The sequence below is a fragment of the Amblyomma mixtum genome, chromosome 8, assembly GCF_055824585.1.
Source record: "Amblyomma mixtum isolate Tamu chromosome 8, ASM5582458v1, whole genome shotgun sequence".
Classification (NCBI taxonomy): domain Eukaryota; kingdom Metazoa; phylum Arthropoda; class Arachnida; order Ixodida; family Ixodidae; genus Amblyomma; species Amblyomma mixtum.
In genome coordinates, this window is record NC_143019.1 from 68,974,414 (window position 1) to 69,099,966 (window position 125,553).

General features: G+C 51.1%; 4 protein-coding genes and 2 pseudogenes across 4 annotated transcripts; 2 read left to right on the forward strand and 4 right to left on the reverse strand.

The window, feature by feature from the left end:
* The first annotated feature begins 2,928 nt into the window (after positions 1-2,928).
* Positions 2,929-10,661, forward strand: LOC149332870 (membrane metallo-endopeptidase-like 1). The gene is made up of 4 exons (XM_089557573.1): positions 2,929-3,297; positions 4,190-4,304; positions 5,437-5,633; positions 7,334-10,661. The coding sequence occupies exons 1-4, from the start codon at positions 2,929-2,931 to the stop codon at positions 9,425-9,427; spliced, it is 2,775 nt and encodes a 924-aa protein (XP_089413699.1). The 3' UTR covers positions 9,428-10,661.
* A 4,577-nt stretch (positions 10,662-15,238) lies between these two features.
* On the reverse strand, positions 15,239-23,156 carry LOC149332871 (membrane metallo-endopeptidase-like 1). Its single transcript, XM_089557574.1, has 3 exons — positions 23,081-23,156; positions 19,893-20,089; positions 15,239-17,453 (listed from the first exon to the last, which is right to left on the reverse strand). The coding sequence occupies exons 1-3, from the start codon at positions 23,154-23,156 to the stop codon at positions 15,363-15,365; spliced, it is 2,364 nt and encodes a 787-aa protein (XP_089413700.1). The 3' UTR covers positions 15,239-15,362.
* Positions 23,157-42,411: 19,255 nt separating this feature from the next.
* On the reverse strand, positions 42,412-53,596 carry LOC149332872 (membrane metallo-endopeptidase-like 1). The gene is made up of 4 exons (XM_089557575.1): positions 53,159-53,596; positions 50,817-50,931; positions 47,556-47,752; positions 42,412-44,502 (listed from the first exon to the last, which is right to left on the reverse strand). The coding sequence occupies exons 1-4, from the start codon at positions 53,519-53,521 to the stop codon at positions 42,412-42,414; spliced, it is 2,766 nt and encodes a 921-aa protein (XP_089413701.1). The 5' UTR covers positions 53,522-53,596.
* Positions 53,597-57,402: 3,806 nt separating this feature from the next.
* On the forward strand, positions 57,403-63,940 carry LOC149332873 (membrane metallo-endopeptidase-like 1). Its single transcript, XM_089557576.1, has 4 exons — positions 57,403-57,771; positions 58,665-58,779; positions 59,912-60,108; positions 61,847-63,940. The coding sequence occupies exons 1-4, from the start codon at positions 57,403-57,405 to the stop codon at positions 63,938-63,940; spliced, it is 2,775 nt and encodes a 924-aa protein (XP_089413702.1).
* A 5,593-nt stretch (positions 63,941-69,533) lies between these two features.
* Positions 69,534-76,196, reverse strand: LOC149332874 (membrane metallo-endopeptidase-like 1; annotated as a pseudogene).
* Positions 76,197-103,533: 27,337 nt separating this feature from the next.
* On the reverse strand, positions 103,534-111,796 carry LOC149332875 (membrane metallo-endopeptidase-like 1; annotated as a pseudogene).
* Between the last annotated feature and the right edge of the window lie 13,757 nt (positions 111,797-125,553).

The window sequence follows — 125,553 nt, forward strand, 5'->3', positions numbered from 1 at the left end:
CTCATTGCAGTTGTATCTCTGCCCAAGCTATGATAAACCTCTCTTTTATATGGTCTTCCCTGCATTCTACGATTTTTTATACCTGTTTATTTTTGCTTTATACGCAGCCACTGAGAGGGACCTTAGTGGCCGCGTATAATGCATGCGTCTTTTCCTCCCCAGAGTCCCTCATCGTAATGCTGATCTGTATGCATCACGCAGTGCACGAAGCTGCTATCCTCCACACTGCTCTGTCTCAAACAACTGAAAGTATTAGGCAGTGACTCACACCTTTAGAAGTGGCCCTTCATATCATAGGTCCTCTTGTGACGTGTGCCTTAGAGGGCCGATAACCTCCAACCGCTTTCAGCGGCGAACTTCTTTAACATCGTCGAGTGTGCACATGGAGCAAAGACCCGCTTCTGCTGGAGGGCATGACTGTGGGCGCTCTCACGGAGTAGAAATAAGCTTTAGAGCTTCGAAAACGCGGTTACCCTCGGCGCTGTGGCCGAACAAATTCTGCCGACATCGCGCCAAAATAAAAGCGCCTTTGTAAAGCTTGCAGGCAATGCAACCTTTCCAGTGCACGTAACTCGTTGACTAGCAGGTACGGAAATAGTATGAACCCCATTCCAGAGGTTTGCATATTTTGCGCCTTCATCCCCTGCAGAAACGTTTCCGCATGAGTTCCGCATGTGGAATTACTGGAACACAGATCCTACCTGGTACGGAAAACATGCCAGAATGGCAAAAACTAGATTTCGCCCCTACGAAGCAGGGACTTTTAAGGGCGCTAGAGAACACCACTGCGCGCTTTAGAAGGAAATCCCTTGGACCTGGTGTTTTCGACAAAGAGTGTAAATACGTTGAAGCAGTAACAGCACCTTAGAGTGTGCGCCATGTATAAATATGTGCTCTGATCTGAGAAGGGGGAGGGGGGGGAGGGTCATGGACTTCGCACACTCGACCTTTTCACACTGTGAAAGATGTAGAAAAGGTATCCGAGAGTGTCCCAGGAATAACACCTTTTAGAGTGTTCATAAACACCCTTATGGTGTTCGCAATCGCCGTTCTAATATCCATGGAAGCCCTTGGGGTGTTCACAAACGCGCTAACATTATATCGGTGTTCACGAACATCCTTAAGATGTCGATGAACACCCTCATAAAGTGCTAACCTGGGGAAGAGAGCGTTACGCCTTTAAGGGTGTAAAACTTTTAGCGCACGCGCCTAAGGCGTAGGAGGCGGGTACGTCGAAGCAGTTGCACCGTCTTAAAGGGCCGCGCTTGTGGCGAGCTGGCATTTATTCACAGTTTTTTAACACACCGCACCCAGACACGACGAACAGAAACCAGACTGGGAAACTCGCAAATGAGTTTTTAATGCGCAAACGCCTTTCTATGAGTTTTTAAACTCTGAGCGTGAAATACGCAAAGAAATAAGAGGAAAAAACCCCCTCATCACACAATTATTAGTAAGGAAAACACACATTGCAAACGTGATTGCGCTTGAGCGGTGGAGATATGCATGGCTTTGGAGGATAAGTGTTGGAACTCCTTATCACTGCGTGCTGCTGAAAGATGACTTACCCCGTATGCAGCACACAATTCCCATACCCAACAATTCTGGACAAACGCATTCTTGAGCGGGAAACCTTTCATGAACGGAGTTTTTTCAAATAATGTAATAGTTCACTATAACACTCAATATATCCGCAGGGCACCCGACGGTTCTCTTGATTTTTTCTATTAACGCTTTTGCTCCAGTCAAAAGCGTTCTCCTTTGGTTTTCTCTGGGCCCTTAACTGTTCAATGCGATTGACGGATTAACTGTTCAATACGATCGATGGAAACAATTTAAAAGCAAGATTTTGTACATATCAGAAGAATGGACCGTTGGCTTCAATATTTCCGCAAAAGTATCACACAATTTTCCAAATTTGGAAATTTTTTCCCGATAGTAGTAGTAGTAGAAGACCCTTATTTGCCCATAATTCACAGGCCGAGCATGTAGACCGCCTGGGCGACCAGAAGTCGCTGTTCCCCCCCCCCCTCCCCCCCTTCAGCGCCAAGCCAGTCAAGCCAGGTGGTGATGAATAAAGAAGGTGGGAGGTAGGAACCCGACTGCTGAGACTCCGGGCAATAGAATGGGCCAGGTCCGCATAGATACAGGGGCAGTTGGGACAGGAAGGGTCCGATCGATAACGATAGAGAAAGAGGCGAGACGGGGTGATAACTGCATTCATTTGGATGTGCCAAATATGGCGAGCTTGCGGCACCGTGAGTGATGGATGACGGGGAGGCTAAAGGCGTTTTTCGAGACGGAGCTCGAGGTAGACCTCTTTTATGGTGCGGCGAAGGGTGAGTCTCCCACCGTCCTCCGAGGGCTTGGGCCAGGGGATCAACGGTGCCCGGAAAAGTTGTTGTTGTACATATCCACATCAGGAAATTTTTCTAACATTTAGATATGCGAACAAAAGAGACAGAGACAAAAACGAAGCGCGCATACACAGGAAGATGGGCACTTACCGATTTCGACCACATAGGATTATTAGTGCGCACTGAAATCGCGCAATACACTGGGAGCCTTGCTTTTGGAAGCGGAGAAAAAAAAGCCGTAATGTGGATGACGTGGTGGATATAGTAAGAGACCTGCAAATACATACAGAGCAACATCAGGACGCGTACAATCACAACCACGATTCGAGACACGTGTTTCACATGAAACGGAGAGGCACCTGCGTTGCCTGGAGAGCTTTCCAACTAACTGGCCAAGCGCCCAGTGACACAGGCGTAGAAGAAGCCACGGTACCTTGCTCGTGCCAGCCGTGGTCATCCCGCGCCCGCGTGCTTCAGAACGAAGAAGCATCGAAGAGGCTAGCACCGCCATTTTGTCCCTCCTGCCACGAGCAGAAACTGGGCTACGGCCTCGGACCAGACACCTTCTCGGATGACTTCGCCGGGAACTCGTCCGCCTCCTGCTGCGCCTCCGGAAGAGCCCGAGGCTTCGGCTGCGGAAGTTGCTCCTTCAGAGGCCCTGGCGCTCGTCTCGGATCGAGGGGTGTCACCCGGAGCGCAAAACGCCCCTGCTGAGACGTCTGGCACGACGACCCGCCTCCGCCGTCGTCAACGACGCCGACGCCCGTCAGGAGCGTCTTCCAACGCGTCTACCCGATCTAGCGACACGTCGCGGGAGTCAGCGCCAACGCCGGGAAAGACTCCTGGAGCGCAGTTCAGTGACGCTGTGGGTCGAACTCCCCCGGCTACTCGGCGCAAGAGGAAAGCGAGCGTCGCCGTGCAGCCTCACCACATGCAGCAGGTGAGGAGGGAAAGATTGGAATCGTTCACATCACACGGGTGTCAGTTGGAGTGAGGGGTCTCGAGCGTCATACTAATATTGATAATCAATGAGTCGCAGGACAATGAGTCATATCACCTGTTATGTGAGCAACGCCAGCATTTTCAATGGTCATCAGATCATCTGCTTTCCAACAAAATCAGTCCGAGCGCCTCGTCCTCAAGACATTCCGTGAGGCGGCGCACTTCAGGGTGACACTACTAAAAGGCAGAAGAGGAACGCAGAGAGGGATAGAAAATGGCACGGTTCACGACTTTCATCCTATCTACCAGGAATTGCTAACACAAGATGTATTGTAGCGACAATGACGCATCTCGGCGGCTCCTGAGTCACGTGACCGATAAATGGTCATTTTGACACCACCAATGATGTTTCAGTGCCGCTCACCTGATGCTGACGTCGTCTGCTACACTGTCAGCTGCGCATGCGCCGGCGCACCGATACTACGGCCAAGAGAGGTTGGAGGAGCAAGGCGGGGCGGCCTCAAAAAGCGTGACGTAGCCGCCTTTCCTGAGTTATTTTCTTCCTTCATGGCTGATCTTAAGAAAAATGAGTACTGGGAGGGAATCACTCCTCTAGACATGGGTTAGTGCGCTGCGGCTATGGCTGAGCTGTTTATATCACTCCACGTACCTCTGGCTGAGCGTCCAAGGGGCATAGGTTCTGATCGCGGTTGGGACTGATAATATTTCGGGTATATTTAATTTTCGAAAATTTCCTAGTGATGCGTGCAGGCGGACGGACGGAAATGGCGGACAAAGTGAGGGAGAAATACTAACGGTGTATGCATTCGTGCTTTAGAAATTTCCGATTTCTGCCTGAAAAGCACCGCCTTCTATGGCGCGTCCTGCAGCCTTCCGACGAGCAGGCACTGGCAGCACGTTCTCAGCCTGCTGGCACCGAGACGTGGACGCCAGTCCCAGAATCGGCAGCTAACGACTGTCCAAGTGCAGCGGAGGCTCTCCCGGGTGAGTGCGGGCTGGGTACGGCTAATGCTGCCTGGAAGTCCAGACACCCCTCACTCCGTCTGGCACCTCGAGACCACGAGAAGGCTCACCTCTCCGAAAACACACAGGCCAGGAAGCGCGGATGCCTGGTTGGCAGATGTTTTTAACAGCTTTCTTGGATAGGACAGCTTACAGATCAAGAAATAGATACCTAAAGCAGTGAAGACAGCAGTACAGCCCCCACTCAATGTATTGGGAGACAGAGCGACACCGGACATGTTCACTTTATTCCACGAAATCGCAGCACTCGGACATAAAGGTGATGTTAGCCCACAGTGCTAACAGAATTAAGTGCTTCTTCTCGAACAAACTAACCGGACATCCTTCAAGATATCCCAAAAGGCTCAGTCAAATGGGCAGTCGAAGCCTATTTTTGCACTCCTGAACAGGCGACGGAAGCCAATTAATTTTCAGTCATGATCGGATCATTCCAAACCAGGTCCCTAACGGTCATCAGAAATCAGGAACGCAGGAAAGGGAATGTCAATTTACTCTGCTCTGTGCTCTCTCAGTTCTCAACTAAGATTTAAAAAAACTTCGTTAATCGACAGAAGCGGCTGCCAGTTATATTTTTATTCAGAGAGGGGCTTCCTTCGCGGCACGCACGGGACATTCTGGAACATTTCGAACGAAAGATAGTGTTCGTAAACAGTTCTGGTGGGCGAGGTAGAGTGAGGAAATTCTATTAGTACTGAATAGTTAATCAAAGAGGGAAGCTCTATAGAATAATCTAATTGAGTGAGAGAGCTGGTTTTCCATCTTGACAGTGAAAGCGCTCAAAAGGACAAGGACGATAGCAAAGGAAAGACATACGAAGCGCTTTGTATGTCTTCCCTTTGCTGTCGTCCTTGTCGTTTTGAGCGCTTTCACTGTCAAGAAGCTCTATAGGACGGAGTGGCCCGACAAGCTAAATGTGATAAATGTGAGATATTACGGTCAACAAACTATAGAAGTGCAAAGACAATATACCACGTAACGGAAATGAAACCAAAGACCATAACACCGGTAGATTAAGAGGTTACGTTGGAAAGGTGACTCTCTATCGCCGTTTAGAAGAGGATCTATCAGCGCGCTCTTTTCGTTCTACGTGCAGCACGACTGGACGACAGTCGACCGCCTTCCAAGGTCAACGCGACGGCTGTGCCGAAGGCGGCGAAAAGGGAGGCCTCTCGTGAGGCGGCTCTTTCCGGAACGTGGCTGTCCGCGGCGCAAGCCACCGGCGCCGGCGCTGCTAAGTCGGCCCAGGACACTTGGCACGGACTTCAGCGCTGGGCGCAGTTCCGACACCCGGTCAGTCCTTGACGGAGTGCCGTGAATCCCCTGTGGTGTCCGCAGCACGGCTCGCATGTGGTAGAGTGCGGAGAGGAGGTCGCGGTGGCTTAGCAGCGCTGTCATGGTGCTGAAGAGGATACTTGCGCTAAAAGCGACATAAAATTAACGACCGAATGTTTTGAAAAAGTGTTCGAATGTGGTCAAGAGATGCAGGAAGGAAAAGGCAGTGGAGGCGCTCCGTGTATGCCGGTTGCGTTGCGAAAAGCCTGGCTGCTGACAGGTGTCATTACTAAGATTACTTTATGGGCACACAGGAACGACGTGTACGGATTAGGAGACCCTTAGCCGTACCACGAGAGTAATGCAAGCAGGAGAATACGAATGGGGCGGGGAGTATTTAGGTGCTCTCAGATAATGCACGGCAGTTTACCGGTGGTCCTAGAGAGATAGGTGTATTACTACTGTATCCTATCGGTAGCCACTTGTGGGTTAGAAACTTGGAGGTTAGCGCAAAGGGTTAACTTCTTCAGTAGTCGAAAGAACAAAGCACCGAGCTACGGAAACGAAAATTAACGTAGAGCTCTTAAAACTACTTACGTGATATGAATGTGAAAGAATTGTTTTTATTTTGGAAATTCCTTCAGAGCAAGGAATTTTATATTTCTTTGATGCCACACGGTTACGTCAGGGGGTATTTCTCGCGACCACATTTGCGGTCAACAACGGCGGGTTTCGTTGTCGATGAGCCATGCAATGCTTTCGCATTTAAATGACTTGTGCAACGTCAAGAGACAGGAAGATAGCACAGTGCGTTAGGGAACAAACACGAAGTAATGATACCTTAATGGAAATCAAGGTGAAGAAGCGGGCGTGGTATGGGCACGTAATGCGTAGGTAAGACAGCCGACGGTCCTTAAGGGTAGCGGACTGGATTCGGAGAGAAGGCAACTGTTTCAGCGACAGCAGTTTGCGGGGTTAAGGGTGCGGGAGCTGGCACCGGAGAGGGTTATTTGGAGAGGTATTTAAGAGGGCCCTGTCCTGCAGTGGGCCTAGTTAAGCTGATGATGATGATGAGACACAGCATCATTGGGGGCAGACCGGCCCACTGGAGAGAGCGTGTGCCTGGAGAAGAGGGAGCTTCCAGCCGCGGTGCCGCTTCATAAGCATTAGGCACCTTTAGTCACAGACACTTTTGCATACTGTGTACCGTGTTACGTTACCGGTTCTGGAGTACCGCAAGCCCGCGCGCATCCAATGCGCATGCGCGATTCACCTTTACCGCCAGCTACCGGGCAGCTGCGCGCGCTCCTGCAGCATCAGGACCAATCAGCGCGTGCTCAGCGGCGGTGGGCGCGTTCCCGGTTCTCCGGTAACGGTAACAGCGTATTCTAAAGGTGTCTAATGATGTCTACCGTGTTACCGTACGCCACTGTCAGGCACTCTTGTGATTCTATTAAAAGAACAATTTTTTTTGCCACAAGTTAGAGCACAATAGCTTTTTATTTGTGCATGTTATTAAACTGACCCCCGAAAATTTAAGCACTATGTTTCGTTTCACTGCAGTATATTACGCCTCACAGTATAAATAAGCACTGAAAAGAAAAAAATATCACTTACTAATTAAATGTACGAAATCTTTTCGATACCCTGGAATGAGATATTACCGTATGACTAATGTTGTAATTCTTCACCTAATTCTCCGAATCGATTTGTTGCAGCCTTCAATCGAAGCGAAGGACAACCTGCCAGCAGCAACAATGAGACAGCGGACTGGAGCCAAGACACCAGTCCTGGTTTGCGTCTTAGCAACACTTTCGATCGTGGTCGCTGCAGTGTTGACAGCGTTGTTGCAGCCGCACAATAACGAAACCTCGAGTAATACAACGCCAGTCTGCTCGACGATCTCTTGCGTAAGCCACGCCCACATCTTAGGGATCAACCTCAGCCAGGGAAGAGCGCCATGCGCAGACTTCGGACGCTTTGTTTGCTCCGGGTGGAAAAACAAGCACAGCGACATTACGTTCAACGTCCGTGGAGAGGCCATTCTAAATTGGGTCATGAGAGTACGAAAGTACAGCGTTCAAGCCGGCCTAACGAGCAACATATTAGAGAGGCCGCTCAATATGATTCGCAACTGTATGGACAAGAAGAGCAACAGCGAGGGCAATGACCAAGTGCGAGAATTTGTGAACTTTGTGAAAGGCCGCATCTTCTCCTGGCCGACTCGGGACTGGGACGAAGAAGAAGTGGTTCCATCCTGGAAGCCTCTGCGAGCGCTAGTGGAGCTTGCCGTGCTGTGGGGGCTGCCCCTCTGGTTCCGCGTTGACTTCTTACCGAAGTTCAACGGGCCACGACGAGTTCGGGTCGTCGTCAGTCCATCACCATTGGCGATAGTTTTTCAACGGATTCAACGTGAGATAGCGCTCTTCGAGGACGCCTATTCGTTCCTCGTACAAATGTACATCGGGGAGATATTCAGCAAGCGGCCAGCTGCTCGTGCCTTTGAGACTTTCCTGTTGGAGAGTGAAAGGATCCAAAATGACGTCTTCGGCAACTTAAGTGATGCCGCCGGTTTCAAGTACTCTTTACCCAAGGTTGCCACTATTCGAGGGCTAACATCGATCGCTAACTTAAGCCCCGAGGACTGGGAGGTAGCGCTGCAGTGGGTCAACAGTACTCCGCTGACGAATGATAGCCTGCTGCTGGTAACGAACAGAATGGTTTTGCAGGCGATGGAGACCATCTTCACAGCGTACGATGCCAGGGAGATCTGGTTCCACACATCTTGGTGGCTCGTACAAATTATGGGCCCTCAGATCAGTGACCCGTTGTTCATTGCAGTCAAGACACATCCGCTGGTGAGATCCATACAGACTCTGCTTTGCGTCTTTCACGCACAAGCTTCTTACGGTGCCCTTCTAGCCGCTCTACACAAGACCAGTCTCTCGGCTGCTGAGCGAGGCAACATCAATCGCATGCTGAAGAACATCGAAGAGGTCACATTGGCTAAGGTGAATGCATCGGCCAGGCTGAGCCCAGCAGCAAGATCTGCGCTTGCTGATATGATGAATAGTACAAGAACAGTCTTCTGGCCAGATGGACGCCTCGAAAGCATGGAAGACCTTGAGATGTTCTATGGCCCAGCTTACAACAGCTCGGTGAGCTTCTTCCTTGAATGGGTGCGGATACGAGAGCAGCTACAGGGCTCCATCGGCACAGATCAGTACGCAGAGGCGAGTAGCATGCACAGGATGGACGAAAATCGCTTAGCACAGTACAACGCTGGTCTGGGTGTGATTTCTATGTCCGTGGCACTTCTTGCTCCTCCGTTCTACTACTCCGGGGGTACGAGCGCGATGCTCTACGGCGGTTTGGGTTTTATGTACGCCGAAGAATTACTGTACGCTCTCAACTCTATGGTATGCCTTCTGAAAGACGGCAAAGCCTCATTTCTTCCTGAAGACGAAAGCCGGCTTGCCCTACAGAGCGTGCCCTGCCCGCTGTGGTGCCCCTTTTCCAACGGCAGCTCCAGGCTGTTTCCCGAACTCGAAGCAGTTGACATTGCCTATTCGGCGTACGTTCGCTTTCGGGATGAAGCCTCTGACCTGCCTCTCAAAGGTCTCGAGATATACAGCGCTGAGCAGCTGTTCTTTATTACCGCTTGCCACACAGGGTGTTACGTGGACCCCCGAGGCATCCCCTCCAATCATCCCTGTATGGCAGCAATGAAGAAGTTTGCCCCTTTTCTTAGAGCGTTCTCCTGTCCCCGCGGCTACGATGTGGGCACTACGGACATGTGCGACTACATCTGACGGACGAGAGTCCCGGATAGAGGTCGCTCCTTTCCGGAAGTGGGCTCTTTTCTCTCCAGACGTCGCGTTAGGAGCAGCTGTTTTGCGCAAGTGGTCAACCAGATATAGAATGGCTGGCTAGGCTGCTGTCTATTCGGGATCGCAGAGCATGGAGTGAACTTCACACAACTTCTTATCCGCGCAAAATGAATGTTCACGGTGGATTGTAAAAACAACTTTGTGAGCTCAAGATTCGACATGTAGCTTGCATGCTCGTGCAAGTGTTGTGACCTTTTGGTATTGCTGCCACACGCTGCTATCATGTATAAGTGCTGTTGGACATTGTGTATGAAGCTGCGTACCGGGATTTCATCTGTGTTGTGTGAAATGTTTGCTACGATTTTATGCCGTTGACATTTTGCGCCTCAAAGAGTTAATCTGAAAACACTACGAGCGGTGTAGTACTTTTTCGGTGTCCCAATATGTCGCTCAAATATTGCCGAGAAGTCCAGGAGCTTTTTTTACCACAGTCGCATTGCGTATATGAAGCTTCCACTTTTGACTCTATCGCCGCATCTCTCACCAAAAAGGAACTTCAACATTTCGTGCTTTACTTCTGTTTACCGCGTCTATGCCATCGGCCCCAACAACGCCTGTGCTTTATTTTACAAGGATTTCGAAATATGTGGGGATGGTGCAGGAGGAATTATATACCGGTTTTTGCGTCAAGTGTGAACTTCCTTTGATATCTGACGAAGGCAGTACACGTTTGCGAGCTAGCTGTAGCGTTGGAAATACTGGCGTTTTTGCGATACGAGTAGCACTAAACGGCCAATGCGCAAATGACCGTTCGAGAGGAATATCTTCCTGCAAACAAAGATCTGATCTTCCTTTCATCTATGCATCAACAACCGTCGACTGTCGTGCGTGTTATTAAAGCCAGGTTTTTATTTTGCCTGACGTGTGCGCTCGCACTGATCACAGGTGGGTGAGTGTTGCGCAGTTTTGGGTACCTGGTGTGCAGCCAACTGCTTTGTCACATCTGCTGTTAGTACTGTCTTTTTCTTAGTTACTATTTTAAGTACGCAACTGTTTTCAACATGTAGCGCAACACCATTTAGCAGCGCTATCAAAACCTAGCAAGCCAAGCACTCGCAAAACACGACACTAAAAAACTGCTGCAGCAACCAGGCGCTGAAAACCGGAATTGTGAACATCGCAGGTAAGCAAGGCAACGTGAGTACTACGAATGAAATCCGACTTTTGAGAGGTGGTTGGTAATAATTATGGCTGGATTAACAGTCCCCCAGTAGAATTACCACTCAGTGGCATATTCCTTCTGCACAGTGCTGACAATTTTTCTACAGGGAATTAAACATTTCTACGGGCTTATAGTTGATCGCACTGCCGGCATATGTGTAGGCTTGTTACGTTTGATTTCATTAAAAGTGGTTCACTGCGCGAATATGTCCCAAAAGGTTATTTGACCGTAATGTGAGAATCTTGCCTTTGATATCGATATTCCGCCGCGTGCCTCTCTTACAGGCACGAATAACTATATCCGTAGGGTGAACTGCTTCGTTGACATCTTTTTATCCGAGTTTATTCTTTTTTTCTAGATACCACTCTGCGTTCGGCTCTTACGGTTCATTCAGCTGTCAAAAACAAAATTCCTGCTTCTTAGGGAAAACTTTGGAGAAGCCAGTTGAATGAATAACAAATTGTTTGCAGCATGGTTTGAAAAGACAAAATCTAAAGTTAAGAAAGAGTAAAATTCAAATTTAAAGGAGTACAATTAGAACACCTATTTGACAACTAATCGAAGAGCTTTGTACGTATATATGAAACAGAAAAATTACGCAGGGTACATGAGACTACATCGTGCCTTGAAGGCGAAAACATTAATTTTTCATTTCTAATGACACAGCTGCTCAATATCTTACAGCTGTAAGGGAGCGGAAACACTAGGTTAACTTTTATTTGACAAGTGGCAATGCAGTATACAAAAGCTGTAACTTACCGGTACTAATCTATGGGGCAGAAACTTGGAGGCTATCGAAAGGGGTTCAGTTTAGGTTAAGGACAATGCAGCGAGCTATGGAAAGAAGAAATTGCTGGTGGTTTAGTTTTGTTAAACCTAGTGTGTACGCGAAAACTTCTCACGCGCTGCCGAAAGGGTTGTCGGGTGAATTTCTGGTGAAACTGCCTCGTTGCAGTCCCGAATTCACTGAGAAAAATCATGTGGTTAGTCCGTCTCTCTGGCTCGGTTTTCATCGGCTGTTGTTGAGAAGACGTCGAGGCGGCGGCTTCGTTCGCGGCTCGTTGTCGCCGCTTCTCCGCTTCTTGTCGCCGTTTAGCGAGCCGTTCTTCCCGTTTTTCGGGCGTCTCAGCGCACGCTTGGCCTTCCTCGCTTCCTTCTCGCGTTGTTGGCCGGCCTTGTACCATGCTACGACTTCTGGGTCCGTTGCCATAGCTTCTCGTAGCCCTTGCTGATGCCGTACCGAGTACGTACCCCTTCGATCCTCCTCCTCACCCACTGCCTATCTCACAAGCGAGCGCAGCTGCGCGCGCCGCCGCGGAAAGAGCACGGCGAATGCTCAGTGAGGCGCATATCTGAACCGAAGGAACAGCCGATGGAGACCGAGTCAGAGCGACGGACTAGCCACGCGATTCGTCTCAGTGAATTTGGGACTGCAAGGAGGCAGTTTCACCAGAAATTCACGGACAACCCGTTGGGCAGCGCGTGAGAAGCTTTCGCGTAGGCACTAGGCTTAACCAAGCCAAACTGTCAGTAAATTTTTACATATTTTTACGTGCTTACAGACATGAGCGAAAGCATGTGTTCTGCCGGCGGAGTGGCGCCTGGATTGGCTTCTAGTGATGTGGCTTACTCCCGACCCGGCGAAAGGCTCAAAATGATAAGTGTAACTGAGTTAAGATACCGGAAGCGGGCAGGGTGGGTGAGGGAACAAACGCGGGTTAGTGACGTTCTAGTCGAAATCGAGCCCTGCTTGGGCAGGGCATGCAATGCGAAGACAAGGTAACCGCTGGTCCTCAAGAGTGACGGAGTGGATTCCAAGAGAAGGCAAGCGTAGCAGGAGGCGGCAGAATGGGCGGATGAGATAAAGAAGTTTGCGGGGATAGAGTGGCCGCAGCTGGCGAAGGACAGGGTCGATCGGAGAGACATGGGAGAGGCAGTGGGCGGAGTCAGGGTGAAGATGATGCTGAATGCAGTATTGTGACCTATGGGTTGCGCTCTAACCAGGCAATATTCAATGCCCCTGCTTCATTAACGGCACCTTCGAGATAATTTTTTTCTTTGCTGATTACGTCAATGAGGATTTTGTGGACTACTTTTCGGTGACGCCGACGCCGCATGGTTTCGTTGCTTATGGGGCGTATAAAACTTAATATTGGCCATATAACGTGCCCTAAGACGGGCCTCCTGTGGGCCTTATAATGTGTCTTAACACTTTTCCGTCCATTCACGTAACCCGTTCTGCGTTATAACCTTCTGCCTCCCCCCCCCCCCCCCCCCCCTGCTTCAAGAAGCACGAAACAAACTGAATTGCATAGCAGCAGCCTGCCGCACGTTTTCAAGCATGCAGTATGGTGTAGTTAATCTTACCTCACATGCTTGCAGGCTTCATCCAGGTGGCTCCATCTCAATTAATGTCTATATTTGCCTGCAGACTACCGCCCCTGGCGATGACAGTCACAATTTATTGTGTTGAAGATACTTGCATAACACTTCACCTCGGATGTCTTAGACATTGTGAACTGGTGACTATAAAAATCATTGCGTCCACTTGGCTGGAAAACAGAGAGCGAAAATTTTATTGCTAAAAGAATCAGGGAAAGTGTTTGATCTCCGCAATATTCGGTCGACTGCCTTGACTCCAAACTAGGTAAAACAAGGGCTCGTACGGGTGTTACATAGGCGCCTCACGAATAATGTTTCCACTATTCGTGCCCTCAGTGGTGTTAAGAGGGGTTACCGCTGCAACTGTTGGATTTACTCCGCACATATATACTTGGACAGCCGAAATCAGGTGGCACCGAAGAAAAAAAGAGGCATCAACCCTGTTCAGCTGGGACACTTTCAACCTCCTTCGTACCTATTTGCATGGATAAGGAAGCTTCTAAACGGCAGCGTTCAAGTTAAATGGGGGAAAATGCAGTGAGCTTCGGAAAAGAAAATGGTAGGTTTATCGTTGAAAGAGGAAGAGAGCAGAGTGGGTTAGAGAACAACCGAAAGTTAATGACATCGTAGTCGAAATCAAGAAGAGGAAATGGGCAGGGCTTATGATGCAAAGCAAGAAACCGACGGTCGTTATGGGTAGCGTATTTGATTACGAATGAGGGCCAGCGTAGCAGGGGGCGAGAGAAAGTTAGATGGGCGGATGAGATCGGGAAATTTTCAGGCATAAGGGGGCACAGCTGTTACAAGGCTGGGTCAGTTTGAGAGATATGGGAGAGACCTTTGCCTGCAGTGGGAATAGTCAGGATGGTGATGACGGTGATGAAACTAGATATTTTTTTCGCTGGTGGAAAGTCTAGCTCCAACACCTATCCCCAGTGGAATTTCTGGGGGTACCTCGGCATAGTGGCTTTGCATCTAACGCGGTTGCTTGTGTTACAAGTAAATACTTGCGCTCTTGACAATCTCAAGGTTTCAACATTCTCCGCATAACTCCTTGAACCTTGTGCCTCTCCATGCTACAGGGGATTCCCAGCATCTAGCTTGTAGTGGCCATTTACGCAGCTCAAGGCAATGGCAAGTTTTCATGATAATGCCTCACGCATCATTACAAAGAAAAAAACACTCACCCAAAAGTTAGGTGTCTATACTCCTTTAACACGCTCGGCTCCGAAAAACTCTGGTATTTCCAACGCTACAGATAGGAGGCAAACGGGCACTGGCTTCGTCAGACATCAATGCACGTTGACACTGAACCAATATGTAATTCCACCCACCGCACAGACATCCTTGAGAAATTAAGGACACAGGTTGTTAGGGCCAATGACATAGCGGCGGTAGAGCACGTAAAATTCAGGAATTCTTGGTTGAGATATTTATTTATTTATTTATTTATTTATACATACTGCAGCCCTATTGGGCTATTGCAGGAATGGGTGTGAACAACAGTTTAGGAAAACATGGAGCACAACAATGGCAAACATCCGAAACAGTACGAGTGAAAACAAGAAAAACGAAAAAACTATTCAATAGCCGCTAAAAACAGCTCTAAAGGAAGAGAGCGAGTAGAACGGGGTTAACAATTCCAATATTCGATTGCACGCGGAAAAAAACTGTATTTAAAAGTGTCCGTGCGGGCAAAATAAGGCGTGATTTTTAGGCTGTGGTGACTTCGTTTTAGATGGTATATAGAGCAAATAGCGGACACTTCCTTTATGCATTGCGACAGTGAGAAGCAAGATTCGTCTGGACTTCTCGGCTACATTTAAATGACGGTAACATATTGGGCCACTGAACAACCTACTACAGTTCTCGTGGTGTAATGCTATTGACCAGTTCAATCAGATGCAAAGCATCCACGGCAAAAATGGTTAGCGAAATTTTCACACGACAGAAATGAGATCGTACCCTGCGGCTTCTCAAAGAGATTTTCACAAGTACTAACAGAAATAGTACGTCAGGGCTGCGGGCTGCAGCATTACCACGCGGTGAGAATATTTGCATGAACATATCGGAAGCTGCGAGCCGAATCTCGAAGCTCACAAAATAGTTTTGTAAAATGTACCCTGAACATATAGGTTTTGCGCATATAAAAGGTTTTAGATAAAAGTTCTTTCAAAGTTCCTCGATTATGGATGGACAGAAGTTCGCTATATGTCTTGTTTAGCAATTGCACCAAAAAACAGAACAGGAGCTTCTGAAGCGACGCATGAAACAAAAGACGACACTTCCGGATTTTATAACCAGAGCTCTTGATCAGATGTAGTCGCACATGTACATGGTGTCCGCACCGGAGTCACGAAGACAGGAGAACGCTCCAAGAAAAGGGGCAAACTTCTTCAATGCTGCCATACAGGGATGATTGGAGGGGATGCCTCGAGGGTCCACGTAACAGCCTGTGTGGCAAGCGTTAATAAAGAACAGCTGCTCAGCGCTGTACATCTCGAGACCTTTGAGAGGCAGGTCAGAGGCTTCATCCCGAAAGCGAACGTACGCCGAATAGGCAATGTCAATTGCTTCGAATTCGGGAAACAGCCAGGAGCTGCCGTTGACAAAGGGGCACCACAGCGGGCAGGGTAGGCTCTGTAGGGCAAGCCGGCTTTCGGCTTCAGGGAGAAATGAGGCTTTGCCGTCTTTCAGAAGGCATACCATAGAGTTGAGAGCGTACAGTAATTCTTCGGCGTACATAAAACCCAAACCGCCGTAAAGCATCGCCCTAGTACCCCCGGAGTAGTAGAACGGAGGTGCGAGAAGTGCCGCGGACATAAAAATCACACCCAGAGCAGCGTTGTACTGTGCTAAGCGATTTGCGTCCATCCTGTGCATGCTACTCACCTCTGCGTACTGACTTGAGCCGATTGAGCCCTGTAGCTGCTCTCGTATCCGCACCCATTCAAGGAAGAAGCTCACCGAGCTGTTGTAAGCTGGGCCGTAGAACATCTCAAGGTCTTCCATGCTTTCGAGGCCTCTATCTGGCCAGAAGACTGTTCTTGTACTATTCATCATATCTGCAAGCGCAGATCTCGCTGCTGGGCTCAACCTGGCCGATGCATTCACCTTAGCCAATGTGACCTCTTCGATGTTCTTCAGCACGCGATTGATGTTGCCTCGCTCAGCAGCCGAGAGACTGGTCTTGAGTAGAGCGGCTAGAAGGGCGCCGTACGAAGCTTCGACGTGAAATAGGCAAAGCACCGTCTGTACGGATCTCCCATACGGGTGAGTCTTGATTGCGTTGTACATCGAGTCACTAACTAGGGGACCTGTAATTTGTACGAGCCACCAAGATGTGTGGAACCAGATCTCCCTGGCAGTGTACGCTGTGAAGATGTTGTCCATTGCCTGCAAAACCATTCCGTTTGTTACGAGCAGCAGGCTATCACTCGCCAGCGGAGTACTGTTAACACACTGGAGCGCTACCTCCCAGTCCTCGGGGCTTAAGTTAGCGATCGATGTCAGCCCTCGAATAGTCACAACCTTGGGTAAAGAGTACTTGAAACCGGCGGCAATGCTCAAGTTGCCGAAGATGTCATTTTGGATCCTTTCACTCTCCCGCAGGAAAGCTTCGAATGCAGGAGCAGGCGGCAGTTTGCTGAATATGTCCTCGATGTATATTTGCAAGATGTACAAATAGGCGTCCTCGAAGAGCGCAGCCTGACGTCGAGCCAATTCAAAAACAGTCGCCAGTGGTGATGGACTGACGACGACCCGAACTCGTCGTGGATCATTGAACTTGGGCAAGATGTCAACGCGGAACCAGAGGGGCAGCCCCCACAGCACGGCCAGCTCCACTAGCGCTCGCAGAGGCTTCCAGCACGGAACCACTTCTTCGTCCCAGTCCCGAGTCGGCCAGGAGAAGATGCGGCCTTTCACAAAGTTCACAAATTCTCGCACTTGGTCATTGCCCTCGCGGTTGCTCTTCTTGTCAACACAGTTGCGAATCATATTGAGCGGCCTCTCTAATAGGTTGCTCGTTACGCCGGCTTGAATGCTGTACTTTTGTTTTCTCATGACCCAATTTACAATGGCCTCTCCGCGGACGCTGAACGTTATGTCGCTGTGCTTGTTGGACCACCCGGAGCAAACAAAGCGTCCGAAGTCGGCGCATGGCGCTCTTCCCTGGCCAAGGTTGATCCCTAAGACGTGGGCGTGGCTTACGCAAGAGATCGTCGAGCAGACTGGCGTTGTATTACTCGAGGTCCCGTTATTGTGCGGCTGCAACAAGGCAGTCAACACTGCAGCGACCACAATCGAAAGTGTTGCTAAGACGCAAACCAGGATTGGTGTCTTGGCTCCAGTCCTCTGTCTCATTGTTGCTGGTGGCAGGTTGTCCTTTGCTTCGATGGAAGGCTGCAACAAATCGATTCGGAAAATTAGGTGAAGAATTACAACATTGGTCATACGGTAACATCTCATTCCAAGGTATCGAAAAGATTTCGTGCGATATATTACAGCACATTAATTAATAACTAATATTTTTTTCTTTTCAGTGCTTATTTATACTGTGAGGCGTAATATATTGCAGTGGAACGAAACAGTGCCTAAATTTTCAGGGGCCAGTTTAGGAATATGCAAAAATACAAAGCCATTGTGCTCTGACAGCCATCACAGCTTAACCAGTTGCGATGTGATCCCGCTGACCGCCGTCTATGTTATCAACTTATTGTGGCTTTAACAGCCAAATACAATAGCTGAACACGCCGATTGTTATACAGCTGCTAGTAACCACACTGGCTGACAGTGGCTCGAGAATTCGCAATTAGAACATTTGTCCCCCTGTGATGAGCGTTGCTGTGGCAGGGACAGATGCTGGATGTACAGGCCATGAAGGTGGCCGTAAACAATTAAAGTAGCCCAGAGTATAGCGAGCTCGCTTTTAGCTTCAGGGTGTCTGATGAAGCATTCAGAATTCACCTGCATCTCATAGAGAGGGTATTCTTGCTGAGGAGGTTGGTACTTAACAGGCTATTGGTAGGCACAAAACAGAATTGCGACACCCTGTACGTCGTTGTCGCGCCTGCTCCACAAAGCGTGCATATTCGATCTTGTGACAAAAAAAACGGTTCTTTTAAACGAATCACAAGTGCGCCTGACAGTGGTGTACGCTATGGTGAACGATAACACGGTACACGCCATTAGACACCTTTAGCATACGGTTTTGACGTTACCGGAGTACGAGGAACCCGCCCACCGCCGCTGAGCACGCGCTGATTGGTCCCGATGCTGGAGGAGCGCGCAGCTACCGGGTAGCTGGCGCCATCTGGCGCCGTAAAGGTGAATCGCACATGCGCATTGGATGTGCGCGAGCTCCTGTTACTCGAGAACCGCTAAACGTAACACGGTACACTGTATGCATTAGTGTCTGTGACTAAAGGTGCCTAATGATTATGAAGCGGCACCGCGGCTGGAAAATACAGGCTCGCCATTAGCACAAAGCAGCTCCCTCCTCTCCGGGCACAAGCTCTCCCGAGTGGGCCGGTCGGCCCCCGATGATGCTGTGTCTCATCATCATCATTAGCTTAACTACGCCCACTGCAGGACAAGGTCCTTTTCAATGCCTCTCCAATTAACCATTTCCTGTGCCAGCTCTCGCACTTTTAAGCCCGCAAACTGCTGTCACTGAAACAATTGCATTCTCTCCGAATCAAGTCCTCTACTCTTAAGGACCATCGGGTATCTTACCTACGCATTACATGCCCATTCCACGCCCACTTCTACTTGATTTCCGCTAAGGTATCATTACTTTTTGTTTCTTCCCTTGTATTGTATGGCTCATCGACAACGAAACCCGCCATTGTTGACCACAAATGTGGTTTCGAACTACCGCATGACGTAACCGTGGCATCAAAGAAAAATAATATTTCTGTTCTTAAGGTGCGGAGAATTGAACTCAGAACTTCCTGGCTCCGAATTGAGCACGCAACTTTTAGGTCACAGACCCTATTGCTTACATGCGAACAACGCCTTAGGACTGTATAGTAATTTAGTCTATCACTGGGGAGAGAAACAATGAAGTGTAGTTAGACAGAAATAAAAAGGATATGAAAATAAAAACAATTCTTTCACATTCATATCACGTAAGTAGGCTTAAGAGCCCTACGTTAATTTTCGTTTCCGTAGCTCGGTGCTTTGTTGTTTCGACTACGGAAGAAGTTAAGCCTTTGCTCTAGCCTCCAAGTTTCTAACCCACAAGTGGCTACGGATAGGATACAGTAGTAATAGACTTCACTCTCTAGGACCACAGGTAAACTGCCGTACATTATCCGACAGCACCTAAATACTCTCCGCTCCATTTGTAGTCTCCTGCTCGTATTACTCTCTTGGTACGGCTACGGGTCTCCTAATCCGTACACGTCGTTCCTGTGTGCCCATAAAATAAACTTAGGAATGACACCTGGCAGCAGCCAAGCTTTTCGCAACGCATCCGGCATGCATGGCACGCCTCCACTGCCTTTTCCTTCCTGCATGTCCTGACCACATTCTAACACTTCTTCAAAACATTGGGACGTTCATTTTATACCGCTTTTAGCGCAAAAATCATTTTCACCATCATGACAGCGCTGCTAAGCCACCGCGCTCACGTTAAAGAACCCCAGGTGGTCGAAATTTCCGGAGCCCTCCACTACGGCGTCTCTCATAGCCTTAGTCGCTTTGGGACGTTAAACCCCATAAACCAAACTAAACCATCTCCTTTCCGCACTCCACCACATGCGGGCCGTGCTACAGGCATCACAGGGGATGTCAGCCGACGTTGACGGCTCTCTGCTCGGTACTCCGTCAAGCACTGACCGGGTGTCGGAACTGCGCCCAGCGCTGAAGTCCTTGCCAGGTGTCCTGGGCCGACTTAGCTGCACCGGCACCGGTTGCTTGGGAAGCGGACAGCCACGTTCCCGAAAGACCCGCCTCACGAGAGGCCTCCCTCTTCGCCGCCTCCCACACAGCCGTCGCGTTGATCTTGGAGGACGGTCGAATGTCGTCCGCTCGTGCTGCACGTAGAACGAAAAGAGCGCCCTAATAGATCCTCTTCTAAACGACGATGGAATTTTGTCACCTTTCCAACTTTGCCTGCTAAGGTTTCATTTCCGTTACGTGGTATATTGTCTTTGCACTCCTATAGTTTGGTGACCGTAATGTATCACGTTTTTTACACTTAGCGCGTCAGGCCACTCCGTCCTATAGAGCTTCCCTCTTTGATTAACTATTCAGTACTAATAGAATTTTCTCACTCTACCTCGCCCACCAGAGCTATTTACGAAAACTATCTTTCGCGTGCCAAGAAAGCAAGCCCCTCTCTGAATAAAAATGGAACTGGCAGCCGCTCTTTTCTATTAAGGAAGAAGTTTGTTTTAAATCTTAGCTGAGAACTCAGAGTGCAGAGGCCATAGTCAATATCCGTGCCCTTTCCTGCGTTGCTGATTTCTGGTTACCGTTAAGTACCCGCCGCGGTGGCTCAGTGGCAAGGCGCTCTTCTAGCGAGCCTGAGTACCCGGGTTCGAACCCGACCGCGGCCGCCGCGTTTCGGTGGAGGCGGAACGCAAGAGGCGCCCTTGTTCTGTGCGATGTCAGTGCACGTTGAATATCCCCAGGCGGTCGAAATTATTCCGGAGACCTCCACTACGACACCTTTCTTTTTTCAATCCTACCTTCCTCCCTTCCCTTGCGCCGCGGTTCAGGTGTGCGCCGAGATATGTGAGACAGATACTGCGACATTTTCTTTTTTTTTTAACCAATTTACCAGTTTACCTAGGTTGGAATGATGCGATCATGACTGAAAATTGATTGGCTTCCGTCGCCTGTTCAGGAGTGCACAAGTACGCTTCGACTGCCCATTTGACTGAGCCTTTTGGGATATCTTGATAGATGTCCTGTTAGTTTGTTCGGGAAGAAGCACTTAATTCTCTAAGCACTGTGCGCGAACGTCACCTTGATCTTTGAGTGCTGCGATTTCGCGGAATAAAGTGAACCTGTCCGGCGTTGCTCTGTCTCCCAATACATTGACCGATGACCGTACGTCTGTCATCACTGATTTAGCAATCTATTTCTTGATCTGTCAGCTGTCCCATCCAAGAAAGCTGCTAAAAACATCTGCCAACAAGGCATCCGCGCTTTCTGGCCTGGTTGTTTTCGAAGAGATAAGCCTCTTCGTGGTGCCAGACGTGGTGCCAGAACGGTCTCTGGCTTTCCAGGCAGCATAAGTGGTACCGAGCCCGTACTCACCCGGGAGAGTCTCCGCTGCACTTGGACGATCGTTAGTCGCCGATTCTGGGGCTGGCGTCCACGTCTCGGCGCCAGCAGGCTGAGAACGTGCTGCCAGCGCTTGCTCATTGGAAGGCTGCAAGACGCGCCGATAGAAGGCGGTGCTTTTCAGGCCGAAAGCGGAAATTTTGAAAGCACAATGCATACACCGTTAGTATTGAAGCGAAAGCCTTTAATGCCTCATCGTTGTCGACAGAAGGTTGTCAGCAGAAGCTTGTCAGCAGAGGTGTCACGCTTTTGACTGGTGTCCACCGAGATATGTGAGACAGTTACTCCGTTATTTCCTTTCCTCAAATACAATTTTCATTTTCTTCATTACACCCCCCCCCCTTTTCTGATTAGTTATCGCTCCGACTTCCTCCCTTCCTTTACAAACGGATGACGGATGTCCACCGAGATATGTGAGACAGTTACTGCGTAATTTCCTTTCCTCAAATACCATTTTGATTCCCTTCATTACGGCCCTTCGTTCTCTTCTTTCACTCCTACTTCCTCCTGTCCTGTACGGTGCGGTACGAGTCACTTGGAGACAATTACAAACAGGCTTTTTCCCAAACCTACATATACTAAACAAAATGCACAATACGATATACACGAACAAATGTCCCTGGTGCGACGAAAAGCCTACACTATACCACATCACATGGGCCTGCCAAAACATAGACGTGGTCCCCAAAATACAAAACCCGAGTGCGGAGCAGTGGGAGACTCTGCTGTCCAGCGACCGCTGCGAAGACCAACAAGGTCTGGTACAGCGAGCTCAACGGGCGGCAGTGGCCAGCGGAGCCCTGGACTGAGGGCAACCGACCACTGATTAGAGGCGGACGACTTCGACAGAGAAGGCTCCTGGGGGTAGAACCAAGATGTCTCTGAAGAAGCCCCCAAACCGCAGGAAAAACCATTAGTGTAAATAAAGTTTTCCCTTCCTTCCTTCGTTGTCATACGTGATCTCAGGGGCTTCGCGCATCGAAGCAAAGCCGCGCAGGCGCACAGGGGCCCAGGGGAGAAGCGCTGCGTGGCAAGGCATCGCGCCGAACGGGTGGTGGCGTTCCTCCCTTCCATTACGGTGTGGTTCGGGTGTCCACCGAGATGGCAGAGAATTACTGCGCCATTTCCTTTCCTCAAAATCTCTGCCTCTCCCGTAACCGAGAGTAGAGTAAGCATGAAATGTTTACGGGCCTAATGTCATCTCGGTGGACACCCGAACCGCACCGTACAGGAAGGGAGGAACGCCACCACCCGTTCAGCGCGATGCCTTGCCATTTGAACGCAAGGTTTTTTGAGGAAAGGAAATGGCGCAGTAATTCTCTTCCATCTGGGTGGACACCCGAACCACACCGTAATGGAAGGGAGGAACGCCACCACCCGTTCGGCGCGATGCCTTGCCCTTTGAACGCAGCGCTTCTCCCCCGGGCCCCTGTGCGCCTGCGCGGCTTTGCTTCGATGCGCGAAGCCCCTAAGAGATCACGTATGACAACGAAGTGTATCGTGGCATTTATGTGCTTTTTGCACGCGTTATTGTGATAAAGATGAAGTGTGGCAGGTGCGCTGCACGCACTCGCGCGCACGGGAGTGGAGAAGACGACGAAGTAGTAGAATACAGATCGGCTCGACCGTATGCTACGTGTACTGTTTTACTGCTAATTATCATTACTACGATACAACATATTTTGGCGACGAGGATGCTGTTTTGATTCAGGACCTTGACGTGGACTGCTCACCATCCGTCATGAGCTTTTTCTGGGCTTCAGCCACCACCGCCGTTCCTGCCGACTCCTGGTCGTCCTGCCCTACCATGGGAGCAATGGGAGCTGGCGTTCCGGAATTACATGCTGGCCTCTGGTGCCTCTGCTCTGGGCGCGGACAGGCGGAAGGCCATCCTGCTGAATTGCAGCGGACTGGAAGGTCAGCGCATTTTTTATACATTGGCGCCGCCGTCGTCCACTCCAGCGCCTACAGCAGCTGCATCGCACTCCGGTGACGAGGCGCCGCGCCTTGACGAATTTGATGCGGCGATATCTATCCTGTCGGCGCATTACAAATCGTCCGTGAATGTAATCGCCGCACGTCATCGCTTTCGGCGTCGAGTTCAGGCTCCAGGAGAGACAACCGATGAGTACGTCGCTGTCCTTCGCAGCCTTGTCGGCGACTGTGGCTTTGGGACCATGGCGGACGATATGATCAGGGACCAGCTGGTGGAGAAGACCTCGAGTTCCCATCTGCGTGAGCGCCTACTCATGGAAGGCTCCTCCTTGACTGTCGCGCGCCGTGCTCCTTGCTCGACAGTGCGAGCAAGCTTCCCGTGAAGCCAGGGAATTGGCTGAGGAGGTCGCTCCAGTACAGCGTGTGGGATGCGAGCGCGGATCGAGACAAACACCACCTCAGGCCCATTGCTGCAAGTGCCAAAGTCAACCGTCACAACCTGCTGCTGCAATACCACAGCGCATGTGCTACCGTTGCGGTTCTACGGCCCACCTGGCGAACAACCCTGCATGCCGAGCCCGCAACCGCAAGTGTCGTCGGTGCGGCAAGATGGGCCATTTCGACTCCCTCTGCAAGTCGTCCGACCGTCCTGTTCAAGTTCAGCAAGTTGCAGATACTGCTGACACATCGTCGATGCCGGATGGCTCCAGCAGTGCGTCTATTCTCAATGTTGAAAGTAAAAAAATGGAATTTTCGTCTCGGTCCTGATTGAAGGCAAGTCCATCCGCTTCCTGATTGACACCGGCTCATCTGTGTCAATTATTTCGGAAGATCTATACCACCGATTCTTCGCTGAAAGTTTCCCGCTTAAATCAACTGCAGTTCAACTATTGGACTATTCTAAGTCTCGGATTATAGTCCAAGGGTGTTTTGTTGCCACAGCAACGTTTCACGACCGTACCGCCTGCATACTGTTGTACGTTGTCTCGGGAGGCACAACGCTGCTGGGTCTGGATTCCATTGCAGCCCTACAAATGAAGATCAAAGGTGCATCGTTGGAATGTCTTTCCATGACACCTGATACGCCTCTGCAACCTGTCGCCTTCCCAGAAAAACCTTGGGATACGGTTGCCATTGATATCGTGGGGCCTTTCGACCAAGCTCCCAGTGGCTGCCACTTCGCGATTACTCTCATGGACTATTATAGTAAGTGGCCAGAGGTTTTCTTCGCTGATGCCATCACAACTCAAACCGTTCAAGAATTCCTGCTTGGCCTCTTTGCTCGTGAGGGTTACCCTCAAGAGATTGTTTCTGACCACGGACCTCAATTCTCATCGATGGTCATGCAAACTTTCCTCCGCGAACGGGGGATACGCCATTGCTACTCTTCAGTGTACCATCCCCAAGCTAATGGACTCGTGGAACAATTCAATCGAGTGCTTAAGTACTATATTCAGCTGGCTCTGTGCGAGCGACGCGACCTACGTACAGCGATTGTGGACTACCTCGGTGTCTACCGCTGTACGCCCCATGCCACGACTGGAATTGCACCAGCTGTCCTACTTCATGGCCGGTTGCCCCGCACAAGACTGAACGTCGTAGGACTGCCGGATCAGTGCTTCTCAACGGATCCGACAAAAGCGCTTAAGCTTTTGCGGCAGAGGCTTGAGGAGAAGCAAGCGCAGTACAAGCTTTATGCGGACCAGCGGAGTGGCGCCAAGTGTCGTGACTTTCAGATTCGCCAGTACGTGCGTGTTCGAAAACCAACTGTGCGAGGCAAACTGTCAGCTCGGTTTTCGGAGCCTCGGAAGGTTGTGGAGCAGCGTGGACCTGCATCTTATCTGCTGGATGATGGGCGAGTGTGGCACTCGTCCAAGTTTTCTGCGGTTCGCCCAGAAGTAGTTCAGCAGCAACTGTCCTCCCCAGCTCCAGCGGCCCTTTTCGCTGATATTTCGCCGCCTATCGACGGCAACAGAATGCCGCCGCCCAGTCTACAGTCCGGAACCGTGGTCCAGGGTTCTTCTTCGGACGCGCCTTCAATCCATCTGATGCCAGCCGCTCAAGTTAGCTGCCCGGGCCCTTCATCGCACCTGGTTTCGCCCGCTCCGGAATCGGCAGCCGCTCCTCAACCCTCGTGTAGTACATCCACAGCGGCAACTGCGGCTTCACTTCCTGCGCCGCCTCACCGAAGTACTCGAAAAAAGAAGCGGCCCGCCTGGTTCAAAGACTAAGACATCCGCTAGACATTTTGTTTTTTTAAGTGCGGCGGAAATGTGATAAAGATGAAGTGTGGCAGGTGCGCTGCACGCACTCGCGCGCACGGGAGTGGAGAAGACGACGAAGTAGTAGAATACAGATCGGCTCGACCGTATGCTACGTGTACTGTTTTACTGCTAATTATCATTACTACGATACAACAGTTATTAGAAATCGGAAATTATAATTCCGTGCATTATCAAACGCACAGCGACTGATATCTTGATAAACATTGAGAAGGCACTGGCAGCAGTTATTTTTTGTGACTCCTTTGGAGACCAACCGGCGCTTGCATGCCGGTCGCGTAGGAGGGCTTAGAGAGTCTCGTTAAATCTCGTTAAGTCTCGTACGGTGCCCGGATGTTCTCGTTTCAGAGCCCGGATGACTGGAATTCAGTGCCCGGATGAGTGGATTTCAGTGCCCGGATGAGTGGATTTCAGTGCCCGGATGAGTAGATTTCAGTGCCCGGATGAGTAGATTTCAGTGCCCGGATGATGGCTCTCGGTCTCGGCGTGACGTCACCACACTGCCGACAACGGGGGCTAAAAGCATTTCATGCTTAAAAACGATGCGCTCAAGGGCAAGGCATCGCGCCGAACGGGTGGTGGTGTTCCGTGGACACCCTGGCAGCGCTGGAACACGCTGTCGCGTTCCACTCCTGAAGGCGAAGCTTAAGTGTCATTAGCAGTTGATTAATATTGTCATATATCAGTAATTAGTCAAAATTAGTAATTCGTTATTACTTAACAATTAGTCATTAATCATGTATGACGTTATCCAGTGGTCACCTCACCAGTGACATATAGGCAAAGTAGTGCGGAACACGCTTTCGCCTCTACGCAATTCAGTCAGGCCGCCGCGGTGGCTCAGCGGTTATGGTGCTCGGCTGCTGACCCGAAAGACGCGGGTTCGATCCCGGCCGCGGCGGCTGGAATTTCTTTGGAGAAATTCTAGAGGCCCGTGTACTGTGCGATGTCAGTGCACGTTAAAGAACCCCAGGTGGTCGAAATTTCCGGAGCCCTCCACAACGGCGTCTCTCATAGCCTTAGTCGCTTTGGGACGTTAAACCCCATAAAACCAAACCAAACCAATTCAGTCAGTCAAAATGCCCCCTGAATTTTTTTCCCTCACTTTGTCCACCATTTCTGTCCGTCCGTCTATAAGTAGCAGTAGAAAATTTCCGAAAATAATATATACCCGAAATATTTATCAGTTCCAACCGCGATCAGACCCTATATACCCGTTGGACGCTCAGCCGGAGGTAGGTGGAGTGATTTAAACAGCTCAGCCATACCCGCAGAGAACTAGTGCGTTTCTACAGGAGTGATTCGCTTCCAGAACTTATTTTTCTTAACATGAGCCATGGAAGAAGGTAAGAAGTCAGGAGAGGCGGGCCCACCTCGCGCCGTCGCTGTGGTTGTCCGCCTCCAAATCATGTGATACATGACGTCACACCACGTGACACGATGACGTCACGACAATGGAGAAACGGGGGCCCACCTCGCGCCGTCGCTGTGGTTGTGCGCCTCCAAATCACGTGATACATGACGTCACACACGTGACACGATGACGTCACGACAGTGGAGAAACGGGGGCCCACCTCGCGCCGTCGCTGTGGTTGTGCGCCTCCAAATTACGCGACACGATGATGCTTCGCATTCTCCAGGCTTAACCAAGTTAAGCCTCAGCCTTTTTTTACTATTAAGTCTAAGACAGACAGAGAAGTGCGCCGCCTCACGGAATGTCTGGTGGACGAGGCGCTCGGACTGATTTCGTTGGAAAGCAGATGATCTGATAAGCATTGAAAATGCAGGCGTTGCACACATAACAGCTGATACGACTCATTTTCCTGTGACTCATAGATTATCATTATTATGACGCTCCAGACCCCTCACTACGACTGACACTCGTGTGATGTGAAGGATTCCAATGTTTCCCTCCTCACCTGCTGCGTGTGGTGAGGCTGCACGGCGGCGCTCGCTTTCCTCTTGCGCCGAGTAGCCAGGGAAGTTCGACCTACCCCGTCGCTGAGCTGCGAGCCCGGAGTCTTTCCCGGCGTTGGCGCCGACTGCCGCGACGTGTCGCTAGATCGGGTTGACGCGTTGGAAGACGCTACTGACGGGCGTCGGCGTCGCTGACTACGGCGGAGGCGGGTCATCGTGCCAGACGTCTCAGCAGGGGCGTTTTGCGCTCCGGGTGTCACCCCTCGATCCGAGACGAGCGCCAGGGCCTCTGAAGGAGCAGCTTCCGCAGCCGAAGCCTCGGGTTCTTCCGGAGGCGCAGCAGAAGGCGGAAGAGTTCTCAGGGACGTCATCCGAGAAGGCGTCTGGTCGGGGGCCACAGCCCAATTTCTACTCGTGGCAGGAGGGGCAAAATGGCGGTGCTAGCCTCTTCGGTGCTTCTTCGTTCTGAAGCACGCGGGCACGGGGTAATCACGGCTGGCACGAGCAAGGTACCACGACTTCTTCTACGCCTGTGTCGCTGGGCGCTTGGCCAATGAGTTGGAAAGCTCTCCAGGCAAAGCAGGTGCTTCTCCGTTTCATGTGAGACACGTGTCTCAACTCATGGTTGTGATCGGACGCATCCTGACGTGGTTCTGTGTATTCCGGCCTCTCTTATATCCACACCGTCATCCATCATACCGCTTTTTTTCTCCTGTTCCAAAAGCAAGGAACCCTGTGTATTGCACGATGACAGTGCTCGTTAAAGGATCCTATGCGTGGTGAAACCTACGCGGAGCCTTCTGTTGTATCTTGGTTTCTGTTTCGGGACCAAAAGTTACTCGCCTAAGGGGCGCTGTATTAGCGGCGCTGAGTCCATTTAAGGCGCTGCGCTCTGAATAAACTGAGCCCTCTCAATGTCGGCCAGCGTCTGCGTCCGTGTCTCTCTCCTTCTTCAGGCCGCCGTCCCGGCGTGCGCCAACGTGCCCCGGCGGGGCTTTCGTTCTATTTTTGCTTCCTGGGCAAAAAGCGTTCAGAAAGCAACTGCATACACAGACAACATCAACCTTCTGTTAGACAAGTTTCCCAAGCCGGCCCCCGTATTCAAATCGCTCTCAAACATATTGTTTTAAGCCTGTTTTCTCCAGCGCCGTGGTGGCTCAGTGGATACGGTGCTCGGCTGCTGACCCGAAAGACGCGGGTTTGTTCCCGGCCGCGGCGGCTGAATTTCGATGGAGGCGAAATTTTAGAGGCCCGTGTACTGTGCGATAGCAGTGCACGTTAAAGAACTCTAGGTGGTCGAAGTTTCCGGAGTCCTTCACTACGGCCTCCCTCTTGGCCTAAGTCGCTTTGGGACGTTAAACCCCATAAAACATAAACCAAACCTTTTTTCTCCATTGTGTACTGATCAGAATGCTGTTGTGGAGTTGAGTTGTTAGCTACTGATGTAGGTAACCACGTACACTAACATCCGCAATAGGTATCAATTGCTGCCGTAATCATTTTGATGGTTTAGGTTTGGTTTGTGGGAGTTTGACGACCCAAAGTGACTCAGGGTATGAGGGACGCCGTAGTGAAGGGCTCCGGAAATTTCGACCACTTTGGGGTTCTTTAAGGTGCACTGACATCACACAGTATAGTAATCATTTGGAGTTCAGATTGTCCAGATCAATGTTCTAATAGAATTTTAGACGAAGGCGTGCAGCCTCATTCCTATACGGCATGTTTTCGTGCGGAAAAATAATGACCTCAAGAGAACCGTGTGGCACTCTTGCCCTCTGAAAGGGTGCGAGTTGGAGAAAACTGTCCGATTGTAGCCTGGGCAGCAGATAAGAGGAAAAACTGCATAAAATACATGCTTAAGTTTTAAGTTAGCATTGTTCTTGGATTTGAACTACGATCAACTGTTAAAACATTTATTTTTTGATGAGGATTCACAGGAAATTTTACAGAAATTTTCCGTATACATATAGCAGTCGTGCTTAAGCGTCTCGTACGGCATAGTGCAATTTAGTGTCTAGGTTAACTAAACTCCGCGGTGACTTTAACGGCTGAAAAACTAGTTATAAATAAACCGCGCTATTATTAACACTTCAGAGGGGAACACAGAGCCGATACATGCTGTTCTGGATACATTGTAGTGTGTAAGCCGTAGTTGAAGATAGAAACTGAGAAACACCAAGATTATGTAGACAGCTTCTCGACTCTCCAGTCAAACAACTTTATATTCATGCCCCTACAGCCGTCCCAGTGACCGCCAGCATACCTGCATACTCTACAACCAACAGACTGCAACATTTAGGCATTCGCAATACAATCGATGACTTTGCCTTGTCTTCCACGAGGAAGAAGAGGCAAGGGCAAAATCCCTCGATCGTATATACGGTAAAAATGAAGAAACTCTATACACGGACGCCGACAGCCACCGTACGGCAATGATGGAGACGGCGGCAGTGGCTGACTGGGAGGAAGACACAGTCACCAAAGCCAAGAATGTGTCGATGAATGACTCTAAAACTGTCTGTTGCAACTATCCACAGGAACGCATCTCCCTTATCGCGGATAGCATTCTACATCGCATGCATCAAATCCTGAAAACCCTCCTTATCTGGACTCCTGAGCATCCGTTTTTTCGTGGCGATGTGCGTGTTCATGACACTCCGAGAAGTCAAGCTCCGGGCGCCAATGGTAGGCCACCGCACAGGAGGTGGAGTGCATCCCACTCACCCATTCGCCGATACCCCAACGTTGCGGACTCTTCCGAAGAACATATTTACCACCTCTCAAAAAAACTCCGATGACAGAAGGTGGCCTCCTGGCGCCAAATCGAAACTAACACTTTCCCCCATCTTAAGCTTCATCATCATCAGCCCAACTAAGCTCACTGCTGGGTAAAGGCCTCTCCCATGTGTCTCCAATTAACCCTGTTCTTTGCCAGCTGCGGCTACCGTATCCCCGCAAACTTCTTAGTCTCGACCGTCCACCTAACTTTCTGGCGCCCTTGCTACGCTTGCCTTCTCTTGGAATCCACTCCGTTACCCTTAAAGGTGCACTGAAGAGGAATCTGAACTTGTCTTTTTGCCGCGGGAACTCGATCTACACGTTCCTAGCATTCTTAGAAACTGCGACTTAGTGCCCTATATGGCTGATTTCCCAAAATAAATCGAATTAACGTCCGGCTCCCGCCCTTTTTTTTTAATTCTCCCTCGTACGGTGGGCGGAGTCGACCAACGCGTGGAGTGCCTTTCACCCAGTCCCGTGGCGGCTTGCCGCTCTGCCATCGGCGGAGTAATACGTAGTAGTCCGTAGTAGCAAATAGCCCGCGCGTATTTTCATTTCTGCGGGCTTAGTTTGCGGCTATATTATCTGCGAATGAAACTATTTATTCATGGAAACCTAAAAAACAAAATAAAGCGAAAGCAAAGCCTCCACGGAGCTGGCTGAAAGGAACTTCACGCGTTGGTCGACTCCGCCCATCGTACGAGGGAGAATTAAAAAAAAAAGGGCGAGAACCGGACGTTAATTCGATTTAATTAGGGAAATCGGCCATACAGGGCAATAAGTTGCATTTTCTAAGAATGCTAGGAACGTGTAGATCGAGTTCCCGCGGCAAAAAGACAAGTTCAGAATCCTCTTCAGTGCACCTTTAAGGACAAGCGGTTATCTTTTCTTCACATTACATGCCCTGCCCAAGCCCATTTCTTCCTCTTGATTTCGACTAGGATGTAATTAACACCACACGCTACCCGCTAATTACCCTTTGTGCGCGGCACATCGAACCCTCCACCATTCCACATCAGAATGCCAGAATACCCCTCAGTACCTCCCATACCCCACCCCTCTCCGTCGCAGCGGGTAGCCGTCCTGTCTAGCACAGCCCTAGACGACCAGTGTGACCTGATCGCCCGGCCTACTGAGATACCTGCGCCATACGTGGCCGGGCTCTACCCTCTGGGTGGTCTCCCTCCAGCCTTTGCTCACACTAAATTTTTTTTTCACCCAATCTCTCTCTCTCTGGCCCATCGTCAAGTGACAAATGTGTTGTGGTGTGCTTACATCTTCCCAGTAGGCCAGGCGAGGCCCGGCGTCCGGGCACCGGGCAGGACCACTGAAGAACGCCACTCCAGAGTTCTCAAGAAGAAAAATTCGGGCTCGCGCCCGTTTCATACTGTTTTTTCTGAGACAGCGAACACCATTAACCAGTCACAAGGCTCTACGCTCAAAACATCATGGTTATTGGACCACATTAGAATTTGCCAAGTGGCGCAGTGAGGTCCTAAAAGCTCTCCTGAATTGGTGTGTCGGCCCTAGAGGGAGCCACATATCACCTCCCTCTAGGAATAAATGTTCAATATATACGCTGCGGAAAACACGCGCCTCGTAACACGTGCAGCAAAACAGCAAGCACATGTGGCAAAGTAGCCACAAATGCGGCGCACTTCAGGGGGATCCTGCTGAATCTACTTTTGCCTTAATATTAAAAAAAATATAGAACGCAAATCCGAGCAAGAAAGAGGGATAGTTAAGAATTTGATTCACTATTTCGTAGTATCTGACCGGAATTGACAATGCAGGAGGGATCTATATGACTACGCGTCACATCGGCGACCCGTAGGGGACGTGACTGAGGGTGGTCATGGCAGCCTTTACTAATCACGCCACCTGTGGTGTTCACCTCATGCGTAGAATTAGTGCGAACTATGTCCTCTACGCAGAACAAGCCTTTGATAGGTGACGTTGGGAACCAATGAGCTGTCTGCATAAAATCTCGTGCACTGAAGGGCTCCGGGCTAATTTCGACGACCGGTACCTCAGTGCAAAGTGAAGACAAAAGTGTTTCACAACAGTGTCGTTACGAGGGGATTTGTCTAGGATGAACATGAACCATGGCACTAAAAACCGGCGAGTTTCCCAGCTATCTACGCTTGCGTAGCGTGGCACCGCCGAATGCAGCGCCCTCATGCGGCTGGCCAAACGGAATATTGCTATGCAGGCGGGCCTCAGCCATTAAGGCTGTTGAGGCGCCGTGCACGGGCACTTTCGAGAACAACCCATCTCCTATGAAACCATCGCTTATCTAGGCTCATTGTCAGACAAATGAGTTTTCAAACTGAACGTGACTCCTAGAAAAATGCACTTGTGCGCTGCTATGATAGGTGCGTCGTTTAATGCGCCCGACACGCCTGCGGCTGCGCACCGAAAGGGCATATTACAGCGAATCTGCGTACTGTACATATGTTCATTCTTCAATGCTGCCGACACGTATCTTTGTCACTTTGCGATGCGAGACGCAACGAGATTTATCTCAGTTGACCGCATCTTGGCGGAGCTGATTCTACGCCGTTCCAGAATGTTGTGGTAACTTTGCACGCCGTATCTCGAAAGTTCGCTATCCGCTTCTGATTGAGCACGGCCGAGTGCGGCGGCCTTTTTGTTCGACGACCGCCGAGCACCCTTGTTGCTGCGCCGCCGCCAAGCCATTGAGTCCATTGTGGGCGCAAGTCAGCACGAGTAAAGATTTTGTTTAGAAGTCATTTTCGCTGTCTGCTTGCTCCTCGGACTGCAGTCACCACTTCGTGACAACATAGTGATCGCTGTTGGGAGTGGCACTTATTTCGGGTGTATTGTATTTCCTGGAGTTTTCTAGTCCTGCGGATGGACGGAAAGTGGATGCATTTGTGAATGAAGTTGACGAACATTCCCGTGTTCTGTGTGAAAACCACCCCATTCTTTTGGTACGTGCCGAAGGCTTGGAATGAGTAAGTTCTGGCGCCACCTTCTGTGCCTGCTACGACCGACACCCTGACGCCAGCCCCAGAATCGGCGGCTTGTGACCGTCCAAGTGCGGCGGAGACTCTTCTGGAGGTGTATGGCCCGGCGACGACACCTGATACTAGGCAATCTAAAGAATCTTTCCAGCAACCGATGTCACGTAAAGGCTCCGCTCTCCACAAAGGTATTTGCCAGAAAACATGGATGTCAGGCTAACACACTAGCCTTTCTTGTGAGTTTGGTCGGACAGCTGTCGAATCAAGAAATTGATCGCAAGAGCAGCGAAGAACGGTCGCAGGTTATATGGATGACGGGCAGCGAGGAAAAGGCTTCAAGAGCGAGACATGCGCTATCTCCGTGCCGCGACAGCGACGGCCATGAACGGATTCGTGAACCACGTGACGGTCACACCAGTTAGATAGAAGGAAACGTTGAAGAGCTTGATAGAAGCGCTCGAGCGATGGGATGCGCTTACTTGGTCGTATTGCTGGAGCCAAGCTTTCATGTCATCTGCGCTCAGGCCCGCGAAAATGGGAGGGTCGCGCTGATGGTTGCTGACGGTCAAGAAAGACGTCCCTATACCACGGGGACAGTGGCTGTAGGGGATTCCAGACTTTCGGAGGAAGCATGGGAGCTGAGAGTGTCGGTAAAACAATAATAACTGTCGAAGGGTCAAAGCCATGCGGATCGATCGGCATGGGATCGAGGGAGGGGAGGAACGATTTGCTGCCGTGATCAAGCACGCTTAAGGGGCTAAGCAAACTGGCGACGTCTGGAGGGGGGGGGGGGGGGGGAGGTTGGATGGGCCGGAGGACTGGAGGATTCCGCTGAAGCGAGGAAGACTGCGTTTTGTCCTTTGCCCACTGTCATTTTATGCAGGTTCTGTAATGAGCCGCATGTCTCGGAAGCTTTGTCACAGTTTCACCATGTCGCTGCGCGGTGGCGGGGGCTCCTTGTTGCGTGTCTCGGCCGGCTTGGGGGCTTGCCACTTGGGCACTTAAGTGAGCTTGTTGCGCCCGAAAAGTACGAGGCCGGCACGATGAAAGAAATGATTGATTTACTGGCTGGAGTGCTAGGATGTAAGATGGCGTGCAGCCGAAAGGTGCATCTCGCCGGCACGAGAGTCGAGCTCCATTCGGGGAACTTCGGCGTCATCGTCTTCGGCGGCTGGTGCTCCTCCTGCGTAAGGCCGCCGCTGCTGCTACAGTAGGCCCCCCCGCTAGTGAAGGAGTCCGGTGAATCTGGGAGCCGAACGATACCTTCCGCTGCTGAGGGGTAGCGGGGAAAAATGGCGGAGGAGGGCAGCCGGCCCGTTGGAGCAGGGAAATCACGCATGTAGAGCCAGTGGTTGGGGCGTCTTCAGTGAAGGCTGACTTCAAGGGGTCGGTTGAAATGGTGTCAGTGCGCCCATGGCTGTCCACGATGAAGAACTTCGGTGTTCTTTCGAATACGCGGAATGGGCCGTCGTAGGGGCGCTGAAGCGGCGGCGTGCGGCCGGAGTCTCGGCGAACAAAGACGTGTGTGAAAGTCGCTAGTTCGGATGGAACGTGTCAAGATGGCGGAGACTGGCGTCGGAGATGTGGCGCTCGGATATCGCGGCAAAAATGGCGGAGCTGCGTCACGCAATCGGTAGAGTCGGGACTTGTGGAACTGCCGAGCTTGTAGGAGGTGCTTGGAATGCCGCACGGACATGTAGTACATGGCAAGAAGTTCACAGCCGAAAGTATTGTAGCGGCTTTCGGCAGCGGAAAACTTGCGTGAGAAAAAAGATAGAGGGCTTCAAGCACCATCCATGAGGTGGTGTAGCACGGCTCCAACGCCGGAGTCGGAAGCGTAGGGGTGCATCAGGGCGCGGATGGGCAAGGAAGGCGAGGTCGGAAAGTTTCGCTTTGGCGGCTCGGAAAGAATCCAGAGCATCTGAAGATCATGTGAGTTGTGCGGAGTTTGTTTTCTTGCCTTGAATCATGTCTATCAATGCTTTGAGGAGTGCAGCACCGTGAGGGATGAAACGGCGATAAAAATTGATAAGGCCGAGAAATTCACGGAGCTTGCGGGTTGAGGCAGGCTGCGGAAAGTCTTGAATGGCCTGGACTTTTGATGGGAGAGGCCGGATGCCGGAGCGGTTGACATGTTGACCAAGGAAGTCAAGCTCCGACTTGCCGAATTCACATTTTGCTCTGTTGATGATCAGGTCGTAATCAGAGAGCCGTTGAAACAGCTGCCAGAGGTGTTGCAAGTGAAGCTCTGTGTCGCGGCTGAATACGAGGATGTCATCGATGTAGGCCATGGAGAAAGGTAGACCCTGTGTAAATGTGCCAACGAAGCGTTGAAACGTCTGGCCAAAGTTACGGAGGCCAAATGGCATGCGGAGGTATTTGAAAAGGTCGAATAGTGTAATGATTGCTGTTGTGGGTACATCGGATGGTCTACAGGGATTTGATGGTACGCCTTGACGAGATATATTTTAGAGAAAGTTGTGGCGCCATGCAACGCGGCGGTGAAATCCGCGATGCGAGATAAAGGATAACGGTCTGGAATGGTAGCGTTGTTGAGGGCGCGGTAATCGCCACAGGGCCGCCAGTCCCCTGGGGATTTCTTCGGTACCATGTGTAGAGTTGACGCCCAAGGGCTAGATGAAAGTCGGATAATGCCGAGCTCCAGTATGTGTTCGAACTCGTTGCGGGCGATCTGTAAACGGTCTGGAGCAAGGCGACGGGCTCGAGCGTGTGTGGGCGGGCCAGTGGTCACAATGTGATGCATGACCTGGTGTTTGACGGGTAGTAAGAAGTTGGAAGGTCGGAGCAGAGAAGGGTATTCATCTATGAGGACCTCGTAGGCAGACTGGTGCGGGCTGGGTATACTGGCAAGCGGTTCTCGAAGACGGAGGCCCTGAACAGAGAGGTTCGTCATGGCATCCACGAGACACTTGCTGTGCATGTTGACCAGCAGATTGTAGTGGCGCAAGAAATCAGCTCCGAGGATTGGGTAGCGTACGTCTGCGACGAGGAAAACCCATCGGAACACACGTCGGAGGCCCAAATTGAGTGTAAGAGCATGTTCGCCGCACGTAGCGATGGGGGTGAGGTTTGCGGCTTGGAGCGATGGGCCAGGACAGCGAGAAGTTGATGATGTCAAGCTGATGTCTCCGGTGTCAAGCTAAAGTGCGTCTTGAGTCGAAACGACTGAATGAGCCCAAATGAGTCGTGAGTTGGGATGAGTGAGTGAACCCAAATGAGTGGTGAGTTGAAATGGGTGAGTGAGCACAAATTAACCGTGAGTCTAAATGAGTGCGTGAGCCCAAACGAGTCGTGAGTCGAAATGGGTGAATGAGTACCGATGAGTCGTGAGTCGGGATGATAGAGCAAGCCCAAATCAATTGTGAGTCCAAGTAAGTCGTATCAAGTGGTTGACCCTGATGAGCCGTTAGTCAGAGTGGGTCCACATGAGCTGTGAGCCTAAATGAGCCTGAGTTCATGAAGTTGAGTGAGCCCGTGACTGTGTGAGTTTGAGGGAGCCAACAGGTTGACCAAACTTTTGTCAGCGAGCCTTAACGTGCTCTCGAGATTTTGCAGGGGTACAGATGCATTGCGAAAAGCTCGGAGGAAGTCACGTGTCATTCCTAAGCTTAATTTCTGGGCAAAGAAGCAACGGCGCCATTGGCGCTAAGGGGCGATGTAGCGGCCGGTGGGCTGGGAGAGTATAGGACGCTAGATCATCCCAATGGCGGAACCGCATTTTCCGGTTTCGAGACTGCTCAAGAATCTGACGTCATGACATTAACGTTTGATGTTTCTTCCTTCATTGCTTTAAGAGAGTTAATGATGTCCCTAAACTTGTCTCATGGTGGTAACGGGCATTACGGGACTGGTAAAAATAACGTGTTCTGAACATACCGTTGCCGCCAGAGCATTTATGTCCTACACGTGTTCAGCTTAAGAGCTGTAGGCTATAGAGAAGCGTAGAAAAATTCAGGGGGCACTTTGGCTCTCTGAAGTGCTGCAAGGCGGAAGCCTTTCCTGGCGCACTGTTTGGCACTGACTGCGAGTCTGCTTTGCTGTACTAGCGCTTTATTTTACTATACATTTTACTACACATTACATGTGGTCACCCGCGCACACCTTCCGCCACCTCTCAGAGTGGACGACAAACTGTTTTTATTAGTTATAGTCTGTTCCAAAAGGGGGCGCCAGGCATCCGTGGGTGACCTCATTACTTCGAATCCGCGCACTCTGACGTCATAACCATTTCGACCAACCGAAAAGCGTGACACCTCTGCTGATAACCTTCTGTCGACAACGATGAGGCAATAATGGCTCTCACCTTAATAATTCCTGCCATTGAGGTGAGAAAAGTGTGTAGGGAAATGGTGGGCTTGGAAGTGCGGCCGCTAGTGGCGCTCTACAGGGTCACTAGGGTGAAGCCACCGCAGCGCGGTCCGTCTTTGCGCAGTGTCGTGGGTTCTACGCTGTGGGTCGTATGTTGACGATGGAAACTACTGACAGCTGTGTGCCAGCAGTCTGGGTTTTAGGGAAAAAGGAATTAGCCAGGAGAGAGCATGGAGAATCTTCGCATGCCAGCACTCTTAATGAAGCAGCTCTTTTCGCTTCCTAAAGCTCCGCGCATCTTTCGAAAACGCAGATTGTGCAACGGTGGTATCTACAAAAGCACCCACTTGCTTCACATTTAAGCTACTGGAGACGTTTGGTTTGGCGTTTCTCATTTCGGCTGCATTTTGAATTAGAATCCTCATAATGAAATCCCGAACCCCCCCGGTTACCGACAGTTTGCCTTAGGCAGATTTGTTACCAAATATGGCCTGACCTGTATGCGGGTTTTTCTGAATCCGAGACCCATCAGCGCGCGCTCCGGTCTTTGCACTGGAATGCCACACTGCCGCCGAAAAATACCCGTACCCTGCCGAGACCCGAACTCGCGTAAAAAGAGAGCGGGGCAAACGCAGTCACGGAAGCCTCGACTTGTCGCGAATGCGACAATTATATTCGTGTAGCACATGTTAGGAAACGGGAAGAGCCGGCGATAAGCGGCTTGCTTAGATCAGATTTGGTCAAGGAAATTAATCAACAACCTGGACAGCACACAAAACCAGCAGCAGTTCGATAACAGTGCAGTTCTGGTAGTCATGCGACTAGTTGCCATGGTTACCGGTGCGCTGCCCGTCTCAGTGGGCCAAGTCACGTGGACAGCGCGGTCTGATCGAATTAAGCGTTGGGTGCGCTCATGCGTTTTATTTACGGGGCATTCTCATGGATCGCGCGTGACTTTGACAGGTTCAAAAGGTGCGCCTACTTCTCAAACTCGTACACAAGATCGGAATAGAAACTAACCCAAATTCTGTACAGTGCCACACTCCAGAGACTATTGGACACCTTCTTTGCGAATGCCCGAAATATACTGATGAGAGGAGAACATTGGAAGTGACCGTGAGACAACTGGACTCTCACTGTCTCTCTGAAGAAACTCTTCTAGGAGCCAGGACGAAACGTTGTGATTCGTGGTGTGGGACGAAGGCCGTGTTCAAATATTTGTGTGAAACAGGCCTGGATACCTGTCTGTGACTGCCTGTGCACTACCTATGATTGACACAGTTTACTCTGTTTACATTTGTGTTTTCATGGAGCCCCTACTTCAAAATGTGTTAATGACATGTGTCAGTGTGTGTGTTCAAGACATGAGTTTCACGGGCGTCTACTCACCGCGATGAGAGTGCCAGCCAGTCTCTGTGTGTGGACATAACCCATGAAACTCATTGTATTATGCCATCATCAACCTTCATTCTGTTTGGTTTGGTTTATGGGGTTTAACGTCTCAAAGCGACTCAGGCTATGAGAGACGCCGTTGTGAAGGGCTCCTGAAATTTCGACCACCTGGGGTTCTTTAACGTGCACTGAAATCGCACAATACACGGGCCTCTAGAAATTCTCCTCCATAGAAATTCAACCACCTCATCCGGGATTGAACCCACGTGTTTCGGGTCAGCAGCCGAGCACCGTAACCACAGAGCCAACCAAACCAACCCCAAAGCAGGTAAAGCCGTGACTACGGAAAACTTGAGACCCATCTCATTAACCTCGTGTGTGGGAAAGCTCATGGAGACGATGGTTCGGGATCGCCTCTCCCCCTACATGGAGGGTAAGCGCCTCTTTGCAGACACTATGTTCGGGTTCCGCCCGCACATGTCTGCACAGGATGTCCTACTCCAACTACACAGGGACATAATACGACCCACAGCCATGCAACAAAACGACAAGGCCATTCTCGCCCTCGATCTTAAGGGGGCGTTTGACAATGTTAAACATGGCACCATACTAACTTGAACAGCACTAACGGCGGGGCGAAGGTCTTCGCCTATGTCAGAGACTTCCTCTCTGCGCGTCAGGCACTCCTCCGGATCGAGGACGAGGAATACGGCCCGTACTCTATGGGTACACGAGGTACACCACAGGGGGCGGTGTTATCACCGTTCCTTTTCAACATCGCCATGATGCACCTGCCCAGCCGACTGGCTCAGGTGGATGGCATAAAACACGCACTCTACGCAGACGACATTACAATCAGGACCAGCGAGGGGAGCCTTGGGGAGATGGAGGACCGCCTTCAGCAGGCCGCCTCCATAGTCGAAGCATATGCTGCCGACTGTGGTCTCCAATGTGCTCCCGCCAAATCAGAGCTTCTACACGTCAGGACAAACCACAAGGACAACACGTCTCTACACATATCTCTGTCGGGCGGTCCCATCAGAGAAGTGGCGGAGCTCCGGATCCTGGGTCGGTTCATCAATAACAAACTTAGGCCGGACTCTACTATAGCGAAACTCAAGAGCATAGGTGAACAGGTAAGGCGCATGATCCGCCGTGTTTCCAACAAGCGGGGTGGTCTGCGGGGCAGGGACGCGCTACGGCTCGCCTATGCCTTCGTGACCAGCCGGATCCTCTACGCCGTGCCATACCTACGCACCACCAAACAACAAGACGAGCGCATTGACGCCATCATCAGGAAGGCAACAAAGCGAGCACTGGACCTCCCGGTGGCTACCTCCAACGCCAAACTGAAGGCGTTGGGAGTGGTAAACTCCTATAAGGAGTTGCGGGAGGCCCACCTCGTGAACCAATATACGCGGCTATCGCAGACGGTGCCAGGGCGCCGCCTGCTAAACCGCTTACACATCCAAGACACATGCATACTAGAGGGGACGGAGAACATTCCGGTGCTGTGGCGCCACATGCTCTTGTTCGCTCCGCTCCCGCGTAACATGGACATGGCTTCACATGAAGGCAGACGACAAGCGCCGGTTCGCACGCTTGCGAGGCAATATGGCTATAAAGAGGGCGTCTATTACGTGGACATCACAGGGCCGTTGCCCGCGGGATTCTTTACGGCTGCCGTAGTCCACCGGGGAATGAATGTCGATGGGCTATCTTTTCGGACCCCAAATTCAACACGAGCGGAGGAAGTCGCAATAGCTCTCGCTGCCGCCGATCCAAAATCGAAAACGGTTATCACAGACTCTCGCCGGGCCTGTGAACATTATCTTGCAGGTGAAATATCACCTCTTGCCTCGCAAATTCTAAGACGCGCTCTCGCCGATCCAACTCACACAAAAGTGATCCGGGCTCCTGGCCACCACCCACCAGGGTCTACGAGGCAATGAGGCCGCTGATGCGGCCGCCCGAGCGCTCACACACCGGGCTCCTCATCCTAGCTCTCATGGCTCTGAAGCTCATAAACCGCTTCTGCGGTTCCGCGAAATCCTAATTTATTATTGCGACAGCCACCGTCTCTACCCGGCACCCGCCAAGGGGCTGAGTAAGGCGGAGGAGCGAACTCTGCGGCGCCTGCAGACAGGAACCCTTCTCTGTCCTGCAATAGCAAAACACTTCGATCCGAACACAGATGGGCGCTGCCAGCACTGTGGAGAGATCTGCGATATCTTTCACATGGTGTGGGAATCCTCAGAATCCTCACCTTCCCTCCTCCCCCACCCCCACCCGAAAGGCATGGGAGACTGCCCTCCTCAACTGCTCCACACTGGAGTCCCAAAGAATTCACACACAAGGTGTGGGGTCGTATTTTAGGATGTTTCATTTTGTTCTCTGTTTCATTTGGTGCTGTGCCAATGATCGCTCCCCCGGTGACGTAGGCTGGGGTGAAACATGTACCGCTTGTCATTGCCGTAACAAGCCGTGCATGATGGCAGGTGTTCCTTTAAACGCGCCTCACGTGCGTGCCGCGCTGTCGGACCCGCGCAGAAGCAGACAAAAGACATAGCACAACGACGCATCCCAAGCCTGTAACGCCTGGACCGTTTTGGTTGTCCGTATGGACACGGATAAGTTAGGTACACGCTCGGCTCCGAAAAACTCTAGTATTTCCAACGCGACAGCTGGGAGGCAAACGGGCACTGCCTTCGTCAGAGACACCAATATGCACGTTGACACTGAACCGATATGCAATTCCACCCACCGCACAATTTTTATTTTTTGACATCCTCGAGAAATTGCGGACACGCGTTGTTAGGGCCAATCACATAGCGACGGTAATCAGAAGTAAAGCACGTAAAATGCAGGAATTTTTGCTTGAGATATGCCGCGATAGAGAAAATTGCGGACATTTCCTTTATGCAATGCGACAGTGAAAAACAAGATCATTCTGGACTTCCCGGCTACATTTAAATGACGGGAACGTATTGGGACACCGAACACCGTACTACAGTTCTCGTGGTGTAATGCGATTGACCAATTCAATCAGATGCGAAGCATCCACAGCACAAAATGGTTAGCGAAATTTTCACACGACAGAAATGAGATCCTACCCTGTGGCTTCTCATACACATTTTCGCAAGTACTAACCGAAATACGCCACGGCAGGGGCTGCAGCATTATCACGCGGCGAGAATATGCGCAGGGACATATCGGAAGCTGCGTGCCGAATCTCGAAGCTCACGAAGTAGTTTTGTGTAATGTACCGTGAACATAGGTTTCGCATATAAAAAGGTTTTAGAAGTTCCTCGATTATGAATGGACAGCAGTTTGCTTAAACGTTCTATATGTCTTGCACTTGAACCAAAAGACAGAACAGCAGCTCCTGATGCGACGCATGAAGCAAAAGAAGCCACTTCCGGATTTTCCAACCAGAGCTCTTGATCAGATGTAGTCGCACATGTCCTTTGTGTCCACATCGTAGCCGCGGGGACAGGAGAACGCTCTGAGAAAAGGGGCAAACATCTTCAATGCTGCCATACAGGGATGATTGGAGGGGACGCCTCGGCGCTCCACGTAACAGCCTGTGTGGCATGCGGTAATAAAGAACAGCTGCTCCGCGCTGTAGATCTCGAGACCTTTGAGAGGCAGATCGGAGGCCTCGTCCCGAAAGCGAACGTACGCCGTGTAGGCAATGTCAACTGCTTCGAGTACGGGAAACAGCCTGGAGCTGCCGTTGGCAACGGGGCACCAAAGCGGGCATGGTAGGCTCTGTAGGGCAAGCCGGCTTTCGGCTTCAGGGAGAAATGAGGCTTTACCGTCTTTCAGAAGGCATACCATAGAGTTGAGAGCGTACAGTAATTCCTCGGCGTACATAAAACCCAAACCGCCGTAGAGCATCGCGCTCGTACCCCCGGAGTAGTAGAACGGAGGTGCAAGAAGTGCCACGGACAAAGAAATCACACCCAGACCAGCGTTGTACTGTGCTAGGCGATTTGCGTCCATCCTGTGCGTGCTACTCGCCTCTGCGTACTGACTTGTGCCGATGGAGCCCTGTACCTGCTCTCGTCTCCACACCAATTCACGGAAGCTGCCCGAGCTGTTGTAAGCTGGGTCGTAGAACATCTCAAGGTCCTCCATGCTTTCGAGGCGTCCATCTGGCCAGAAGACTGTTCTTGTGCTATTCATCATATCTGCAAGCGCAGATCTTCCTGCTGGGCTCAACCGGGCCGATGCATTCACCTTAGCCAAAGTGACGTTTTCGATGTTCTTCAGCACGCGACTGATGTTGCCTCGCTCAGCAGCCGAGAGACTGGTCTTGAGTAGAGCGGCTAGAAGGGCGCCGTACGAAGCTTCGACGTGAAATAGGCAAAGTACAGTCTGTATGGATCTCCCCAGTGGATGAATCTTGATTGCGTTATACACCGAGTCACTAACCAGGGGGCCTGTGACTTGTACTAGCCACCAAGATGTGTGGAACCAGATCTCCCTGGCAGTGTAAGCTGTGAAGATGTTGTCCATTGCCTGCAAAATCATTCCGTTTGTTACCAGCAGCAGGCTATCACTCGCCAGCAGAGTACTGTTAACACACTGGAGCGCTACTTCCCAATCCTCGGGGCTTAAGTTTGCGATCGATGTCAGCCCTCGAATAGCCAGAACTTTGGGTAAAGAGTACTTGAAACCGGCGGCGTCACTTAAGTTGCCAAAGACGTCATTTTGGATCCTTTCACTCTTCAACAGGAAAGCTTCAAATGCAGGAGCAGGTGGCAGTTTGCTGAATATGTCCTCGATGGATATTTGCAAGATGTACCAATAGGCGTCCTCAAAAAACGCTACCTCACGTCGAAACAATTGAAAAGCAGTCGCCAGTGGTGATGGACTGACAACGACCCGAACTCGTCTTGGCTCATTGAGCTTCGGCACGAAGTCAACGCGGAACCAGAGGGGCAGCCCCCACAGCACGGCCAGCTCCACTAGCGCTCGCAGAGGCTTCCAGGACGGAACCACTTCATCTTCGTCCCAGTCCCGAGTCGGCCAGGAGAAGATGCGACCTTTCAGAAAGTTCACAAATTCTCGCACTTGGTCATTGCCCTCGCTGTTGCTCTTCTTGTCAACACAGTTGCGAATCATATTGAGCGGCCTCTCTAATAGGTTGCTCGTTACGCCGGCTTGAATGCTGTACTTTTGTATTCTCATGACCCAATTTAGAATGGCCTCTTCGCGGACGTTTGACGTTAAATCGGGGTGCTTGTTGGACCACCCAGAGCAAACGAAGCGTCCGAAGTCGGCGCAAGGCGCTCTTCCCTGGCCAAGGTTGATCCCTAAGATGTGGGCGTGGCTTACGCAAGAGATCGTCGAGCAGACAGGTTTTATATCACTCGAGGTCCCGTTATTGTGGGGCTGCAACAAGGCTGTCAACACTGCAGCGACCACAATCGAAAGTGTTGCTAAGACGCAAACCAGGACTGGTGTCTTGGCTCCAGTGCGCTGTCTCATTGTGGCTGGTGGCTGGTTGTCCTTCATTTCGATGGAAGGCTGCAACAAATGCATTCGGAAAATTAGGTGAAGAATTACAACATTGGTCATACGGTAATATCTCCTTCCAAGGTATCGAAAAGATTTCGTGCGATATATTACGGCACATTTAATTAATAAGTCATAGTTTTTCATTTCAGTGCTTCTTTATACTGTGAGGCGTAATATATTGCAGTGAAACAAAACATAGTGCCTCTATTTTCGGGTGCCAGTTTAGGAATATGCACAAATACAAAACCATTGTGGTCTGACAGCCGTCACCGCTAAACCAGTTGCGATGTAATTCCGCTGATCGCCGTCTATGGTATCACCTTATGATGGCCTTAACAGCCGAATACATTAGCTGAACACATCCATTCTGAAACAGCTGCTAGTAATCACACTGCTTGACAGTGGTTCGAGAATTCGCAGTTAGAATATTTGTCCTCCTGTGATGAGCCTTGCTGTGGCATGGACAGATGCTGGATGAAGAGGCCCTGAAGGTGGCCGTAAACAATTAAAGTAGCCCAGAGTATAGCGAGTTCGCTTCAAGATTTAGGGTGATGAAGCATTCAGAGTTCACCTGCATCTCACAGAGAGGGTATTCTTGCTGAGAAGGTTCGTACTTAACAGACTATTGGTAGGGACAAAACAGTATTGCGACACCGTGTAGGTCACTGTCGCGCCTGCACCACAAAGCGGGCATATTCGATCTTGTGACAAAAAAAAATGGTTCTTTTAATAGAATCCCAGGTGTGCCTGCCAGTGGCGTACGGTAACACGGTACACGCCATTAGACACCTTTAGCATACGGTGTTACCGTTACCGGAGTAGAGGGAATCCGCCCACCACCGTTGAGCACGCGCTGATTGGTCCCGATGCTGTTGGAGCGCGCAGCTGCCGGGTAGCTGGCGCCATCTGGTGCGGTAAATGTGATTCGCACATGAGCATTGGATGCACGCGGGCTCCCGTTACTCCAGAACCGGTAAACGTAACACGGTACACGGTATGCAATAGTAGACACCTTTAGCATACCGTGTACCGTGTTAGCGTTACCGGTACCGGGCTACCGGGAGCCTGCGCGCAGCCAATGCGCACGCGCAAATTGCCTTGTTGGCGACAGATGGCGCTACATACCCGGTAGCTTTGCTCGCGCCGGCAGCGTCGGAGCCAATGAACGCGTACTCACCGCCGGCGGGCGGGCTCCCGGTACTCCGGTAACGGTAGCGGTAACACGGTGCACGGTATGCTAAAGGTATCTAGTGTCTGTGACTAAAGGTGCCTAATGATTATGAAGCGGCACCACGGCTGGAAGACACAGCCTCGCCATTAACACAATGCAGCTCCCTCTTCTCAGGGCACACGGTCTCCCGAGTGGGTCGGTCTGCCCCCAATGATGTTTTGTCTCATCATCATCATCAGCTTAACTACGCCCACGGCAGGACAAGGTCCTCTCCAATATCTCTCCAATTAACCCTTTCCTGTGCCAGCTTCCGCACCCTTAACCCCGCGAACTGCTATCGCTGAAACAGTTGCCTTCTCTCCGAATCCAGTCCTCTACCCTTAAAGACCATCGGCTATCTTACCTACGCATTACACGCCCACACCACGCCCTCTTCTTCCTCTTGATTTCCACTAAGGTATCATTACTTCGTGTTTCTTCCCTAACGCACTGTGCTCTCTCCGTGTCTCTTGACGTTGCCCCAGTCATTTTAATACGAAAGCAGTGTGTGGCTCATCGACAACGAAACACGCCGTTGTTGACCGCAAATGTGGTCGCGAGAAATACCCCATGACGTAACCGTGGCGTCCAAGAAAAATAAAATTTCCTCCTCCAAAGTGCGGAGAATTGAACTCAGGACTTCCTGGCTCCGAATTGAGCATTCAACTTATAGGTCACAGACGCTATTGCTTACATGCGAACAAAGGTGAAATCCATCGCCTTAGAACTGTATAGTTATTGCACTGTATAGTTCTGTTATTATTTAAACCATGCTAATTAGTTTTTTCTTATGTGTAAGCTTTTTTGTCAAACTATGCAGCGTTACATGAACTAAACACCTACACTATGTTAATTCCTTTGCAGTGTACGCTTATAATATTTACTGTTTACTTATTGTCTGCGTATTATAACAACTAGCATTGTTTCAACATTTTGTTATTCTTGGCATAATACTACCGACATTAGCCTTATTTTACGTGTTATTTGATTGTTTCCGTCATAGCTGGGTTGTAATTTCGTTTTACCGTTTGTTGTTTTTCTTATCATGCCGACCAGTTGAATGTTCCGATTATGCTTGGCCGCGTTCTGTTTACCTTACTAAGCCCTCCTGCCACAATCCCAATTCGGATTGGCAGTATTTGTAAATAAATAAATAAAGAATTTAGTCTATCACTGGGGAGAGAAAATATAAAGTGTAGTGACACACAAATCAAAAGGATATGAAAATAAAAACAACGCTTTCACATTAATATCAGGTAAGTAGTCTTAAGAGCCCTACGTTAATTTTTGTGTTCGTAGCTCGCTGCTTTGTTCTTTCGAATAAGGAAGAAGTTAACCCTTTGTGCTAGCCTCCAAGTTTATAACCCACCAGTGGGTACCGATAGGATTCAGTCGTAACACACTTCTCTCTCGAGGAAAACCGGTAAACTGCCGTGCATTATCTGAGAGCACATGATAAATACTGTCCGCCCAATTCGTATTCTCCTGCTCGTATTACTCTCTTGGTATGGCTACGGATCTCCTAATCCGTACACGTCGTTCCTGTGTGCCCACAAAATAAGCTTAGGAATGACACGTGAGAGCAGCTAAGCTTTTCGCAACGCATCTGGCATACATGGCCCGCCTCCACTGCCTTTTCCTTCCTGCATGTCTTGACCACATTCAAACACTTTTTCAAAACATTCAGACATTAATTTTGTGTCGCTTTCAGTGCAAGAATCCTCTTCAGCACCATGACACCACCGCTAAGACACCACGACCTCCTCTCCGCACTCGACCACATGCTAAAGGACCACAGGGGATTTAAGACGACGTTGACGGCTCACTGCACGGTGCTCCGTCAAGGACTGACCGGGTGTCGGAACTGCGCCCAGCGCTGAAGTCCGTGCCAGGTGTTCTGGGCCGACTTGGCTTTGCCGGCGCCCGTGGCCTGGGCCGCGGACGGCCACGTTCCCGAAAGAGCCGCCACACGAGAGGCCTCCCTTTTCGCCGCCTTCGACAAAGTCGTCGCGTTGACCTTGGAGGACGGTCGACTGTCGTCCGGTCGTGCTGCACGTAGAACGAAAAGAGCGCGCTAATAGATGCTCCTCGAAATGACGATGGAATGTAGTCATCTTTCCAACGTAACCTCCTAATCTAGTAAGGTTATGTTCTTTGGTCTCATTTCCGTTTCGTGGTATATTGTCTTTGCACTCCTACAGTTTGTTGACTGTAATGTCTCACGTTTATTACACTTAGCGCGTCAGACCACTCCGTCCTACAGGGCTTCCCTCTTTCATTAACTATTGAGTAGTAATAGAATTTTCTCACTCTACCTCGCCCACCAGAGCTATTTACGAACACTATCTTTCGCTTGAAATATTCCAGAACGTCCCGTGCGTGCCACGAAAGCAAGCCCCTCTCTGAATAAAAATGGAACTGGCAGCCGCTCTTTTCTATTAAGGAAGAAGTTTGTTTTAAATCTTAGCTGAGAACTCAGAGTGCAGAGGCCATAGTCAATATCCGTGCCCTTTCCTGCGTTGCTGATTTCTGGTTACCGTTAAGTACCCGCCGCGGTGGCTCAGTGGTAAGGCGCTCGTCTAGCGAGCCTGAGTACCCGGGCTCGAACCCGACCGCGGCGGCCGCGTTTCGTGGAGGCGGAACGCAAGAGGCGCCCGTGTTCTGTGCGATGTCAGTGCACGTTGAATATCCCCAGGTGGTCGAAATTATTCCGGAGACCTCCACTATTTATTAATTTATTTATTTATTTATTTATTTATTTATTTTGTTACTATCAGGGCCGTTGAAGCGTTACAGATAGGAGTGGTAAGTATACTTATACAAATAAAATACAATAAGGAGAGTAGTTAACATAGGTGATGAAGAAGAGCAGATCTAAAAACTTCTGGTTCAGAGATGGAGACGATGCTGGCGGGCAGGTGGTTCCAGTCTGAGCTGGTCTTGGGCAGGAAAGAATAAAAATACTGGTTAGTTCTGCAACTTGGAACACTCACTTTGAGTCGGTGATCAATGCGAGATGATACATAACTTGGAACAGCGAAAAGACTTTGTTTTAGCGATTGATTTGTGTAATATATTTTTTGGAAAGTGAAAAGTCTAGAAAGATGACGCCGCAGTGAAAGATCTGGAAGGTCTAGAGGTCTCTTCATGAGTGTGACGCTAGAGAAACGCGAGTAATTAGACAAAATAAAACGGGCTGAACGATTCTGAATTGATTCTAAAGTGTTAATCAGTGACTTAATGTTAGGGTCCCATACAGAAGACGCATATTCTATTTTAGATCGGACGACCGTTTTGTACAGTAGTAGTTTTAAACTAACCGGAGCAAGTGAAAAGTTACGGCGAAGGAAACCAAGCATGCGATTAGCATTGTTAGTTATGTGTTCGATATGCGTTTTCCATTAGAGGTCATTGGTAATGTATACGCTTAGATACTTATATGCAGAAACAAAAGCTAAGGGGGAGTCATTTAGAATATATGGATGCGGGTTAGCTTTGTAAGGCATTCGTGTTACTTTCATTGCTTTACATTTAGATACATATAGCCTCATTAGCCAAGTGTCGCACCAAGCAGAAATGTTATTAATGTCAGACTGAAGAACCAAGGTATCGGATGGGCTGGAAATTTCTCTGTATATTACACAGTCGTCAGCGAACAACCTGATAGATGGTGTTATGAGATCAGGAAGGTCATTAATATAGATTAGGAAAAGCAGAGGTCCTAGAACAGATCCTTGAGGAACGTCCGATGTTACTGAAGAAAGATTAGAATCATGGTCATTAACTGTTACATACTGAGTACGAGCGGCCAAAAAACATTCAATCCATTTTAATACATCACAATCTATGTTTAGTTTGCTGAGTTTGAGAAGTAGAAGAGGGTGAGACACGGTATCGAAGGCTTTAGCAAAGTCAATGAATATGCAAACAACAATCGAAGAACGATCCAAAGCTGCAAAAAGGTCGTTAGTAAATGCGATTAACTGTGTTTCACATGAATGATTTCTTCGAAAACCATGTTGATGGGGTGTGAAAAAAGAATTGGACTCAAGGTGACTCATGAGGGCAGAATAGATGACATGTTCAAGTAATTTGCATGGAATAGAAGTTAATGTTATTGGTATGTAGTTAAAAGGGCTGTGAACATCACCAGACTTGTGTACTGGAACCACCTTGCCCACCTTCCAGTCGTCAGGGAGCATGCCGGCCTGCAATGACTGAGTAAAAATTTCGGACAACATGAGTGAAGAAAAAGTAATAGTGCTTTTCAACATCTTGTTGCTGATACCATCAGCACCTGCAGAGGATGATATTTTAGCACTATCAATAAGTTTATGAATTCCCTCCCAGTCAATAGTGATGGCATCCATCAACTGGGAGTCAAAGGTAGGCATGTCGGGAAGAGTAACTGGCCTGGTTACGAAAGACAGAGAAAAAGTACGATTTAATAATGTGCAACATTCGTTCAGTGGGATCAGGGCACCTTGGTTATCTTTCAGTATCATATCTTTTTTTGGTTTCACGTTTCAATCCTACCTTCCTCCCTTGCGGCGCGGTTCAGGTGTGCGCCGATATATGTGAGACAGATACTGCGCCATTTCCTTTCCTCAAAAACCAATTTGCTAGTTTACCTGGGTTGGAATGATGCGATCATGACTAAAAATTGATTGGCTTCCGTCGCGTGTTCAGGAGTGCACAAATACGCTTCACCTGCCCAGTTGACTGAGCCTTCTGGGATGTCCTGAAGGATGTCCGTTTCGTCTGTTGGGGAAGAAGCCATGAAATGTCTAAGCACTGTGCGCGAACGTCACCTTTATCTTTGAGTGCTGTGATTTCGCGGAATAAAGTGAACCTGTCCGGCGTTACTCTCTCTCCCATTACATTGACCGATGACCGTACGTCTGTCATCACTGATTTAGCAATCTATTTCTTGATCTGTCAGCTGTGGCATCCAAGAAAGGTACTGAAACATGTGCTAACCAGGCTTCCGCTCTTCCTGGAACGAGAAGGTTCACCTCTTCGAAAAGAAGAGGTGAACCTTCTCGTGGTGCCAGACATAGTGTAGGGTCTCTGGATTTCCAGGCAGCATAAGTCGTAGCCAGCTCGTACTCACCCGGGAGTGTCTCCGCTGCACTTGGACGATCGTTAGTCGCCGATTCTGGGATTGGCGCCCACGTCTCGGTGCCAGCAAGCAGACAACGTGCTGCCAGCGCTTGCTCATTGGAAGGCTGCAGGACGCGCCGATAGAAGGCGGCGCTTTTCAGGCAGAAAGCGGAAATTTTGAAAGCACGAAATACATACACCGTTAGCATTAAGGCGAAAGCCTTTAATGCCTCATCGTTGTCGACAGAAGGTCGTCAACAGAGGTGTCACGCTTTTGACGGGTGTCCACCGAGATATGTGGGACAGTTACTGCGTAATTTCCTTTCCTCAATTACAATTTTCATTTTCTTCATTACAGCCTCTCTTTCTCATTCTTCTTTCACTCCGACTTCCTCCCTTCCTTTACAAACGGATGACGGGTGTCCACCGAGATATGTGAGACAGTTACTGCGTAATTTCCTTTCCTCAAATACCATTTTCATTTCCTTCATTACGGCCCTCCTTTCCCTTTCTTCTTTCACTGCCACTTCCTCCCTTCCTGTACAGTGCGGTACGAGTGTCCAACGAGCTGATAGATAATTACTGCGCCATTTTCTTTCCTCAAAAAACGATGAGTCCAATGGGCAAGGCATCGCGCCGAACGGGTGGTGGTGTTCCGTGGACTCCCTGGCAGCGCTGGAACACGCTGCCGCGTTCCACTCTAAGGTCTCATTAAGCTTCCAAGCTTAGGTGTAAAAGTTAAGCATCCAAGCTTAGTGTTCCAAGCTTAGGTGTAATTAGCGGGTGATTACTATTGTCATCAATCAGTAATTAGTCAAAATTAGTAATTTGTCATTACTTAAAAATTAGTCATTAATCATGTGTGACGTCATCCAGTGGTGACCTCACCAGTGCCACAGAGGCAGTCAAAGTGATGCGGAACACGCTTTCGCCTTTACGCAAATCAGTGTGTAAAAATGCCCCATGAATTTTTTAGAGCGCAGCTCTTTGGCGTCCGTTCCTGGGTTTCGCGTCGTCGTCGGCGTCGGCCTCGTAACCAGCTCCGCCCCCCTTTCATCCCCCCAGCGCTATCGGCGTCAGCGGCATCAGTCAGTCCAGCGGCATCAGTCAGTCGCTGCTATCTCTTCCCTCCTCCCTTTATCGTGTTGTCCGCTTGCTGCGCGCGCTTCTGCCCCCATCGTTTGTCGCTGGGTGTACACGCCGCCCCCCTCCCCCCTCTTCCTGCGAGTCTCCGGTTGTCAAAGCGCCGGCTCGAACTTAATTCCTTTCTTCGCTCCTCCTCCAATGCAACCCCTGTGCGGTGGCAATCAGAGAGCCAGATCGGTGGCGGCGGATCTGTATATGTGCACCGTCCGAGCCGAAATTGCGAATACGTGTGAAAAATAAAAAAAAATTCTGTGATAGCGCATACATGTGTTGCTCGATTTCTTTGCCTCAATCTATCGAAAAGGTGAAAGAGCTTATTTGCTGCGCTCAAATTTCGCATTAGGAAGTAACGTAATCATCGGTAATTTTTTCCCGCACTTTGTCCACCATTTCTGTCCGCCCGTCTACACGCACCAGTAGAAAATTTCCGTAAATAAAATATACTCGAAATATTTATCAGTTCCAACCGCGATCAGACCCTATATGCCCCTTGGACGCTCAGCCAGGGGTAGGTGGAGTGATTAAAACAGCTCAGCCATACTCGCAGAGAACTAGTGCGTTTCTACAGGAGTGATTAGCTTCCAGAACTCGTTTTTCTTAAGCTGAGCCATGGAAGAAATAAAGAACACAGGAGAGGTGGCTATGTCACATTTTTTGATGCCGCTCCTCCCTGCTCCCTCAACCTCACTTGGCCATCGTATCGGTGCGCTTGAGCATGCGCAGCTGACAGTGTAGCAGATGACGTCAGCATCAGGTGAGCGTCACTGCAACATCATTGGTGGTGTTAAAATGACCCTCCATCGGTCACGTGACTCACGAGCCGCCAATATGCGCCATTGTCGATACAGTGCGTGCTCTATTAGCAATTCCTGGCAGATAGGATGAAAGTCGTGAATCGTGCCATTTTCTATCCCTCTCTGCGGCCCTCTTCTGTCTTCTAGCTACGTTACTATTAAGTCTAAGACAGAGTAGTGTCACGCTGAAGTGCACCGCCACGCGGAATGTATGGAGGACGAGGCGCTCGGACTGATTTCGTTCCAACGCAGATGATCTGATAACCATTGAAAATGCAGGCTTTGCACACGTAAGAGCTGATAGGGCTCATTTTCCTCTGACTCAGATTATCAATATCATTATGACGCTCGAGACCCCTCACTCCGACCGACACTCGTGTGATGTGAAGGATTCCAATGTTTTCCTCCTCACCTGCTGCGTGTGGTGAGGCTGCACGGCGACGCTCGCTTCCCTCTTGCGCCGAGTAGCCGGGGGAGTTCGACCTACAGCGTCGCTGAGCTGCGAGCCCGTAGTCTTTCCCGGCGTTGGCGCCGACTCCCGCGACGTGTCGCTAGATCGGGTAGACGCGTTGGAAGACGCTCCTGACGGGCGTCTGCGTCGCTGACTACGCCGGAGGCGGGTCGTCGTGCCAGAGGTCTCAGCACGGGTGTTTGGCGCTCCGGGTGCCACCCCTCGATCCGAGACGAGGGCCTCCGAAGGAGCAGCTTCCGCAGTCGAAGCCTCGGGCTCTTCCGGAGGCGCAGCAGGAGGCGGACGATTTCCCGGGGACGTCATCCGAGAAGGTGTCTCCTCAGAGGCCACAGCCCAATGTCTTCTCGTGGCAGGAGAGACAAAATGGCGGTGCTAGCCTCTTCGATGCTTCTTAGTTCTGAAACACGCGGGCACGGGATGACCACGGGTGGCACGAGCAAGGCACCGCGACTTCTTCTCCGTCTGTGTCACTGGGCGCTTTGCCAGTTAGTTGGAAAGCTCTCCAGGCAACGTAGGTGCCTATCCGTTTTATGAGAAACACGTGTCTCGACTCGTGGTTGCGATTGGACGCGTCCTGATGTGGTTCTGTGTATTCCAGCCTGTCTTATATCCACAACGTTATCCATCATACGGCATCTTTTTCTCCGCTTCGAAACGCAAGGATCCCTGCGGACTGCACGTTGTCAGTGCTCGTTATCTATGCGGAGCCTTCCGTTGCATTGTGGTTTCGGTTTCAAGATCACAGATTACTCACCTCAGGGGGCGCTGTATTAGCGGAACTCAGTCTCAGTGGCCGCGCTATGAATAAACGGGGTTCTCTGAACGTCGGTCGGCGTCTGCGTCCGTGTCTCTCTCTTTCTTCAGGCCGCCGTCCCGGCGTGCGCCAACGTGCTCTGGCGCGGCTTTCCTTCCATTTTTGCTTCCTGGGCAAAAAGCGTTCAGAAAGCAACCGTATACACCGACGACAAAAACCTTCTCTTAGACAATTTTCCCAAGCAAGCCCCCGCATTAAAATCGCTGTCAAAAATATTGTTTTAGGCCTTTTTTCTCCATTGTTTACTGATGAGAAGGCTGTTGTGTAGTTCAGTTGTTAGCTACTGGTGTAGTTAGTCACGTACACAAACATCCGCAGCCGTAAATTGCAGCCGTAATCGTTTTGAGTCCAGATGAATGTTCTAAAAGAATGTTAGACGAAGGCGGGCAGCCTCATTGCAGTTGTATCTCTGGCCAAGCTATGAAAAACCTCTCTTTTATATGGTCTTGCCTGCATTCTAGGTTTTTTTATACCTGTTTATTTTTTCATTATAAGCGGCCACTGAGAGGGACCTTAGTGGCCGCGTATAATGCATGCGTCTTTTCCTCCCCGGAGTCCCTCATCGTAATGCTGATCTGGATGCATCACGCAGTGCACGAAGCTGCTATCCTCCACACTGCTCTGTCTCAAACAACTGAAAGTATTAGGCAGTGAGTCACACCTTTAGAAGTGGCCCTTCATATCATAGGTCCCCCTGTGATCTCTACGTGCACATGTGCCTTAAAGGACCGATAACCTCCAACCGCTTTCAGCGGCGAACTTCTTTAACATCGTCGAGTGTGCACAGGAGCTAAGACCCGCTTCTGTTGGAGGGCATGACCGTGGGCGCTCTCAGGAAGTAGAAATAAGCTTTAGAGCTTCGAAAACGCGGTTACCCTCGGCGTTGTGGCCGAACAAATCCTGCTGACATCGCGCCAAAATAAAAGCGCTTTTGTAAAGCTTGCAGGCAATGCAACCTTTCCAGTGCACGTAACTCGTTGACTAGCAGGTACGGAAATAGTATGAACCCCATTCCAGAGCTTTGCATATTTTGCGCCTTCATCCCCTGCAGAAACGTTTCCGCATGAGTTCCGCATGTGGAATTACTGGAACAGAGATCCTACCTGGTACGGAAAACATGCAAGAATGGCAAAAACTAGATTTCGCCCCTCCGAAGCATGGGACTTTTAAGGGCGCTAGAGAACACCACTGCGCGCTTTAGAAGGAAATCCCTTGGACTTGGTGTTTTCGACAAAGAGTGTAAATACGTTGAAGCAGTAACAGCACCTTAGAGTGTGCGCCATGTATAAATATGCGCTCTGATCTGAGAAGGGGGGGGGGGAGGGTGGAGGGTCAAGGACTTCGCACACTCGACCTTTTCACACTGTGAAAGATGTAGAAAAGGTATCCCAGAGTGTCCCAGGAATAACACCTTTTAGAGTGTTCATAAACACCCTTATGGTGTTCGCAATCGCCGTTCTAATATCCATGGAAGCCCTTAGGGTGTTCACAAACGCGCTAACATTATATCGGTGTTCACGAACATCCTTAAGATGTCGATGAACACCCTCATAAAGTGCTAACCTGGGGAAAAGAGCGTTACGCCTTTAAGGGTGTAAAATTTTTAGCGCACGCGCCTAAGGGGTAGGAGGCGGGTACGTCGAAGCAGTTGCACCGTCTTAAAGGGCCGCGCTTGGGGCGAGCTGGCATTTATTCAGAGTTTTTTAACACACCGCACCCAGACACGGCGAACAGAAACCAGACTGGGAAACTCGCAAATGAGTTTTTAATGCGCAAACGCCTTTCTATGAGTTTTTAAACTCTGAGCGTGAAATACGCAAAGAAATAAGAGGAGAAAAACCCCCTCATCACACAATTATTAGTAAAAAAAACACACATTGCAAACGTGATTGCGCTTGAGCAGTGGAGATATGCATGGCTTTCGAGGATAAGTGTTGGAACTCCTTATCACTGCGTGCTGCTGAAAGATGACTTACCCCGTATGCAGCACATAATTCCCACACCCAACAATTCTGGACAAACGCATTCTTGAGCGGGAAACCTTTCATGAACGGAGTTTTTTCAAATAATGTAATAGTTCACTATAACACTCAATATATCCGCAGGGCACCCGACGGTTCTCTTGATTTTTTCTATTAACGCTTTTGCTCCCGTCAAAAGCGTTCTCCTTTGGTTTTCTCTGGGCCCTTAACTGTTCAATGCGATTGACGGATTAACTGTTCAATACGATCGATGGAAACAATTTAAAAGCAAGATTTTGTACATGTCAGAAAAATGGACCGTTGGCTTCAATATTTCCGCAAAAGTATCACACAATTTTCCAAATTTGGAAATTTTTTCCCGATAGTAGTAGTAGTAGTAGACCTTTATTTGCCCATAATTCACAGGCCGAGCATGTAGACCGCCTGGGCGACCAGAAGTCGCTGTTCCCCCCCCCCCCCCCCCCCTTCAGCGCCAAGCCAGTCAAGCCAGGTGGTGATGAATAAAGAAGGTGAGAGGTAGGAACCCGACTGCTGAGCCTCCGGGCAATAGAATGGGCCAGGTCCGCATAGATACAGGGGCAGTTGGGACAGGAAGGGTCCGATCGATAACGATAGAGAAAGAGGCGAGACGGGGTGATAACTGCATTCATTTGGATGTGCCGAAGAAGGCGAGCCTCCGGCACCGTGAGCGATGGATGAGGGGGAGGGTAAAGGCGTTTGTCTAGGCGGAGCTCGAGGTAGACCTCTTTTATGGTGCGGCGAAGGGTGATCTCCCACCGGCCTCTGAGGGCATGGGCCAGGGGATGAACGGTGCCCGGAAAAGTTGTTGTTGTACATGTCCACATCTGAAAACCTTTCGAACATTTACATATGCGAAAAAAAGAGACAGGGACAAAAACGAAGCGCGCATACACAGGATGATGGGCACTTACCAATTTCGACCACATAGGATTATTAGTGCACACTGACATCGCGCAATACACTGGGAGCCTTGCTTTTGGAAGCGGAGAAAAAAACGCCGTAATATGGATGACGTCCTGGATATAAGAGACCTGCAAATACATACAGAGCAACATCAGGACGCGTACAATCACAACCACGAGTCGAGACACGTGTTTCACATGAAACGGAGAGGCACCTGCGTTGCCTGTAGAGCTTTCCAACTAACTGGCAAAGCGCCCAGTGACACAGACGGAGAAGAAGTCGCGGTGCCTTGCTCGTGCCAGCCGTGATCATCCCATTCAGCCTGAGGACATCATCACCATCATCATCATCCCGCGCCCGCGTGTTTCAGAACGAAGAAGCATCGAAGAGGCTAGAACCGCCATTTTCTCTTTCCTGCCACGAGAAGAAATTGGGCTGTGGCCTCGGACCAGACACCTTCTCGGATGACTTCCCCGGGAACTCGTCCGCCTCCTGCTGCGCCTCCGGAAGAACCCGAGGCTTCGGCTGCGGAAGCTGCTCCTTCAGAGGCCCTGGCGCTCGTCTCGGATCGAGGGGTGTCACCCGGAGCACAAAACGCCCCTGCTGAGACGTCTGGCACGACGACCCGCCTCCGGCGTCGTCAACGACGCCGACGCCAGTCAGGAGCGTCTTCCAACGCGTCTACCCGATCTAGCGACACGTCGCGGGAGTCAGCGCCAATGCCGGGAAAGACTCCTGTAGCGCAGTTCAGCGACGCTGTGGGTCGAACTCCCCCGGCTACTCGGCGCAAGAGGAAAGCGAGCGTCGCCGTGCAGCCTCACCACACGCAGCAGGTGAGGAGGGAAAGATTGGAATCGTTCACATCACACGGGTGTCAGTTGGAGTGAGGGGTCTCGAGCGTCATACTAATATTGATAATCAATGAGTCGCAGGACAATGAGTCATATCACCTGTTATGTGAGCAACGCCAGCATTTTCAATGGTCATCAGATCATCTGCTTTCCAACAAAATCAGTCCGAGCGCCTCGTCCTCCAGACATTCCGTGAGGCGGCGCACTTCAGGGTGACACTACTAAAAGGCAGAAGAGGAACGCAGAGAGGGATAGAAAATGGCACGGTTCACGACTTTCATCCTATCTGCCAGGAATTGCTAACACAAGATGTATTGTAGCGACAATGACGCATCTCGGCGGCTCCTGAGTCACGTGACCGATAAATGGTCATTTTGACACCACCAATGATGTTTCAGTGCCGCTCACCTGATGCTGACGTCGTCTGCAACACTGTCAGCTGCGCATGCGCCAGCGCACCCATACTACGGCCAAGAGAGGTTGGAGGAACAAGGCGGGACGGCCTCAAAAAGCATGACCTAGCCTCCTTTCCTGAGTTATTTTCTTCCTTCATGGCTGATCTTAAGAAAAATGAGTACTGGGAGTGAATCACTCCTCTAGACATGCGTTAGTGCGCTGCGGCTATGGCTGAGCTGTTTATATCACTCCACGTACCTCTGGCTGAGCGTCCAAGGGGCATAGGTTCTGATCGCGGTTGGGACTGATAATATTTCGGGTATATTTAATTTTCGAAAATTTCCTAGTGATGCGTGCAGGCGGACGGACGGAAATGGCGGACAAAGTGAGGGAGAAATACTAACGGTGTATGCATTCGTGCTTTAGAAATTTCCGATTTCTGCCTGAAAAGCACCGCCTTCTATCGGCGCGTCCTGCAGCCTTCCGACGAGCAGGCACTGGCAGCACGTTCTCAGCCTGCTGGCACCGAGACGTGGACGCCAGTCCCAGAATCGGCAGCTAACGACTGTCCAAGTGCAGCGGAGGCTCTCCCGGGTGAGTGCGGGCTGGGTACGGCTAATGCTGCCTGGAAGTCCAGACACCCCTCACTCCGTCTGGCACCTCGAGACCACGAGAAGGCTCACCTCTCCGAAAACACACAGGCCAGGAAGCGCGGATGCCTGGTTGGCAGATGTTTTTAGCAGCTTTCTTGGATAGGACAGCTTACAGATCAAGAAATAGATACCTAAAGCAGTGAAGACAGCAGTACGGCCCCCAGTCAATGTATTGGGAGACAGAGCGACACCGGACATGTTCACTTTATTCCACGAAATCGCAGCACTCGGAGATAAAGGTGATGTTAGCCCACAGTGCTTACAGAATTAAGTGCTTCTTCTCGAACAAACTAACCGGACATCCTTCAAGATATCCCAAAAGGCTCAGTCAAATGGGCAGTCGAAGCCTATTTTTGCACTCCTGAACAGGCGACGGAAGCCAATTAATTTTCAGTCATGATCGGATCATTCCAAACCAGGTCCCTAACGGTCATCAGAAATCAGGAACGCAGGAAAGGGAATGTCAATTTACTCTGCTCTGTGCTCTCTCAGTTCTCAACTAAGATTTAAAGAAACTTCGTTAATCGACAGAAGCGGCTGCCAGTTATATTTTTATTCAGAGAGGGGCTTCCTTCGCGGCACGCACGGGACATTCTGGAACATTTCGAACGAAAGATAGTGTTCGTAAACAGTTCTGGTGGGCGAGGTAGAGTGAGGAAATTCTATTAGTACTGAATAGTTAATCAAAGAGGGAAGCTCTATAGAATACTCTAATTGAGTGGGAGAGCTGGTTTTCCATCTTGACAGTGAAAGCGCTCAAAAGGACAAGGACGATAGCAAAGGAAAGACATACGAAGCGCTTTGTATGTCTTCCCTTTGCTGTCGTCCTTGTCGTTTTGAGCGCTTTCACTGTCAAGAAGCTCTATAGGACGGAGTGGCCCGACAAGCTAAATGTGATAAATGTGATATATTACGGTCAACAAACTATAGAAGTGCAAAGACAATATACCAAGTAACGGAAATGAAACCAAAGAACATAACACCGGTAGATTAAGAGGTTACGTTGGAAAGGTGACTCTCTATCGCCGTTTAGAAGAGGATCTATCAGCGCGCTCTTTTCGTTCTACGTGCAGCACGACTGGACGACAGTCGACCGCCTTCCAAGGTCAACGCGACGGCTGTGCCGAAGGCGGCGAAAAGGGAGGCCTCTCGTGAGGCGGCTCTTTCCGGAACGTGGCTGTCCGCGGCGCAAGCCACCGGCGCCGGCGCTGCTAAGTCGGCCCAGGACACCTGGCACGGACTTCAGCGCTGGGCGCAGTTCCGACACCCGGTCAGTCCTTGACGGAGTGCCGTGAATCCCCTGTGGTGTCCGTAGCACGGCTCGCATGTGGTAGAGTGCGGAGAGGAGGTCGCGGTGGCTTAGCGGCGCTGTCATGGTGCTGAAGAGGATACTTGCGCTAAAAGCGACATAAAATTAACGACCGAATGTTTTGAAAAAGTGTTCGAATGTGGTCAAGACATGCAGGAAGGAAAAGGCAGTGGAGGCGCGCCGTGTATGCCGGTTGCGTTGCGAAAAGCCTGGCTGCTGACAGGTGTCATTACTAAGATTACTTTATGGGCACACAGGAACGACGTGTACGGATTGGGAGACCCTTAGCCGTACCACGAGAGTAATGCAAGCAGGAGAATACGAATGGGGCGGGGAGTATTTAGGTGCTCTCAGATAATGCACGGCAGTTTACCGGTGGTCCTAGAGAGATAGGTGTATTACTACTGTATCCTATCGGTAGCCACTTGTGGGTTAGAAACTTGGAGGTTAGCGCAAAGGGTTAACTTCTTCGGTAGTCGAAAGAACAAAGCACCGAGCTACGGAAACGAAAATTAACGTAGAGCTCTTAAAACTACCTACGTGATATGAATGTGAAAGAATTGTTTTTATTTTGGAAATTCCTTCGGAGCAAGGAATTTTACGTTTCTTTGATGCCACACGGTTACGTTATGGGGTATTTCTCGTGACCACATTTGCGGTCAACAACGGCGGGTTTCGTTGTCGATGAGCCATGCAATGCTTTCGCATTTAAATGACTTGTGCAACGTCAAGAGACAGGAAGAGAGCCCAGTACGTTAGGGAAGAAACACGAATAATGATACCTTAACGGAAATCTAGAGGAAGAAGCGGGCGTGGTATGGGCATGTAATGCGTAGGTAAGACTGCCGATGGTCCGTAAGGGCAGCGGACTAGATTCGGAGAGAAGGCAACTGTTTCAGCGACAGCAGTTTGCGGGGTTAAGGGTGCGGGAGGTGGCACCGGAAAGGGTTAATTGGAGAGGTATTGAAGAGGACCTTGTCCTGCAGTGGGCCTAGTTAAGCTAATGATTATGATGAGACACACCATCATTGGGGGCAGACCGGCCCACTGGAGAGAGCGTGTGCCGGGAGAGGAGGGAGCTGCATTGTGTTAATGGCGAGGCTATATTTTCCAGCCGCGGTGCCGCTTCATAATCATTAGGCACCTTTAGTCACAGGCACTTTTGCATACTGTGTACCATGTTACGTTACCGGTTCTGGAGTACCGCAAGCCCGCGCGCATCCAATGCGCATGCGCGATTCACCTTTACCGCGCCAGATGGCGCCAGCTACCGGGCAGCTGCGCGCGCTCCTGCAGCATCAGGACCAATCAGTGCGTGCTCAGCGGCGGTATGCGGGTTCCCGGTTCTCCGGTAACGGTAACACCTTATTCTAAAGGTGTCTAATGATGTCTACCGTGTTACCGTACGCCACTGTCAGGCACTCTTGTGATTCTATTAAAAGAACCATTTTTTTTGCCACAAGTCAGAGCACAATGGCTTTGTATTTGTGCATGTTCCTAAACTTAACCCCGAATATTTAAGCACTATGTTTCGTTTCACTGCAGTATATTACGCCTCACAGTACAAATAAGCACTGAAAAGAAAAAATATCATTTACTAATTAAATGTACGAAATCTTTTCGATACCCTGGAATGAGACATTACCGTATGACCAATGTTGTAATTCTTCACCTAATTCTCCGAATCGATTTGCTGCAGCCTTCAATCGAAGCGAAGGACAACCTGCCAGCAGCAACAATGAGACAGCGGACTGGAGCCAAGACACCAGTCCTGGTTTGCGTCTTAGCAACACTTTCGATTGTGGTCGCTGCAGTGTTGACTGCATTGTTGCAGCCGCACAATAACGGGACCTCGAGTAATATAACTCCAGTCTGCTCGACGATCTCTTGCGTAAGCCACGCCCACATCTTAGGGATCAACCTCAGCCAGGGAAGAGCACCATGCACCGACTTCGGCCGCTTTGTTTGCTCCGGGTGGAAAAACAAGCACAGCGACATTACGTTCAACGTCCGTGGAGAGGCCATTCTAAATTGGGTCATGAGAGTACGGAAGTACAGCGTTCAAGCCGGCGTAACGAGCAACATGTTAGAGAGGCCGCTCAATATGATTCGCAACTGTATGGACAAGAAGAGCAACAGCGAGGGCAATGACCAAGTGCGAGAATTTGTGAACTTTGTGAAAGGCCGCATCTTCTCCTGGCCGACTCGGGACTGGGACGAAGAAGAAGTGGTTCCATCCTGGAAGCCTCTGCGAGCGCTAGTGGAGCTTGCCGTGCTGTGGGGGCTGCCCCTCTGGTTCCGCGTTGACTTCTTACCGAAGTTCAACGGGCCACGACGAGTTCGGGTCGTCGTCAGTCCATCACCATTGGCGATAGTTTTTCAACGGATTCAACGTGAGATAGCGCTCTTCGAGGACGCCTATTCGTTCCTCGTACAAATGTACATCGGGGAGATATTCAGCAAGCGGCCAGCTGCTCGTGCCTTTGAGACTTTCCTGTTGGAGAGTGAAAGGATCCAAAATGACGTTTTCGGCAACTTAAGTGATGCCGCCGGTTTCAAGTACTCTTTACCCAAGGTTGTCACTATTCGAGGGCTAACATCGATCGCTAACTTAAGCCCCGAGGACTGGGAGGTAGCGCTGCAGTGGGTCAACAGTACTCCGCTGACGAGTGATAGCCTGCTGCTGGTAACGAACAGAATGGTTGTGCAGGCGATGGAGACCATCTTCACAGCGTACGATGCCAGGGAGATCTGGTTCCACACATCTTGGTGGCTCGTACAGATTATGGGCCCTCAAATCAGTGACCCGTTGTTCATCGCAGTCAAGACACATCCGCTGGTGAGATCCATACAGACTCTGCTTTGCGTCTTTCACGCACAAGCTTCTTACGGTGCCCTTCTAGCCGCTCTACACAAGACCAGTCTCTCGGCTGCTGAGCGAGGCAACATCAATCGCATGCTGAAGAACATCGAAGAGGTCACTTTGGCTAAGGTGAATGCATCGGCCAGGTTGAGCCCAGCAGCGAGATCTGCGCTTGCAGATATGATGAATAGTACAAGAACAGTCTTCTGGCGAGATGGACGCATAGAAAGCATGGAAGACCTTGAGATGTTCTACGGCCCAGCTTACAACAGCTCGGTGAGCTTCTTCCTTGAATGGGTGCGGATACGAGAGCAGCTACAGGGCTCCATCGGCACAGATCAGTACGCAGAGGCGAGTAGCATGCACAGGATGGACGAAAATCGCTTAGCACAGTACAACGCTGGTCTGGGCGTGATTTCTATGTCCGTGGCACTTCTTGCTCCTCCGTTCTACTACTCAGGGGGTACGAGCGCGATGCTCTACGGCGGTTTGGGTTTTATGTACGCCGAAGAATTACTATACGCTCTCAACTCTATGGTATGCCTTCTGAAAGACGGCAAAGCCTCATTTCTTCCTGAAGACGAAAGCCGGCTTGCCCTACAGAGCGTGCCCTGCCCGCTGTGGTGCCCCTTTTCCAACGGCAGCTCCAGGCTGTTTCCCGAACTCGAAGCAGTTGACATTGCCTATTCGGCGTACGTTCGCTTTCGGGATGAAGCCTCTGACCTGCGTCTCAAAGGTCTCGAGATATACAGCGCTGAGCAGCTGTTCTTTATTACCGCTTGCCACACAGGGTGTTACGTGGACCCCCGAGACATCCCCTCCAATCATCCCTGTATGGCAGCAATGAAGAAGTTTGCCCCTTTTCTTAGAGCGTTCTCCTGTCCCCGGGGCTACGATGTGGGCACTACGGATATGTGCGACTACATCTGACGGACGAGAGTCCCGGATAGAGGTCGCTCCTTTCCGGAAGTGGGCTCTTTTCTCTCCAGGCGTCGCGTTAGGAGCAGCTGTTTTGCGCAAGTGGTCAACCAGATATAGAATGGCTGGCTAGGCTGCTGTCTATTCGGGATCGCAGAGCATGGAACTATACCGTTGCTAGTCTTCCAGCTGCGACGCTGCCCCTCCCCTGACGCCTGCGTGCGGACCCGGAGGGGCACGGGTCTTCTTCTGGCGGAAATAAAGTTTCTTCACTCACTCATGGAATGAACTTCACACATAACTTCTTATCCGCGCAAAATGAATGTTCACGATGGATTGTAAAAACAACTTTGTGAGCTCAAGATTCGACATGTAGCTTGTATCTTCGTGCAAGTGTCGTCACCTCTCGGTAATGTTGCCACACGGTGCTCTGATGTATAATTGCTGTTAGACATTGTGTATGAAGCTGCGTAGCGGGATGTCATCTCTGTTGTGTGAAATGTTTGCTACGATTTTATGCCGTTGAAATTTTGCGGCTCGTAGAATTAATCTCAACACACTACGAGCGATGTAGTACTTTTTCTGTGTCCCTATATGTTGCTTAAATGTAGCGGAGAAGTCCAGAAGTAGCTTTTTTTTTATCACAGTCGCATTGCATATACGAAGTTTCCAATTCTGACTCTATCGCTGCCAAAATGGAACTTCAACATTTCGTGCTTTACTTCTGTTTACCGTCTCTATGCCATTGGCCGTAACAACGTCTATGGTTTATTTTCCAAGGATTTCGAAATATGTGGGAATGATTTAGCAGGAATTATATACCGGTTTTTGCGTCAAGTGTGAACTTCCTTTGGTATCTGACGAAGGGAGAACACGTTTGCCAGCTAGCTGTAGCGTTGGAAATACTGACGTTTTTCCGATACGAATATCACGACGGCCAATGCGGAAATGACCATTCGAGAATAATATCTTCCCTGCAAACAAAGGTCTGATCTTTCATCTATGCATCAACAACCGTTGAATGTCGTGCGTGGTATTAAAACCAGATTTTTAACCCTGCCTGACGTGCGCGGTCGTACTGATCACAGGTGGGTGAGTGTTGCGCAGTTTGGGTACCTGGTGTGCAGCCAGCTGTATTGTCACATCTGATGTTAGCACTGCCTTTTTCTTACTTTTAAATAAGTACGCAACTGTTTTCAACATGTAGCGCAACACCACTCAACAGCGCTATCGAAACCTAGCAAGCCAAGCACTCTCAAAACACGACACCCTCAAAAACTGCTGCAGGAAACAGGCGCTGGTAACCGGAAGTATGAACATCGCAAGTAAGGAAGGCAACGTAAGTACTACGAGGTTGTCGCTGACTAATAATTATGGCTGGACTAACAGTCCCCCAGTGGAACTGCCGCTCAATGGCATCTTCCTTCTACACAGTCCTGACAATATTTCTACACGGAACTCACTCAAACATTTCTATGTGCTTATAGTTGATTGCGCTAACGGAAGATGAGTGGGCTTGTTAGGTTTGATTTCATGAAAAGTGGTTCATTGCGCGAATGTGTCCGAAAAGGTTATTCGAGCGTAATGTCAGAACTTTGCATTTGATATCGATATTCCACAGCGTGCCTCTCTTACAGGCACAAATAACTGCTACTGCAGATATGCGTAGGGCGAATTGCTTCGTTGACATGCTTCGTACTAACACCAAAGCGGGTCTCACGGGACGCTTCATTTCGTATCATGCATGCGCTATGGGCTTTCCGAGTAGATTCTAGTGGGCAGCTATTTGTCTTGCTGGCCGCCAACTACCTGTGATGCTACAACAGCTGTTATATAATACATTTATGAGGGCACATCTTTCGTTCAGCGGTAGATTTCACTTCAGCTATTGGTGTTGGGTTATCTTAATGGCGAATAGTGGACACTGACCACGGCCCGAAAAGTTTCACTATAGCGTGCAGTCCCCTTAGAGGGAATGGTTCAGCACTAAAATCTAACAACGTACTGTTCAGGAAACTTGCAGGTCAGGCGTTATCCTCCACTGCCCTATCGGATAACACGAACCGGGCTCTCACCGTGTTTTGTCTTCTTTGCTAGATACCACTCTGCGTACGGCTGTTACGGTTCATTCAGCTGTCAAAAACAAGATTCCTTCTTCTTGGTGAAAACTGCGGAGAAGCCTCTTGAATGCACGAGAAATTGTTTGCAGCTTCGTTTAAAAAGACAATCTAAAGCTAAGAAAGAGTAAAATTCAACTCTGAAGGAATACAATTCAAATTTAAACCCCTATTTGACAACTAATCGGGAAGCTTTGTACATATACATGAAACAAAAATACGGAGGGCACATGAGGCTACTACGCGCCGTGAAGATGAAAGCAATAATGTTTTTAATTTATGTATTTTCCTTCCTTTCTATTGACACAGCTGCTCAATATCTTACAGCTGTAAGAGAGCGGAAACACTAGGTTCACTTTTATTCGACAAGCAGCAATGCAACGTACAAAAGCTGTAAAGTACCGGTACTCACCTATGGGGCAGAAATTTGGAGGGTAACGAAAAGGGTTCAGTTTAAGTTAGAGGTGTTAAGATCGGGGTACGCGGGCCTGGGAAGAAGTAACAAGACGTGAGTCATCGTGAAGCAAGATGCGGCGAAGGCTAAGCTCCGGCGGAAGCAGCGGCCACGGCGGCGGCGTCCAGTGGTCGAGTCTACCCTCGGGTCGCCGGACGACGGAGCAGTGCTCACAAGGTCCAGCTGTTGCTGTTAATCGAAAGACGGCTGTGTCCTCGACAGAGGCCTCGTGCTTCGGACATCCGGCGGGGGAGTTCGAGGACGTTGGTTCGCGCAGCCCACTTGCCGCAGTGATCAAGGCGATACATGAGTGTTTGTTGATCTACCCCTTCCCATCCACCGAGCTGCGAGAGAGCGAGAGAGCCCAGCACCGCCCCTGCCGTGGATGTTACCATCGGCGTCATCAACTGCCTATCCGATTGGAGAGCGTTCTTCGAACTTAATTCCCCAGTCAGGGAACTGGGGAATACGAACTGTATTTAAGGGGATGTTTTTTGAGACCGGAGCACTCCCATCTCGACTGTAAATATGCAAAATAAATCTTCTGTACAGTTTCCTCCTTAATGGAGTTCGCCCTCGTCTTTCAAAGCCGAGACATGCGGACCTCAACAAACCACCAACTCAAGGGCCCCTCCGTCCTCAACAGAGGTCATGGAAACAAAAAAATTGCTGATGGTTTAGCTTGTTTAATTCTTGTGTGTACGCGAAAGCTTCTCACACGCTGCCAAACGGGTTCTCCGTGAATTTCTGGCGAAACTGCCTCGTTGCAGTCTCAGGTTCATAGAGACGAATCACGTGGTTAGTCCGTCTATCTTATTCGGTAGCTTTCCGCGCGTTTTCAAGCATGCACTATGGTTTTGTCTATCTTACCTGACATGACTGCAGGCTTCATTCACGTGGCTCCATCTCAATGTCTATAGTTGCCTGCAGTCTACCGCCCCTTTTGTCTATCTTACCTGACATGACTGCAGGCTTCATTCACGTGGCTCCATCTCAATGTCTATAGTTGCCTGCAGTCTACCGCCCCTGGCGTTGACAGTCACAGTTGGAGAGTTGAAGATACTAGCATAGCACTTCACCTCGGATGTGTTGCACATTGTGAACTGCTGACTATAGACAGCATTGCGTCCGCTTGACTGGGATACAGAGAGCGAAAATTTCACTGCTATAATAATCAGGTAAAGTATTTGAACTCCACTAGATTCGGTCGATTGCCCTGACTACAAACTTACTAAAACGAGGGATGCGGATGTTACATAGGCGCCTTACGAATATTTCCACTATTCGTGCCCTCAGTGATCTTGAGAGGGGTTACCGCTTCAAGTGTTAGATTTACTCCGAACATATGAACTTAGACAGCCTAAATCAGGTGGCACCGAAGAAAAAGGAGGCATCAGCCCTGTTCGCCTGGTACACTTTCAACCTCCTTCGCACCTGTGTGCATGGGTAAGGGAGCTTCTAAACGACACCGTTCAAGTTAAATTGGAGAAACCGCAGTGAGCTTCGGGGAAAAAAATGGTAGGTTTATCTTACAAACGCAGGTGAACGGCATCCTAGCCGAAATCAAGAAGAAATGGGCAGGGCATGTGATGCAAAGCAAGAAAGTAATGTTCGTTATGTGTAGCGTATTGGATTCCAAGAGGGCCAACGTAGGAAGGGGCGAGAGGAAGTCAGATGGGCAGATCAGATCGGAAATTTTCGGGGATAAGGGAGCCGCCGCTGTTACAAGGCTGGGTCAGTTTTAGAGATATGCGAGAGGCCTTTGTCCTGCAGTGGGCGTAGTCAGGCTGACGATGGCGGTGATGAAACGACATTTTTTTCGCTTGTGGAAAGAACTCCAACACCTAGCCCCATTCGAAAGGCATGGCCTAAGGTTCGGTCGTGAAGGGGTGGGACTTCTGTGGGTACCTCGGCACTGTGGCTTTCCACAATGCTCACCACAATACAAGCAACCATCTAACGCGGCTCGTTACAAGTAAAGACTTGCGCTCTTGACAATCTCAAGTTTTCAACATTTCCAGCGTAACAATTCCGTGGGCCTTGAGCCCCTCCTTGTTACAGAGGATTTCCAGCATCTTGAATTTCCTTGTAGTACTCATTTACGCTGCTCGTGGCAATGGCAGGTTTTCATGATAATGCCTCACGCATCATTACAAAGAAGAAAACACGCACCCAAAAGTTAGGTGTCTGTACTCCTTCAACACGCTCGGCTCCAAAAAACTGATATTTCCAACGCTACAGCTAGGAGGCAAACGGGCACTGCCTTCGTCAGAGACATTAATGCAAGTGGACATTAAACGAAAAAACAGATATGAAATTTCACCCATCCGCACAATCTTTACATTTTGTGACATCCTTGAGAAATTAAGTACACACATTGTTGGGGCCAATGACATAGCGACGGTAAACAGAAGTAAAGCACGTAAAATGCAGGAATTTTCGCTTGAGATATGCCGCGATAGAGAAAATTGCGGACATTTCCTTTATGCAATGCGACAGTGAAAAACAAGATCATTCTGGACTTCCCGGCTACATTTAAATGACGGGAACATATTGAGACACTGAACAACGTACTGCAGTTCTCGTGGTGTAATGCGATTGACCAGTTCAATCAGATGCAAAGCATCCACGGCACAAAATGGTTAGCAAAATTTTCACACGACAGAAATGAGATGCTACCCTGGGGCTTCTCAAAGACAGATTTTCGCAGGTACTAACAGAAATAATACGCCAGGGCAGCGGGCTGCAGGATTACCACGCGGCGAGAATATATGCATGAACATATCGGAAGCTGCGTGCCGAATCAAGAAGCTCACAAAGCAGTTTTGTGCAACGTACCGTGAACATAGCTTTAAAAAAAAAGGTATATAAAAAGGTGTTAGATAAAGTTCTTTCAAAGTTCCTCAATTATGAATGGACCGCAGTTTGCTTAAACGTTCCATATGTCTTGTTTAGCACTTGAATCCAAAGACAGAACAGAAGCTCCTGAAGCGACGCATGAAGCAAAAGAAGCCACTTGAACCAGACCTCTTGATCAGATGTAGTCGCACATGTCCTTAGTGTCCACATCGTAGCCGCTGGGACAGGAGAACGCCCCAATAAAAGGGGCAAATTTCTTCAATGCTGCCATAAAGGGATGATTGGAGGGGACGCCTCGGCGGTCCACGTAACAGCTTGTGTGGCATGCGGTAATAAAGAACAGCTGCTCAGCGCTGTATATCTCGAGGCCTTTGAGAGGCAGGTCAGAGGCCTCATCCCGAAAGCGAACGTACGCCGAATAGGCAATGTCAACTGCTTCGAGTTCGGGAAACAGACTGGAGCTGCCGCTGACAAAGGGGCACCACAGCGGGCAGGGTAGGCTCTGTAGGGCAAGCCGGCTTTCGTCTTCAGGGAGAAATGAGGCTTTGCCTTCTTTCAGAAGGCATACCATAGAGTTGAGAGCGTACAGTAATTCTTCGGCGTACATAAAACCCAAACCGCCGTGTAGATCATCGCACTCGTACCACCAGAGTAGTAGAACGGAGGTGCAAGAAGCGCCACGGACAAAGAAATCACACCCAGACCAGCGTTGTACTGTGCTAAGCGATTTGCGTCCATCCTGTGCATGCTACTCGCCTCTGCGTACTGATCTGTGCCGATGGAGCCCTGTACCTGCTCTCGTATCCGCACCCATTCAAGGAAGAAGCTCAGCGAGCTGTTGTAAGCTGGGCCGTAGAACATCTCAAGGTCTCCCATGCTTTCGAGGCGTCCATCTGGCCAGAAAAGTGTTCTTGTACTATTCATCATATCTGCAAGCGCAGATCTTCCCGCTGGGCTCAACCTCGTCGATGCATTCACCTTAGCCAAAGTGACCTCTTCGATGTTCTTCAGCACGCGATTGATGTTGCCTCGCTCAGCAGCCGAGAGACTGGTCTTGAGTAGAGCGGCTAGAAGGGCGCCGTACGAAGCTTCGACGTGAAATAGGCAAAGCACAGTCTGTATTAATCTCCCATGCGGATGAATCTTGATTGCGTTGTACATCGAGTCACTAACTAGGGGGCCTGTAATTTGTACGAGCCACCAAGATGTGTGGAACCAGATCTCCCTGGCAGTGTACACTGTGAAGATGTTGTCCATTGCCTGCAAAACCATTCCGTTTGTTACCAGCAGCAGGCTATCACTCGCCAGCGGAGTACTGTTAACACACTGCAGCGCTACCTCCCAGTCCTCGGGGCTTAAGTTAGCGATCGATGTCAGCCCTCGAATAGTCACAACCTTGGGTAAAGAGTACTTGAAACCGGCGGCATCGCTCACGTTGCCGAAGACGTCATTTTGGATCCTTTCACTCTCCCGCAGGAAAGCTTCGAATGCAGGAGCAGGTGGCAGTTTGCTGAATATGTCCTCGATGTATATTTGCAAGATGTACAAATAGGCGTCCTCGAAGAGCGCAACCTGACGTCGAGCCAATTGAAAAACAGTCGCCAGTGGTGATGGACTGACGACGACCCGAACTCGTCGTGGCTCATTGAACTTGGGCAAGATGTCAACGCGGAACCAGAGCGGCAGCCCCCACAGCACGGCCAGCTCCACTAGCGCTCGCAGAGGCTTCCAGCACGGAACCACTTCTTCTTCGTCCCAGTCCCGAGTCGGCCAGGAGAAGATGCGACCTTTCACAAAGTTCACAAATTCTCGCACTTGGTCATTGCCCTCGCGGTTGCTCTTCTTGTCCATACAGTTGCGAATCATATTGAGCGGCCTTTCTATTATGGTGCTCATTACGCCGGCTTGAATGCTGTACTTTTGTTTTCTCATGACCCAATTTAGAATGGCCTCTCCGCGGACGCTGAACGTTATGTCGCTGTGCTTGTTGGACCACCCGGAGCAAACAAAGTGTCCGAAGTCGGCGCATGGCGCTCTTCCCTGGCCAAGGTTGATCCCTAAGATGTGGGCGTGGCTTACGCAAGAGATCGTCGAGCAGACTGGCGTTGTATTACTCGAGGTCCCGTTATTGTGCGGCTGCAACAAGGCAGTCAACACTGCAGCGACCACAATCGAAAGTGTTGCTAAAACGCAAACCAGGATTGGTGTCTTAGCTCCAGTCCTCTGTCTCATTGTTGCTGGTGGCAGGTTGTCCTTTGCTTCGATGGAAGGCTGCAACAAATCGATTCGGAAAATTAGGCGAAGAATTACAACATTGGTCATACGGTAACATCTCATTCCAAGGTATCGAAAAGATTTCGTGCGATATATTACAGCACATTAATTAATAACTGATATTTTTTTCTTTTCAGTGCTTATTTATACTGTGAGGCGTAATATATTGCAGTGGAACGAAACAGTGCCTAAATTTTCAGGGGCTAGTTTAGGAATATGCACAAATACAAAGCCATTGTGCTCTGACAGCCATCACAGCTTAACCAGTTGCGATGTGATCCCGCTGACCGCCGTCTATGTTATCAACTTATTGTGGCTTTAATAGCCAAATACAATAGCTGAACACGCCGATTGTTATACAGCTGCTAGTAACCACACTGGCTGACAGTGGCTCGAGAATTCGCAATTAGAACATTTGTCACCCTGTGATGAGCGTTGCTGTGGCAGGGACAGATGCTGGATGTACAGGCCATAAAGGTGGCCGTAAACAATTAAAAGTAGCCCAGAGTATAGCGAGCTCGCTTCAAGCTTCAGGGTGTCTGATGAAGCATTCAGAGTTCACCTGCATCTCATAGAGAGGGTATTCTTGCTGAGGAGGTTGGTACTTAACAGGCTATTGGTAGGCACAAAACAGAATTGCGACACCCTGTACGTAGTTGTCGCTCCTGCTCCACAAAGCGTGCATATTCGATCTTGTGACAAAAAAAAACGGTTCTTTTAAACGAATCACAAGTGCGCCTGACAGTGGTGTACGCTATGGTGAACGATAACACGGTACACGCCATTAGACACCTTTAGCATACGGTTTTGACGTTACCGGAGTACGAGGAACCCGCCCACCGCCGCTGAGCACGCGCTGATTGGTCCCGATGCTGGAGGAGCGCGCAGCTACCGGGTAGCTGGCGCCATCTGGCGCCGTAAAGGTGAATCGCAAATGCGCATTGGATGTGCGCGAGCTCCTGTTACTCGAGAACCGCTAAACGTAACACGGTAGACTGTATGCATTAGTGTCTGTGACTAAAGGTGCCTAATGATTATGAAGCGGCACCGCGGCTGGAAAATACAGGCTCGCCATTAGCACAAAGCAGCTCCCTCCTCTCCGGGCACAAGCACTCCCGAGTGGGCCGGTCGGCCCCCGATGATGCTGTGTCTCATCATCATCATTAGCTTAACTACGCCCACTGCAGGACAAGGTCCTTTTCAATGCCTCTCCAATTAACTATTTCCTGTGCCAGCTCTCGCACTTTTAAGCCCGCAAACTGCTGTCACTGAAACAATTGCATTCTCTCCGAATCAAGTCCTCTACCCTTAAGGACCATCGGGTATCTTACCTACGCATTACATGCCCATTCCATGCCCACTTCTACTTGATTTCCACTAAGGTATTGTAGCGCCCGGCGACGCTATAAAGCGCCGGCGCTGAGATCGGCGTTCCCGCGGTAGAAGAAAATAAAGAACGACAGCGCGTGCTCGGAGCGCACGCCCGGCACGCGCAGTCCGGAACTAGAAGCCTGCCACGCTGGTCGTCTCTGTCTGGTGCTCCGCTGCGACCCCGCAATTCTTCAACAGTGGTGACCTGGCGAACCGTGCCTTCTATCGCAGCGGCGTACCAGCATGGCGTACTGGCAGCACCCAAGTTTCGACCCGCCGCTCCCGGCGTTCCGGCCTGCAGGCGTCGGCGGGTGGTTCGCCCAACTGGAGGCTGCGATGTACCTGAACGGCATCACCATCCAGCCGTTCAAACACGAAGTCCTTTGTGACATCCTCCCGGCCGACCTCCTGCGTCGGCTCACCTACTCTGCTTTCGGCGGCCGGCCATACGATGAGCTGCGTGCGGCCGTCTTGGCGTACTTCGGCGCCTACTACGTTCCGCCGCCGCTCTACGACGCAGCGGACCCGTTTTCGCCGCCGCCAGCCTCTGGCCCTGCACCGGCCTCGCTCGCGCCCACGCAGCCTTCATCAGAACCCGGCCCGCCTCAGCAGCCCCTCGCCGCCTCGCCGCCACTCCAGTCCAGCGTCTCCGGCCCGGCTTCTTTAGCACCGACCGCACCAGACGCTACCGCATCGCTTCCGGCAGCACATCCTGCTGCCCCGGTTACGCTAGCAGTACTGTGCGATGACTCCACGGCCCCAAGTCCGCAGTCATTCCCTCAGCAGCTCGGTGAGGTGCCTGGCCCACCGCCGTTTGCCACGTCAGCGCACTCAGCGACAGATGCGCTTCGCGCCACCATGTTCAGCGCCTGCGGCCATACAGCCTCCAATAAGGACGATACGGCGTCTTCGGCACAGCCCGGTGAGCAACTTCTCTCATCTCCAAAAGTGCTGCCGTCCGTCGAGCTCTTCCTCGACGAGTGCCCCATTCCGCCAACTTCTCTATCCTACGGCGTAGCATCGCTGCCAGCCCAAAGCTCACCTTCCGCCTCATCGCTCATTCCGGCAAAGCCGTCAGTCACTGACCTGAGCGATCGTGCTACAGGCGAAGTGAGTTTGCCGCCACCGCAGCATATGCCACATACCAGCCCCACTACATCGGCGGCCACACCGCGTGCTCAAGAGGCCCCTCCCCAAGCCCTGAGTACTGTCACCCGCTTCTCGGAGTCTGACCCTGGCAGCTCGACACTGTCGCAGCAAGCGTCTGCTTTGGTGCCTGCCTTGAGCCACCATCAGGAACGAATGGCAGAGCTATCCACACCGAGTAGTGCAGCAACTCTCCATCCACCAGCTGTGTCTGTTGCTGCCAGCCAGCCGTCTGATGTAGCAGTCTCGGCTCCACGGCCTGTCACTGGCACAACCTTCTTGCAGACACCCACAGCTGACCATGCCCACACGCGCATCGACACTGGCGAGGTGCTCCGGACTGTCACTCCCGTTTCAGCCAAGCACCTTGGATTGAGCCCAGCAACTTGCTCCGGCATCGTCACAGCTGTCACCGTTGTGTCGACGGTCCCACCACATCTGCTGTCAGTCCATGGCGCCGTTTCGGCCGCTCCTGTGCTTGTGCTCGCGTACACGGTGCGTCAGATCCCCATGGACATCAGCCGCAACACTCCAACACCGCTGACACTTGTGTCAGCGGGCAGCACTACAGCCGGTGACGGCCTGACCATGGCCTCCCCTGCCCCCATGTCCATTGTCAGCTCGATACCCTGCATCATTCGCCCGTTGCGCAGCAGCCAGGCTCGTCCACCTGAGCCGGCGCACTCCACCCGACTGCTCTTCCCGGCCCCCGACATGAACTTACCGGACCTTGTAGCGACCCCGTGGGGACACTGTTACTCTAGCTGCCTGCTTGTCTGCCGTGGCCACTCCATCTCTGCCCCGTCGGCGCGTATATTTCGACGTTCCGTCTAGGCGGGGGGCCCTGTAGCGCCCGGCGACGCTATAAAGCGCCGGCGCTGAGATCGGCGTTCCCGCGGTAGAAGAAAATAAAGAACGACAGCGCGTGCTCGGAGCGCACGCCCGGCACGCGCAGTCCGGAACTAGAAGCCTGCCACGCTGGTCGACTCTCTCTTGTGCTCCGCTGCGACCCCGCAAAACCTCAACAGTATCATTACTTTTTGTTTCTTCCCTTGTATTGTATGGCTCATCGACAGCGAAACCCGCCATTGTTGACCACAAATGTGGTTTGGAACTACCGCATGACGTAACCGTGGCATCAAAGAAAAATAATATTTCTGTTCTTAAGGTGCGGAGAATTGAACTCAGAACTTCCTGGCTCCGAATTGAGCACGCAACTTTTAGGTCACAGACCCTATTGCTTACATGCGAACAACGCCTTAGGACTGTATAGTAATTTAGTCTATGACTGGGGAGAGAAACAATGAAGTGTAGTTAGACAGAAATATAAAGGATATGAAAATAAAAACAATGCTTTCACATTCATATCACGTAAGTAGACTTAAGAGCCCTACGTTAATTTTCGTTTCCGTAGCTCGGTGCTTTGTTGTTTCGACTACGGAAGAAGTTAACCCTTTGTTCTAGCCTCCCAAGTTTCTAACCCACAAGTGGCTACCGATAGGATACAGTAGTAATAGACTTCACTCTCTAGGACCACAGGTAAACTGCCGTACATTATCCGACAGCACCTAAATACTCTCCGCTCCATTTGTAGTCTCCTGCTCGTATTACTCTCTTGGTACGGCTACTGGTCTCCTAATCCGTACACGTCGTTCCTGTGTGCCCATAAAATAAACTTAGGAATGACACCTGGCAGCAGCCAAGCTTTTCGCAACGCATCCGGCATGCATGGCACGCCTCCACTGCCTTTTCCTTCCTGCATGTCCTGACCACATTCTAACACTTCTTCAAAACATTGGGACGTTCATTTTATATCGCTTTTAGCGCAAAAATCATTTTCACCATCATGACAGCGCTGCTAAGCCACCGCGCTCTCCTGTCCGCACTCCACCACATGCGGGCCGTGCTACAGGCATCACAGGGGATGTCAGCCGACGTTGACGGCTCTCTGCTCGGTACTCCGTCAAGCACTGACCGGGTGTCGGAACTGCGCCCAGCGCTGAAGTCCTTGCCAGGTGTCCTGGGCCGACTTAGCTGCACCGGCACCGGTTGCTTGGGGAGCGGACAGCCACGTTCCCGAAAGACCCGCCTCACGAGAGGCCTCCCTCTTCGCCGCCTCCCACACAGCCGTCGCGTTGATCTTGGAGGACGGTCGACTGTCGTCCGCTCGTGCTGCACGTAGAACGAAAAGAGCGCCCTAATAGATCCTCTTCTAAACGACGATGGAATTTTGTCACATTTCCAACTTTGCCTGCTAAGGTTTCATTTCCGTTACGTGGTATATTGTCTTTGCACTCCTATAGTTTGGTGACCGTAATGTATCACGTTTTTTGCACTTAGCGCGTCAGGCCACTCCGTCCTATAGAGCTTCCCTCTTTGATTAACTATTCAGTACTAACAGAATTTTCTCACTCTATTACGAACATTATCTTTCGTTCGAAATGTTCCAGAATGTCCCGCGCGTGCTGCGAAGCGAAGTCCCTCTCTGAATAAAAATGGAACCGGCAGCCGCTCCTTTCTATTAAGAAGTTTTTAAAAATCTTAGCTGAGAACTCAGAGTGCAGAGGCCAGAGTAAATTGCCGTGCCCTTTCCTGCGTTGCTGATTTCTGGTTACCGTTAAGGACCCGCCGCGGTGGCTCAGTGGCAAGGCGCTCTTCTAGCGAGCCTGAGTACCCGGGTTCGAACCCGACCGCGGCCGCCGCGTTTCGGTGGAGGCGGAACGCAAGAGGCGCCCGTGTGCTGTGCGATGTCAGTGCACGTTGAATATCCCCAGGTGGTCGAAATTATTTCGGAGACCTCCACTACGACACCTTTCTTTTTTCAATCCTACCTTCCTCCCTTCCCTTGCGCCGCGGTTCAGGTGTGCGCCGAGATATGTGAGACAGATACTGCGCCATTTCTTTAACCAATTTACCAGTTTACCTAGGTTGGAATGATGCGATCATGACTGAAAATTGATTGGCTTCCGTCGCCTGTTCAGGAGTGCACAAATACGCTTCGACTTCTCATTTGACTGAGCCTTTTGGGATATCTTGATAGATGTCCTGTTAGTTTGTTCGGGAAGAAGCACTTAATTCTCTAAGCACTGTGCGCGAACGTCACCTTGATCTTTCAGTGCTGCGATTTCGCGGAATAAAGTGAACCTGTCCGGCGTTGCTCTGTCTCCCAATACATTGACCGATGACCGTACGTCTGTCATCACTGATTTAGCAATCTATTTCTTGATCTGTCAGCTGTCCCATCCAAGAAAGCTGCTAAAAACATCTGCCAACAAGGCATCCGCGCTTTCTGGCCTGGTTGTTTTCGAAGAGATGAGCCTCTTTGTGGTGCCAGACGTGGTGCCAGAAGGGTCTCTGGATTTCCAGGCAGCATAAGTGGTACCGAGCCCGTACTCACCCGGGAGAGTCTCCGCTGCACTTGGACGATCGTTAGTCGCCGATTCTGGGGCTGGCGTCCACGTCTCGGTGCCAGCAGGCTGAGAACGTGCTGCCAGCGCTTGCTCATTGGAAGGCTGCAAGACGCGCCGATAGAAGGCGGTGCTTTTCAGGCCGAAAGCGGAAATTTTGAAAGCACGAATGCATACACCGTTAGTATTGAAGCGAAAGCCTTTAATGCCTCATCGTTGTCGACAGAAGGTTGTCAGCAGAAGCTTGTCAGCAGAGGTGTCACGCTTTTGACTGGTGTCCACCGAGATATGTGAGACAGTTACTCCGTTGTTTCCTTTCCTCAAATACAATTTTCATTTTCTTCATTACACCCCCCCCCCTTTTCTGATTATTTATCGCTCCGACTTCCTCCCTTCCTTTACAAACGGATGACGGATGTCCACCGAGATATGTGAGACAGTTACTGCGTAATTTCCTTTCCTCAAATACCATTTTGATTCCCTTCATTACGGCCCTTCGTTCTCTTCTTTCACTCCTACTTCCTCCTGTCCTGTACGGTGCGGTACGAGTGTCCAACGAGGTGAGAGAGAATTACTGCGCCATTTTCATTCCTCAAAACCACGTGCAAAACGGACATAAATGCCACGATACACTTCGTTGTCATACGTGATCTCTTAGGGGCTTCGCGCATCGAAGCAAAGCCGCGCAGGCGCACAGGGGCCCAGGGGAGAAGCGCTGCGTTCAAAGGGCAAGGCATCGCGCCGAACGGGTGGTGGCGTTCCTCCCTTCCATTACGGTGTGGTTCGGGTGTCCACCGAGATGGCAGAGAATTACTGCGCCATTTCCTTTCCTCAAAAATCTCTGCCTCTCCCGTAACCGAGAGTAGAGTAAGCATGAAATGTTTACGGGCCTAATGTCATCTCGGTGGACACCCGAACCGCACCGTACAGGAAGGGAGGAACGCCACCACCCGTTCAGCGCGATGCCTTGCCATTTGAACGCAAGGTTTTTTGAGGAAAGGAAATGGCGCAGTAATTCTCTTCCATCTGGGTGGACACCCGAACCACACCGTAATGGAAGGGAGGAACGCCACCACCCGTTCGGCGCGATGCCTTGCCCTTTGAACGCAGCGCTTCTCCCCCGGGCCCCTGTGCGCCTGCGCGGCTTTGCTTCGATGCGCGAAGCCCCTAAGAGATCACGTATGACAACGAAGTGTATCGTGGCATTTATGTGCTTTTTGCACGCGTTATTGTGATAAAGATGAAGTGTGGCAGGTGCGCTGCACGCACTCGCGCGCACGGGAGTGGAGAAGACGACGAAGTAGTAGAATACAGATCGGCTCGACCGTATGCTACGTGTACTGTTTTACTGCTAATTATCATTACTACGATACAACATATTTTGGCGACGAGGATGCTGTTTTGATTCAGGACCTTGACGTGGACTGCTCACCATCCGTCATGAGCTTTTCTGGGCTTCAGCCACCACCGCCGTTCCTGCCGACTCCTGGTCGTCCTGCCCTACCATGGGAGCAATGGGAGCTGGCGTTCCGGAATTACATGCTGGCCTCTGGTGCCTCTGCTCTGGGCGCGGACAGGCGGAAGGCCATCCTGCTGAATTGCATCGGACTGGAAGGCCAGCGCATTTTTTATACATTGGCGCCGCCGTCGTCCACTCCAGCGCCTACAGCAGCTGCATCGCACTCCGGTGACGAGGCGCCGCGCCTTGACGAATTTGATGCGGCGATATCTATCCTGTCGGCGCATTACAAATCGTCCGTGAATGTAATCGCCGCACGTCATCGCTTCCGGCGTCGAGTTCAGGCTCCAGGAGAGACAACCGATGAGTACGTCGCTGTCCTTCGCAGCCTTGTCGGCGACTGTGGCTTTGGGACCATGGCGGACGATATGATCAGGGGCCAGCTGGTGGAGAAGACCTCGAGTTGCCATCTGCGTGAGCGCCTACTCATGGAAGGCTCCTCCTTGACTCTGTCGCGCGCCGTGCTCCTTGCTCGACAGTGCGAGCAAGCTTCCCGTGAAGCCAGGGAATTGGCTGAGGAGGTCGCTCCAGTACAGCGTGTGGGATGCGAGCGCGGATCGAGACAAACACCACCTCAGGCCCATTGCTGCAAGTGCCAAAGTCAACCGTCACAACCTGCTGCTGCAATACCACAGCGCATGTGCTACCGTTGCGGTTCTACGGCCCACCTGGCGAACAACCCTGCATGCCGAGCCCGCAACCGCAAGTGTCGTCGGTGCGGCAAGATGGGCCATTTCGACTCCCTCTGCAAGTCGTCCGACCGTCCTGTTCAAGTTCAAAATGTTGCAGATACTGCTGACACATCGTCGATGCCGGATGGCTCCAGCAGTGCGTCTATTCGCAATGTTGAAAGTAAAAAAAATGGAATTTTCGCCTCGGTCCTGATTGAAGGCAAGTCCATCCGCTTCCTTATTGACACCGACTCATCTGTGTCAATTATTTCTGAAGATCTATACCACCGATTCTTCGCTGAAAGTTTCCCGCTTAAATCAACTGCAGTTCAACTACTGGACTATTCTAAGTCTCGGATTATAGTCCAAGGGTGTTTTGTTGCCACAGCAACGTTTCACGACCGTACCGCCTGCATACTGTTGTACGTTGTCTCGGGAGGCACAACGCTGCTGGGTCTGGATTCCATTGCAGCCCTACAAATGAAGATCAAAGGTGCATCGTTGGAATGTCTTTCCATGACACCTGATACGCCTCTGCAACCTGTCGCCTTCCCAGAAAAACCTTGGGATACGGTTGCCATTGATATCGTGGGGCCTTTCGACCATGCTCCCAGTGGCTGCCACTTCACGATTACTCTCATGGACTATTATAGTAAGTGGCCAGAGGTTTTCCTCGCTGATGCCATCACAACTCAAACCGTTCAAGAATTCCTGCTTGGCCTCTTTGCTCGTGAGGGTTACCCTCAAGAGATTGTTTCTGACCACGGACCTCAATTCTCATCGATGGCCATGCAAACTTTCCTCCGCGAACGGGGGATACGCCATTGCTACTCTTCAGTGTACCATCCCCAAGCTAATGGACTCGTGGAACAATTCAATCGAGTGCTTAAGTACTATATTCAGCTGGCTCTGTGCGAGCGACGCGACCTACGTACAGCGATTGTGGACTACCTCGGTGTCCACCGCTGTACGCCCCATGCCACGACTGGAATTGCACCAGCTGTCCTACTTCATGGCCGGTTGCCCCGCACAAGACTGAACGTCGTAGGACTGCCGGATCAGTGCTTCTCAACGGATCCGACAAAAGCGCTTAAGCTTTTGCGGCAGAGGCTTGAGGAGAAGCAAGCGCAGTACAAGCTTTATGCGGACCAGCGGAGTGGCGCCAAGTGTCGTGACTTTCAGATTGGCCAGTACGTGCGTGTTCGAAAACCAACTGTGCGAGGCAAACTGTCAGCTCGGTTTTCGGAGCCTCGGAAGGTTGTGGAGCAGCGTGGACCTGCATCTTATCTGCTGGATGATGGGCGAGTGTGGCACTCGTCCAAGTTTTCTGCGGTTCGCCCAGAAGTAGTTCAGCAGCAACTGTCCTCTCCAGCTCCAGCGGCCCTTTTCGCTGATATTTCGCCGCCTATCGACGGCAACAGAATGCCGCCGCCCAGTCCACAGTCCGGAACCGTGGTCCAGGGTTCTTCGGACGCGCCTTCAATCCATCTGATGCCAGCCGCTCAAGTTAGCTGCCCGGGCCCTTCATCGCACCTGGTTTCGCCCGCTCCGGAATCGGCAGCCGCTCCTCAACCCTCGTGTAGTACATCCACAGCGGCAACTGCGGCTTCACTTCCTGCGCCGCCTCACCGAAGTACTCGAAAAAAGAAGCGGCCCGCCTGGTTCAAAGACTAAGACATCCGCTAGACATTTTGTTTTTTTTAAGTGCGGCGGAAATGTGATAAAGATGAAGTGTGGCAGGTGCGCTGCACGCACTCGCGCGCACGGGAGTGGAGAAGACGACGAAGTAGTAGAATACCGATCGGCTCGACCGTATGCTACGTGTACTGTTTTACTGCTAATTATCATTACTACGATACAACAGTTATTAGAAATCGGAAATTATAATTCCGTGCATTATCAAACGCACAGCGACTGATATCTTGATAAACATTGAGAAGGCACTGGCAGCAGTTATTTTTTGTGACTCCTTTGGAGACCACCCGGCGCTTGCATGCCGGTCGCGTAGGAGGGCTTAGAGAGTCTCGTTAAATCTCGTTAAGTCTCGTACGGTGCCCGGATGTTCTCGTTTCAGAGCCCGGATGACTGGAATTCAGTGCCCGGATGAGTGGATTTCAGTGCCCGGATGAGTGGATTTCAGTGCCCGGATGAGTGGATTTCAGTGCCCGGATGAGTAGATTTCAGTGCCCGGATGATGGCTCTCGGTCTCGGCGTGACGTCACCACACTGCCGACAACGGGGGCTAAAAGCATTTCATGCTTAAAAAAATCTCTGCCTCTCCCGTAACCGAGAGTAGAGTAAGCATGAAATGTTTACGGGCCTAATGTCATCTCGGTGGACACCCGAACCGCACCGTACAGGAAGGGAGGAACGCCACCACCCGTTCAGCGCGATGCCTTGCCATTTGAACGCAAGGTTTTTTGAGGAAAGGAAATGGCGCAGTAATTCTCTGCCATCTCGGTGGACACCCGAACCGCACCGTAATGGAAGGGAGGAACGCCACCACCCGTTCGCCCGATGCCTTGCCCTTTGAACGCAGCGCTTCTCCCCCGGGCCCCTGTGCGCCTGCGCGGCTTTGCTTCGATGCGCGAAGCCTCTAAGAGATCACGTATGACAACGAAGTGTATCGTGGCATTTATGTGCTTTTTGCACGCGTTATTAGAAATCGGAAATTATAATTCCGTGCGTTATCAAACGCACAGCGACTGATATCTTGATAAACATTGAGAAGGCACTGGCAGCAGTTATTTTTTGTGACTCCTTTGAAGACCAGCCGGCGCTTGCATGCCGGTCGCGTAGGAGGGCTTAGAGAGTCTCGTTAAATCTCGTTAAGTCTCGTACGGTGCCCGGATGTTCTCGTTTCAGAGCCCGGATGACTGGAATTCAGTGCGCGGGTGACTGGATTTCAGTGCCCTGATGAATGGATTTTAGTGCCCGGATGAGTGGATTTCAGTGCCCGGATGAGTAGAATTCACCCGCGGGACCTAGAGAACCTCAAGACCTGGTTGGACTGGGAGACCCTGCTGCATTCGGGGGACCCGGCCGTGCAGACCATCGCCACCGGCCGTGCTGCCAGTGTTATGGACCTCAGGAACATAAACACTTGAGTGCAGTGGGGCCGTGCGGGGACCCTGGGGCGTGCCCCGAATTCCTTTGTAAATAAAGTTTTCTCTCTCTCTCTCTCTCTCTCTGCCCGGATGATGCCTCTCGGCCTCGGCGTGACGTCACCACACTGCCGACAACGGGGGCTAAAAGCATTTCATGCTTAAAACGATGCGCTCAAGGGCAAGGCATCGCGCAGAACGGGTGGTGGTGTTCCGTGGACACCCTGGCAGCGCTGGAACACGCTGTCGCGTTCCACTCCTGAAGGCGAAGCTTAAGTGTCATTAGCAGTTGATTAATATTGTCATCAATCAGTAATTAGTCGAAATTAGTAATTCGTTATTACTTAACAATTAGTCATTAATCATGTATGACGTGATCCAGTGGTCACCTCACCAGTGACATATAGGCAAAGTGGTGCGGAACACGCTTTCGCCTCTACGCAATTCAGTCAGGCCGCCGTGGTGGCTCAGCGGTTATGGTGCTCGGCTGCTGACCCGAAAGACGCGGGTTCGATCCCGGCCGCGGCGGCTGGAATTTCTTTGGAGAAATTCTAGAGGCCCGTGTACTGTGCGATGTCAGTGCACGTTAAAGAACCCCAGGTGGTCTAAATTTCCGGAGCCCTCTACTACGGCGTCTCTCATAGCCTTAGTCGCTTTGGGACGTTAAACCCCATAAAACCAAACCAAACCAATTCAGTCAGTCAAAATGCCCCCTGAATTTTTTTCCCCTCACTTTGTCCACCATTTCTGTCCGTCCGTCTATGGTGGTGGTGAAAACTTTTAATTTCTGAAATAGAGTTTGGGAGCCACAGAGTGGCCACGCTACATGGTCGGCGTCCCTAGTCCGGGACACCGCATGACAATGCCCCGTCTCTAGCCCGTTTCACCAGAGCCCTTTGGGACTCAAGCGAGGAGCAGTTGAGAAGGGCAGTCTCCCATGCCTCTCTGGAAGGGGTAGGGGAAGGGGGGAGGTGGGGATTTTGAGTACATGCCCACACCATGTGGAAGATATCACAGGTCTCCCCACAGTGTGGGCATCGCCCATCCGTGTTAGGATCGTAATGCTTTAAGATTGCAGGACAGAGTAGAGTACCTGTCTGCAGGCGCCTTAAAGTTCGCTCCTCCGTCTTACTCAGCCCCTTTGCAGGGGCCGGGAAAAGGCGGTGGATGTCGCTATAATCCGTTATAATTTCCTTGAATCGCAGCAGCGGCTGGTTAGTCTCCGAGCCAGAAGAGCTGGGATGAGGAGCCCGGTGAGTAAGCGCTCGGGCAGCCGCGTCAGCGGCCTCATTACCTCGTAAGCCCTGGTGGCCAGGAGCCCAAATGATTCTTTTGGGTGTTGGATCAGTGGCAGTCCGTCTTAGAATGCAAGCAGCTAAGGGGGAGATCTCCCCTGCCAAGTAATGATCACATGCTTTTCGGGAGTCCGTAATGATGATTCTCGAATTGGCGTGGGCGGCAGCAAGCGCTATCGCTACTTCCTCGGCTCGCATTGAATTCGGGGCTCGAAAAGAGAGTCCATCAACGTGCATTTCCTGGTGAACGACAGCGGCCGTGTAAAATCCCGTGGGCGATGGGCCTGCTACGTCTACATAATATACACCGGGTCGGGAGCCGTGTTGTCTCTCAAGAGCCCGAGCCCGCGCTTGTCGCCTGTTTACGTGCATGTCGGTGTCCATGTTACGGGGCAGCGGGGAGACCCAGAGCATATGGCGCCACAGTACTGGGCTACGCTCCGCCTCCTCTGGAGTGCAGTCGTGTTGGATGTGTAAGCGGTTTAGCAGGCGGCGCCCAGGGGCCGTCTGCATGAGCCGCGTGTATTGGTTCACGAGGTGGGCCTCCCGCAGCTCCTGGTAGGAATTTAGCACCCCCAATGCCTTGAGTTTGGCATTAGAGGTAGCCACCGGGAGATCCAGGGCTCGCTTAGTTGCCTTGCGGATGACGGCGTCTATTCGCGCCTCGTCTTGCTTAGTAGTGCGGAGATATGGCACGGCGTAGAGGATCCGGCTAGTCACGAAGGCATAGACGAGCCGAAGCGCGTCCCTGCCCCGCAGACCGCCCCGCTTGTTGGAAACGCGGCGGATCATGCGCCCTACCTGTTCGCCTACTCTCTTGAGTTTCAGAATGGTGGAGTCCGGTCTGAGTCTGTGGTGAATGAAAAGGCCCAGAATACGGAGCTCCTCCACCTCTCTAATAGGACCTCCTGACAGAGAGATGTGAATTGCTGTCCTATCCTTTGGGTTCGCTCTGACATGCAAAAGCTCTGATTTCGCTGGAGCACATTGGAGCCCACAGTCAATGGCATACGCATCGACTATGGAAGCGGCATGCTGAAGGCGGGCCTCCATGTCCCCAAGGCTCCCCTCAGTGGTCCAAATTGTAATGTCATCTGCATACAACGCGTGTTGAATGCCTTCTACCCGGGCCAGTTGGCTTGGGAGGTGCATCATAGCTATGTTGAACAGGAGCGGTGATAACACCGCTCCCTGAGGGGTACCCCGTGTTCCCATCATGTAAGGGCCGTATTCCTCGCCCTCAATCCGAAGAAAGGCCTGGCGATTAGTCAAGAAATCTCTTACATACGCGTAGGCCCTAGCCCCACAATCGGTAGAACTCAAGTTGGCCAGGATGCTTCCGTGTTTAACATTGTCGAAAGCTCCTTTCAGATCAAGGGCGAGGATGGCTTTGTCATTGTGTTGCATAGTTGTGGGTCGTATTACATCCCTGTGTAGCTGGAGAAGGACATCCTGTGCAGACATGTGGGGGCGAAACCCGAACATGGTAACTGCAAAGAAGCCCTTACTCTCCAGGTATGGAGAGAGGCGATCCCGAACCATCGTCTCCATAAGCTTGCCCGCACATGAGGTCAGTGATATGGGCCTCAGGTTGTCCGTATTCACGGCCTTACCTGTTTTAGGGATAAACGTCACAAGTGACGTTTTCCACTCGGGAGGGAGTGGACGCCCGTCCCAGATCTGGTTGATGTATTCTAATAAATGGAGGTAGGCCGAGTCCGGTAGGTTCGCCAACAGGTTCAGTGTTATGTGATCCCGTCCCGGAGCCGTACCCCGGCGCATTTTTGCTAAGGCCGCCTTAAGGTCGTGCAACTCAAAAGGGGCATCAAGTGTTTCATTAGGCCTGCCAGAGTACATGTACTCAGGCCCAGGCGGGTCCTCCGTACGACAGAGATATCTGTCGCACAGAGTGTCCGCAAGTTGCGCCGTCGTACCTTGATACCCTTGCAGAGCCCGCCGGAGCTGCTTTTGCGTCTCCCCTCTCGTTTGAGAGGGGTCGATTAAACTGCGAAAGAGACGCCACGTCCCCTTCGAGCTCATCTGATGAGCTGCGGCGTCGCAGCGTGCTATCCAATTTGAATCTGAGAGTTCGGCAGCATACGCTGCAGCTTGCTCTGTGAGTTTGACTATGCGGTCGCGTAATTTGCGATTAGTTTTCTGCTTTTTCCACCGTTTAGTTAAGCTCCGGCGCGCCTCCCACAAATGCAGGAGGTGGGTGTCCACTGCGGGGATCTCTTCGGTGGTTTGTAGTGTTGTGACGTGTTGTTTCTGAATGTTGCATATGTGGTTAGCCCACTCCGCGTAGCCGCCGGAAAATAGTACGGGAGGGATAGTGTGATTTCGGAATTTGTGCCAATCGGTCAGCTTGGCCTGACCCCATTTTTTGCGCGCTGCCTTCGCCATGAGTGTAATCCGGAGAAGGAGGTGATCGCTGCCTAGAGAATCTCCCAAGTTCTCCCAAGCAGCCGCTCTAGCATTTTTGACGAGAGAAAGGTCTGGACACGTGTCGCGGGTTACCGAATTCCCCACTCGGGTGGGATACGCCGGGTCCGTGAGCAACGTGAGGCTGAGGGTGGAGATGAGCTTCGCCAGCTTACGTCCTCTTGCCTGTTCGAAGTGGTAGCCCCAATGAAGGCTGGGAGCATTGAAGTCTCCAACGATCACTAGAGGCTCTTTGGCTGCCATTTTTATCGCGCGAAGGAAGATTTCATTAAAAGTTACGCGCGGCTTATGCGGAGGGCAGTATATGTTGAGGATATGTATTGACGGGTCGCGGCGTCTGAGAGGCAGTACCCGGACCATTGTATATTCTTGCTCGGTACTCAAGTCTAAGTCGACCTGAACCCCGGTGTAAGCCTTATTCACCAGGATGCACGTAGAGGGGCCCCCCTGAAAGGTGCTGTAGCCTGATAATTTAGCGTCTATGCCGGGCTCCTGCAGGGCAACGAGTGCCGGCATGTCACCTAGGGACTGTAGGTAGAGCTGGAGGTGTGACCGTTTTTTCCAAGCCCTGAAACCCCTGCAGTTCCATTGAATGATTTGGAATTTTTCAAGGTTTTTATCTTTCCTATTAGATGTACTAGCCATGTTGTTCTATTTATTTACGGGGGAGCGGTCTAGCTCTGGCCGGGAGCCAGCGCAACCCCAGCGAGAGGCCGCACCGACCCAACAGCTGCCGAGCCTGAACCGTGTTCCTTCGCTGCCTGGCGAGAGGCTGTCTTACGTTTGAGGTGAGGGGAATCGGAGCTAGTGGCGTTCTGAATTTGGGTGCTGACCCAGGGCTGCACGGCTTTAAGGACCGAGTCAGTGACCTGGGCCATAAGGTCGGGAAGTGCTTGCGTTAAAGCTGCCTTGAACATGTCCTGGAAGGACTCGCGGACTGCTGACATGATTTGATTCGGGAGGGCCGCCACTTGCTCCTCCAGTTGCTCGGTTTGACGCTGCAGTGCCTCTAGGCCGGCGACGCGACCAGCTGATCCAACTACTGTGTCCCCGCTCTGCCGCGAGACGCTAGTGAGGCAAGATGTTACGGATGATCCGTCATCCTCGTCATCTGGCTCAGCTTCTTGCATTGGTTCGGATGACCCAGCCTGTTTGGCCTCTAATTCCTGAATTTTGCGCGCTAGAATTTGGTTCTGGCGCCTGAGCTCCTCTACCTGCTGCAGCAGTAGAAAATTTCCGAAAATAATATATACCCGAAATATTTATCAGTTCCAACCGCGATCAGACCCTATATACCCGTTGGACGTTCAGCCGGGGGTAGGTGGAGTGATTTAAACAGCTCAGCCATACCCGCAGAGAACTAGTGCGTTTCTACAGGAGTGATTCGCTTCCAGAACTTCTTTTTCTTAACATGAGCCATGGAGGAAGGTAAGAAGTCAGGAGAGGCGGGCCCACCTCGCGCCGTCGCTGTGGTTGTCCGCCTCCAAATCACGTGATACATGACGTCACACCACGTGACACGATGACGTCACGACAGTGGAGAAACGGGGGCCCACCTCGCACCGTCGCTGTGATTGTCCGCCTCCAAATCACGTGATACATGACGTCACACCACGTGACACGATGACGTCACGACAGTGGAGAAACGGGGGCCCACCTCGCGCCGTCGCTGTGGTTGTGCGCCTCAATTACGCGACACGATGATGCTTCGCATTCTCCAGGCTTAACCAAGTTAAGCCTCAGCCTTTTTTTACTATTAAGTCTAAGACAGACAGAAGTGCGCCGCCTCACGGAATGTCTGGTGGACGAGGCGCTCGGACTGATTTCGTTGGAAAGCAGATGATCTGATAAGCATTGAAAATGCAGGCGTTGCACACATAACAGCTGATACGACTCATTTTCCTGTGACTCATAGATTATCATTATTATGACGCTCCAGACCCCTCACTACGACTGACACTCGTGTGATGTGAAGGATTCCAATGTTTCCCTCCTCACCTGCTGCGTGTGGTGAGGCTGCACGGCGGCGCTCGCTTTCCTCTTGCGCCGAGTAGCCGGGGGAGTTCGACCTACTGCGTCGCTGAGCTGCGAGCCCGGAGTCTTTCCCGGCGTTGGCGCCGACTGCCGCGACGTGTCGCTAGATCGGGTTGACGCGTTGGAAGACGCTCCTGACGGGCGTCGGCGTCGCTGACTACGGCGGAGGCGGGTCGTCGTGCCGGACGTCTCAGCAGGGGCGTTTTGCGCTCCGGGTGTCACCCCTCGATCTGAGACGAGCGCCAGGGCCTCCGAAGGAGCAGCTTCCGCAGCCGAAGCCTCGGGTTCTTCCGGAGGCGCAGCAGAAGGCGGAAGAGTTCCCAGGGACGTCATCCCAGAAGGCGTCTGGTCGGGGCCACAGCCCAATTTCTACTCGTGGCAGGAGGGTCAAAATGGCGGTGCTAGCCTCTTCGGTGCTTCTTCGTTCTGAAGCACGCGGGCACGGGGTAATCACGGCTGGCGCGAGCAAGGTACCACGACTTCTTCTACGCCTGTGTCGCTGGGCGCTTGGCCAATGAGTTGGAAAGCTCTCGAGGCAAAGCAGGTGCTTCTCCGTTTCATGTGAGACACGTGTCTCAACTCATGGTTGTGATCTGACGCATCCTGACGTGGTTCTGTGTATTCCGGCCTCTCTTATATCCACAACGTCATCCATCATACCGCTTTTTTTCTCCTGTTCCAAAAGCAAGGAACCCTGTGTATTGCACGATGACAGTGCTCGTTAAAGGATCCTATGCGTGGTGAAACCTACGCGGAGCCTTCTGTTGTATCTTGGTTTCTGTTTCGGGACCAAAAGTTACTCGCCTAAGGGGCGCTGTATTAGCGGCGCTGAGTCCATTTAAGGCGCTGCGCTCTGAATAAACTGAGCTCTCTCAATGTCGGCCAGCGTCTGCGTCCGTGTCTCTCTCCTTCTTCAGGCCGCCGTCCCGGCGTGCGCCAACGTGCCCCAGCGGGGCTTTCGTTCCATTTTTGCTTCCTGGGCAAAAAGCGTTCAGAAAGCAACTGCATACACAGACAACATCAACCTTCTGTTAGACAAGTTTCCCAAGCCAGCCCCCGTATTCAAATCGCTCTCAAACATATTGTTTTAAGCCTGTTTTCTCCAGCGCCGTGGTGGCTCAGTGGATACGGTGCTCGGCTGCTGACCCGAAAGACGCGGGTTTGTTCCCGGCCGCGGCGGCTGAATTTCGATGGTGCGAAATTTTAGAGGCCCGTGTACTGTGCGATAGCAGTGCACGTTAAAGAACTCTAGGTGGTCGAAGTTTCCGGAGTCCTTCACTACGGCCTCCTTGGCCTTAGTCGCTTTGGGACGTTAAACCCCATAAAACATAAACCAAACCTTTTTTCTCCATTGTTTACTGATCAGAATGCTGTTGTGGAGTTGAGTTGTTAGCTACTGATGTAGGTAACCACGTACACTAACATCCGCAATAGGTATCAATTGCTGCCGTAATCATTTTGATGGTTTAGGTTTGGTTTGTGGGAGTTTGACGGCCCAAAGTGACTCAGGGTATAGGGACGCCGTAGTGAAGGGCTCCGGAAATTTCGACCACTTTGGGGTTCTTTAACGTGCACTGACATCACACAGTATAGTAATCATTTGGAGTCCAGATTGTCCAGATCAATGTTCTAATAGAATTTTAGACGAAGGCGTGCAGCCTCATTCCTATACGGCATGTTTTCGTGCGGAAAAATAATGACCTCAAGAGAACCGTGTGGCACTCTTGCCCTCTGAAAGGGTGCGAGTTGGAGAAAACTCTCCGATTGTAGCCTGGGCAGCAGATAAGAGGAAAAACTGCATAAAATACATGCTTAAGTTTTAAGTTAGCATTGTTCTTGGATTTGAACTACGATCAACTGTTAAAACATTTATTTTTTGATGAAGATTCACAGGAAATTTTACAGAAATTTTCCGTATACATATAGCAGTCGTGCTTAAGCGTCTCGCACAGCATAGTGCAATTTAGTGTCTAGGTTAACTAAACTCCCCGGTGACTTTAACGGCTGAAAAACTAGTTATAAATAAACCGCGCTATTATTAACACTTCAGAGGGGAACACAGAGCCGATACATGCTGTTCTGGATACATTGTAGTGTGTAAGCCGTAGTTGAAGATAGAAACTGAGAAACACCAAGATTATGTAGACAGCTTCTCGACTCTCCAGTCAAACAACTTTATATTCATGCCCCTACAGCCGTCCCAGTGACCGCCAGCATACCTGCATACTCTACAACCAAAAGACTGCAATATTTAGGCATTCGCAATACAATCGATGACTTTGCCTTGTCTTCCACGAGGAAGAAGAGGCAAGGGCAAAATCCCTCGATCGTATATACGGTAAAAATGAAGAAACTCTATACACGGACGCCGACACCCACCGTACGGCAATGATGGAGACGGCGGCAGTGGCTGACTGGGAGGAAGACACAGTCACCAAAGCCAAGAATGTGTCGATGAATGACTCTAAAACTGTCTGTTGCAACTATCCACAGGAACGCATCTCCCTTATCGCGGATAGCATTCTACATCGCATGCATCAAATCCTGAAAACCCTCCTTATCTGGACTCCTGAGCATCCGTTTCTTCGTGGCGATGTGCGTGTTCATGACACTCCGAGAAGTCAAGCTCCGGGCGCCAATGGTAGGCCACCGCACAGGAGGTGGAGTGCATCCCACTCACCTATTCGCCGATACCCCAACGTTGCGGACTCTTCCGAAGAACATATTCACCACCTCTCAAAAAAACTCCGATGACAGAAGGTGGCCTCCTGGCGCCAAATCGAAACTAACACTTTCCCCCATCTTAAGCTTCATCATCATCAGCCCAACTAAGCTCACTGCTGGGTAAAGGCCTCTCCCATGTGTCTCCAATTAACCCTGTTCTTTGCCAGCTGCGGCTACCGTATCCCCGCAAACTTCTTAGTCTCATCCGTCCACCTAACTTTCTGGCGCCCTTGCTACGCTTGCCTTCTCTTGGAATCCACTCCGTTACCCTTAAAGGTGCACTGAAGAGGAATCTGAACTTGTCTTTTTGCCGCGGGAACTCGATCTACACGTTCCTAGCATTCTTAGAAACTGCGACTTAGTGCCCTATATGGCCGATTTCCCAAAATAAATCGAATTAACGTCCGGCTCCCGCCCTTTTTTTTTAATTCACCCTCGTACGGTGGGCGGAGTCGACCAACGCGTGGAGTGCCTTTCACCCAGTCCCGTGGCGGCTTGCCGCTCTGCCATCGGCGGAGTAATACGTAGTAGTCCGTAGTAGCAAATAGCCCGCGCGTATTTTCATTTCTGCGGGCTTATTTTGCGGCTATATTATCTGCGAATGAAACTATTTATTCATGGAAACCTAAAAAACAAAATATAGTGAAAGCAAAGCCTCCACGGAGCTGGCTGAAAGGAACTTCACGCGTTGGTCGACTCCGCCCATCGTACGAGGGAGAATTAAAAAAAAAAGGGTGAGAACCGGACGTTAATTCGATTTAATTAGGGAAATCGGCCATACAGGGCAATAAGTTGCAGTTTCTAAGAATGCTAGGAACGTGTAGATCGAGTTCCCGCGGCAAAAAGACAAGTTCAGAATCCTCTTCAGTGCACCTTTAAGGACAAGCGGTTATCTTTTCTTCACATTACATGCCCTGCCCAAGCCCATTTCTTCCTCTTGATTTCGACTAGGATGTAATTAACACCACACGCTACCCGCTAATTACCCTTTGTGCGCGGCACATCGAACCCTCCACCATTCCACATCAGAATGCCAGAATACCCCTCAGTACCTCCCATACCCCACCCCTCTCCGTCGCAGCGGGTAGCCGTCCTGCCTAGCACAGCCCTAGACGACCAGTGTGACCTGATCGCCCGGCCTACTGAGATACCTGCGCCATACGTGGCCGGGCTCTACCCTCTGGGTGGTCTCCCTCCAGCCTTTGCTCACACTAAATTTTTTTTTCACCCAATCTCTCTCTCTGGCCCATCGTCAAGTGACAAATGTGTTGTGGTGTGCTTACATCTTCCCAGTAGGCCAGGCGAGGCCCGGCGTCCGGGCACCGGGCAGGACCACTGAAGAACGCCACTCCAGAGTTCTCAAGAAGAAAAATTCGGGCTCGCGCCCGTTTCATACTGTTTTTTCTGAGACAGCGCACACCATTAACCAGTCACAAGGCTCTACGCTCAAAACATCATGGTTATTGGACCACATTAGAATTTGCCAAGTGGCGCAGTGAGGTCCTAAAAGCTCTCCTGAATTGGTGTGTCGGCCCTAGAGGGAGCCACATATCACCTCCCTCTAGGAATAAATGTTCAATATATACGCTGCGGAAAACACGCGCCTCGTAACACGTGCAGCAAAACAGCAAGCACATGTGGCAAAGTAGCCACAAATGCGGCGCACTTCAGGAGGATCCTGCTGAATCTACTTTTGCCTTAATAGTAAAAAACAATAGAACGCAAATCCGAGCAAGAAAGAGGGATAGTTAAGAATTTGATTCACTATTTCGTAGTATCTGACCGGAATTGACAATGCAGGAGGGATCTATATGACTACGCGTCACATCGGCGACCCGTGGGGGACGTGACTGAGGGTGGTCATGGCAGCCTTTACTAATCACGCCACCTGTGGTGTTCACCTCATGCGTAGAATTAGTGCGAACTATGTCCTCTACGCAGAACAAGCCTTTGATAGGTGACGTTGGGAACCAATGAGCTGTCTGCATAAAATCTCGTGCACTGAAGGGCTCCGGGCTAATTTCGACGACCGGTACCTCAGTGCAAAGTGAAGACAAAAGTGTTTCACAACAGTGTCGTTACGAGGGGATTTGTCTAGGATGAACATGAACCATGGCACTAAAAACCGGCGAGTTTCCCAGCTATCTACGCTTGCGTAGCGTGGCACCGCCGAATGCAGCGCCCTCATGCGGCTGGCCAAACGGAATATTGCTATGCAGGTGGGCCTCAGCCATTAAGGCTGTTGAGGCGCCGTGCACGGGCACTTTCGACAACAACCCATCTCCTATGAAACCATCGCTTATCTAGGCTCATTGTCAGACAAATGAGTTTTCAAACTGAACATGACTCCTAGAAAAATGCACTTGTGCGCTGCTATGATAGGTGCGTCGTTTAATGCGCCCGACACGCCTGCGGCTGCGCACCGAAAGGGCATATTACAGCGAATCTTCGTACTGTACATATGTTCATTCTTCAATGCTGCCGACACGTATCTTTGTCACTTTGCGATGCGAGACGCAACGAGATTTATCTCAGTTGACCGCATCTTGGCGGAGCTGATTCTACGCCGTTCCAGAATGTTGTGGTAACTTTGCACGCCGTATCTCGAAAGTTCGCTATCCGCTTCTGATTGAGCACGGCCGAGAGCGGCGGCCTTTTTGTTCGACGACCGCCGAGCACCCTTGTTGCTGCGCCGCCGCCAAGCCATTGAGTCCATTGTGGGCGCAAGTCAGCACGAGTAAAGATTTCGTTTAGAAGTCATTTTCGCTGTCTGCCTGCTCCTCGGACTGCAGTCACCACTTCGTGACAACATAGTGATCGCTGTTGAGAGTGGCACTTATTTCGGGTGTATTGTATTTCCTGGAGTTTTCTAGTCCTGCGGATGGACGGAAAGTGGATGCATTTGTGAATGAAGTTGACGAACATTCCCGTGTTCTGTGTGATAACCACCCCATTCTTTTGGTACGTGCCGAAGGCTTGGAATGAGCAAGTTCTGGCGCCACCTTCTGTGCCTGCTACGACCGACACCCTGACGCCAGCCCCAGAATCGGCGGCTTGTGACCGTCCAAGTGCGGCGGAGACTCTTCTGGAGGTGTATGGCCCGGCGACGACATCTGATACTAGGCAATCTAAAGAATCTTTCCAGCAACCGATGTCACGTAAAGGCTCCGCTCTCCACAAAGGTATTTGCCAGAAAACATGGATGTCAAGCTAACACACTAGCCTTTCTTGTGAGTTTGGTCGGACAGCTGTCGAATCAAGAAATTGATCGCAAGAGCAGCGAAGAATGGTCGCAGGTTATATGGATGACGGGCAGCGAGGAAAAGGCTTCAAGAGCGAGACATGCGCTATCTCCGTGCCGCGACAGCGACGGCCATGAACAGATTCGTGAACCACGTGACGGTCACACCAGTTAGATAGAAGGAAACGTTGAAGAGCTTGATAGAAGCGCTCGAGCGATGGGATGCGCTTACTTGGTCGTATTGCTGGAGCCAAGCTTTCATGTCTTCTGCGCTCAGGCCCGCGAAAATGGGAGGGTCGCGCTGATGGTTGCTGACGGTCAAGAAAGACGTCCCTATACCACGGGGACAGTGGCTGTAGGGGATTCCAGACTTTCGGAGGAAGCATGGGAGCTGAGAGTGTCGGTAAAATAATAATAACTGTCGACGGGTCAAAGCCATGCGGATCGATCGGCATGGGATCGAGGGAGGGGAGGAACGATTTGCTGCCGTGATCAAGCACGCTTAAGGGGCTAAGCAACCTGGCGACGTCTGGAGGGGGGGGGGAGGTTGGATGGGCCGGAGGATTCCGCTGAAGCGAGGAAGACTGCGTTTTGTCCTTTGCCCACTGTCATTTTATGCAGGTTCTGTAATGAGCCGCATGTCTCGGAAGCTTTGTCACAGTTTCACCATGTCGCTGCGCGGTGGCGGGGGCTCCTTGTTGCGTGTCTCGTACGGCTTGGGGGCTTGCCACTTGGGCACTTAAGTGAGCTTGTTGCGCCCGAAAAGTACGAGGCCGGCACGATGAAGGAAATGATTGATTTACTGGCTGGAGTGCTAGGATGTAAGATAGCGTGCAGCCGAAAGGTGCATCTCGCCGGCACGAGAGTCGAGCTCCATTCGGAGGAACTTCGGCGTCATCGTCTTCGGCGGCTGGTGCTCCTCCTGCGTAAGGCCGCCGCTGCTGCTACAGTAGGCCCCCCCGCTAGTGAAGGAGTCCGGTGAATCTGGGAGCCGAACGATACCTTCCGCTGCTGAGGGGTAGCTGGGAAAAATGGCGGAGGAGGGCAGCCGGCCCGTTGGAGCAGGGAAATCACGCATGTAGAGCCAGTGGTTGGGGCGTCTTCAGTGAAGGCTGACTTCAAGGGGTCGGTTGAAATGGTGTCAGTGCGCCCATGGCTGTCCACGATGAAGAACTTCGGTGTTCTTTCGAATACGCGGAATGGGCCGTCGTAGGGGCGCTGAAGCGGCGGCGTGCGGCCGGAGTCTCGGCGAACAAAGACGTGTGTGAAAGTCGCTAGTTCGGATGGAACGTGTCAAGATGGCGGAGACTGGCGTCGGAGATGTGGCGCTCGGATATCGCGGTAAAAATGGCGGAGCTGCGTCACGCAATCGGTAGGGTCGGGACTTGTGGAACTGCCGAGCTTGTAGGAGGTGCTTGGAATGCCGCACGGACATGTAGTACATGGCAAGAAGTTCACAGCCGAAAGCATTGTAGCGGCTTTCGGCAGCGGAAAACTTGTGTGAGAAAAAAGATAGAGGGCTTCAAGCACCATCCATGAGCTGGTGTAGCACGGCTCCAACGCCAGAGTCGGAAGCGTAGGGGTGCATCAGGGCGCGGATGGGCAAGGAAGGCGAGGTCGGAAAGTTTCGCTTTGGCGGCTCGGAAAGAATCCAGAGCATCTGAAGATCATGTGAGTTGTGCGGAGTTTGTTTTCTTGCCTTGAATCATGTCTATCAATGCTTTGAGGAGTGCAGCACAGTGAGGGATGAAACGGCGATAAAAATTGATAAGGCCGAGAAATTCACGGAGCTTGCGGGTTGAGGCAGGCTGCGGAAAGTCTTGAATGGCCTGGACTTTTGATGGGAGAGGCCGGATGCCGGAGCGGTTGACATGTTGACCAAGGAAGTCAAGCTCCGACTTGCCGAATTCACATTTTGCTCTGTTGATGATCAGGTCGTAATCAGAGAGCCGTTGAAACAGCTGCCAGAGGTGTTGCAAGTGAAGCTCTGTGTCGCGGCTGAATACGACGATGTCATCGATGTAGGCCATGGAGAAAGGTAGACCCTGTGTAAATGTGCCAACGAAGCGTTGAAACGTCTGGCCAAAGTTACGGAGGCCAAATGGCATGCGGAGGTATTCGAAAAGGTCGAATAGTGTAATGATTGCTGTTATGGGTACATCGGATGGTCTACAGGGATTTGATGGTACGCCTTGACGAGATATATTTTAGAGAAAGTTGTGGCGCCATGCAACGCGGCGGTGAAATCCGCGATGCGAGATAAAAGATAACGGTCTGGAACGGTAGCGTTGTTGAGGGCGCGGTAATCGCCACAGGGCCGCCAGTCCCCTGGGGATTTCTTCGGTACCATGTGTAGAGGGGACGCCCAAGGGCTAGATGAAAGTCGGATAATGCCGAGCTCCAGTATGTGTTCGAACTCGTTGCGGGCGATCTGTAAACGGTCTGGAGCAAGGCGACGGGCTCGAGTGTGTGTGGGCGGGCCAGTGGTCACAATGTGATGCGTGACCTGGTGTGTGACGGGTAGTAAGAAGTTGGAAGGTCGGAGCAGAGAAGGGTATTCATCTAGGAGGACCTCGTAGGCGGACTGGTGCGGGCTGGGAACACTGGCAAGCGGTTCTCGAAGACGGAGGCCCTGAACAGAGAGGTTCGTCACGGTATCCACGAGACACTTGCAGTGCATGTTGACCAGCAGATTGTAGTGGCGCAAGAAATCAGCTCCGAGGATTGGGTAGCGTACGTCTGCGACGAGGAAAACCCATCGGAACACACGTCGGAGGCCCAAATTGAGTGTAAGAGCGTGTTCGCCGTACGCAGCGATGGGAATGAGGTTTGCGGCTTGGAGCGATGGGCCAGGAGAGCGAGAAGTTGATGATGTCAAGCTGATGTCTCCGGTGTCAAGCTAAAGTGCGTCTTGAGTCGAAACGACTGAATGAGCCCAAATGAGTCGTGAGTTGGGATGAGTGAGTGAACCCAAATGAGTCGTGAGTTGAAATGGGTGAGTGAGCCCAAATTAATCGTGAGTCTAAATGAGTGCGTGAGCCCAAACGAGTCGTGAGTCGAAATGGGTGAATGAGTACCGATGAGTCGTGAGTCTGGATGATAGAGCAAGCCCAAATCAATTGTGAGTCCAAGTAAGTCGTATCAAGTGGTTGACCCTGATGAGCCGTTAGTCAGAGTGGGTCCACATGAGCTGTGAGCCTAAATGAGCCTGAGTTCATGAAGTTGAGTGAGCCCATGACTGTGTGAGTTTGAGGGAGCCCACAGGTTGACCAAACTTTTGTCAGCGAGCCTTAACGTGCTCTCGAGATTTTGCAGAGGTACAGATGCATTGCGAAAAGCTCGGAGGAAGTCACGTGTCATTCCTAAGGTTAATTTCTGGGCAAAGAAGCAACGGTGCCATTGGCGCTAAGGGGCAATGTAGCGGCCGGTGGGCTGGGAGAGTATAGGACGCTAGATCATCCCAATGGCGGAACCCCATTTTCCGGTTTCGAGACTGCTCAAGAATCTGACGTCATGACATTAACGTTTGATGTTTCTTCCTTCATTGCTTTAAGAGAGTTAATGATGTCCCTAAACTTGTCTCATGGTGGCAACGGGCATTATGGGACTGGTAAAAATAACGTGTTCTGAACATACCGTTGCCGCCAGAGCATTTATGTCCTACACGTGTTCAGCTTAAGAGCTGTAGGCTATAGAGAAGCGTAGAAAAATTCAGGGGGCACTTTGGCTCTCTGAAGTGCTGCAAGGCGAAAGCCTTTCCTGGCGCACTGTTTGGCACTGACTGCGAGTCTGCTTTGCTGTACTAGCGCTTTATTTTACTATACATTTTACAACACATTACATGTGGTCACCCGCGCACACCTTACGCCACCTCTCGGAGTGGACGACAAACTGTTTTTATTAGTTATAGTCTGTTCCAAAAGGGGGCGTCAGGTATCCGTGGGTGACCTCATTACTTCGAATCCGCGCACTCTGACGTCATAACCATTTCGACCAACCGAAAAGCGTGACACCTCTGCTGATAACCTTCTGTCGACAACGATGAGGCAATAATGGCTCTCACCTTAATAATTCCTGCCATTGAGGTGAGAAAAGTGTGTAGGGAAATGGTGGGCTTGGAAGTGCGGCCGCCAGTGGCGCTCTACAGGGTCACTAGGGTGAAGCCACCGCAGCGCGGTCCGTCTTTGCGCAGTGTCGTGGGTTCTACGCTGTGGGTCGTATGTTGACGATGGAAACTACTGACAGCTGTGTGCCAGCAGTCTGGGTTTTAGGGAAAAAGGAATTAGCCAGGAGAGAGCATGGAGAATCTTCGCATGCCAGCACTCTTAATGAAGCAGCTCTTTTCGCTTCCTAAAGCTCCGCGCATCTTTCGAAAACTCAGATTGTGCAACGGTGGTATCTACAAAAGCACCCACTTGCATCACATTTAAGCTACTGGAGACGTTTAGTTAGGCGTTTCTCATTTCGGCTGCATTTTGAATTAGAATCCTCATAATGAAATCCCGAACCCCCCCCCCCCCCCCGGTTACCGACAGTTTGCCTTAGGCAGATTTGTTACCAAATATGGTCTGACCTGTATGCGGGTTTCTGAATCCGAGACCCATCAGCGCGCGCTCCGGTCTTTGCACTGGAATGCCACACTGTCATCGCGCGCTCCGGTCTTTGCACTGGAATGCCACACTGCCGCCAAAAAATACCCGTACCCTGCCGAGACCCGAACTCGCGTAAAAAGAGAGCGGGGCAAACGCAGTCACGGAAGCCCCGACTTGTCGCGAATGCGACAATTATATTCGTGTAGCACATGTTAGGAAACGGGAAGAGCCGGCGATAAGCGGCTTGCTTAGATCAGATTTGGTCAAGGAAATTATTCAACAACCTGGACAGCACACAAAACCAGCAGCAGTTCGATAACAGTGCAGTTCTGGTAGTCATGCGACTAGTTGCCATGGTTACCGGTGCGCTGCCCGTCTTAGCGGGCCAGGTCACGTGGACGGCGCGGTCTGATCGAATTAAGCGTTGGGTGCGCTCATGCGTTTTATTTACGGGGCATTCTCATGGATCGCGCGTGACTTTGACAGGTTCAAAAGGTGCGCCTACTTCTCAAACTCGTACACAAGATCGGAATAGAAACTAACCCAAATTCTGTACAGTGCCACACTCCAGAGACTATTGGACACCTTCTTTGCGAATGCCCGAAATATACTGATGAGAGGAGAACATTGGAAGTGACCGTGAGACAACTGGACTCTCACTGTCTCTCTGAAGAAATTCTTCTAGGAGCCAGGACGAAACGTTGTGATTCGTGGTGTGTGACGAAGGCCGTGTTCAAATATTTGTGTGAAACAGGCCTGGATACCTGTCTGTGACTGCCTATGCACTACCTATGATTGACACAGTTTACTCTGTTTACATTTGTGTTTTCATGGAGCCCCTACTTCAAAATGTGTTAATGACATGTGTCAGTGTGTGTGTTCGACATGAGTTTCACGGGCGTCTACTCACCGCGATGAGAGTGCCAGCCAGTCTCTGTGTGTGGACATCACCCATGAAACTCATTGTATTATGCCATCATCAACCTTCATTCGGTTTGGTTTGGTTTATGGGGTTTAACGTCTCAAAGCGACTCAGGCTATGAGAGACGCCGTTGTGAAGGGCTCCTGAAATTTCGACCACCTGGGGTTCTTTAACGTGCACTGAAATCGCACAATACACGGGCCTCTAGAAATTCTCCTCCATAGAAATTCAACCACCTCATCCGGGATTGAACCCACGTCTTTCGGGTCAGCAGCCGAGCACCGTAACCACAGAGCCAACCAAACCAACCCCAAAGCAGGTAAAGCCGTGACTACGGACAACTTGAGACCCATCTCATTAACTTCGTGTGTGGGAAAGCTCATGGAGACGATGGTTCGGGATCGCCTCTCCCCATGCATGGAGGGTAAGCGCCTCTTTGCAGACACTATGTTCGGGTTCCGCCCGCACATGTCTGCACAGGATGTCCTACTCCAACTACACATGGACATAATACGACCCACAGCCATGCAACAAAACGACAAGGCCATTCTCGCCCTCGATCTTAAGGGGGCGTTTGACAATGTTAAACATGGCACCATACTCTCTAACTTGAACAGCACTAACGGCGGGGCGAAGGTCTTCGCCTATGTCAGAGACTTCCTCTCTGCGCGTCAGGCACTCCTCCGGATCGAGGACGAGGAATACGGCCCGTACTCTATGGGTACACGAGGTACACCACAGGGGGCGGTGTTATCACCGTTCCTTTTCAACATCGCCATGATGCACCTGCCCAGCCGACTGGCTCAGGTGGATGGCATAAAACACGCACTCTACGCAGACGACATTACAATCAGGACCACCGAGGGGAGCCATGGGGAGATGGAGGACCGCCTTCAGCAGGCCGCCTCCATAGTCGAAGCATATGCTGCCGACTGTGGTCGCCAATGTGCTCCAGCCAAATCAGAGCTTCTACACGTCAGGACAAACCACAAGGACAACACGTCTCTACACATATCTCTGTCGGGCGGTCCCATCAGAGAAGTGGCGGAGCTCCGGATCCTGGGTCGGTTCATCAATAACAAACTTAGGCCGGACTCTACTATAGCGAAACTCAAGAGCATAGGGGAACAGGTAAGGCGCATGATCCGCCGTGTTTCCAACAAGCGGGGTGGTCTGCGGGGCAGGGACGCGCTACGGCTCGCCTACGCCTTCGTGACCAGCCGGATCCTCTACGCCGTGCCGTACCTACGCACCACCAAACAAGAAGACGAGCGCATTGACGCCATCATCAGGAAGGCAACAAAGCGAGCACTGGACCTCCCGGTTGCTACCTCCAACGCCAAACTGAAGGCGTTGGGAGTGGTAAACTCCTATAAGGAGTTGCGGGAGGCCCACCTCGTGAACCAATATACGCGGCTATCGCAGACGGTGCCAGGGCGCCGCCTGCTAAACCGCTTACACATCCAAGACACATGCATACTAGAGGGGACGGAGAACAACCCGGTGCTGTGGCGCCACATGCTCTTGTTCGCTCCGCTCCCGCGTAACATGGACATGGCTTCACATGAAGGCAGACGACAAGCGCCGGTTCGCACGCTTGAGAGGCAATATGGCTATAAAGAGGGCGTCTATTACGTGGACATCACAGGGCCGTCGCCCGCGGGATTCTTTACGGCTGCCGTAGTCCACCGGGGAATGAATGTCGATGGGCTATCTTTTCGGGCCCCAAATTCAACACGAGCGGAGGAAGTCGCAATAGCTCTCGCTGCCGCCGATCCAAAATCGAAAACGGTTATCACAGACTCTCGCCGGGCCTGTGAACATTATCTTGCAGGTGAAATATCACCTCTTGCCTCGCAAATTCTAAGACGCGCTCTCGCCGATCCAACTCGCACAAAAGTGATCCGGGCTCCTGGCCACCAGGGTCTACGAGGCAATGAGGCCGCTGATGCGGCCGCCCGAGCGCTCACACACCGGGCTCCTCATCCTAGCTCTCATTGCTCAGAAGCTCATAAACCGCTTCTGCGGTTCCGCGAAATCCTAATTTATTATTGCGACAGCCACCGTCTCTACCCGGCACCCGCCAAGGGGCTGAGTAAGGCGGAGGAGCGAACTCTGCGGCGCCTGCAGACAGGAACCCTTCTCTGTCCTGCAATAGCAAAACACTTCGATCCGAACACAGATGGGCGCTGCCCGCACTGTGGAGAGATCTGCGATATCTTTCACATGGTGTGGGCATGTACTCAGAATCCTCACCTTCCCCCCTCCCCCACCCCCACCCGAGAGGCATGGGAGACTGCCCTCCTCAACTGCTCCACACTGGAGTCCCAAAGAATTCACACACAAGGTGTGGGGTCGTATTTTAGGATGTTTCATTTTGTTCTCCGTTTCATTTGGTGCTGTGCCAATGGTCGCTCCCCCGGTGACGTAGGCTGGGGTGAAACATGTACCGCTTGTCATTGCCGTAACAAGCCGTGCATGATGGCAGGTGTTCCTTTAAACGCGCCTCACGTGCGTGCCGCGCTGTCGGACCCGCGCAGAAGCAGACAAAAGACATAGCACAACGACGCATCCCAAGCCTGTAACGCCTGGACCGTTTTGGTTGTCCGTATGGACACGGATAAGTTAGGTACACGCTCGGCTCCGAAAAACTCTAGTATTTCCAACGCGACAGCTGGGAGGCAAACGGGCACTGCCTTCCTCAGAGACACCAATATGCACGTTGACACTGAACCGATATGCAATTCCACCCACCGCACAATCTTTATTTTTTGACATCCTCGAGAAATTGCGGACACGCGTTGTTAGGGCCAATCACATAGCGACGGTAATCAGAAGTAAAGCACGTAAAATGCAGGAATTTTTGCTTGAGATATGCCGCGATAAGAAAATTGCGGACATTTCCTTTATGCAATGCGACAGTGAAAAACAAGATCATTCTGGACTTCCCGGCTACATTTAAATGACGGGAACGTATTGGGACACCGAACACCGTACTACAGTTCTCGTGGTGTAATGCGATTGACCAATTCAATCAGATGCGAAGCATCCACAGCACAAAATGGTTAGCGAAATTTTCACACGACAGAAATGAGATCCTACCCTGTGGCTTCTCATACACATTTTCGCAAGTACTAACAGAAATACGCCACGGCAGGGGCTGCAGCATTATCACGCGGCGAGAATATACGCAGGGACATATCGGAAGCTGCGTGCCGAATCTCGAAGCTCACAAAGTAGTTTTGTTTAATGTACCGTGAACATAGGTTTCGCATATAAAAAGGTTTTAGAAGTTCCTCGATTATGAATGGACAGCAGTTTGCTTAAACGTTCTATATGTCTTGCACTTGAACCAAAAGACAGAACAGCAGCTCCTGATGCGACGCATGAAGCAAAAGAAGCCACTTCCGGATTTTCCAACCAGAGCTCTTGATCAGAGGTAGTCGCACATGTCCTTTGTGTCCACATCGTAGCCGCGGGGACAGGAGAACGCTCTGAGAAAAGGGGCAAACTTCTTCAATGCTGCCATACAGGGATGATTGGAGGGGACGCCTCGGCGCTCCACGTAACAGCCTGTGTGGCATGCGGTAATAAAGAACAGCTGCTCCGCGCTGTAGATCTCGAGACCTTTGAGAGGCAGATCGGAGGCCTCGTCCCGAAAGCGAACGTACGCCGTGTAGGCAATGTCAACTGCTTCGAGTACGGGAAACAGCCTGGAGCTGCCGTTGACAAAGGGGCACTACAGCGGGCAGGGTAGGCTCTGTAGGGCAAGTCGGCTTTCGTCTTCAGGGAGAAATGAGGCTTTGCCTTCTTTCAGAAGGCATACCATAGAGTTGAGAGCGTACACTAATTCTTCGGCGTACATAAAACCCAAACCGCCGTAAAGCATCGCGCTCGTACCGCCAGAATAGTAGAACGGAGGTGCAAGAAGTGCCACGGACATGAAAATCACACCCAGAGCAGCGTTGTACTGTGCTAAGCGATTTGCGTCCATCCTGTGCATGCTACTCGCCTCTGCGTACTGACTTGTGCCGATGGAGCCCTGTACCTGCTCTCGTCTCCACACCAATTCACGGAAGCTGCCCGAGCTGTTGTAAGCTGGGCCACAGAACACCTCATGGTCTTCCATGCTTTCGAGGTGTCCATCTGGCCAGAAGACTGTTCTTGTACTATTCATCATATCTGCAAGTGCAGATCTTGCTTCTGGGCTGAACCTGGCCGATGCATTCACCTTAGCCAAAGTGACGTTTTCGATGTTCTTCAGCACGCGACTGATGTTGCCTCGCTCAGCAGCCGAGAGACTGGTCTTGAGTAGAGCGGCTAGAAGGGCGCCGTACGAAGCTTCGACGTGAAATAGGCAAAGTACAGTCTGTATGGATCTCCCCAGTGGATGAATCTTGATTGCGTTATACACCGAGTCACTAACCAGGGGGCCTGTGACTTGTACTAGCCACCAAGATGTGTGGAACCAGATCTCCCTGGCAGTGTAAGCTGTGAAGATGTTGTCCATTGCCTGCAAAATCATTCCGTTTGTTACCAGCAGCAGGCTATCACTCGCCAGCAGAGTACTGTTAACACACTGGAGCGCTACTTCCCAATCCTCGGGGCTTAAGTTTGCGATCGATGTCAGCCCTCGAATAGCCAGAACTTTGGGTAAAGAGTACTTGAAACCGGCGGCGTCACTTAAGTTGCCAAAGACGTCATTTTGGATCCTTTCACTCTTCAACAGGAAAGCTTCAAATGCAGGAGCAGGCGGCAGTTTGCTGAATATGTCCTCGATGGATATTTGCAAGATGTACCAATAGGCGTCCTCAAAAAACGCTACCTCACGTCGAAACAATTGAAAAGCAGTCGCCAGTGGTGATGGACTGACAACGACCCGAACTCGTCGTGGCTCATTGAGCTTTGGCAAAAAGTCAACGCGGAACCAGAGGGGCAGCCCCCACAGCACGGCCAGCTCCACTAGCGCTCGCAGAGGCTTCCAGGACGGAACCACTTCATCTTCGTCCCAATCCCGAGTCGGCCAGGAGAAGATGCGACCTTTCAGAAAGTTCACAAATTCTCGCACTTGATCATTGCCCTCGCTGTTGCTCTTCTTGTCAACACAGTTGCGAATCATATTGAGCGGCCTCTCTAATAGGTTGCTCGTTACGCCGGCTTGAATGCTGTACTTTTGTATTCTCATGACCAAATTTAGAATGGCCTCTTCGCGGACGTTTGACGTTAAATCGGGGTGCTTGTTGGACCACCCAGAGCAAACGAAGCGGCCGAAGTCGGCGCATGGCGCTCTTCCCTGGCTGAGGTTGATCCCTAAGATGTGGGCGTGGCTTACGCAAGAGATCGTCGAGCAGACAGGCTTTATATCACTCGAGGTCCCGTTATTGTGGGGCTGCAACAAGGCTGTCAACACTGCAGCGACCACAATCGAAAGTGTTGCTAAGACGCAAACCAGGACTGGTGTCTTGGCTCCAGTGCGCTGTCCCATTGTGGCTGGTGGCTGGTTGTCCTTCATTTCGATGGAAGGCTGCAACAAATGCATTCGGAAAATTAGGTGAAGAATTACAACATGGTCATACGGTAATATCTCCTTCCAAGGTATCGAAAAGATTTCGGGCGATATATTACGGCACATTTAATTAATAAGTGATAGTTTTTCATTTCAGTGCTTCTTTATACTGTAAGGCGTAATATATTGCAGTGAAACAAAACATAGTGCCTCTATTTTCGGGTGCCAGTTTAGGAATATGCACAAATACAAAACCATTGCGGTCTGACAGCCGTCACCGCTAAACCAGTTGCGATGTAATTCCGCTGATCGCCGTCTATGGTATCACCTTATGATGGCCTTAACAGCCGAATACATTAGCTGAACACATCCATTCTGAAACAGCTGCTAGTAATCACACTGCTTGACAGTGGTTCGAGAATTCGCAGTTAGAATATTTGTCCTCCTGTGATGAGCCTTGCTGTGGCATCGACAGATGCTGGATGAAGAGGCCCTGAAGGTGGCCGTAAACAATTAAAGTAGCCCAGAGTATAGCGAGTTCGCTTCAAGCTTTAGGGTGATGAAGCATTCAGAGTTCACCTGCATCTCACAGAGAGGGTATTCTTGCTGAGAAGGTTCGTACTTAACAGACTATTGGTAGGGACAAAACAGTATTGCGACACCGTGTAGGTCACTGTCGCGCCTGCACCACAAAGCGGGCATATTCGATCTTGTAACAAAAAAAAATGGTTCTTTTAATAGAATCCCAGGTGTGCCTGCCAGTGGCGTACGGTAACACAGTACACGCCATTAGACACCTTTAGCATACGGTGTTACCGTTACCGGAGTAGAGGGAATCCGCCCACCACCGTTGAGCACGCGCTGATTGGTCCCGATGCTGCTGGAGCGCGCAGCTGCCGGGTAGCTGGCGCCATCTGGTGCGGTAAATGTGATTCGCACATGAGCATTGGATGCACGAGGGCTCCCGTTACTCCAGAACCGGTAAACGTAACACGGTACACGGTATGCAATAGTAGACACCTTTAGCATATCGTGTACCGTGTTAGCGTTACCGGTACCGGGTTACCGGGAGCCTGCGCGCAGCCAATGCGCACGCGCAAATTGCCTTGTTGGCGACAGATGGCGCTACATACCCGGTAGCTTTGCTCGCGCCGGCAGCGTCGGAGCCAATGAACGCGTACTCACCGCCGGCGGGCGGGCTCCCGGTACTCCGGTAACGGTAGCGGTAACACGGTGCACGGTATGCTAAAGGTATCTAGTGTCTGTGACTAAAGGTGCCTAATGATTATGAAGCGGCACCACGGCTGGAAGACACAGCCTCGCCATTAACACAATGCAGCTCCCTCTTCTCAGGGCACACGCTCTCCCGAGTGGGCCGGTCTGCCCCCAATGATGTTGTGTCTCATCATCATCAGCAGCTTAACTACGCCCACGGCAGGACAAGGTCCTCTCCAATATCTCTCCAATTAACCCTTTCCTGTGCCAGCTTCCGCACCCTTAACCCCGCGAACTGCTATCGCTGAAACAGTTGCCTTCTCTCCGAATCCAGTCCTCTACCCTTAAAGACCATCGGCTATCTTACCTACGCATTACACGCCCACACCACGCCCTCTTCTTCCTCTTGATTTCCACTAAGGTATAATTACTTCGTGTTTCTTCCCTAACGCACTGTGCTCTCTCCGTGTCTCTTGACGTTGCCCCAGTCATTTTAATACGAAAGCAGTGTGTGGCTCATCGACAACGAAACACGCCGTTGTTGACCGCAAATGTGGTCGCGAGAAATACCCCATGACGTAACCGTGGCGTCCAAGAAAAATAAAATTTCCTCCTCTAAAGTGCGGAGAATTGAACTCAGGACTTCCTGGCTCCGAATTGAGCACGCAACTTATAGGTCACAGACGCTATTGCTTACATGTGAACAAAGGTGAAATCCATCGCCTTAGAACTGTATAGTTATTGCACTGTATAGTTCTGTTATTATTTAAACCATGGTAATTAGTTTTTTCTTATGTGTAAGCTTTTTTGTCAAACTATGCAGCGTTACATGAACTAAACACCTACACTATGTTAATTCCTTTGCAGTGTACGCTTATAATATTTACTGTTTACTTATTGTCTGCGTATTATAACAACTAGCATTGTTTCAACATTTTGTTATTCTTGGCATAATACTACCGACATTAGCCTTATTTTACGTGTTATTTGATTGTTTCCGCCACAGCTGAGTTGTATTTTCGTTTTACCGTTTGTTGTTTTTCTTATCATGCCGACCAGTTGAATGTTCCGATTATGCTTGACCGCGTTCTGTTTACCTTACTAAGCCCTCCTGCCACAATCCCAATTCGGATTGGCAGTATTTGTAAATAAATAAATAAAGAATTTAGTCTATCACTGGGGAGAGAAAATATAAAGTGTAGTGACACACAAATCAAAAGGATATGAAAATAAAAACAACGCTTTCACATTAACATCAGGTAAGTAGTCTTAAGAGCCCTACGTTAATTTTTGTGTTCGTAGCTCGCTGCTTTGTTCTTTCGAATAAGGAAGAAGTTAACCCTTTGTGCTAGCCTCCAAGTTTATAACCCACCAGTGGGTACCGATAGGATTCAGTCGTAACACACTTCTCTCACGAGGAAAACCGGTAAACTGCCGTGCATTATCTGAGAGCACATGATAAATACTGTCCGCCCCATTCGTATTCTCCTGCTCGTATTACTCTCTCGGTATGGCTACGGATCTCCTAATCCGTACACGTCGTTCCTGTGTGCCCACAAAATAAGCTTAGGAATGACACGTGAGAGCAGCTAAGCTTTTCGCAACGCATCTGGCATACATGGCCCGCCTCCACTGCCTTTTCCTTCCTGCATGTCTTGACCACATTCAAACACTTTTTCAAAACATTCAGACATTAATTTTATGTCGCTTTCAGTGCAAGAATCCTCTTCAGCACCATGACACCACCGCTAAGACACCACGACCTCCTCTCCGCACTCGACCACATGCTAAAGGACCACAGGGGATTTAAGACGACGTTGACGGCTCACTGCACGGTGCTCCGTCAAGGACTGACCGGGTGTCGGAACTGCGCCCAGCGCCGAAGTCCGTGCCAGGTGTTCTGGGCCGACTTGGCTCTGCCGGCGCCCGTGGCCTGGGCCGCGGACGGCCACGTTCCCGAAAGAGCCGCCATACGAGAGGCCTCCCTTTTCGCCGCCTTCGACAAAGTCGTCGCGTTGACCTTGGAGGACGGTCGACTGTCGTCCGGTCGTGCTGCACGTAGAACGAAAAGAGCGCGCTAATAGATGCTCCTCGAAATGACGATGGAATGTAGTCATCTTTCCAACGTCACCTCCTAATCTAGTAAGCTTATGTTCTTTGGTCTCATTTCCGTTTCGTGGTATATTGTCTTTGCACTCCTATAGTTTGTTGACTGTAATGTCTCACGTTTATTACACTTAGCGCGTCAGACCACTCCGTCCTACAGGGCTTCCCTCTTTCATTAACTATTGAGTACTAATAGAATTTTCTCACTCTACCTCGCCCACCAGAGCTATTTACGAACACTATCTTTCGCTCGAAATATTCCAGAACGTCCCGTGCGTGCCACGAAAGCAAGCCCCTCTCTGAATAAAAATGGAACTGGCAGCCGCTCTTTTCTATTAAGGAAGAAGTTTGTTTTAAATCTTAGCTGAGAACTCAGAGTGCAGAGGCCATAGTCAATATCCGTGCCCTTTCCTGCGTTGCTGATTTCTGGTTACCGTTAAGTACCCGCCGCGGTGGCTCAGTGGTAAGGCGCTCGTCTAGCGAGCCTGAGTACGCTGTTGTTCACCAGGAAATGCACGTTGATGGACTCTCCTTTCGAGCCCCGAATTCAATGCGGGCCGAGGAAGTAGCGATAGCGCTTGCTGCCGCCCACGCCAATTCGAGAATAATCATCACGGACTCCCGAAAAGCATGTGAACATTACTTGGCAGGGGAGATCTCCCCCTTAGCTGCTTGTATTCTACGACGGACTGCCACTGATCCAACACCCAAACGAATCATTTGGGCTCCTGGCCACCAGGGCTTACGAGGTAATGAGGCCGCTGACGCGGCTGCCCGAGCGCTTACTCACCGGGCTCCTCATCCCAGCTCTTCTGGCTCGGAGACTAACCAGCCGCTGCTGCGATTCAGGGAAATATTAACACATTATAGCGACAACCACCGCCTTTTCCCGGCCCCTGCAAAAGGGCTGAGTAAGACAGAGGAGCGAACTTTAAGGCGCCTGCAGACAGGTACTCTACTCTGTCCTGCAATAATAAAACATTACGATCCTAACACGGATGGGCGATGCCCACACTGTGGGGAGACCTGTGATATCTTCCACATGGTGTGGGCATGTACTCAAAATCCCCACCTCCCCCCTTCCCCTACCCCTTCTAGAGAGGCATGGGAGACTGCCCTCCTCAACTGCTCCTCGCTTGAGTCCCAAAGGGCTCTGGTGAAACGGGCGAGAGACGGGGCCTTGTCGTGCGGTGTCCCGGACTAGGGACGCCGACCATGTAGCGGGGCCACTCTGTGGCTCCCAAACTCTTTTTTACAATATAAAAGTTTTCACCACCACCACCCGGGCTCGAACCCGACCGCTGCGGCCGCGTTTCGGTGGAGGCGGAACGCAAGAGGCGCCCGTGTTCTGTGCGATGTCAGTGCACGTTGAATATCCCCAGGTGGTCGAAATTATTCCGGAGACCTCCACTATTTATTTATTTATTTATTTTGTTACTATCAGGGCCGTTGAAGCGTTACAGATAGGAGTGGTAAGTATACTTATACAAATAAAATACAATAAGGAGAGTAGTTAACATAGGTGATGAAGAAGAGCAGATCTAAAAACTTCTGGTTCAGAGATGGAGACGATGCTGGCGGGCAGGTGGTTCCAGTCTGAGCTGGTCTTGGGCAGGAAAGAATAAAAATACTGGTTAGTTCTGCAACTTGGAACACTCACTTTGAGTCGGTGATCAATGCGAGATGATACATAACTTGGAACAGCGAAAAGACTTTGTTTTAGCGATTGATTTGTGTAATATATTTTTTGGAAAGTGAAAAGTCTAGACAGATGACGCCGGAGTGAAAGATCTGGAAGGTCTAGAGGTCTCTTCATGAGTGTGACGCTAGAGAAATGCGAGTAATTAGACAAAATAAAACGGGCTGAACGATTCTTAATTGATTCTAAAGTGTTAATCAGTGACTTAATGTTAGGGTCCCATACAGAAGACGCATATTCTATTTTAGATCGGACGACCGTTTTGTACAGTAGTAGTTTTAAACTAACCGGAGCAAGTGAAAAGTTACGGCGAAGGAAACCAAGCATGCGATTAGCATTGTTAGTTATGTGTTCGATATGCGTTTTCCATTAGAGGTCATTGGTAATGTATACGCCAAGATACTTATATGCAGAAACAAAAGCTAAGGGGGAGTCATTTAGAATATATGGATGCGGGTTAGCTTTGTAAGGCATTCGTGTTACTTTCATTGCTTTACATTTAGATACATATAGCCTCATTAGCCAAGTGTCGCACCAAGCAGAAATGTTATTAATGTCAGACTGAAGAACCAAGGTATCGGATGGGCTGGAAATTTGTCTGTATATTACACAGTCGTCAGCGAACAACCTGATAGATGGTGTTATGAGATCAGGAAGGTCATTAATATAGATTAGGAAAAGCAGAGGTCCTAGAACAGATCCTTGAGGAACGTCCGATGTTACTGAAGAAAGATTAGAATCATGGTCATTAACTGTTACATACTGAGTACGAGCGGCCAAAAAACATTCAATCCATTTTAATACATCACAATCTATGTTTAGTTTGCTGAGTTTGAGAAGTAGAAGAGGGTGAGACACGGTATCGAAGGCTTTAGCAAAGTCAATGAATATGCAATCAACAATCGAAGAACGATCCAAAGCTGCAAAAAGGTCGTTAGTAAATGCGATTAACTGTGTTTCACATGAATGATTTCTTCGAAAACCATGTTGATGGGGTGTGAAAAAAGAATTGGACTCAAGGTGACTCATGAGGGCAGAATAGATGACATGTTCAAGTAATTTGCATGGAATAGAAGTTAATGTTATTGGTTTGTAGTTAAAAGGGCTGTGAACATCACCAGACTTGTGTACTGGAACCACCTTGCCCACCTTCCAGTCGTCAGGGAGCATGCCGGCCTGCAATGACTGAGTAAAAATTTCGGACAACATGAGTGAAGAAAAAGTAATAGTGCTTTTCAACATCTTGTTGCTGATACCATCAGCACCTGCAGAGGATGATATTTTAGCACTATCAATAAGTTTATGAATTCCCTCCCAGTCAATAGTGATGGCATCCATCAACTGGGAGTCAAAGGTAGGCATGTCGGGAAGAGTAACTGGCCTGGTTACGAAAGACAGAGAAAAAGTACGATTTAATAATGTGCAACATTCGTTCAGTGGGATCAGGGCACCTTGGTTATCTTTCAGTATCATATCTTTTTTTGGTTTCACGTTTCAATCCTACCTTCCTCCCTTCCCTTGCGGCGCGGTTCAGGTGTGCGCCGATATATGTGAGACAGATACTGCGCCATTTCCTTTCCTCAAAAACCAATTTGCCAGTTTACGTGGGTTGGAATGATGCGATCATGAATGAAAATTGATTGGCTTCCGTCGCGTGTTCAGGAGTGCACAAATACGCTTCGCCTGCCCAGTTGACTGAGCCTTCTGGGATGTCCTGAAGGATGTGCGTTTCGTCTGTTGGGGAAGAAGCCATGAATTCTCTAAGCACTGTGCGCGAACGTCACCTTTATCTTTGAGTGCCGTGATTTCGCGGAATAAAGTGAACCTGTCCGGCGTTACTCTCTCTCCAATTACATTGACCGATGACCGTACGTCTGTCATCACTGATTTAGCAATCTATTTCTTGATCTGTCAGCTGTGGCATCCAAGAAAGGTACTGAAACATGTGCTAACCAGGCTTCCGCTCTTCCTGGAACGAGAAGGTTCACCTCTTCGAAAAGAAGAGGTGAACCTTCTCGTGGTGCCAGACATAGTGTAGGGTCTCTAGATTTCCATGCAGCATAAGCCGTACCGAGCCCGTACTCACCCGGGAGTGTCTCCGCTGCACTTGGACGATCGTTAGTCGCCGATTCTGGGACTGGCGCCCACGACTCGGTGCCAGCAAGCAGACAACGTGCTGCCAGCGCTTGCTCATTGGAAGGCTGCAGGACGCGCCGATAGAAGGCGGCGCTTTTCAGGCAGAAAGTGGAAATTTTGAAAGCACGAAATACATACACCGTTAGTATTAAGGCGAGGAGGAGGAGGAAAACTTTTATTTCTATTTACAGTGAGAGGTCGATGGGGCGAGCCGGAAGGGCCCGCCCCTTACAAACACTAGGAGGGATCCCTAGTCCGGGATCCCTGTAGCTTCCGCAGCGGCCCGGGCTCTAGCTACCAATGCCTGTTGGGCATGGAGTTCGGAGCAGCCGCGCAGGGCAGCTTCCCAGTCCTCTCGAGTGGGGTGGAGGTGGGGTGGGTAGGCAGGATTGGAAGGGCATGCCCACACCATGTGGTAGGTGTCCGAAAACTCCTCCTCACAGTGTGGGCACGCGCCCGAGAAAGAAGAATTGAAGTGCTTAAGTACTGCCGGGCACAGTACAGTATTGGTATAGAGGCGGAGAAGCCAGCGCTCCTCCACCCTGGTGAGGCCTTTACAGGGAGGGGGATAGAGACCATGAAAATTTTGATAAAGAGAGGTGATCTCTTTAAAGGTGATGGCCGGATTGAAATTGAATTCCGGATCAGGCTGCGGATGAGGCGACGCCCGGTGAGTAAGCGCGCGGGCGGCAGCGTCTGCTGCCTCGTTCCCCTCAAGACCCGCATGAGCCGGAGCCCACACGATGGTACGATGGGTCGGAAACCCTGTGTATTCGCATGCGTGGAGAATTTTGAAAGCACGGTCTGGAATATACCCTTGCTCAATATTGCGGCAGGCGCCCCTGGAGTCCGTAATAATGACTCGGGACTCTGGATCTGCGGCGGCCAGTGCAATGGCGATCTCTTCCGCAAATGTAATGTTTGGGGCACGGAAAGTAAGGCCCTGAACTGTAGTGTTTTGGTGGATGACGGCCGCCGTGTACCAACCCCCATGGTGTGGGCCGGCCGCATCCACATAGAAGACACCTGGCTTATGGCCATATTGCTGAGAAATAGCCTCCGCCCGCGCGAGACGGCGACCATCATGGGTGTCTGCAGTCATGTTCTTCGGAAGGGGTCGCACCTGGAGTGCAAAGCGCCAGGCTTCAGGGATGCGGACCCGTTCTTCTGTATGTGTTGCGTAGGATATGTGTAAGCGGGTCAGAAGGCGGCTCCCCGCAGGTGTTTTGCTTAGGCGCAAGTATTGATTGTTAAGATGAGCTTGTCGTAACTCCCCAAAGGTGCTGGTCATCCCCAGACCGAGGAGACGCTTGTTGGACGTCGTTATGGGGAGGTCGAGCGCTCTCTTATAAATCTTGCGGAGAACTACTTCTAAGGCATTCTCATCGAATTTGCGTAGGTGGAGGTAGGGAGCCGAATATAAAATCCGGCTGGTCACGAATGCATTGGCCAGCCGCAGGGCATCTTTGCATCGTAGTCCCCCCCTTTTATTGGACACCCGGCGGAGCATCCGACCCACCTGGTCCCCCACCTTACGTAGCTTGTTTAGGGTAGTGTCTATCTTGCGCCTATGATGAATGAAGAGCCCCAGTACCCGGATCTCCTCGTGTTCAGGTATCGGTCCGCTAAGTAGGGAAAGGGCAATTTTGGTTGTGCACTTTGAGTTGGGGCGTATGTGCACAAATTCAGATTTGCTCGGGGAGCATTCAAGACCACAGCGACGAGCGTATTCGTCCACAATAGCTGCCGCTTGTTGCAGGTTGGTCTCGATGTCTCCAACCGATTGTTGTGTTACCCAGAGGGTGATGTCGTCCGCATACAGAGCGTGCTGCACACCGGCGACCTCTGCCAGCTGGGTAGGGAGCTTCATCATGGCCAGATTAAATAGTAATGGCGAGAGGACAGCTCCCTGTGGGGTCCCTCGTGTGCCAAGTTGATATGGGCCATATTCTGTGTCTTGCAGCCGGATATAGGATTGGCGATCTGTAAGGAATTCTTTGATATAATTGAAAGTATTGCGCCCACAGTCTGTTTGCGACAAGTGGGATAGGATGATCTCGTGGGTCACATTGTCGAAAGCCCCCCGCAGGTCAAGTGCGACGACTACTTTATCATTGCTGGGGTGCTCGACGGGGTCGAGAATCTCCTTGTGAAGTTGCAACAGGACATATTGTGCGGATCGGTGTGGGCGGAAACCGTACATGGTGTCTGCGAAAATGTTTTGCTGTTCCAGGAAAGCCGACAATCTGTCGCGGACCATAGTCTCCATCAGCTTCTCCACACACGAAGTGAGGGAGATTGGCCGGAGGTTGTCGGTGTTAATGGCTTTACCTGGCTTGGGAATGAAAGTTACTAGTGCCGTTTTCCAATCTATGGGGAGTGGTGTGCGTCCAATCCAGATAGTGTTGAAGTAATCGAGGAGAGTTTCGTAGGCGGGATCTGGGAGGTTGGCAATAAGCTTTACCGTCACCTTGTCCCGGCCTGGTGCTGTACCTCGCTTCATTTTAGCCAGGGCCGCTTTTAGGTCATGGAGCTGGAACGGTTGATCCAAATCCGCGTTCTGGGAACCTGCATACGAGTACGCCTGACCACGGGGATCCTGGTGTATACTCAAATATTTGTCGCGGAGCGCATCGGCCAGTTTGGCCGTGTCTCCAGTGAAGTTATGTATAGCCCTTTGAAGCTGTTTTTGTGTCTCAGTACGGGTTTTTGCCGGATCAATAAGGGCGCGGAAGAGGCGCCACGTACTCCGACTCGACATTTGCCGAGCTGCAGTGTTGCATCGGTGCACCCAATTGGAGTCGGCGAGTTGGGACGCGTATTGTGCCGCCTGTTGGGTGATATCCGCGATGCGAAGTTTGAGTTTCCGATTGTGTTTTTGACGACGCCAGCGGCGGACTAGGCTGTGTCGTGCCTCCCAGAGGTGGAGGAGGTGGTTATCCACCGCCGGGCTCGCCTCTGAGAGTTGAACATTTTGCTCGACTGATTTCAAGTGGGATACTAGGTGTTGGGACCACGTTGAGTATCCTTGGTCCATTATTGATTGAGGATTGGTGTAGTTGCTCCTAAATTTGGTCCAGTCGGGTAGTTTTGCATTGGCCTGTGGTCTTGTGAGTGGTTTGGTATGGATTGTAGTGGTAATTATGCAGTGGTCGCTACCGAGGGATTCCTCGGTGTTCCTCCAATCTGCATAGCGAATATTTTTCGTAAAGGTGAGGTCCGGACACGTATCGCGTGTAACGGAGTTACCTATACGAGTGGGTTGCGCGGGATCCGTGTGAAGAGTAAGGCCCAGTGTGGAAACAAGCTCCGCCAACTTGCGTCCGCGTTTCTCTTCACGTGTGTACCCCCATAAGGTGCTGGGAGCATTAAAGTCCCCAACGATTATGAGGGGATCCCGATTCGCGACCTTCAAAGCCCGGCTGAAGATGTCTGCGAATGTAACATTTGGTAGCTTTGGGGGACAATAAATGTTGAGTATGTGCAATGGGGGGTCCTGTTTGCGTAGCGGAAGGATCGTCACCATTACATAGGAGAAATTAGCGCTAAGATCCAGGTCAACCTGGGAGGCCGTGTAATTTTTATGTACGCAGAGGCAGCTCTGCGCATCCTGCTGGTACACCGTGTAACTGGCAAGGGTGGCGCCATTTCCTGGCTCCTGAAGGGCCACCACAGCAGGTAATTCTGGGAAAGTTGTAAGGAAAAGGCGTAGATCGGCTCGCTTTGTACGTGCCTTGAATCCGCGACAGTTCCACTGTACAATTTGAATAGGGATCGAATTGCTTCGCGGATGCTTCCTATTTCTAGGGGCGCCCGCCATGATCAAGGGTAGAGTTGTGAGTTTGGAGAGAGGAGGCTTGAGAGCCAGTGGCTCCAAAGAGAGGAGCGTTCTCTATACTGGGGATGGCACAGGGGACCTCTTCTTCTTCTCCGGCGATTCGACGCCTAGACGCTTTGAGCTGCCGGCCTGCGAAGGTTTTGAGCGGGCCAGCGCGCTTGGGAGCGCGGGTGAGCTGAGCGAACTGAGCGGTTATGAGGTTTGGGATAGATGCCGCAAGGTGGCTAATTTTTTTGAGTGCCGCCGTAAGTGTGGCATTGATTTGCGTTTCCAATGCGGATATTCTGTTGTTAACTTGAGTTTCGAGCGCGCTCACTCTCGCCTCGAGTGCCGTGAGGGCATGCGCAGCCTGTCCTGAAGGGGTTGCGTCGCTCACCATTGCCTCTGCTGCGGGAGAGGCAGAGGTGTGGTTGGGGGAATTTTGGCGGGCCTCCGCTATTGCGAGGCGCTTTTGAAAATTTGCAACCTGCTCGCGGAGAGCAGATATTTCTTTTTGTTCGGCAGAGATTGGCCGTGGTTGGGATTGGGAAGGGGGAGGGAAGGGAGAAGCTGCCCTGCCCGCGCCGCTCACCTGGGAGTGTTGCTTGACAACGTTTGCCCACGTCTTGGAGCCGCCGTTCTGGGGAGGTCCGAGGGGCTTCGCTGCACCGGCTTGAGGCGGCGGTGGCGCAGCTGGAGGTTTCCTCTGGCTCCCGGTAGAGGAATTCACAGGCTGGTCCATGGCTTGGTCGGCAGCCTTGGCCTTCAGCTTGTCCGGGCGACGCTTGCCACGCTTGCGTCGATTCCGCTTCGATTTACGGCCGCGCTCGGCATGCGGGGGCTGGATAGCGCGATATTTAGCCGTACACGCAGGGCCCCCCGTGGCATGGGCCCCGCCGCACACTGAACACTTTGGGTTGCACTGGTGAGGGGCCCGCACCCCCTCAACGAGTAGAGCCTGCTGTCCGCACAGGCCACACCGGTCCAGCCTCTGGCCGGGGCAGGCGTCCACGCGGTGGCCGACCACACCGCAATGCCGGCAGGCTGGAATGGTTCGCTGGTAAGGCCTAACTTGTACAAGCTCTGAATCGTAGTGCACGAAACGTGGCTTCTCTGTTCCGGCAAAAGTCAGTCTCGCTTTGTTGGATGTCCCAAATTTTCGCACTTCCACGATGGTGCCGTAGCGTTATTGGAGCCTAGTACGGAGCGAGTCCGTAGTTTCAGAGTTACGGACGGTAATGACGCCGTAGCAGACGTCCTTGCCGTCTTGGCGCAGGTGCCCCACAAGGGGGACCCTCCCGTCGGGTCCATTAAGTTCAAATTCGCCGATGATCCGGTCGGCTAACTCAGGTCTCGCAGTCTGAACAATAATGAGGTTTTGTTCTCTTACCGGTATTATGGTAAGGTCAGTTGCGGGTTGCGTGCCCAGGAGAGCCGTGAACGCCCGGCCGTAGCCGGTCTCCTGGAAAGTCTCGTACAACGAGACGCGGGTCCGGGGCTTGATGACGACGACGTAGTCGTCTGGAGCAGGCTTGGGTATAACAGGCGGTTTCCACTTCGTGAGCAGTCGCCGACTGCGGCCCGACGCGTGCGGGGCGGGTGACTGCTGGTTTCCGGCGTGAACGCCGGCCGCGTCTACGGACGCCGGCTTTAAGGCTTGGTCTTGCGCTCGGCGCAGCACTGCGGCGTTCAACGCGGCGCTGCGAAATCTTGCCGAATCAGGGCCTCCGGTTGCCGCTGGGGTAACCGTTGCCGAAACTGGGCCTTTGGTTGCCGCTGGGTTAACCGTTGTCCAGTGCATGTTTTCGGGGTCGTAGCCTCGGCAGGAGATTTGCGGAGCAGCCATACTGGCGTCAGTGGCCAGAGGCCCCGATGTGCCGGGTACCGGTTCGGCCGTTAGGCCTAACCGCGCCACCGGCCCGATCGGGCCATGTGTTGCCCGAAAAAGGGGTTTAACCGGGCCCACCTTGGAAAAAACTGGTGTCCAGATGTTCCCGACAGCTTTCGGTGCACGTTGGGGATGAACTTGCTAGGGTCAGGCGGAAACTTCCGCTGCTCCGGCTGAACATCAGCGGAGCCGACGAACAGCACGTCTGACTCCCCGTGCGAACGCGCGCGTCTCCCTTAAGGCGAAAGCCTTTAATGCCTCATCGTTGTCGACAGAAGGTTGTCAACAGAGGTGTCACGCTTTTGACGGGTGTCCACCGAGATATGTGGGACAGTTACTGCGTAATTTCCTTTCCTCAAATACAATTTTCATTTTCTTCATTACAGCCCTTCTTTCTCACTCTTCTTTCACTCCGGCTTCCTCCCTTCCTTTACAAACGGATGACGGGTGTCCACCGAGATATGAGAGACAGTTACTGCGTAATTTCCTTTCCTCAAATACCATTTTCATTTCCTTCATTACGGCCCTTCTTTCTCTTTCTTCTTTCACTCCTACTTCCTCCCTTCCTGTACGGTGCGGTACGAGTGTCCACCGAGGAGAAAATTACTGCGCCATTTTCAAAAAACGCTGCGCTCAAGGGCAAGGCATCGCGCCGAACGGGTGGTGGTGTTCCGTGGACACCCTGGCAGCGCTGGAACACGCTGCCGCGTTCCACTCCTGAAGGCGAAGCTTAAGTGTCATTAGCAGTTGATGAATTGTCATCAATCAGTGATTAGCCAAAAATAGTAATTTGTCATTACTTAACAATTAGTCATTAATCATGTGTGACGTCATCCAGTGGTGACGTCACGAGTGCCAAAGGGCCAGTCAGAGTAGTGCGGAACGCGCTTTCGCCTCTACGCACTTTAGTCAAAGTGCGCCCTGAATTTTTTTCCTTCACTTTGTCCACCATTTCTGTCCGTCCGTCTACACGCACCAGTTGAAAATTTCCGAAAAGAAAATATACCCGAAATATTTATCAGTTTCAACTGCGATCAGAACCTATGCCCCTTGGACGCTCAGCCAGGGGCCGCCGCGGTGGCTCAGTGGCTATGGTGCTCGGCTGCTGACCCAAAAGACGCGGGTTCGATCCCGGCCGCGGCGGCTAGAATTTCTTTGGAGGAGAAATTCTTGAGGCCCGTGTACTGTGCGAGGTCAGTGCACGTTAAAGAACCCCAGGTGGTCGAAATTTCCGGAGCCCTTCACTACGGCGTCTCTCATAGCCTTAGTCGCTTTGGGACGTTAAACCCCACAAAACCAAACCAAGCTCAGCCAGGGGTAGGTGGAGTGATTTAAACAGCTCAGCCATACCTGCAGAGAACTAGTGCGTTTCTACACGAGTGATTCGCTCCCAGAACTCATTTTTTTCTAGTCGAAAGCCTTGCGTATGTCAACGGTTACTATGGCTTTGACCTGCGCAGCGTCTGAGGCATTTCAGTTCAAGAAAGTGTGTTGAAGGAGAAGGAAAAGGTCTTGGGTGGATAGTGCTCGCCGAAATCCAATAAGGGTGTGTGGGAGATAGTCGGTGGCTTGAAGATCGGAAGTGAGGCGGGCAAGCACCATGTGGCAAGCACACCAGGCACCGCCACCACACACCAGGCGGGCAAGCACACGACCACATCCTCACCATACTAGCTGATACGCAGTGCGGACACAGCATGCACAATTACATAAGAGCTTTCCTCTCCCACCGCTCTGCCCGTATCCGCTACCTCGACAAACTGTCTAACCCAATCCCACTCACTCGTGGCACTCCACAAGGTGCCGCCCTCTCTCCAATCCTCTTTAACCTAGGCATGGTCCTACTCGCCCGGGCCTTAGCCGATATTCCCAACCTTCATTTCGTCTTCTATGCAGACGATCTCACCTTGTGGGTCACCACTGCCTCACCGGGAGAGGTCCAAACCACACTACAACATGCACTTAACCCCATTTCCTCACACCTCTCCCAAGCGGTCCTGCAACCCGCTCCGGAGAAATCAGAACTTTTACTCATAACACGCAGTAAATATCAACGGACGATGAACCCCTCCATCTCCCTCACACTTGCCGGACAGCGCATCCCCCGCGTCGAATCTTGTCGCATCCTGGGTATGCCACGAAACTCCAACACTTTCACCTCTGCCATCAATCAGTCCATACGCACGTGCCACTCATTAACACACTTACTGCGCCGCGTAGTTTTAAAACATGCCGGCCTCTCCGAGACACACGCCAGCCGCCTTGCTCAAGCGCTGGCTCTGAACAAATTCCTGTACTACATACCTTATTGCCCACTTACAAGTACACAACAAGACAAATTAACCCGGGCCCTCAATACACTATATAAAGCAACACTAGGACTCCCCCCTCACGCTTCTACAGACACCCTGTACAGAACAGGCCTCTTCAAGCCCTCCTTAACCTGCACCGGGAGAGACAAATCATCCGCCTGTCCAGTACACCAGCTGGACAGTGGATACTTTCCCAGACTCCCTACGCACTAATCTCTTTCCCAGACCGACCGCAGTCTCCGATCTATCCCCCTAACCTCCGCCTCGCACCCATTCCACGCAACATGTCCGCACACACACGCGCAGGCCGTCGCCAGGCATACGCATACAACCACAAGCCACCTTTGGACGCTGCGGCTGTGGCCTACACAGACGCCTGTCTCACGGAAACCGCCGGCTCCACAGCAGCCTTCTTCCTCCACCCTTCCCTCTCTACAACCAGCACTCACACAACCGGTCCATACACCTCCCCACCCTCCACGCTCGCCCTAGAAATACACGTGATCGCCGATGCCATCACACACTTTGCCACCCTACCCCCGCCCCCCAATACGTTGTCTACACAGACTCGCAGGCAGCTCTGCGTGCCTTCCATGAAAGAGCCCTACATTTCCCTACTCGATCGGCCTTAGATGCCGTCCTCTTAGCATTAAGCCCACGACCGGTGACCCTTCGGTGGATCCCTGGTCACATGGGCATCCCCGGCAATGAGCTGGCTCACCAGCTTGCCTGCGAAACTATACACCGGGCGCCGGGGATCCCATGGACGAGCCCACCGACGGAGCAGGCGGTCAGGGCTTACAAACGTACATGTCGACGAATACTACGCGCAGCAAAAATTGGATTTAGCTGATTTACCACCACCGCACCCATCCTTATCGATCCGTGAAGCTCGCATTCTTCGCCGAATACAGTTTAATCTCCTACATACACCAGCCAAACTTTACCTTTACCGGTACACTTCCACACCTCAGTGCCCAAACTGTCCACGCACATATGCAGACATAGAACACTGCTTTACACAGTGTCGCGCAGCCTTCCAGTCCCCCGCCTATCCTTTCCCCCCACCCCCACCGTGGCCCATCTGGCTCGCCTCCCTGGAACTGAGACTGCAACGTGCCCTCGTCGCCTTGGCCCAGGATGTACTGAACGCCTAACAGAAAGGATGTTAGAATAAAAATGTCACACCACCACCACCATTTTTTTCTAAGATGAGCCATGGAGAAAGAAAAATAACCCAGGAAAGGCGGCTACGTCACGCTTTTTGAGGCCGCTCCGCCCTGCTCCTCCAACCTCACTTAGCCGTCGTGTCGGTGCGCTGGCGCATGCGCAGTTGACAGTGTAGCAGACGACGTCAGCATCAGGTGAGCGACGCTGAAACATCATTGGTGGCGTCAAAATGACCCTTCATCGGTCATGTGACTCAGGAGCCGCCGATATGCGTCATTGTCGCTACAATGCATGCTCTATTAGCAATTCCTGTCGGATAGGATGAAAGTCGTGAATCGTGCCATTTTCTATCCCTCTCTCCGGCCCTCCTCTGCCTTCTAGCTTTTTTACTGTCAAGACTAAGACAGACAGGGTAGGGTCACGCTGCAGTGCGCCGCCTCACGGAATGTCTGTGGGACGAGGCGCTGGGATTGATTTCGTTGGAAAGCAGATGATCTGATAACCATTGAAAATACAGGCGTTGCACACATAGCAGCTGATATGACTCATTTTCCCGTGACTCATAGATTATGACGCTCCAGACACCTCACTCTGACCGACACTCGTGTGATGTGAACGATTCCGATGTTTCCCTCCTGACCTGCTGCGTGTGGTGAGGCTGCACAGCGACGCTCGCTTTCCTCTTGCGCCGAGTAGCCGGAGGAGTACGACCTACAGCGTCGCTGAGCTGCGCAACAGGAGTTTTTCCCGGCATATCCCGCGACTCCTGCGACGTCTCGCTAGATCGGGTAGACGCGTTGGAAGACGCTCCTGACGGGCGTCGGCGTCGCTTACTACGGCGGAGGCGGGTCGTCGTGCCAGACGTCTCAGCAGGGGCGTTTTGCGCTCCGGGTGACACCCCTCGATCCGAGACGGGGGCCTCTGAAGGAGCAGCTTCCGCAGCCGAAGCCTCGAGCTCTTCCGGAGGCGCAGAAGAAGGCTGAAGAGTTCCCAGGGACGTCATCCGAGAAGGCGTCTGGTCGGAGGCCACAGCCGATCTTCTCGTAGCTGGAGGGACAAAATGGCGCTGCTAGCCTCTTCGGTGCTTCTTCGTTCTGAAGCACGCGGGCTCGGGATGATCACGGCTGGCACGAGCAAGGTACCATGACCTCTTCTACGTCAGTGTCGCTAGGCGCTTGGCCAGGGAGTTGGAAAGCTCTATAGGCAACGCAGGTGCCTCTCGTTTTCATGTAAGAGAGAAAGAGAAATTTATTGGAACCTTCGTCTTAAAAGCGTCAACTGTCCCTCACAGAAACCAAAAGTACGACACAAAACTTTTTGCACAATGAGATTCGAGCCGCCATCCTTCCGTTCATCAGCCGAGCGTGCTAATGGCAACGTGAAACACGTGTCTCGAGTCGTAGTTGTGATCAGACGCATCTTGATGTGGTTCTAAGTATTTGCAGGTCTCTTATATCCACAACGTCGTCCATCATACCGTTTTTTTTCCTGCCCAAAAGCAAGGAACCCTGTGTATTGCACGATGTCTGTGCTCGTTAAAGGATCCTGTAATAGCATGGTCGAAATCTACGTGGAGCATTCTGTTGTATCATGGTTTCAGCGTCGAGACCAAAGATTACTCGCCTAAAAGGGCGCTTTATTAGCGGCGCTGGGTCTATTTAAGGCGCCGCGCTCTCAATAAACGGGGCTGTATCAACGTCGGTCAGCGTCTGCGTCCGTGCCTCTCTCTTTCTTCACGCCGCTGTCCCGGCGCGCGCCAACGTGCTCCGGCGTGGTGTTCGTACCATTTTTTCTTCCTGAGCAAAAAGCGTTCAGAAACCAGCCGTATACACCGACGACATCAACCTTATATTAGACAAGTTTCCCAAGCAAGCCCCGTATTCAAATCGCTCTCAAACATATTGTCTTAAGCCTTTTTTCTCCATTCTTTACGGATGAGAATGTTGTAGATGAGTTGTTAGCTACTGGTGTAGTTAGTCACGTACACACACATCCGCAATAGTTATTAATTGCTGCCGTAATCGTTTTGAGTCCAGATCAATGTTCTTAAAGCATGTTAGACGAAGGCGGGCAGCCTCATTGCAGTTGTATCTCTAGCCAAGCTATGACAAACCTCTCTTTTATATGGTCTTGCCTGCATTCTAGGTTTTTTTATACCTGTTTATTTTTTCATTATACGCGGCCACTGAGAGGGACCTTAGTGGCCGTGTATAATGCATGCGTCTTTTCCTCCCCGGAGTCCCTCATCGTAATGCTGATCTGGATGCATTACGCAGTGCACGAAGCTGCTATCCTCCAAACTGCTCTGTCTCAAACAACTGAAAGTATTAGGCAGTGAGTCACACCTTTAGAAGTGGCCCTTCATATCATAGGTCCCCCTGTGATCTCTACGTGCACATGTGCCTTAAAGGACCGATAACCTCCAACCGCTGCACAAGACATCCTTTTACAGCTTCATCACGAGGTTCTCGAACCCATAGAACACCCACACAACGACAAAATAGTCCTAGCACTCGATCTCAAGGGTGCGTTTGACAATGTTAAACACGGCGTCATACTAAAACACCTTAGCGAGATCAACTGCGGTCCTCGTACATTCAATTACATCAAAGATTTCTTAACAGACCGCTTGGCCTATATACGTATACAAGAGACCGAGTACGGCCCGTTTGAGATGGGAACGCGGGGCACACCACAAGGCGCTGTGTTGTCCCCGCTTCTCTTTAACATTGCTATGATGTATCTCCCGGCACAGCTGGCGGCTGTCGGCGGTGTTCAGCATGCGCTGTACGCCGATGACATCACCATCTGGGCCACTACGGGAAACATAGGAGAGATGGAGGAATGCCTGCAAGCAGCGGCGAGCATAGTTGACCACTATGCCACGTACTGCGGCCTCCAGTGCTCCCCGTCCAAGTCTGAATTTGTGCATATTCGATCTTCTCCGAAATGCAAAATCTCCGTTCAGCTTTCTCTCGCAAGCGGCCCCATCCATGAAGCGAAGGAGCTACGAATACTCGGTCTCTTCATTAATCAACATCGTAAGGCAGACACAACTCTTGCCAAACTCCGCAAAGTCGGCGACCAGGTGGGCCGAATGGTTCGCCGCGTTTCCAACAAGCGAGGAGGGTTGCGAAGTAAGGATGCGATGCGGCTCGCGCATGCCTTCGTAACAAGTCGAGTACTGTACTCGACTCCTTACCTCCGCTTACGGAAACATGACGAAGATCACTTGGAGATTGTACTCCGCAAAATTTTCAAGAGAGCCCTCGACCTCCCGATATCCACTTCCAACGCGCGACTTCTCGCGTTGGGGGTGGTGAACACCTATCGAGAACTCCGCGAGGCGCATCTCGTTAACCAATACACGCGTCTCGCCCAGACCGTGTCCGGTCGCCGCCTCTTGGACCGGTTACATATCAGACATGATCACCATACCATGGAACGGGTTCGAGTGCCAGAACTGTGGAGAAGCGCCCTCTACGTTCGACCCCTTCAGACTAAGATGAACAAGGAGGACCATAATGGCCGGCGCCAGGCGCGGGCGAATGCCCTGCACCGCCACTATGGCTCAAAGAAACACGTCTTCTACGTCGACATTGCA

Bases quoted from the DNA above. Each gene is read 5' to 3' on its own strand.
- LOC149332870 (XM_089557573.1), top strand. From the start codon at position 2,929: ATGACTTCGCCGGGAACTCGTCCGCCTCCTGCTGCGCCTCCGGAAGAG. The intron at 3,298-4,189 runs GTGAGGAGGGAA...CGCGTCCTGCAG, and splicing joins AGCCTCACCACATGCAGCAG to CCTTCCGACGAGCAGGCACT. The intron at 4,305-5,436 runs GTGAGTGCGGGC...TTCTACGTGCAG, and splicing joins TGCAGCGGAGGCTCTCCCGG to CACGACTGGACGACAGTCGA.
- LOC149332871 (XM_089557574.1), bottom strand. From the start codon at position 23,156: ATGGTAGGGCAGGACGACCAGGAGTCGGCAGGAACGGCGGTGGTGGCT. The intron at 20,090-23,080 runs GTGAGCAGTCCA...TTCTACGTGCAG, and splicing joins GAAAAAGCTCATGACGGATG to CACGAGCGGACGACATTCGA. The intron at 17,454-19,892 runs GTCAGTGCTTGA...GATTTGTTGCAG, and splicing joins GGGCGCAGTTCCGACACCCG to CCTTCCATCGAAGCAAAGGA.
- LOC149332872 (XM_089557575.1), bottom strand. From the start codon at position 53,521: ATGACGTCCCCGGGAAATCGTCCGCCTCCTGCTGCGCCTCCGGAAGAG. The intron at 50,932-53,158 runs GTGAGGAGGAAA...CGCGTCCTGCAG, and splicing joins AGCCTCACCACACGCAGCAG to CCTTCCAATGAGCAAGCGCT. The intron at 44,503-47,555 runs GTCAGTCCTTGA...CATTTGTTGCAG, and splicing joins GGGCGCAGTTCCGACACCCG to CCTTCCATCGAAATGAAGGA.
- LOC149332873 (XM_089557576.1), top strand. From the start codon at position 57,403: ATGACTTCCCCGGGAACTCGTCCGCCTCCTGCTGCGCCTCCGGAAGAA. The intron at 57,772-58,664 runs GTGAGGAGGGAA...CGCGTCCTGCAG, and splicing joins AGCCTCACCACACGCAGCAG to CCTTCCGACGAGCAGGCACT. The intron at 58,780-59,911 runs GTGAGTGCGGGC...TTCTACGTGCAG, and splicing joins TGCAGCGGAGGCTCTCCCGG to CACGACTGGACGACAGTCGA.